Source organism: Falco biarmicus, chromosome 4, assembly GCF_023638135.1.
Source record: "Falco biarmicus isolate bFalBia1 chromosome 4, bFalBia1.pri, whole genome shotgun sequence".
Lineage (NCBI taxonomy): Eukaryota > Metazoa > Chordata > Aves > Falconiformes > Falconidae > Falco > Falco biarmicus.
The window spans coordinates 36,354,832-36,491,353 of NC_079291.1; the positions used below are offsets into that span (position 1 = coordinate 36,354,832).

A 136,522-nucleotide genomic window follows, 5' to 3' on the forward strand; every position below is an offset into this window, starting at 1 on the left:
AGTGTTTCTATCACTCCCATTTTTAAAAGAACATTAACATGAAAGGACCAGATTTTGCAAGTATCATTCAGAGAATGGCATTAAGTATTCCTGGGTCTGTCTCTTATCATCAGGCATCCTTTGAGAGTGTCTTTGCAGAGAGAAGGGAAGGAAGATGCCAAGTGGGACAGAACATGCTCTTACAATATTCATAAGATATCAGGCAAAAACTTACTAGCAAAATTATTTGAGCATACTTGCTTTGTACAATTAATTAAATTGTTTAGAAGTGTTACATACTAGAAAAATACAGCTACAAAAAGAGAAGCATCATTTCTTTTTCATATGATGCTCTGCTTTTGCTCGGAGAGAAATGGAAGTTTTCCCACCTGCACTTTTGGCAAAGTATAAAGCAGCAACTTGCTTTATTTACTTACTACTGTTATTTTTATCAGCAGTGATGTCAGGCCAGGTTTAGGAATGGGTTTTGTTGAAGGGAATTGTGCTCTTCCAGATACATGATTACTCTGGGTGTGTCTGAAGTACCATAACAAAATGCTGGCCAGATCCCACTACTTTTGCTTGTGCTGAGCTGATCTTTATCCCTTGAATGGTGACACTGAAATGCATGTGTCTGCTTGGGAAGTAAAGGCTCTTCAGCATTAGTCACAGTGCCACAATTCAGGCTGTGGTTTGGGTTTATTATGTTGATCATCTTCATTATGCATTAGTTTAAACCTGCACACTTATCTCTGGATAAAGACACCTTCACAGTTGTCTCACAATAGGAGAACCTTTGGGTTGAAACAGTGATTCAGACTAACCGTACCTGCGAGCCTGTTTTGTTTGATCCTGAGAACAAATTTGTTGCACCCCTGCATGGGAGTATCCTTCTTCCCCCGCCCCCCCCCCCCCCCCCCCCCCCCCCCATCTTGGCCAGGACACTGCTACTGGTCCACTGATGTGCTGAAGCCACATCTTCAAGTTTCACGTTCAGCTCCTTTAAGAAGGAAAGGTTTGGGATGTATCTTTAAAGCTTATGTCCAAGCAGCGATGTACCAGCTACCAGTATTACAAAAGGTAGAGGTCTAGCATTTCAGAAGGTAGAATTAAAAATTAAAGCAAATGAAAATAAATTTAGATGAGCAAGGGATATAAAATCTTAGTAGACCCTCATGTTTCTGAAAAAATCAATTGTTGCCACAGATGTTCTCCCAACTGCTGAGATAACAGAGCCTGCTGTGATAGCTGACTTTTTACACTAATTTGCATTTAATTGCTAGGGCTATTCCATTTACGTAGATTTTGCTTATTATGAAACCAATTCACTGACTTCCTGTGCCAGCTACATCTCTTGTCTCCTGTGCAACGTAGCAATAAAGGATGGACAATATAAAGTCACTGTTATTTTATGAATGGGTGAATTCCCAGGCATTTGGCATGAAAAGGATTTAGGACAGGATACATACCATAGCTGTGATGCAGTAACCAAGATGATGAACTAGCACAGTTTACATTTTTATTCTGGAGAAAAACTTACTTAAGCCATTTCCTCTTCTTGGCCAGGAAAATCCTCCGGTGTTTAATGAATGGATCACAACATGCTTAACATTTCAGAGGGAATGCAGAAATTAGGCTGTGAAACAACAGTCTCCACGTAGAAATTAATTTCAAAGTTTGTAATTAAACCCCAAGGAAGATTTTTTATGACTGTTCATCATACTTTCACCAGAATGGACGTGTATGTTTTTAGATATAGTGAGGATTTAATTAAGGGACCAAGCACTCTTTAAATTGTGTCTGTTAGCCTAGCTGGTTTTCTCTGGAGATTAAGAAGTGAATGTCTATGTGCAGTGGTAGTACTGCCATGTATGGGATTAACTCTCACTTACCTGTGATAAAGGATGAGGATGTGTCCCGTTGTATTTAAAATTGTTCATAACCTGTCTCTCCAAGGCAAAGAGTCTGTGTGGGACTGCAGGGCTGTTGCTTTATTAAAGGTTGTAGCATTGATTTGTTTAAAAAGGCTTTGGCATTGAACCGTGACAGTGCAGTTTGGACAGATACACCGGCAGGAAATTGAATAAAGCACGTCAGTGTATTTCATAAACCCACTGAAGCAAGATTTGTGTGCTGGGGATTCACTTTTGCCTGGATGTACAGAAAATATAGTTCTCCAATTTATAGCAGTATAACTACATTTATAAACAAACTGATTTTGAGGGCTCTGACAGATGAATTTGAAAGAAATGTTAGTGAGAAAGAGCGTAAATTTGTTTAACAACTTAATAAGAAGTTAATGCTTTGAGAACGCTCTTCAGCTCTCTTCAGATCTGCTGCCAGAGTCTCTTCATGCCACTGCAGCTGCAGTGGTACCACTCCATATGATGGGCAGCCTGGGGTGGTCTCGCTGTTTCCATTCGCTTCCATGGCACGGGCAGTGCACCTTTACTATCCTTATACAGCTCTTTTTTGAGACTACTTGATATGGGAAGAAGCACTGGTCAGCTGCTTCCATATAGGTATGAATTTATACATACACAGATGCACAGTCCTGGGATGCTGGCCCTAGTCTTCTCCATCTTATAATGCAGGAAGAAACCAGATCAGGAGGCAAATTTTCTAGACAAGGAGAAGGAGAAGTTAGTCAGCTAGTCCCCAAAAGAACTCGGTTATCATCTTGGCCATGAGGCCCTTCATGATGTGCATCCCATTCTCCTCCATGTGTAAAGCGACGTAGATGATCTGGACTGCTATTTCTTTTGCCAGCAGTAGGAATGACTGGACATTAGAAATCAAGTCATTCTCATGTAGTCCACCCAAATGAGACAAAATGATTTGTAGTCAAGATTAGTAATTTAGAATTTGCTGCAGTGGCTCAGGTCCACGTTTCTCCTAGTCTGGCGGCTTGTCTGCAGCTTTTACCAGCAGTAGACATTGCAGAGGAAGCAATGTTGCCACTCTCCAGGAAAACAGTTAAATGTGTACCGGAGACACAGAAAAACTTGTGTTGGTTTTGTTCATACGGTGTCCAGAAGGGCAGGAGTCTTGCTAACGCCCATGCCTTGCCCTGCAACTTGTACCACGACTTCTGTATGCAGAATGTAAACTTGATCCTTTCCTCTCAGGTTAGCCCCAAACCAATCTCTTTTCACAGCCTTTCTTTGTGCCTTTTCCAGCCTCACCAAACAAAAACAAGGTTTTGCATAGTGTGAGAAGATTCAATCAAATGAGACCAGGAGATTTATCAGTCACCTAACTAAAACCCATCCATATCATCTGAGTAGTACAGCAGGAAGAAGTTTTGATTAGCCTCCTTAATAAATGTCCCTGTGACTTGCAAGCACATTTGTGAGTGTACCTCAATCCCTCTGGTGGTTCCACGTTACGTACAAAGTGATATCTAAAAGCATAGATAGCTATATGTGTACCATTGTGAACACCCAATAGTTTGCAGGTAGAAGTATGAGCACTTCCGACTGTATTTTTATAAGTCAATAGAAAAATTGATCTAAAACAAAAAGGAATCTGTTTACAAAATGTGAATACATTCCCAATATGCGAAATTGGGAACTAAGGCTCCTCTGATGGTACTGCCTGGGTATACATGTATGCACCCCCCTGTCCTCTGTTGATAACTTTTTAATCCTTTTGTCTGCTTTTGCAAAACTGGACAAGTCTCAAGGGTCAACAGATTTCCTGACAAATAGGTGGACGTGTAGATGATGGAAACCCAGTATGGGTGTCTTGTGAGTCTCTTGACTACGAACAAAACTGCCAGGGTGAGTTCTTTGTTAGATGACAGACTGTCTGCATGGGTTATAATAAATGTCTGTGCATCCAGAATATCTCTGTCCATGTTTTGAGATCAGTCTTAGGACATGAAGTCCTTAAGAACGAAAACTTCATTAGTTCTGGCTCTTCAAGAGTACCCTGTTTGCATTTTTTTCCTTCTGGGTATGCTTTCAAGGGGTAGAGTAAGAATTGTTTTTCTATGCAATTTAAATTGCTTTGGTTAATTTGACTAAATTAACTTAAAAAAAAATTGCGTGTCAGCTGCACTACAAAAACTCACTACATTTGACTGTTAAAAAACTTGGATTTGTTCTGCTCAGAGTAAACAAAGTGAGCCTTCTGTGTCTCTCACTTGGTTTATGCTTGTTTGACTATTTAACTTTTTTGTCTCAGCTGTCTTTCTAGTACATTTTTTAGTGAAATAAATGGCTTCTGAAGAGTATGCTGGAATATTTTTCCAAGGATGGATAGAAACCAGATTTTACAATAATTTCTTACATTGTGCAGAATTTAGCAATGCTATTTGTACCATATGTTTAGTTAAGTAAAGGCTGATAATTTAAAAATAATGGCAACATGCTTTGGTCTTAGTTTTAGGTTTGTTGTTAAAATTCACAGCTATTTTGTATCCTGTCCTCTATTTTTCCCATTCTGAACAAGTGTCTTTGTAAGTTTACAAAAAACGGATTAGAAAAATACCACCTTTCGCATCATTGTTCCTTCCTCAGTCAAAATCTCTAGCTAGCACTGTGCTCCAATATCACTCCTGTCCTAAAGCAGCCTATTGCTTTCCTTGTGTAGAGAGAATTGTGAAAACTTTAAGGCCCGTGGAATGTGAAGGTAACATATGATTTGCACCCTCAGTCCCAACCCTGCAAATTCCTCTTTTCTTTCTTTGTGGTTCCAAGTAATGAAGGAGATACAATTCTTGTTTTTATATGGAAAATGCATTAAGACTTCTCCACAGAGTACAGAAAGCTGCAGTTCAGGTCTCCAGCTTTCAAAGTTTTACCTTGCTTCAGTTCCCTGCACACTTGAAAAAGGACTTACACTTTTCTTGACAGTAATTTCTAAATCTGTAGATGTCACTGCAGACCTGAACCATTTCCCCTCATTCTGACATAAAACAAATGGGAATTAAATGTTTGACTGGTAATTCTACGGCAGTGCTAGTCAAGGACTGCTGCACTTCAAGAGGCATAAAGTTATCCCACAGAGCTCTGTCCCAAGTACGGAAAGCAGCACACCCAGCTAGACTCTAGTTCCCTCTTCATACCTTAGGTGTCTCTAACATATCAAGGATGGTAAGATATACGGGTTTTATATGACACTGACAGACAACAAGAAGGGTGGGAAAACAGTATAGGGTAACATGAAATTAAAAAGTATGTTCACAGATCCTGTTGTAACTTCTGTTCCTACTCTTTACCCTCCTTGGGTGTACGTGTTTGTGATACCAGTATGGCATACTACTGGAGTAGCCTATTTTAAAAACTTTTTTAAAAAGAAGGTATGTGTGGATTGGTATGTGGAGAAAGAGAGAATATTATATCCTTTGTTGTGAAATACCCATCACCGTAGGTGGAGAGGGCGTTCTCCTGTCAGCATTCATAACTTCAAAGAACATACCGTGTTCTTGAGTCCTATGTATTTCTTGCAAGAATGCATTTTTTTTTAAATAATTACGCAACCTGCCTGATGTATTTTCATGCATCCCTCTGGAAGTCCTTGAAGTGTTATAATGATGCTAATTCCAATGATCTAGTTCCTCAAATGATTTTAATGACCAGAATCTCTAGGCAGGCTACCATATATATAAGCAAGATACAGATCTCGGTCTGACCATCTCTGCTAGGCTGTTTTTTAAAAGTGCAGTTGTTGTTAGGATTACTTCAAATATGACAATAATCCTTTTCTTTGCAAGGGAAACTAAGAATTTTGCATAGTTTAATTTAAAAAAAAACCCTGAAGTCAGAAATGACAGTCTGTACATACAAATTTAGAAAGCAGTTGTATAAGCTCACATGAATTTACTTTAACTACCAGTACTATAAAGTGTGTTTAATGTTCTTATTTGATGGAACTGCATCAGTAGAGAATTGCATTAATTTTCATAGCATTACCTCATTCCCATTTTAGATTTTTTTTCAATCTCAAGGCTGATTGGGAAGTTTTTACATTATTTTTTACTAACACCTTGAAGTAAGGTGCAACGTCATAGGCAGTAAAGTGAAAAAAAAAGTTCTCAAGTTGTATCCAGGAAGTCAGAAAGAAACAGTTTATCTTCTGTGTTGGCATTAGAAATCATAACTGTTCTTTTTTATTTTACACTGTCACAATCCATAGGGGTTTTCATCCTGTCCCTTTGAATAAAAAAGGTTATTTCCATGTCTGACAGCAAACTTTGGCGAGCTGCAAATACATTAATTTGTCTTCTGAAACAAAATTTCAAGCAGCAGCCCAATACAAAGATTCACATAGGCTCAGCTGACTGTATGAGAAACTTGCATCACCAGAGAGAGCTTATGATTTTAGCAAACTGGGAACTAAACTCTGTTTTGGCTTTGAAGACTCTGTTGGGCTTTGCTGGAACTTCAGTTTATGCAACCTGTGGAAGGAATTTGGAGGAGAAAAACAAACTTCTGGCAGAGCGTGGTGGTAGCAAGTCTGTACGGAGATTTTGTTGAAGTCTGTAAAACTTTTAATTAAACAGGGTAGATAGATTTCTCCCAAGCCCTCATTATTAAATTTAATTCAAGCTGGTTGGTTGTGTGAACAGTGATGTGTGCCCCAGCTCAGAATTGCAGTTACCAGGGAGAATGTTTTAGTAAGAAATCTGTGACAAGTAAAAGTGTTTGTCTTCTTGTCAGCTTTGCTCACTGCAGAAGCCTTCCCTTCTCTTTGCAGCAGCATTCTTTTTCTCTCTCTGCTCCAAATTTCTTCTCATCAAAATCAATACCAAATGTTGACTTGGTTTGAATGGCACCATTGGCCCAAAGTAAGGCCAAAGTTAATTCAGAAAAAAACATTTCTTACAACATCAAAATTGATAGTAATTAAACAATCGTTACATTTATTTTACGATTTATGGGCCAGGTATTTATTCCTATGTATGTATGTAGTATTATTAATGACTGAGACCTGGAATTAAATCCTGAAATAGCACCCAAAAATTAATCTATGTAAAAATATTTTTCAGTTAAAAATCAGTTTATTTAAGTGCACATGTTGATTCATATGGAAATAAATAGAACAATAATTTCTCACAGAAAATTGTCCATATTTTCAGGTATTTTCCATGTCTGTCAGTCTTTATTCCACCTTCACAAATTTAGTCAGAAGTTCAGCAGCCAGTGGTATTGGCAGCGTGCCATGCAATGTTCAAAATCTCGAACTGAGATCAGCTTGGAGAACCTGATGGTAAACATGAAGTTGCCAAACAATCTTGCGGAAAACTGTTACTTCTATAATTAAAATGTCATATGAGATAGTTACTTAGCTGTAAACATCTGCTTGAACCACTGACCGCTATCCTGGCAGAGGAGCTCCCAGTGAGAGCCTATTGTATGCAGTACTGACAGTATCGCTTACATTGCAATGGTTGGTAACTCCTTTTTAAACAGAAAGATACGGGCTTGCTGCCAAAAAGATTACAGTCCTGCTCTTCCAAAAAATGAGTCCTACCAAATAAGTGGGGTTTTTTTCCAAAGATCTGTCACTGCAACTATTTGAAAAAGGCCTACATTTCATAAAGTTTAATAAAGACGTAGCACTGGGGAGTTCTGCATTGCTGAGTATCCAGCATCTAGCGTAGCTCCAAAATAATATCATCACCTCATTGTCTTTCCTTCAAAAAGAAAAGCTGAAATGCAAATGCGGTGTAATGGGAGTGAAAATTACAGCACTAAATATACATCGTAGATTTTCAACACATCCAAACAGAAATTTCCTAGAAAAATTTTGAGATCCCTTAATAGGCTAATGTTTTTTTAGTGACTTTTGTGTATCTGCTGGTAACTCCTTAACTGTCTTACCAGAGCAGAGGAATTTGATGGCTTTCTGATCAATAGCTGTAGAAAGAAATTCAAATAAGATGCACCTTGTAGAAAGAAACAATAATCAGGCCCTTTAAGTAACTATATTCACAGAAAGGAAAAGGCTGATCAAATTAGATCTTGAAATAGGTCAGGTTAATAGAGATTAACATCTGCTACTAACCTGTTTCTTCACTATGTTTAGCAGTCTATTATGTTACTAAGATATCAAAATACAATGAGATTGCTGATAGGAAAATAATACCTTTAGAATTAATTACTTATCTGGAAATACTACAAAAGTCAGGTCTTACAACTGCAGGCACTGCAGGACTACAAGACTTAGAGCTCTCAGCTGACCAGCACAGCAGCATGCAAGCATGGCAAATGCCTCAAGGTAACACCAGTTCATACGCAGTCTGACCACCAGTCTCATACCTTTACAGTCATTAATTTCAGAATTAACCGAAATGGAGAAGGAAACATACAAAGTCCAAATAAAACCAGCAACATTTAACTGAAGCATTTTTTAAGTGTGTGGTTGGATCAAAACAAACATTTAAACAAGTCTATTAATGAAATACTTTGCTCACGATGTCTCTGCTCAAGGGTATAATGCAGGACTGCTTGGTCACATCTAGACTAATATTATATGCAGTCATAACTACCTAACTAAAGAAATAAGCCTTGGTTATGAGGGATACTATTCTGTAAGGTGTAATACCTGTACTTACTGAAATCAAAGGGAAATTATTCCTCTCATTTCAAAGGGATGAAGTTCAGCTACTTTTATCTGAAAAATAAATAGGTTCATTCATGCATTACTTAAAAATTATTGAACATTGCACAAGTTACAGTACAAGCACAAGACAAAAATGTAGAAGTTAGTCCTTAATGGAAGCCTTTAACTGTCTCTAAATTTTCTTTCACATTTTTGTGCTTAGGATTTATTTAAATCTGTAAGAACTGGATATTTTCATGACAGACATATATCTAAAAGATTTCACACAATCATTTTCATCAACTCCTAGGGCCAAATTGTATTTCAAAGCCTAGAAGTTCAGAGTGTAATAATCTCAGCTGAACTAAGCTAAGTGTTTATTTTCCTCTGTACTTCACAGAAAATAAAAATAAAGAATGGTATCATTACTCTGTTTCAAAAGAGATGTGAAAAAGTCCTAGTCTTCCAGGCTGAACCTTTATTTTCATCTAAGCTTTGCTTCATCTCTTTTGTTGTAATAAACAGTGTTTGATTACATAGAAGTAAACCCTGTCTAGCCTTTCAGCTGGGAGATTAGTCAAGATTTATTTGGTATACATGGTGTTTGTAGCTTAAATGATAGCCTAAAGGATATAAAATGAAAAAGGAAATGTAAAACTGGGTAATTTTTAAATAAAATCAAACTGTTATTTTTGCTACGATACCTGGTTGAGGACTAATACTCTCCTCACAACTCAGGGACTGAAATATGATTGCATAGGGTTGATGTTCAGGGCTTTGGCACCATTCTGATGCACTTGGGCCTTTCACTAGAGGATCTTTTGAAAAGGCAGGACCACTGATCAAACCACCTCACTTTCTATGCCAAGACAAATCACAGAGGATTTATTTCACATGCAACAAAGCACCTTTAATTAAATGTTCTGCAGAATAGTACTGAAACTCTACCATCCTGGTACACAGACAAGTGACCCCTGTCAACCCACCTTTGATCCCTTTGTGGGCAAAGAATTTAAGCAGAGACGTGTCCCATCCAGTAATAGTGAACAGCATGCGATGTACACATTCGTTGACCTTAGGTAAGAGACATCAGTTGTCACCAGAAGCCACAGCACCTTCATGTGGTGGAGCCTTCCTAACTGTTCGGGGTGTACATGGCCTTCAGCTACTGATGTGCTGCTGCTGCCCCCAGAAGGTCCATGGCCACATAGATAGGAAGGGATAGCACTCATAACGTGGGTCTGGTAGACTAGGGTTCAGTCACTTCAGTAAGCTAACAGGATACAGCAGCCCTGTGTACTATGCCTGCATCTCCTGAAATACGACCATTGTAAACCAGGTTAATGCTTTATAGATTCCTCTTGAAGACAGGAACATTGGCGGTATCAGGATGCCAGTCTGCATGACATCTTTTTGGCTGAGTCACCAGCTTAAGGAGTTGGTTCAGTTACCAGAAGCCCTGGTAGTGGCTGGGACCTAGTGTCAAGAGTTGCAAACATCTGTCTTCCTATCACCATCTTCCATCACTTATGCACCTGAATTTCCCTGTGAAAGTCCAGTGTGCTGTTATTTGGCTTTAACCCAATCTTTCTGATTAAGCAAAAGCAGCTTTTGCCAAGGATTCTCATTTATGTGTGAAAACCCCCTCCTGACTTTCACAGTTTGTCAGCCAGAACACACTGCTGATCACTGCAGAGTACCGATCAGTGTGGAGTACAAACATGACAGAGGTGCCTTCACAAATATGTATTTCAACCTCACCCCATGAGATGTTTGTAGAGGGGGAAGAAAATACCCTACAACTTAATTACATGGATGTACTGGCACGGGTTCAGCAGAGGACCATGAAGATGATTAAAAGACTGGAGCATCTCTCATATGAGAGTGAGACATCTGGAACTGTTCGTCCTGGAGAAGGCCTGAGGGGGTTTTTTCAGTGTGTATAAATACCTGATGGACAGAGTAAAGAAGATGGAGCCAGGCTTTTCTCAGGGGTGTCCAGTGAGAAATGAACATAAAGTGAAACACAGGAGGTTCTGTCTCTTACCGCAACTTGAGGATATTTTGATTTGCTGTGAAGCTTACAGAGCATGTTCTAGATGAAGTGACGTGCTTTTTATCTGATTCAGTTAAAAGTCTAATAGGGACATACCCCATATTTTTCCAGAGTGCTTAAATTTAGCCCCTCATTTCTACCAAAGGAACTATGGAAAAGTTTGATTGCATTTAGTGGAACTAATTCTGATATGTATTGGAAAAGGGAACAGATGTGGTTCACTGGTCTCTGAAGAAATATTGCCTGAAGACAGATTACAAGTTTGAGCCACTGCAGTCGCTATTTGTGTCATATTTATACATTTCATTGATAATTTTATTCTTTGACAGTTGCATCTTCTGTACATACCCGTTGACTTGGAAACCCAGTAAAACCTGATAGTTACATTGTTATGTAGTTACTAGTAAAGAAAATGAGCATTTGGTTCCTGAAAAAAAAAATCATCTCATTCCTCCCCTCATTCTCCAGCCAGTGACCATCAGCTAGCAGCTGCTTCAGCTGGGAGGCAAAATACATAATTGATTAACAAAAGGTATCTTAAAATCTTGATTATTCAAGATTGCCTGTTTCTTGGGTGGTTCCTCAGTACCTGGCAGGACAGAACCTCATTCTGGATGAGGAACTGACTGAAGGGCTTCTCAGGTGTACAACAGAACTGTGACATTTTTCATCTTCCACCCAGACCTATAACCAAGAGCTCTAGTACACAGTAATTTTATGTTGCAGACCATGCACTAGGCCCTACCAGATCGTAAGTGAACTTCTTGAGGGTTTTTTTAAGCAGTGCATTTTTTTTCTATTTAGATGTTCAGTAACCTAAGATAGTTCTTTAGAAGTTGTGCCTAAGGTCCTATGGCATACAAGTTTCACCTTGCTTCACCAAGGCAGAAATTGATGGGGCATTTTTGCTAGGACTTGGTAAAATTGAAGGTAACTGAACTGTCATCTCTCCTCCTTCTGCAAAAAGGTACACAGTTGTTAATCAAATGTGAAATTAGAGGCATTGCTATCAGCCTGAAGTGGTCTTGGCATTTGCCCAGTGAGATTTCCAAAATGTCTGCTTGGAAGTGATCTCATTTTGCAGTGCATCCTGTTAAAAACGCAGAGTCCATCAAACACACCCGTACTGCTGCTTGCATGGTTAACAGCACAACCTCCAATAAATAAGCTCACTGCATCATCTGAATGACTTTAGCTGTTGGACACCAGAGCCTCATTCCAGTAAATCAGTTAAATATCTAAAGTGCGGCTTGTACTTAGATGCTGTGCTAAACAGGAACTGAGTACAGTGCATGTCAAAGAGATGTAAGTATTTCAGACCTCTATTGAACTGTGTTCAAAGCGCAGAGTATGCGTGTACGCTGTCCCTTGTAGTATTGCAAAAATATCCTGCATACATTTTCAGCAGTGTTCCTGTTCTGTTTTGTGTTTAAAAGGGAGTGTAGCTTGAAGGGAAAGTGACTTTGCTCAGGTGAAATCCAATGAGACTAAATGAGAGTGTTTCCTGCAAACAAGACCTGAGTACAGCACAAGAGAGAACAATGTGCATTCTCACTACCTGCAAGCTATATCGGTGGAAAACAATCTCAAATACTTACAGTACAGATTTTCTAGTGCTCAGTGATGCACCTTTTTTTTTTTTTTTTTTTTTTTTATACCGTGGCTTGAAGCTTGAAGTAAGTCTTCTCTGTGATGGTGTTCTTATGCAATGATATTATGCTTGTTGCTGTGAATGGAAGCTAATGACCTAACCTAAAGATGTCGTAGACACTTGATTTTTATATTTGTCATAAGCTGGGTTTGAAAGTAGGTCACAATGGACAAGTGTCACAGGAGACAATTTGTCCTTTTCCTTGTAATTTCTACCAAATACCAACCCCCTAAAATCTGTACTATTACAATAAACTATATTAACAGAAGAAGTGTATTGTCTTACGGTGCTTTATGCTGCCTTTATTGTCAAAGGTAATCTTTGTAGTTTGTTTCATGTATGGATTTTTTTCCCATGCATCTTCTACATTTCCTGGCAGAATTCATGAAAATAATTTGTGCTGCTAATGATCAAAGACCAAGTTAACAATTTATTCATAGCTGTCGAAACTTGTGAGCACACATCTGGTTTCTGCTGGGCAAAGCAACACCAAGAACAGAGCAGGATTTGAGATCTGTCCATTAGCTAGAGTGGCATTGGCAGTGTTGTACCAGAAGACAGTTTTACTGGGCATAGATCAGGTCACACAGGAAGGAAATGGTATGAGACTGCATTATGCTAGTTAGAAAACTAGGTCATTATTTGATTTTGGACCGTTGTTTTAACTCAAATTCAAGTAAGCGAGCTAATCTAGTAGAATTACTCAATATAGATGAATGGTTGGGCAAGAGTTCTACTAAAAATTCAAGGAGTAACTGTTGTTACATCATGGAAGGAATATGATTTTTTGGATACTGTCCAATTACTATCAATGTGGTAACAGCAGAACAATGAAGTAACAATTGTCAAAGTTAAAACACTCCGAAACAGCAAAAGCCATAAATTTGCCCAAGTGTCTCTGAGCACTGCTCATATTATGATGACATTGGAGTAAAAGTGGAGTTTCAGGCATTTGGGACTGTCCAGGAAGCACCAAAAAGTAAAGGTTGTTACTTTATACCAGTGTGGTAAATCTAAAAAATGCATAATTCTGCAATATGTACCTTTCCCATGTCCAGTAGCTGTTCTGTCCATATTGCAATGTGTAATTGCATGTTGGGGATGGCGATACAGCAGCGGCTGAATGCAGCCTGCTGAGAGGGGCATTTCTGAGGGAGCTGTAGCTAAACCAGACTGCCCAAGAAGCATGTGTGGCCTGTCATTTCTTGCATAGCAGCTGTTAGAACTGTACAATGTGAATGCTTTTAATCCTTTTTGTAGTGGTTCTTTCAGAACTCACTTTCCAAAGTAGGGTTGGGGAATTATTCATTTGCTTGGGTTTTGCTTTTGGGGTTTTTGGTGGGGTTTTGGGTTTTTTTTTGTTGTTGTTGTTGTTGTTTGGGGGTCTGGTTTGTTTTTTGGTTTTGTTTTTTTTTTTATTTTGCTGTTTCTTTTTAACTGTTTTCAAATGGATTGTGGGATTCCTCATTGTTTGCAACTGAACCTGGATTACTGACTCCATTCATTAAGAGGGGAAGTAAAATTGAAGGATTTAGGCATGATGTGGTCCCTGGAGTAGAAACCAGAGCTCAGTAAGCCTAGCCTAATTCCGTAGCAAAGCCCTGGGCATTTTGCAGACATAATACAGCCAGCTAGATATGCTGTAAACTTCTGAGATAAATTCCACATGAGTATTTTACTGAACCAATATGGAAACCAATTAGCACAATATTCACTGACAGTAAACTAAATTAATGTTGCATCCATTCTTATATGCTCTGTAGCTATATGCTGTCAGTATAGGACTGCACTATGAACCCATTTAAAAAAGGTCGGAATAGTATCTTCTGGAAAAAAATACAGCTGCAAAAGGAGATAAAGGATAGTGGGAAAATGCTAAATATAGGGAACTATGACTACAAGGTCTGGAAGAAGAGGTTTTAGGACATACAGCCATGGAAAAGTTCTGCTACTCACTTCTTTGCTCTGAGCTGTACTCTTAAATAGGAATAGTCAAGATGTTTTTCCACAGCTGATATATCATCTTATATGGTAAGACTCATTCTACAAAAAGGTTGTTTCTTCCTTCTGTCCCAAACAAGACTACCCCTAAGATCCAAGCTACAGAGTTATGCAAACAATTTTGTTTTCCACTGCCAGTCCTGCTCCTGAGCTCATTTGTTGCATTAGCGATGTCTTCCTCTAATAAAGCATTGCTTTTTCTTTTCCTTGTAGCTCTGTGAAACACCTACCTGCTTAAGTGGGATCAATGAATGAGGCTACAAAAGTGGTATTATCTTGCACGTGCTGATATCAAATGAGTTAATAAAAAACCCAACAATCAAAATATGAACAACATTTTTCTCTTAATAAAGAAAAAAATATTCAGATGCTGTTTGCAGTCCACAAATAAAATACATGGCTTTTATGCTGCATTTTTGCTTGTGTATGCACATTATGTGAACTATATGACAAGCCAAATTAGATCTTGCTCCAAGAAACCAGAGATGGGCCTCTCACTACCTTGGTGAAGGCAGCTATCTAAGTACAGTGCAGAAGGTTCAAAAGGCAGCCATAATAAGAAATGCTTAGATTGTTTGAGAAAAATATCTTTAGATGTGTTTTAATTTGGTGGTGCCAGCTAAACATAGTTCACAGAATGGTCAAATGCTTCATAAGGATGAATACTTGGCAAACTTTTGGCAAAAGTTACAAGTTCCTTATAAGCAAATAAAAACCTGAACTCTGCATCACCAGGCCAAATCTACACCAGAAGAAGGGCAAAAAGCCTCAAGACAGCCTCAACTGATCCCATAAGAGCTAGGTAGGCAGTCTTAAATTCCCTAAATCCTGAGATTTTATATGGCTCTGCAGAAGCTTACACACACACACTTGCATTCAGCAAGGCAGCATGTCAAGCAAGGTCAGCCCTAGCTGCTGTTGAATAAACTCTGCTGACTTATTTCCAAAGCCATTAGGAATTTTTTCTGACTTTCATTGCTCATCCAAATAGGTTTCCCTTTTGTCCTCTATCTGCTATATAAAGTACTTTCCATATGAAGGCACTTTGGCAACATAATTTATGGAATAGACCATTATTTTTCCACATGAAACTTTTGATCACAGATGGATATGTGAGTTATTAACAGCACAGAGGCTAAAGTTTCAGGTCTTTTTACTCCTTGCCAGTGAAATCAATACTAAAGTTGGAAACTTATGGTGTAACAGGAAAAATCTTGCTGAGAATTACAGACTATTTCCAGGGTTTTATTTTGAAAAGCCTTACAAATAGGCTGCTTTATTGGAGGCATTTCTTTTCCTGTTTACCTTTATTGTTTGTGGTCCAAATTATCCTTTGTCTCTGCAGCTGCATTTGGTAGGAAGATTTGGGGCAACCCTCAGCCTAGCTTTTGCAGAAGTGTCCAAGTTTTAGCTGTACAGACTAAACTGAAGAACAGCCCCATGGCACCTGCATGGGTCTGGGCTGTGCTCAGAAAAGCAAAACTGACACTGTATTTTCAGCTGACTCAGCACTTGGAGGCTTGTCCTCATTAGTGACTTCAGATGTCATTTTGGATTTGATTCTGAATTCCTTGGGTAATGGAGCCAGAAATTCAGTTCAGCAGCACCAGCAAATAAAACCCTGCTACAGACAGGCTTTAGCCCGTGTATATTAAGATTTTACCAAAAGCAAACCTTGGCTTAAGGCAGCATTCAGAGTTAGTTTTGGCATCTGTAAGGAATACATTATGTTATAAGTGATCATAAATGGGCTTTGAATGACTTGCTGGAGAATTGCAATGGCCCCAGAGGCTTTTGGTCCTAACAACGGAGCAGGTGGGCACCAGACCATGTGATGCTTTACCCACAGCATGTCTCAGTGGCCCTGGCTAACAAGATGCTTCAGAGCGGGCCCTGCTCCCTGCCAGTATCCTGTGCAGCACAAAATTAGGCTACACATTGTCTGTCTGACTAGAATCTCACATACAAAATAACACATGAAAGGAGAGCAAAATCAGATAAATGAATTTGAAATAATCACAGTAATAGCAAATGGGATGGTGACAATGCCAAAAGGCCAATAAAAAAATCTGTATTGCACTTAACAGGTTCTGAGGAGCCAACATTGGTGAGAAATCACTCCCATTTCCGTGCCATTTTCCGTGTCAAGGTGTATAGGTTAGCTTCCCAGCACTGCCTCAGAGCTCCACTTAACGTGTAATGGAAGGAGGAAAACCCAGGGCTCGCAGAAGGGCAGATGTGCTGCTTTGTGTCTATCATGCAGGTTTTCCTGAAGGCAATGAGAATGGAGGATCTGGCACTGAGATTTCCCCCGACATAGTGGGTGGCAAAAGCAAAGTGTCGGTCTGTAACATGTGAGAGACAGCCCAAATTCTCACTGTTATCCTCAGATTGCAGGACAGGAAGAGATCTTCAGTAAATGCAGTGTAATACAAGCAGAGCTCCACTAACTCCTCAAGAACTTATTCATAGTAGCTTAGCTTAGCAGGAAGATGCAAAGACCTACAGATCCAAAGCCTGTGCTCTGCTCTTCCAGGCTGGCAAGTTTGTGGTGAAAGGGCTTGTTTCTCTGTTGTAATGGGTTCCTCCTGCTACGCGTTTTTTCTTTTTTTGGGTGTATTACATCCATCTCTGCTCTGAAAGAAAGCCTTCTTTCATGGACCTGAATATTTGGGTGCCAATAAAACTTCTGTGACAGGTGGTTGGCCATTGATAGTCACGTGTGTGTAGGATCCGTGTGAGGTCCTTTCTGAGACTCTGAATCCCACAAGTGGTTATGGTAATTCTTCTGCTTATTAATATTTATGAGCAGAGGAAGAGGTCACCAGAGCTGCTGTTTGCATGGCGTGAGGGTTGGCAGCTGATTTCCCTGAAAGGTCAAAGCTAGTGTTGGTAGCGAGTAATGACAGGCTGATTTTACTGATTTATCTGTGTTTCCTTATATCTGCATCATCGTTATATCTTCATTCATCCTTAAGTAAGGTGTAAAAATAGTCTAAAATGCAGTGACAGCTTCGGGTCACTTTTCTATTTATTGTAGCATAAATGTAGTAACAGAAACATCAGTGTTACAGTAGATAGGATAGTTTAAGAGCATAGGTAAAGCAAGATTTAGCAGCAGAGGTAATAACTCTTTAAGTAGACTGGCTGGTGTATCTGTACAAGTCAGACAAGACCTCAGACACCCAGAGCCTTCTTCAGAGACTGTCGCAAGAAGGCTTGCATACCCCATCTCTCTTTATTAGGGCATTTAAAATGCCTTGTTAGATACAATAGTTCCAGATCAAAGGTGACATATTCTGACTTCAAATTACAATCAGGGTTTCTATTCATTATTAACAGAGCTGCAATAAAATTAGAACCAGACTCAAGAAAAAAGTATTAGTGTTTTGACACAAGCTCATTTAGGTCAGGGCAGAAATGAAATCTGCATCCAGCTGTAGCATGGGCTGTTCTGCTGCCAAATGGGAACAAAATGCTTTAAATATGTCTCATGTGCATTTGATTTATAACAATCCACTCACAGGATTTTTCACACTTTATATGATTTACATAAAAGCAGTGACATAATAAGAAAGTATAATATTTTTCTTGGGATTTTTTGCCTACCCCATAAAATACTCACTTGCTTCAAATAATCTATAGGAATTTATGGTTATAAAAAAAGGACCAGTGGGAGTTTGCTTGGGGAAGGATTGAATGGAAAATTGAGAGGAAATTGGCCACAAATAAATATTAAATAACTATTTTTCTTTCCAGTATATGGTGCAACCAAAAGAAAAATACTCACAAAAATATCAGTATGTGGAATCAAAAAAGTATTGATCAAAAAAATATTGATCCAAGAGGGAAGAGTGTCACATACGAGGTTGCATTCATCCAGTTAGATGAAGAATCTTCCAATGTGATACAGAAGGAATTTGGGAATTGGAATACCCTTACATTCAACCTGTATCCTGTTTTTCTCGTTTCTCCCTGACTCTGCATGTGCGCTTCCTAAGTCCATCCACATCTGCCTTGTCATTATACTCTTGTTCCACTGAACTCGAATACTTGTTAGGCTATTTTTAAATGTATTGATGGGCAGGTACTGCACTTAAGACCTAGGCTGTATGTACAGTCCAGCCAGGATGCCGGTCCAGTTAAAGTCATAAGGCAAATCATGGAGGTGTTTTTCTCCTTATCTCACAGGGGTTTGACTGAAGCTGTGTAATAGATGTCAATTTATTTAGCAATGATTATTAGCTCTACTCCTCACTATTATCATTGTAAATTGTACTAATGTTGTTAATGTTAGCCACAAAGATTATTTTGCAGGTGATGAGGACTGTGAAAACTTTTTTCTCTGAAAAAAAGAGAATTATAGATACAGACTCATGCCAAAGGTCTGCTTTAATTTTGGGGGCTATGCAAAAGATTGTAATCTGACATAAATGTGTGCAACTCCTTTGAAGTCTTTGCTCTACAGCAGGGTAGTATTCATCCCAAACTTCTGGGTGTGTTCAGGCTGTAGCGTCACCAAGTTTAGATTAATTGCATACTTGCTCATTTTACAAGCACTGCTGCAAAGCCCTCCAAAAATTGCAAATATTTTCGAAAAGACCTTTCACAGCTGTGCCTAAAAGCCTAAAATTATACTGTGCTACTATGTGAGATGCTAAACACAGCTTCACAGTGTAGCAAAATGGCATGGAAGTGTTCTGCTTTGAGGAATGTTCAGTGATGAACTTGGCATTCCTGCAGTGTGGTTGCTTTCATCTATCACGTGGTAGACCACTAGCCAAAGCTGCTTCATTTAATCCCATCATTCAAGCACTCTTAGAATAGCAGAAATGCTGTGCTGTAGATTTTACTCCTCTGCTTTGTTACACAGTTTTCTGCTTCTTTGTTCCATACCTTGAAAATATCTGTCTTTAGCATAATAAATTTTGCTGGTATTTGGTACATTTTAAAAAAATATTGCTGATTTTATTTTGTTACCATCACTGAAAGCAGAGCTAATCAAATAGTGAGTGATACTTCAGAAATGTAGGTTTGTATTTAACTTTAAAAATCTGGTTGTAAAACCAAACAAAAATAAAGCCTTTGGCATCAGGTATCAGCAATATGATAAGCCAGTTGTATCCTGGGCAGCATAAAAGGAAGCGTGGCCAGCAGGTCAAGGGAGATGATTCTCCCCCTCTAACTCTGCTCTTGTGAGACCCCACCTGGAGTGCTGTGTCCAGGTCTGGGTCCACAGTACAAGAAGACATGGACTTGTTGGAGAGGGTACAGAGAAGGGCCACAAAGATGATTGAAGGGCTGGAATGCCTCTGCTATGAAGAAAGGCTGAGAAATTCTGGTTTGTTCACCCTGGAGAAGAGAAGGCTTGGGGTAGATGTTATTGTGGCCTTTCAGTACTCAAAGAGGGCTTGTAAGAAAGATGGAGAAAGACTTTTTTACCAGGGCCCGTAGTGACAGGACAAGGAACAACATTTTAAACTGAAAGAGGGTAGATTTATATTAAATATAATGAAGAAGTTCTTTACGAGAGAGGTGAGACCCTGGAACAGGTTGTCCAGAAGCTGTGGATGCCCCATCATTGGAAGTGGTCAAGGTCAGGTTGGATGGGACTTTAAGCAACCTGATCTGGTGAAAGGTGTCCCTACTAATGCAAGGGGCTTGGACTAGATGATCTTTAAAGGTCCCTTCCAACCCAAACCATTCTATGATACTTTCAAGGGTGCTGAGAGCCTGCCTTTTTTATAGTTTCTTCAGACCTCCACAAAGAAGTGTTGCTCTGCTGCCCTTTTTTGAATCTTGCCCCTGACACCCTCCTTTCTGACTAAATTTGACCCCTTGTTGGCATGTTGCAAATGGCTGTGCAGGGAAGGTTGTCCCACCTTCTGGGTAACCTGATGGAAATTTTAATTGAAGCTCTGTTCGGCTTAGTGTTACAGCTGTAGAAATTGGGAGAGCGCCAAAGAGATGTCATTACAAAGTAGGATACTGTGCTCATCCTCAAATGATCTTCAGAACTAATCCCAAGGTGTCAGTGGTATTACTATGATAGCTGAAGCAGGAGGAATATCTTAGCACGTAATGAGCTATGCTACATTTATGAAAAAAGAACAATATTCTAGTTTTTAAAAAGACAGAGATGTCATATGTAAGTATTATAAGCAACAGAGGGTGAAGAATAACTACAGTCATGGAAAAATACTGGGCTTTAGCAATGTGCTTATGATTAATCACTACATAACAGGTGTTCTAAAATTGAAATGCACAAAGCACATTATATTATCTTAACATCAAGCAAGGATGTTGTTGGATTTATGGAAAAAAGATAAATATAGAAACAGGAATCAGGGCAGCACCTAAAACCTGCTTGGGAACTTCAGCAAATGAAACAAAATTTGGGATCATTGTAAACTGTATTAAATCCCCATAATGATCATTCTTAAGCTTCAGTGATCCCAAGAACTATCAGTATGTTATCTATAGTTCTTGTTTATTGTAATAAGCATCCTCTCAGGAAAACTGTCACAGCACCCTCCAAACTAGCTGGCTACAACAAGGTCTTTTACCATCTCATACCAGCACACCCTTCATGCCAGTCCCTCTACTGCCTTTTCCTAGTCACTCCTCATCCAGGTGCACGCTCTCTCTCGCTTTTTTCCTCACTGCTTGTTCCTTGGCTGCTCCCTCTTCCCTGGCTGCCCAACCCCTTAACAGAACCAGCCACAGCTGCACCTTATCTACATCGGCCAACCCACCGTCCCTGAAGCCAGCCCGCAGCTGTATATTAGCAATGCTAATTAACCCAGCTTCATTCCTCTACAGAAAACTTCATGCATACCTTGAAACATCTGCAATGAAAAGCCGTCTAAAATACCTACACATAAAACATTTGGAAAGATTGGAATTTATTGTTCCTCCATCTGCAGCGGTAAAAAACATGAATTCTACTTTAGAAGTGTGTAGCTGAACACTAATTTGCTGACCTGCTTCATACTGTGGCCCTACAGAGTGGCTGCGGAGGTGGCACAAGTCAGGTGGTAGGTAATAAGTACCCAGAAGGAGGTGAGGAGTAACACCTTTCACAGGTACTGTCATGAAAGCTGATGGGTGGTTGAGTCATGGCGTACGTGCTTGGGAGCCGGCTCATTTCTGATTTCTCTCCCTGTGTTCCTGGTACCACTGCTCCAGTGCAACTGCACTCTCCATGAGGCTGCTTTGGGCTGTCCAGCCTCCCTTCAGCTGCAAGCAAGCTGTCCATGGGCAGTAGCATCAGCTGGTGTAAAAAAGTTCTAGGACAAAAGACCCAAAACCCAGGACACTTCAGTATACTGCGTTGTACATCCCAGCTTGCCTGTCATGTCACACCTGCACCTGGAATTGCTGGAGATGGGGACAGAGCTGTGCAGATGCTGATCTGTTCTTCCATCTGGAGGCTGACAGGGTCCATCTCTTGAGGCTCCCTGTTATGTGAGTCTTTCTGGCTCCGTGTTGTTTCTGCCCAGCCCACTGATCCACACTTTTTTACCTGCATGAACTTTCTCATTTCAATGTGATCATCACCCTTGATCCAATACTGATGCTAACGCAAGTATGCTGTAGTGTTATGGACCATTCTTATGGTTAAAGTAGAGAAAAGCCAAATCTTAGTCAAGAGCTTGGATTTAACAATACTTGGATTGTTAAAATATTGTTGTTCAGCAACTGTTGACGTTGTCATTGGAAAAGACTCCTGTGAAAGGGAAGAAAAAAAGAGATGCTGAATTTTATGTAGCATGTCAGCTATTCCTGTGGTTAGAGCTGACTAGAAAAAGAAAGACTAGAAATACCAAGACTATATAAGATTTAGTATGGGAGATAGTTCTTAGGCATTTAATTGTATGTGGTATCGTATGGCACAGTCATCACAGTTAACAGAAGGGAAAATAATGCATTAAATATTTTACAGATGGCTTTTTTTAAAATTAGGAGAGATGGGAGCAAGAAACATTTTAAATAGCTCTTTCAGTACATAATAACAAATGTTCAAAAAATCTCACAAGGGTGAGATTTACCTGCAGCTACAGCTATAACCCAACGTAGTGCTGCAAGCACTCCCAGCACAAAGTACCAAAAAAGTAGCTGTATCACAGGAAACTTCAATTGCTATTGATTTTACTTACGCTTTCTAGGTCACTTTATTGTGTTGACCTCTGTGCCATTTCTGGAAAGTAACGTGTACCTTAAAACTGTTGACAGTTTATAAGGCAAAGTCTGTCCTTTGCCTGCTTTTTACCTGATCCCTGTAGACATGGCAGAAGCGATGAGGCTAGCAAGAAGGACGGAGGCACCCGCCAGGCTGGCTGTGCAGCACACTGCAGGATGCTTTACAGTTTGGTGTGTAACTGTGTGAACACCATATTCTCGCTTGTGTGTCTGCTCATTGCACAGCTGACTAAGACTCATTGTTTATATATTCATTAATCATTTTGGTAATGCAGTGAATAGTCTGGAGAAGATACAATTTCACGCATTTTCCTCTGATCTATCTGTCTCCAGTTTTTGTTTCAATTGAGTTGTCTACCACTGCTGATCAAATACAAATCTGTGGCCAACAGCATAATTTACATATTGTCTGTGTGCCATTTGCCTGTCTCCTTACCTCTGGCACACCAGAATGGTTCTGGCAAAGTTCAGATAGTGATAAGGCTTCTTATTAGAGGCAAATCCTCTGAGCCCTGTTTTCTCTCAGTTTGGGTTTTATGTAATCTCTGTGACACTTGACTGCAACACTCCCATTTGGATTTGGTAGGAGATTACATCCACGTGTTACATTGAAGTGGAAGTGTCACACACATTTCGAGATTACCTATTTCTGCTTTGGATGAGGACAGTTACAACTGATTTCATATTTTCCTTCCCCTCTGAAAACAGGTGACCTTCCAGACCATTTAAAGATGAGGAAAGCTGTCACAGTGCTGTTGCAGAGATAAACGTTACACAAGTGATTGTGTTGCTCACTACATGTCAAGCAGACTAAGCATCCAAGTCTGTGTGCCTTTTTCCCATTAAATTTCTGGGTTTCATATATGTAGGGTGTTCACAGGATTGTTTGCCCGGGTAGAAAACACCTCACTCTTAGGTTTTAAGCTGTATGAAAAAGAAAGGTGTGTGAGTGCCTACTGTCTTACCATGGCTGAAGGTGATCTGTAGGCGTGGTGGTGCTCAGCCCATGCACCACTAGTGGTCCCTGAGATATCAAAAGGCACTGTCATTGACAAAAGCCATGTTTCTCACTCTAGTGCACAAGTCCCTTTTTTATAAAATTAAAAATGATGGCTTAATGCAAAGAGCTTTTCTTGCTTTTAACTCCCACAACTATGAAGCAATATGATGATACGTGGCGGCCCCTGGTTACTTTTCCCAGAAAGGCCAAATGGATATTGATTTAGGAAAAAGATAGGAAACCAAAAAGCTGCTGAACTACTTCCCCCCAAGCCTGTGGGGTGGTGTCCATGCTCTGCCTCTCTGTAGAGGAATTCTAGAGGAATGAAGTCAGGTTAATTGTCATTGACAATATACAGCTGTGGGCTGGCTTCAGGGGCGGTGGGTTGGCGGATGTGGATAAGGTGCAGCTGGGGCTGGTTCCTGCTAAGTAGTTAAATAGCTCTAAGGGTATGGCAGAGGAGCTCTGGGTGAAGAGAGATTTGGAGGAAGTAGAGTGAGTCCTCTGGATATAGGAGAGGCCCTGGGAGAAGAAGGGGGCCTGGATGAGGAGAGGTTGGCTGGAAGAGGAGCCCGGAGAAAGGAGAATCCAGATGCAGCAGAGGCAAGAAGCAGGGTGGGATGGCCTGAAGAAACAGCACAGTCAGTAGATGAACTGTTGAAACCTTGTGTGGGATTGGTGGCTGTGCTGGGGCAAGGCGTGGGAGCTACTTATTGAAGTTAACCTGGTATGGGGTGGTAAAAGCCTTGTTGTAGCTGGCTAGTCTTGAGAGTGCTGCAATACCTGTCCACTACTTTGTGCAGCTGAAGCAGTTGTTCTCAATGGCCTGAGGGTTACACGGTGTGTCTATGTGCAGCCTGGCCAAGCTAGCCACAGTGGGGAGTGGCTGATCCTGCAGTGGCAGTCCCAGTTTCTCTCTTTTCCTGCCACGCTTGCTCACCTGGGTGGAGGTTACCCAACCTCTGACTTTCTCTTGCCCCTTAAATACACCTTTAACTGCCATTATGTTTATCTGCAAATTGGATCTTCCTGGGGTTTTTAGGTTATTTTAAAAATACCAAAAATCTTCATGGGTCTGCAGCCATATGTGTAGGTTAGAACAGCTGAATCAGGACAATCAAGGTAGCCTCAGGTGGTAAAGGCAGAGAGCTTAACCCAGATCTGGTGGTGGTGGTACAGTAACATGGAGCTGGACCCTGCATCAGCTGAACTCACCACCAGAGGTCCATAGAGGAGACCAAATTAAAAGCATACAAGCCTTCAGTGAAGCCTAACATGTGCGTGTACCTCCAGTCTTGTGTACGCCCAGAGTCTGCTTCAAGTCTGAAAAGATGCTCATACACAAAGACAAGGAATTTTAACAGATATAAAAGTCTAACACTGCTTTTGTTTTTGTTGTTTAATTCCCAAAAGGGTCAGCTACAACGTGTCTCTCCAGGAAGACTCCACAATGAGAAAAACAACCCACAGTTGCTTCTTACTGATAATCCTTCTAACTGTAAGTATGAGAAAACTGAACTGCTCATGACACCTACCAAATTTAAACTTGTGATGATATTCAGAAAAATGAGTAGTTATATTTGTTGTACTGCACAGGTGAAGAATGAGTTCCCTTACTGGTACATTTCAAAATAAGGTTAATAAAGCTTCTAAGTAAAATATATCATAAAAATTTGAACTTGATACCATTGTTTCTTGGTGAGACATAACATCAAGCCTGAAGAAGGTAATGTATGTGATTTTTCATTTCTCTTTTTACAAGCTACAAGGTATCAGTGATATGGAAACTTAGGTGTTTTAAAACTTCCTTAATGTTGTTGTGTGACTTAAAATGACTTAAACAGTAAAAATCCACAATTACTTATAGGTACTCTGCTATTAGCAAAGCAACTGAAATGGAAAATAACAGTATAAAGTTTAGATAGTAATTTCAAATGCTATTTTCAACTGTTTAATATCAATATTACAGTTATTGCAATGTATGTGACATGGCTGAGTAGCTGATATTCTAAATATGTAGTAAATTCATTTCTGACTAAATACCTTACATGTAAGTTGGATGCTTCCTCTGTTCTCTACTTGTGAAACCTCAATTATTAGCAATTATCATAAAATTGTAGACTTTACAGGTAGTCAGAAATGAGACTACTGCCCAGAGCCTCAGTTACAGAACAGTCAAGCTCTGTTTCCTTGACACTTTCCAGAACACTGCTGTTAGATCAAATACAAAATATTTGGCATCAAGCACTTTTCCAAAAATTTCCCCACCTGTAGCTGGTAGAAAACATTCATTTTTTTTACATTTCATTTGTGGTCTGTAATGAGGAAAGGGTGATTTTCTTTCTCTTCCAAAAAGACTGTTTCCACTCGGTTGTTTTTTCCAATCACCCCTTGGCTCCCAGAGCCATGAGCCCCTGGGACTTGCATGTCAGCTACTGCTGGAGGTAAAGGAAGAAATAGTAAAGTGGTTTGTGATCCCATTCATGTTATTTATTCACCCCACAAACCATCTCCAGATATTTCTTTGCTGATGGTTTACTGTCATCCTTTTGTCCGTCCTGTGCTTCCAACTGGTGGCTGCAAGCTGTTGAAAAACAGCACAACCTGTTGAGGTCCTTGCTTTCTCCTCTGGGCTCCAGGCTCTCTGCCTATGCCATTTGCCCCACTGTGGTTTCCAATCCCCCTGCAATGGTCACAACTTTTTTGAGTTGAGTTTGAGTTCTCAACTCAATTGAGTTGAGAAGGGCGTGCTTTTTACCTGAAATCACTTTTCTTGGGGTAGCTGTGACTCCCTTGCAGTGCTGGAGTGCACTCTTCCCTGTGTATGTCATCAGTGCTTTGCAGAAGACTTCCCCAGATTCATCCCATATCTCTCCTTGAATATTTTGTCGTAGACCCTAGTTACATGGTGTCCGTAGACACCCCCTCCCCACAGTCCCCTTTAGGCTTGTCACCAAGGGGTTTCAGTACCTTCTGATAAAAAACCCATCTCTTACCTTTGTCATTTTTTGCATAGAATAAATAGCACTTCACTATTTTGTGTACGGTTCCATAATAACTCACATGTCAAACAAAATAAAGCACCAGTTGCTCCAAAACCTAATTCAGAAATAAAACTCCTTATTGTCTTCCTCTTTGATGGCTTCCCTTGCTTTTGGATGCACAATAATACATCACCAGGTAGTCCTCTACAATTCAAAGTGAATTCTGTTGGAAAATAGAACTGTGTCATTTCCTAGTTTATTGCTGATGCTGTCTAGTTTTTGGTAATTACTGAGAGCCACAGAATGTGATTGACACTTGTTTCCTCAAGTACATGAGCCCCTGTGCACTGGAGCAGTTAGTTCATCCCCCTCTGCACATTTCTCTCCAGAAGAAAGATGGAGAGTCGGCCCAGTGTGTCCAGGGGCTGCAGAGAATGAGGAGGAGGGAACAAGCTTGGGTCCCTTCCTGTGTGACTGATCAGCTTTGCAGGTTAAGAAAAGGGAGTTCTACTCTCTGCACAGTTTTGTCAGGTAAGAATCATCATCTAGTGCCTGCAGATGGTAGTTTGGACTTGCCCTGTAAATGAGGATTGATGGAGTAGTGTTTCTTATGTATTCCAGTCTTCTTGTCCTGAGCCAACCACAAAGTGCACAGTAGGACAAAATGAATGCTGCAGCTGAAGACCACACTATTATTCAATTATGTCCATTAGACCAAGATTGTATTTTAAAATAAATGCATTTTGAGTAAAAAACAAATTGTACAAATTAAGTCCAAATCTGTTAAATTGTTACCAAGCCTCAGTCACTAAGCTATACAGAGTCTGGTACATTGTGTTAGCTCCTGAAAGGCTTGTGAATAATTCCCATTCACAAAACATGTAAATTTATGTGAAAACCTAAATGTAATTTTTGGTAACTGCACAAACTGTCACATTTTGGAACACAGTTGCAGTAGTAGGTTCAAGTCTCCAGAAGCCAATTAGTAAAACATTTGCCACCATGGTGAGGGCACTGCTCGTGGTGTAAGATTTGATCCTCGCAGCCAGGAGTGCAATATGGACCAGTGGGGTGTTGCGTCTATGTTCTCCCCTGGGATCCTGCCACCTGCTCACCTCAGCCACTCTCATCACAAATCTCTAAAACTCATGTCCATGCAGGTACTGTAAGCACAAGCCTTTTACTGCTTAGACAGTGGCTCTTCCACCATCTGAATGAAAGCAGATCCCACCCATAGGTGGGCCAGAATTGCTGCTGAAGATTTGTCACAGGCTCCTGTGGCATGCTTCGTCAGAGCCTTGCTCGTTGTCGTGCACTGCTGGGAGCCCGGGGGCTTCCCCTGCCTTGGATGATAAGATCCCCTTGGGTCTCATCACCTGAGACCATGCCTTTGAAAGCTGTTGTTCTGAAGTGTGCATTTGCCTTTGTAACTATGTGTTGCTTCAAGTCGTAAGGAAGTGGACTTGCAAGTTCTGGAGCTTTTTTCACACAAGTAAATCTCAGGAAAGCAAGCTGCTGATGTTTTAATGTGGTGAGAATTAGTGGGAGAATTTGAGACTCAAGCTGCTCATGGCTTCCCAAGAAGGAAAGGAATACTGTATTCTGTTCTATTCACCCAGTTTCAGGGGCGATCAGGAGTTTTTGTCTCCCTCTTTGCTTTTTAAAGACATAAGAATGTCGCTATGCAGCTTATAGCCCTAAAGAGGTCTCTCACAAGATGATAATCAGAGCTGCAAGCAAACATCTATGAAGAATTCTGCAGCCTTCCTTTAAGCCTGCAGTTTGCATCAGGCTACCCTGGGAGTAGAGCTTCCTTGTGTGAGCAAATCCTGCAAGCAATGGAACAGAACTGTAAGTTTTTGAGTTGTTTTTCATTACAAGTGCCTTGTCTTCATCTACTGTGGCTGATAATCTCATTCAACAACTGCCAAAATCTGCAAAATAAATTGTATGGGATCTCGCTATGAGATAATTTCCATCCTGCTTCAACAGCAATTGAGTATGGGAAAATTTTAACATTCAGTGGTTAAGTAAAACATGTCATGTTGAGGTATTTCCCCAAATAAATTGTCTACTGTTTCTTAGGGCATTTGTGATGCATAAGAAATTATTCCCATGTTAACAGAATACCATGCACTAAGGACCTTCCTAAGGGATCGCAGTTGTTATCTTTTCTAACACTAGCAGCTGTGAAAAGTAGTTCAAATGTAATCAAAGTACGAGGTGCTCTGCAACCAGTGTAAGTCATGCTAAGCTCTTGCTCAAAGATATGATGTATTGAAGGAGTTTAGCGACCCACAAAGTGGTGACTACACATTGCAGTTTTCAAAGAATTGTACCAAATGAATTTTTGAGCTATTGAAATGAATAACAGTTGGAGCATCCAGAATCTGAAATAGCTCAACAATAAATGTTGCAAAATTACTGTGTTTAGTGGAAGGAGGGGAAAAAACAAAAGCAAAGGAAGCTACGAAATACCTTCTATTCCTAAATGTCATGTATAGTCAACAGTTAGTGTACTTTACGGTCCTTGATGGGGAAGAAAAATATTTGGGGTTGCTTGTTGATCATGTCCCAATATTTTGTGGGAAAAAGGAATTTTGTGCTTGTTTTATCTGATTCTCTCTTGCGGAAATGGGCACAATCTTTCACAGGTTAATAGCAGGTGTGTCTTCCTTACAGAAACTGGGGCACTATTTGTTCCTTTTGATAGTTTAATAATGAAGCCAAATTGCTTTCTCTAGATTATTTTATTAATTCTAGGTATAAAGTGAACTTCAGCATTCCCAGCAGCCTGTTTTTTCTCTTTGTAATGATAATTCATTTTCTTATAACAGTAATTTGTCACGTGGTGGCTTGGTGGTCGTATGTATGACGTCATTTACTTGGACTTTTAGGAGTGACATCATATGTACGGCTGCTAAACTGCTACATGGGACATCACTTAAACAGTTTTCTTCTGAAGAAATCATACCAATCATTTTCAGGTTATGAACACATCCTGATTATTAAATTGTGAATTATTTATCTCTTTAATAAAGAATGTTTATAAATGAATGAGGCATTCCTTTATTGTATCAACATCATTTGTATTTCCATCTGAAGTAACTGATGGATAGATGGGAAGGGTTTTTAATGTGCAGTAACGGACTCTGAACACTCAAAATTTCTTCAATACCATAGGTAGTAACCAGGTGAAAGTTATTTAATCTTGGCTTTTTTATGGTGAAAACATGTTTTAAAACTTAATTCCTAAAGTAACTAGATATAATCATTTTTATACTGTATATAAAACAATTTTAATCTAATATAATCAGATTAAAATGTAGTAGCAGAGATGATTCCTAATCCTTAATTTCATGATAGTGAGCAGACAGACACAGAGACTCGTGGGACACCCCCAGCCCCTCATTAGCATGGTGTGCACTGAGCTTTCCATCCTGTGTAGCTATGCCCAAGCTCCTGCTGCTTCAGATAAAAGAATAATGGCCGAGATTTTTCTGGCCCATTTGCCCTTTCCTGACCTCTGTGGTAACAAGTGCAAGACTAAAACAAATAATATCTGACATCACAAACTGTACCAAGATTTTAGTCTGACTGAGCCTCAGGAATATCAGGCTGGATCATCAGCCCACTGAACTGACTTCAGGGAGGCCAGGCGTTAGGCTCTGAGTCCCAGCGTGGGGGTGGGTATGTGATTCTCCTGTGCATGGTAGAAAACACCAGCATTGCAAGCAGAGCTGTTACTGCTCATCCTCCAGCAAGCCACCAAATCAAACTTTTCATTAGTTGCTGAAATGGTCATCTGATTTTAAGGTGAAAGCAAAGATTGTTCAGACTTCCATAGCTAGCTTTTTCAAATCTAGGCAACTAGCAATGAGTAATAGCTGTCAAAGGGAAGAGTACATTCAGAGTATTCAAAGCGTACATATGAGAGGTGAGTAATGCCAGTAACACACCTACGTATAATCCCTTAATCTGATTTCATAAACAAGCAATTTGATTACATCAGAAGTGCCTGGAAAGATTTTTGTGCAACTAACTTTGAAAATCTGAATCTTTGTGTTTGGTAAAAACAAAAAAAATTACATAATTTAAGAGACAGCTGTAATCTAATATTACCATTCCAGGTTTTTATCCAAACTTGCTTCAGATTTGCTGTAGGCCGTTAAGTGATTTCTACTGATGAAGTGATTTCCATTGAGCTTTAGTGACAGAGTGTCATCCATATTTTTAATCACTCCGATTGAATTCCTGGCCAAATGTGGGCAACACAAATTTTGCTGGCAATTTCAGCTGGGCAGTGATTGCCTTGTGCAGAGGCAGTAGAATGAGCAGTTCTGGTAACATGCTTGAGCACTTTAAATCCAGGACGTTTATCCTATCCACCACCGCAGGTGCTCTCTGCATCCCAATATTAAAATGTTCTCATTAACCTGTACCCAACAAGAGCTGACTACTTCAGGAGTTGGATTAATCCCTTACAACAAGTTATGAAACTGACCTTTAAGTTTAAGGTGTCTTTGGTGTCTGAATTGTATCTTACACCCCCAAAATTGTCATCCCTAGTTACAAACTGTTAACATCTTCACCAGTTAAAAGATGTGAATAGAGCATTCCTTTTCTGAAGGGATATCTTTTTATTTCAGCTTTGATGTTTCTGTACTATGCAATCTTTGGGGAATTGTCTGTCCTTTTAAAAATGGTGTATAAAAGAGTCTCCAAAAAAGTTAGAATAGGGGAAAGATGTTCTGAAGAACTGAACAATTTCTACAGTTTCTATCTTTGTAGCTGGCACTTGCTAATTCTTGCATATCTGTGGTGTGCTTTATTCTGTACAGATAAAGCAAATGAAACTGCATCAGTATTTATGACCTGTGACACCAGTCTTTCTGGTCTCTGTCAGTGTGAAATGATTTTGATCTTGTTTCGTCAAACAGATGTAAAAAACAGATCATCTCCTTCTTAAAAGAAAAAAACCACTTGAAATAAAAGCATTGTTTCAGGGCAAGGAAAATTGGTGATGTTTTCCAGGCATACTCAGATGGTTATTCTTTAAAAATGCGGGTGTGTTCCCAAATTGGCCCAGAGTAACAGAGGAATCACCAGGAACAGAGGCAATGCCAGGGAAGGCCCACTAGGTTTCTTTGATGATGCCATTATTCCTGTCTTGAATAAAAACATCTTGGAACTGAGGTATTATTCAAAATAAGAAGCGGGAGGGGAAAGCATGGAGTGTCTGTGAATCACTTCAGAGAAGTGCCAAAGCCTGTGGCAATACATGGACACGAAGGTCTAAGACAGGCCTGAGGGTATCTGAAGAACGTCATCTACACTTTCCTACGCTACATGCTGGATTTCAGATATTGCTTAGTTGGTTTTAAAATGGTCCTCATGGACTCCAGCTATTCCCTTTAATCTTTTTGTAAGTGAGGGATCTGCGATGTTTGGCTGTGCTTCTGTGTGTCCTGTTCTGGCTTTCTAGATGAGTAATTTTTAACTTGGATGGCCAGTTGAAATGTTCCAAATGGCTTTACTGTCTAAGTATATCTTTGTGTGTGTACATACATACACATAAGTTTATATAAAATTGTTTGTCAGAAGATATCTTTCTTATTCCTCCCATCCTAAGTAACTATTTAAGTGCCACGAGATAAACTGCCTTCACTGTCCTCTAGTCTTCAGATAGTAGCTGTATACAGTTGAAAATGAAAATGTTTGTATAAAAAGAGATGAGATTAAGAAAAAATGATTGATTAGATATAAGAGTATAAAATGACTAAACTGACATGGCACAGAAATATCGGGATAAAGTAACAACTTTTTTTAGTTTCAACTACATCAAACATACTGTGGTTTTGCTGAATATTTTACCAAGATGTTTTAGTTGTGCAAATGGGAAAAGCGTAATGTATTAATGAGATGGATTTGCTTGTTATGTGCAATTATGGAAAAGTGAAGCAAAAGTGTAAGAAGTAACCTTATATTTGAACTGTCATGTTTTCAGTTTGAACATCTACAAAAGCTTGCTTAAAGATGTGTGTACTAGTATTTGCTGCTAAAAATGTCAAGATTGTATGTTTGTGTGAGTCATAAGTTTTGAGGGAGCCTGTAAATGACTCTGTGTGTGTTTGTGATGCCATTAGTATTGTTTAGTATAGGGAAAAATCGACGGTCATACAAGGAAAGTGCCACAGTAGCATTGCTTTTGCTTGGGGAAGCAGAGGAACTAATCCTTTCCTATCACCTTCATGCACAGAAGTGTCCTGATACAGGATTAAGGCAGAACAGAATTAACTAAAGCTCCACGCTTTCATTTGCGCTCTGGCTCACAGACCTGGGCAGTGCAACAGAGGGATGGATAGGTGGATGAATGAAAAAAACTATGACTGACCTCTCTTCCAGAGGTGATGATCCTTCCCTTTCCCCTGCAGGCAGCTCAGAGTGGGAGAAGTCAGAAGATGCCACTTGATCAAAGAGGACCTTGTTACTCAGACTCTCAAATTTAGGGACACCTTGCTTAGGCAGTTAACTAGGAGCTAAGGCCAGGTAGTGAGGTTTAAACTCTCTGCCCTGTGTTTCTGTGACCTTAACAGTTGAAGAAGCTCAAAGCAGGTGACATAAAACATGAAATGAACAGTTTTGAGGCTGTGGCACTGAGGTATTTTGTCTGGGTAGTTGGAGAGAAATCAGCATGAGTGAGTAGAAATACATGGGTGTAACTTTGGGAAGATACAAAATCTTTTTTGCAGATCACTAAAGGAAAAGATTTTTTGAAGACTCTATCAAGTATTTAATGGTCCTTTCTTTTGTCAAGAAAAAGGGCTTGGTTAAAATCCTGTTTATAGTGAGGTAAACTAGTGAAAACTCAGCATTTACTTCGCAAGCAGTATAAGGCCCATCATAATGCTAAACATATGTGCAAATAAAAGGCCTTTGAAGAATGCATAACAGAGATTTCTGATCCTTACTTTTTTAATTTTATCCTCCTCGTTTATTCGCTTGTACTAACGGTTTTTCCTTTCTGTGCAGAGAATGGTTCCAAGTCTTTCTTCTACTGTAAATTATACTGATCCTACAGTAGAGCCTGTAGTAACTGAAAATTCAGTCATACGGCAGAAGATAATAGATTCACAGTTCAAATGCTATGAAAGGATGAACAGAGCTCCTCCATATAAGAAAAAAGGTAAAAAAGATTTTAAAAAATCTGTTTGTATATTGCCATGCTTGCTTATATAGCTATAAAGAAACATTTACTTCTGTATACTAATGTGTAGTCTTCCTTGGGGTGCAGTTTCCTTCCTGTTAGCAGTCATCAAATTCACACTTAGCATCCTCTTAAGTGTAAAGAAATAAAAAAGGCTGGAACAAGCCTAGGGAATTAACAGCTTTTCTTTCCTCCCCGTGCAGACGGTACCTCCATAATCTACATTTATGGCTCAGTGCTTCGCTGCTTGAGTTTCTCCTGTTCTTGCTTAGGGAATGGCATTCTCCAGAAACTTTCAGCAAGCTTACACAAAGACCTGATTGTGAACATTGCTCTCTTCAACATAAATGTTGCTCTGTTTGTTCTGCTTACTGTTTTGTTCTTCTGTCATTTGTGTATTGGATGATAGCTGTCATGCTCTGTACTAACGCAGGTGTTCCAGGAATTCTATATTCAGCAGTAACAATAGCAAAAAGAGGTTTAGAAAGCACTAAGCATGCATCTTTACTGAATACGAGGCATATATTAACATTAATAGAAAGGAAAATGTCAAATAATAGCGGTGCTACAGTAGCACAGTATAAATGAAGCAGCTTTTCTGGCTGGGACTGAGCATTCTGGTCACTTTTCTCACAGAAAATATGGAGGAAGTTATGAGGAGGCTAGAGAAAAAATATTTGAGACAATCTGGGGATGCAAGTAAAGAGCAGAGAAATGAGGGCACAGTTTAAAGAGAAACTATGTTAAAAAATCATTATTAAAAAAATCCAACCTAGTAGATGGGGTGAAGATAGTCTGGGATTTTTTTGTAATATAAGAACAAAGACATTTCCACAGCCCTTTAACACAAAGATTTTACTGGGCTCTGTAAGACTCAAAGAATAATTAGATGTTAAGATACTCAGGACTTGATGCAGACATGTTTTGGAATGAATGTAGAGATTCCCATTCCTTCAAATAGTTTTTCATTCAGACCAATAATGGGGAAACCCCACAAATATTTAAACAGGGTTATGGAATAGACAGCATCATGTTTCAGACATAAAAAAGCCTTTAATTGCTGAGCTTGAGGGGGAAATAACTTACTGTCTGCTCAGATTACTCTTTGTCTCCAGCTCTATAAATACGTGATTTTTGCATCCCTTGATAGTTCCACTGGATTCACTTTTCTTTTTCACCTTGCAGGTGTGGTTAGTTGCAAAGGGCTGAAGTGTTTTGCCAGAATGAGCTGGAAATTCATAGGTCTCGTGACATAAATTCCCAGTAGTGTTCTCAAGGGCAGTGTTGTCGCAGGAGGACAGCAGTGGCAGACCTGCAGCCATCAGACAGAGCACAGCAGTTCTTGCATTCCTTCGACTGGCAGCTGGATTTAAGTGATGCCATTGGGGACTGTTATGTTCATAGCAACATGCACCTAATTAATTTATAGCCCAGAGTGAAGATAATGGGTGTCTAAGGAATGACGCCAACACTACTGAAGTTGCATTTTCAACTGAATTATGGGATCTTCACCAGCCCTTCAACATTTACACTTCTTAAATGGTTGGAAGGGGACAAGTTCTAAGGCTCTTGACTGCAAATTTGAAAGGGAGGATGGGGTGATATGGGAAATACCCTTAAATTCCCTTAATGCAAAGGACAGCTGTAGTGGTGTCTCCTGGGAAAGCCCAACACATGAGCTCAAGGAGTATGCTAGCTGTGCATTTTCAGCAGAAACAATAGTGAAGTGTAACACTGAACGTCCCAGGAAAGCCCAGTGCCTGGTACAACTTTACTGAGCCAGCCAAGATGTGTCTAATTTTTCCCTGGTATCTCTGCAGTCCCTAATGTAGCCTACTTGTAGACTGGTGCAGAGGTAGTTTAAGTCCTTCACAATCCTGGGGCGCAAAACTGATGGCAATGAACTGCAGGGAACTGCATAGTATCTCCTGCTCAGGAGCCAGAGCGATGGTATCATACAGGTGAGCTGTGGCGGCATGAACAGTGGGCGTGTGTCAGCAGAGACAAAGTAATGGACCGTGTACACACACTTATCTTGCCCATTTCAAGGTAGAATTGATTACCTTCAGTCATGAAGAAATAATGAAATGAGGAGCTCAGGCACATGGGAACACCTGACCATCCCTCCAGGACAGCACAGCACTCCCAGCCGCCCTGTCCGTCCCAAAACGTGATATTTTTAGCCAGTGATACAATTCAACAAATACAAAATAATACAACAAAGAGTTCAACTCTTCCTTCTCTGTTTTATTATTTATGCTGTTTTATTTCCTGCATCACTTAAAAAAAACATGTATGTGTGTATCTATATATGTGTGTGTATATAGTTATGGATGTATGTGTGCATATATATATCTCCTGTTACTTACCTTGAAAGACACATTCCACAGTGTATAGGTCAACATTGGTAACTTTTTTTCTTTATTATGCAAGACAAAGGATTTAAAGCTAAAAAGTCCTACCAACCCCATTCTGCGCTGTCTTTCAGATACAAGCTCAAGTTGCAAACATTTCTTACTCTTCTTTTTCTTTGATATTACAAAATGATTCCTAAAAGTCTTTGATGGTTAATTAAGTGAACAAGTTGCACATTTAAGTTGACAACAGAAGAATAGATGTGCATAACATCTTAGCTAATGAAGACGTGTTCATAAAAATATCTTTTTTGCTAGACATCTAATCTGGAAAAAAATAATTTGGAAATTTTTATGCTTTCAATTTTTAATCCACAACTGTTTTGACTTGAAAAACAGTTATTGGTGCAAATTTGAACAATTCAGTTGGCTTTTTACAGCTTTCTTGCTGAAGCAAGAAAGCTTAACTATGGATAATTTCAAAAGCACCAGAAGCAATTAGATGCCCATATTTTTTTAGCTTTCAGTGGTTGTTAGGTGCCTTCCATATGATTCAGGAACAGCCTACATGATCATAGCAACAATGCTGCAACTCCCCTGGGACTAGAGCAAAAAAGGCAAGATGTATCTTCTCGCTGTATTTCTTTTTAACGTGATGGTCATGATGATAAATACCTTTTCCCCAACACAAACTGATTTTAAATGGAAAATAAGAAGTAAAGGGTGGGGTTTTTTTAATATGTTACTTGAATAAATCCACAGTGAGTCAGGGAATTGTTACAGCAAGCAGTCTTGTAGCACATTTTCTGTGGACCACAGTATGTAACACTTCTGTAACAGGAATTGAGAATAAGCTGTGTTCTGCCTCCCTAGTATGGCTGTTTTTTCTAGGGCTGGGAACAGTCCTTGTACAGGACACAGCCTCGACAGTGCTACCTTCCCGGAAGGGGCATGATGAGGACAGGATCACAGCATGCCTACCCAGGCATCACCAGGCAGAGTTCACCTCTTACAGATCAGTCTTGCACCTGCCTCACTGGATCTCTAGTTACGTCACCGACCTGTAGTCTTGAACAAGGCAACAACTTTACAGGGACCTGTCTCTGCAAATGTTGCTTTTAGCTGGGATATTCCTGCAAGCCCTTCCTACCTTTCTATTTCAAAGACTTGATTTTCAGAGCTGCTGAACAGCAGAAGGTGAAATGAAAAGTGGATGTCTATAAGGTCTTTGGGTACCACCAGTGTACGTGCTCTGTAGCTAAGGACAGAAGGGGATCACAAAGAGGAATTTTTAGAATCAGAATTCAAAATTCAGTTTGACAGGCTTTAAAGAATTACTTGCCAGTAAAATGAACACCACTAACATCAGGTCAGCAAAAAACAAGTACCTTGTAGCACCTGAATGCCACTCAAAGTGTAGCATTAACAAGGGGTTTTATTGCCAAAAGAAAACATGATTGTCTGCAGAAGGCAATATTGCTTGAGAGGCTGGAACAGAGCAGGATCAGAAGTGATTGCGTGTTGAATTAAGTACTGCTTTCCTCTTGAATGTACAGGTCTGTTCTGCAACCGAACATGGGACGGCTGGTTGTGCTGGGATGACACACCTGCTGGAAGAATCACTGCTCAGAATTGTCCAGATTATTTTCCAGACTTTGATCCAACTGGTACAGTATTTCTTTTTATCATCTTATCTTTTGAAGGAGGTCTTCAGAACATTCATGCCATTGAGTGGAAGCATGTTTCCAGTGGCATTTTTGCAACGTTGTGAAATCTCAAGAGTCTGGCTGAAATTAAAATATATCAAGCTTTCAGGTATCCTAATTTATATATTTTAATTTGTAAAATATTTTTATGTCTTTATATTTATGTAAACATAACCCGTGGATTTATGGAACTTAGTTTATAAAAATATTAACTACTTAGTTATAATTTCAAAACATTTTTAGCACCTCATTCTAAGTTTTTATAATTAAGAGAAAATGCTTATGTGCATGAAATATGTATCAGCATGTTCTTTGTCTGGTTTTTATTGGAAAATACCATTTTATGGGAGAAGATGAGCAGACATAATGTTCTTTCAGTCTCCAAGTTTCAGTTGTTTGTTGAATTCTTCATACGAATACTAGCAACCATGCAGACCAAGAGAAGTAATTCAACAACATTTAAAAGGACAAATGAAAGGAAAAATCAAGGACAGAAGTATTGCTAAATGGGTACAAGGAAGTATTAGACACAACTGTAACTCCGCAAAAAGTATTGTTTGAAGAAAGATACAGTTGTGCGTTAGGTGCTCAGGACATGCTGCTTACAGGTGGTGCTTGATGCCACAGTGTGCTAAATACGACATAGACACAGTGTAGCAATTGCAGTTAAAAACTGTGAAACTAAGTATTTGTGGAGGAGGATATATAAACCCAAAAATTTACAACAAGGTTAAACCAAAATGTATGTGCCCAAATGGAAAGTAAGGAAACATGGCTATTGCATAGCTGTTAATTAATTACCCAGTACCATTAGCTAAAACTGTTGATTTTGTTCAGCTTGTTGCCTATTTAGAAACAGTTTCCGGGTTGGATCAGACCCAGTATGCATTTTGCTAAATTCCACTTGCAGTAGCAGCCTGATTGATCGATATTTCTCTTCTTTATAAATCAAGCTATCCACAATTAGAGATTTCACCCAGAAAGTGGGAAACTTTCAGTGTCAGCCCCAGTCTGAGAGGATTCAAACCCGCATCCCAGCTTCAGGGACCTCCCCCTTTCCAGTGGAAGTAGGTGTTGGACAGGTTGGATCAAAGGATTTGCATGCCTGGAAAGTGAGCTCCCTGGCAGTGTGAATATCCACCTCTTGTGGGAATGCCCTGAGGCTTACCCCACAAATCTTTACAGCAGTTTACATTTCTGAGACAGACAACAGGCACAGAATCACAAAGTCTTGTCTTTTGTGACCTTTTTTTGCATTCTGACACACTTAGTTTTGATCTCTTTTCTGTACAGTTTTCAAGGAGGAGTCTTGCAGCAGGGCTGCTCATGGCAAATCCTTGGAGCACCTAAGGGGAAACAGGCCGAGGAGCTGAGACCCTCAGCTGGAGGGGTGCCTTTGACTTAGGTCTCCCTCTCTGTGGACAAGTACTTTGACCATTAGACTATCTGCAAAAAAGATGCCAGAAGAGCATTTTAAAAGAATTGGCCAAACTTGGTTCAGTTCCCAGACAAAAGTGCCCATGTTCAGGAGAGAGCTTGAGGCTCTGGATCCTAAGGTTGCACAAGCCTTTTCCTACATGCATGTTAGAGGTGCTTTTTGGATGGGGTCTGTACCTTCTGCTTTGGCCCCCATTGTGTTCAAGATATCCTCCCCATGTGGCAACAGCCCCACTGATGAATAAAAAAATTTACTACAAGGCTTCTGCTTTCACTGTGGCCCTAACAATCCTAGTTTATGTATACTCCATGCACAGTTCAGCTTTTACCTGCATAAGTGAGTGCCGGGCAGACCTGCAATCACAGAATTTTCCCCACCACTGGAGGTGCTCATCCCTCAGTGCATGGAGGTGATTACAGAGCCACTCTCCTGCTTGCTCCCAAGCCACTTATTTGCAGCTTTTCCACTTGCCCATTTGTCTCCAGCGGCTTGTTCTGAACAAATTGCTCAGCTACAAAAGCACTCTTCAATGTAACACTTGAAGCCATCCATGGAGAAACACCTCTAATCATTAATGCTTATTAACACCAAGATCGGTGGCTCATACGACTGATTGCAAATCACTTCTTAATGTACAGATGAGTGCTGCAGAGGCTGGCCCACACTGTGTGCATGCTGTGGGTACTCTTTCTGCCATGCTTTAAAACTTGCAGGTTTGAGAATTTTTTAGTATCTGTTCTCTGTAAAAGCCTCCTCCCGTAATTAATTTTCTACTATTCTCTCTGCTGTCCTGTTTAGGAATAATACCTGTGGTCTTCTGGACTCATTATTTTCACCTGGCACATCTCTTTTCTCCGTGTCAGCACCTCTGTAGCCTCTTTGCCTGGATCCTGGTCAGTCAGCACTGTATTTCCCTGGCTCCTCAGCAGCTCATGGTTGGGCCAGAGCCACTTTCCTAGAGTAGCTGTTGAGTAACCGAGCATGTATTACAGCTACGGCATCAAACCAGTGGGTAGCCAGCCTTTGCTTTACAGGTGGCTGATTGTTACATGGGGACTTAATAAAGTAAGAGGGAGACAAGAAATAGTGGGGGTGACCAGTATATTCAACTGCTAATGGAAGTGGCTGCCACTTACAGGTGGCCAAAAGCACGGGTTCAGCTATCCTGGAGAAGTCTTGTCAGGTTTTGTGTCACAGGTTATTATTTCCTGTGGTAACTTATCCCTGTTAAGCAAAATACAGCTAGATTGTCTGCTGAGAAACAGAAAATTCATCCTAAAGAGCAATCATTTCACTTGATGAAAACTGAAGTGCCTGTCAGATTTCCTTCCCATCAAGTCGTCGTGATATCACACCACCTCAGCATATATTTTAGGCATGCAAGTAACCCCATGGAATTCTGAAACAAGTATTTCATGCTGTGCTGCTTTGGGCTGCACTGAGATCTGCAGAATCACTGTGTATAAGCCCACTGATGGCTTAAGTTACTTCTGTTTGAAGTGATGCATAGCTCTGAGTCTTGGAATAAAATGGTGGTGGTCAGCTTTCTTTTTGTGCTTTGATACTTAGGTCATTTGTAACTGGAAAAGTGAAACATCTGGCAGCATAGGATCTGATCCTCCTCCCATCTGCACCTGTGGGTGCTGTATACCAGCTGTCTATATCTGAACCCCCAACAACATTCAGCATTGCTAGCAGTTGCTAGAGTATTTTAGGAAGTAAACAAGGTGAAATAATGTTCTGGAGAAAAGGACCCAGAGATAAAATAATGAAGAACGTGTTTAGTGCTCCATTCATTTTGTTTCTGACAGCTTCACAACTACCTGCCAGATGTAGTCGCACTTATTTCGCTGAACTTAGATCAGTTCTTACTAGCTAGGAATCTGTGTTCTGAAAGGATAATCTAGTCTGTTTGGTGAGCTAGGGCTTCCCACACTTCTTTCTTCATGTGAGGAAGCCCTATCCTGTGAAAAGAAATTAGTATCTTAAAGCTAGCAGACAAACAGAACCCCCTCTCTGTAAGCTGTGGCAACTTTGTCCTTTTCAATAAACAACTGTTGCCTCTTGTAGCAATCTTCCTCATAATGACCATCACATGCAATGTGACAATGCATAAAACCAAGTCAATTTGTCTGGAAAACATACCGAGACCTACTGCTTTAACACCAGTGACAGTGGGAAATTAATTCTGTCATCCACTCCTGGCTGTGAAGCTCCAAGCAGGATGGTTTTATACACCCCTATTCAGACAACACGCACAGTTTCTCTTTAATTGTATTTTATATTCATATTTTACCCAGGTTAATCTTTGGTGTAATCCCTTTGAAATGGTTCCAGGTCATGCTGAAATTGCTAGGAACTGAATCTGATAGGAATATAGTATGCAATTCATGCTGGTAATATCTTGCTAATGAAAAAAAGGAAAATGTAATGGCCTTCTAGCATGGCAGATTTACTGCGGGTAGCAGGAGCAGAGCATTGCCCTGTGCCATCCATAGGCTGTTGTGTTTGTGGCAGGGGAGTATTCTAGTACCCCACTCACTCTCCCTGCGTGGTGAATTTGGTCAGGATTAATTTGGAGCAGTCACATAGCAATGGAGCTGAATGTGCAAGCTGGGCTGTGACAGCCATACCTTTTCATTTAACTTCTGCTCCCTTTCCTCTTTGGCAAAGAGCAGTGGTTAAGAGCAGTAGCCACCCCAGCAGGGAGCAAACCCAGCCCAACTTTGTGATCCAAGGCTGCACTTAGCAAAGCTCCACTCAGTTTTCCACTTTGTTGGGTTTCTGTCTCTGGTTCTGTTTTGTAAACCGGTTACTCATAACTGTTCATGTGACTCCAAGAGCAAAGTTTCTAGAAGTGCAGTTTGGAGACAGACCCATATGTATCCATAAGCAGTCACCTCAGATGGTTGTTGGTGCGGTGTTACCTCTCACAGCTGAGGAACATGGACGTACGGCCTTGCCTTCCTGCTTGGACACGAGAGAGACTGAGGTCCCCTTGCTCTGGAGCGTGGATCGCAGCAGTGGAGGGGACAGGGGCACTGTGGTATTTGCGTTCTCTGCAGCTCTTCCTGTGTCGTACTGTGGGCTCTGAATTGCTTTGTCTTTCTTACAAAATACCTTTAGAGAAATAAGGATAAACGCGCCATGCAGGAGAAGGGAGAACAGAACAGGTTGAATAGCTCTTGCAGACCCTTTTGGATTTACCAGCTGTGATGCCTGTGACCACAAGGGACTGGATTTGAGGGAACAGAAACCCTTCTCACAGCTGGCAAAATACACAGTGTTCGGCCATGCAGGTTTCCAAGCTGATGAGCAGTCGTTGCAGATGAGAAATGGTCTTCCACAAACCAGAGAGAGAGAGAGAGACTCTCTGGATCATAGCAGCAGCTGCAGCTCCTTCCACTGCCCTGGCTCCTGGCAGGCAGAGAGGCCACTTCCTCAGGCATCCCCTAATTCAAGCACCTTCCCAACCATGGTCTCCCCTCCCGCGTACCCCATCCATCACATGCTGCTTCCCACCTGGCACTGTGCCTTGACCTGCCTGCACCCACAGTGGGCTGTGGGCACGAGCAGCATCCTCAGTGGGCAGGAGCCCCAGGGACCTGCTGAAGCACCCTGAGCTGTACGGGGGGGCTGGGCCTGGGAGAACCCTTCTTTTGCTGCCACAAAATAAAGATTTCCTGACTCTGGCTAAAAAAGCCAGCTCTGGATTTCTGCTGGTCCTGTTTTCCTGTCTTGAAGTGATGTTATTTAGACAGTGATAAATAAAACAAATCTGAATGCTTTGTTCAGCTACTTCTTTCCCCCCTACCCTTCTGTGCATTTATGTCATGCTTCTTAGCAAGCTTGACAGCTGTATTTTAAAAAACAGTTTTTATCCCCACAGTGCACAATATGACTCTATTATACACATTCCAGTTCTGCTGCCCAAGGTATTCTGACGATAGTGGTAATTCCTCACTTACTAGGACACTGGAACTGAAGTTTTCTAGGGTCTCAATTGTATTATATCAGATGATTTTTCCATTTTGGAAAATCTTCTTCTAGATTATTTTAGTGAGGATGTAAGTGAATCAGATGTCTCAGCTATTCCCTCATCTGCAAAACTAAGCACTACACAGGTCTATCCAAACCATGGCAAAGAATCCTGTGAGCACACACTGCAACAGGGGAAAATTTCTTTCTACTTCCAGCTTATAACTCAACAATAAATAAAAAAAATGTTGTTGACTCTTTTAACACGTGCTAGCTATAGAGTTGGTCTAATTGTAAAAAACCTGACTGATAGAGCTGTCATGTTGTTCCAGAGTTATGGGGTTAAGATACTTGTTACATATATATATATGACTGAGTTGTCTTAATGAAAATATGATTCATAAAAGCACTATTGGTAGCACAAACAACACCACATGCAAAACTATTGCTACTGGTTAATCTTTTTAGACACTTCACTAGTCCCATGAAACTGCTGTTGTGGATGAGGTTTCTCTCGCCCATCTTTCCCAGACAACTCTTGAAGTGTCTGTCTTTCTCTAAGCTAACTACATTACTAAACTGCATTAGTTTAAGGTTGCTAAAGTCAGGTGAGATGGATCTTGCTCAGTGTCACTGTTCTCCACTTTGAATAATGCGATGCCCAAGTGGTGCCCTGTCCAAGCTGCTAAGGTGCAGACAGAGCCTAAAAGATCATGTTTACATAATATTTTAATAATCTTAAAGCCCACACTTCTATTTTGCCTTCCTAGTGTTGCCTTACCCATCCTTACACGTTGTGTATTTCTTCAAAGTTTACTGGATTCTTCTGGTTAGCCTAAAAACCAACACATGCCCACATGCACAATCCCACACCTGCTACTGGGCCACAGTACAACAGTGGTTGGGTTACAAACCGACAGCTTTATTTTTGTATAGATTCTTAGATTTACGAGAAATGTTTGACCTGTTTGAGTCACTGGGATGAACATTAGGGAGGCTTATCCCCCAGTCCCGTATTCTGACAATGCCACAGCAAGGAATCCATGGGCCATGGCTGCTTCCAAACTAGGATCAGTTGTGTGTGTCTGGCTTCAAGGAAAAGTATGAGGCAACAGCTTTGTCTCCAACTTACAGAGGCCGCGTTAAACTTCAGCAGAGTGCCTACCTAGGCACTGAAGTACTGAGATGATAGATGATACTACCATTATACTCTATAGCATATTAACAAAAGCTGTGTACTTTGCAGAGTGCATGGGATAGTAGGTATGATGTTTGTACACTGTGTTCCATGGTAGCGTAACCATCAATCTTTTATCTATGACTGAAAACTTTTCCAGCTTTAGATAATATCTGGCAATGAGTACAATGGGAATGTTGCTACACAGGCAGTCTGAGTTTATCTCGAAGCTGCAGTGATGAAAGGCTGAGATAACATGTACTGTTCCTCTTGGTGTTGATGCACATATTGGTTCTCAACAAGTCCCCTAAAACAATCATTTGAAACTTGCGGTAATTTCAAAAGTATGCTGTGTTCTGGAGCATTGTCTTTTTTTGTCTTTTTTTTTTTTTTTTTTTGGCAATGACACTGCATAAAGTGTATTTCTGGTCAGAGGAAGATAGTTCAATCTATGCAATCCTTACCTGCCAATATGGTCAATTGCTTTCTTTAGGTGTATAGAGGGAATATGTATCTTCCAAATTAATAGAATTATTAATGATCAGAGCTGATTAAGAAAAATAAATGCAAATGTTGACCACAAAAAATGAAAATGTGTATGTTCAAATGGTAATTGACACTGCAGAAGTGTATGCTGCTAATGCTGATAACCTATGAGTAAAACCAGCAAAATTATAAAGCTAGAATAGGCAAAGGAAAGTCAGGGTAGAATTTTGAGACTACTTTAAAAGTCAGACTTGAAAAACTGTGGTTTTCATAAATAAACAGCTGTGTCACTAAGAAAATATCAGATAATTTAAGTTTATGATCTTACCCTGCTGCTGTTGCTCAGGCAGTATCAGTGACGCCCGCGTGGCTAACGCTGGAGGGAAGGCTGAAGGAACTAGTCCCAGACTTGACAGACGATGAGGAGTGACTGTCTGCGCCTCAGCCTCCAGGGTTTTCCAGGCAGAAATGTGTGGCTCCAGGCATCCCTCAGAGCCATGCGGTGCTGAAGCTGCAACCATCCCCTGCCACAGGGAAAGGGCACATGGGAAAGAGCACAAGCCAGAAGGGTTATCCATACGGCAGGGCTTTTGGGAAGGATGCCAGAGCCACCTGTGGCGCAGGAGCAGGCACTGGAGACACAGGGAGAAGCCAAACACACATCAAATTATTTAGAGAACTCGGCAGCCATTTCAATTAAACTGGACACTTGGCACCTGTGCCAAAATGTTTGCGAGGCTGCTTCTTCCTATGCCTGCACGCTTTGTAACCTTGGAGGAAATTGAGCAGTGCTGCTGCTCGCTCCTGGTGGGATTTAGCTGGCACGGAGGCTGGGCAGGACTCTTCCATCCCTCTGCATATACGCAGCATGGGTGGCAGGACTGTCAGCATCTCCAGTACACAGGCTCTGTATTAAATAGTATTTTTAATTAATTATTTCCCTTGATACCTGAAACCCTGCACACTTCTTTCAAGTTCAGCATCAGGGCCTGAATTTACTTTCTCTCCTGTAAACAGCTTTCAACAGCCTCTTTAATGGGATTATTATCATATATATAATTGCATCTGAATGAAGGCTGGGTATATATACTCTACTGCATTCATTCAAGGCAAAAGGAGGCAAATGAACAACAAGTATACCACCAGATAAATCTCTGAGGAAAAAAGACAACAAAACAAAACTCAGCAAAATATATATTATTTGCCCAAGTTGAAAATCCTTTGGGTTTTGTTACGCAGATTTTATTTCCAAACACATAAATTCTTTCAAATGGATTTTTCAATGTGTAACATGCACATGGTAAAATAACTATTATTGCAATTTATCATCAGAGAGGGCTTCAAAATACTGTGATGAAACTGGAAACTGGTTCCGCCATCCTGAGAGCAACCGAACGTGGTCCAACTATACCCTGTGCAACTCTTTCACCTCTGAAAAACTGAAGGTATGCTACAGTTACAAAGGCAGTGGTTGGCTGGGAATGCGTTTGGGCTGGGCTAGTAGTAAGGCACCTATGAAAGAGATCAGAATAGTCCTCATCTTTCAGTTTTATTTGTTGCACAATAATTTAATAGCATTGTCCTCATGATTTTAGCTTATTAAAAGTATTTGATGAGTGTTCAAACCTAAGTGTATGTTTGCTGCGGGGTGGATAATTTAGTAGCAATTCATATGACAAGTTTTGCAGTATTTTTCAAATGCATTTTAAAATTCCTATTATTTTCCCTGATTATCCAATAGTTATAAAATGATCCTTTAGAATATCAATTTTTCTTTCTGTAACAAGGATCTTCCAAGGTGTTGATGTCTTATCTGCAGGGCTAGAAATATTAAAATAAGTTTAAATCATTTTTCTTAAGCAAAGAATATCACTCTGTACTCACTCCCTTTAAGAAGTAATATTTATGAAGGTGCTATTAATCCAGAAAATCCAACAAGCCTGAACGCATTTAACAGTTTGACTGAAGTCATTGAGACTATTTACGGTAACAAATTAAGTATTTGTCTCAGTATTTCCAAAATCAAATTGCTAAGCTGGAAGAGGAGATCTAAATATAAGAGCACCAAAAGAAACAAGGAGAGAGAAATCTGAGAAAAGCTTAAAAAAATTGTTAGGGAAGCTCATGAAAATAAATACATTTCTCAAATGTGAGTGGAGCTCCAGGAAAATCTGAGTACAGATTTGTGACAGAATAATTTGTGGCTATTCAGAATTGTGGAAGGAAAAGAGTCAAAAAGTGATTTGATTTTACGTTTGTGTTGGAGGATCATTTTTAATGCAGCCAAAAAGCAGTATATGATTATATTTAGTAATGATCCAGCCCAAAGGGCCTTGGAAAAGTCTGCTGCACTGGCAGGAGGTAAATTCTAAAAGTTTTTGCAGCATGAGGAGCCATCATGGTAAAACGAGACTCACCTATGTGACAAAGAGAGAATAATAGTAACAATCTGAGCTCACAGAGGCATTAAATAGAAGCACCATAAAAATACAATTTTCCAGATGTTGGCGCATGTAGGGAGGCAAAAAATATAGTTCTATTACCTATTATCTGTGCCTTCCAGAATAATGATTTTGAACATAATTCAAGCAAAGTGTAGATAGAACACAAAGGAAAAGTATGCGTACATTGAGATTCTTCGGGGGGGGGGGAAGAAAGATGGGAAACGCAGAAAGAATCTGCCTTTACAGAAATGCCAAGTTAGTTTATGACCATTAATCCAAGTCTTCAAAAACAGGAGTATTCTTCATTTGCAGACTATTTCCATGTACCTATGGCTAATATAATTAACTGAGTAGGATGTATTCCTATTAGAGAATTCTCTTTCCTCAAATGAAGAATTCTAGGAGAACAAATAAGAACAGTTAAGTGTTTCTTTTAGAAGTTTTGTAAGCCCAGGATGACAAAATCTGCATAAACTGTAAATTTGGTCAGCATGTTGCAAGACCTGTACACCAGAAGGAGCATGATAGGTGGCCAGTTCAAGGAGTGCAGTAATTAACAAAATAATTCATTATTTGTTTGAAGTTAACTGAAAATACCAACATGCTATACTTTTGAGACAGATCACTCAAAGAAAAATAATATTGCAGCCGGTTCTTGAAAAGGTGGTGATGGACCATATGCTTTGTTAGCTGACAGGTCGGTCCATTCTGAACTATCTTCACTGTTATATTTGGAAAGCTTTTTTTCAGGAGTTACCATAGTAAAGTTTACATGGAGTAATCAAAAATGCTTTTGCCCAGTCCCAGATATACAGTTAAACTGATTTAAGAGTTGTGTGCTGAAAGTTGGATAGTTTGAATAACCAAGAGTCCTCGGGGTGCACGTAGACTTGCGTGTAGCCGTCTGGAAGCCTTTCCTGCTTCCAGCTGTTTCAGGCTAAGGGTTCTATAACGACAGGCAGCAAAACAACATAGTTTTGAACACTTCATCTGTAAATTAAATTCAGGCTTAAAAATTATATCGATCTAATATAATTTAAAAGCATAGCCACCCCTTAGTATAGAGTAGACGAAATGTCATATGCACATAGGTATAAACCTCTCTCACTCCTCTGTTTCAGAAAGTTGTCTCATCTCTGCCCTCTCTGGGGTTGCTGGTGCTCTCAGAACAAGTTGTTAAGCATTTGCGCTCACTAGCGATGTAGTGGTTAGCATTTGCAAAGGAAAACTAGGAGACCTAGGGTATTTGCAGTTAATATGCATAGATTTCCGTAACCTGGTGAATGATATTTACACTCAGATCATGGCGGTTCTACATGGTCAGGACAGTGTAAATGTGGCTTTGGTTTAAATCTGAATCAGGCCACTGCCACCTAGGCTAATGAAAGCAGGAACTGATTCCAAAGTTGTAAAATGACTGAAGAACAAACTAGATAAGAAGAGGTGCACATTTCCTAAGAGAAATGGCTTTGTTTTCTGAATTTTATTCTTATTTATTTCCAAATGAATCTTTAAAATTACTTGGAAGCACACACACACAAAAAAAAAAATACATGAGCTGCAAAACTTAGGGCTACAGAAAGCAATTCATCTAATAATTGAAAAAAGGAAAATTGCATAACAAAAGAAAAATCAGTGAGGTAGAGCTGAAAATAAAATAAACCCAGCAGAGGAATTAAGATTATTTCTTATAGTTATTAAAATAACTCCTACTTAGTCTTTTTTTTTGGGGGGGACAGGCTGGTGCTATGTAAGCACTTTCAGAAAAGAAGGTGATGGTGAAGCCTGGCATGCCGTTTAGCCTCCCGCAGTCTTCTAACAGCTGGGTAATGCTTAAGAGCTTGGCTGAGACCAAGTATGACATTTAAATGCCACAGCGTTCTGAAGCCCAGGTGCTGTCCTACAATTTTGTTTCACTGTTGGCATAGAAAATATGGGTAGGCCTATCTTTTCACCAATACTGGTCAAACTATTAGGCCTATTTACTACTCAGAGTATAAGCCTATCGTTTCACTGATACTGGTCAAAGTGAAAGCCCAGTTATCTGTAAGACCATCTAGTTGCCCAATAGCAAGGCTCATACCAGTGTGAACCAGAATTTGTCTCAGGGTGTGCTTAGTGTGGTAGGAGTTGAGGATAATTTTCACCTCAATTACTGCTTTTGTGACTCTATAGGCCTTAATCATAAGCCCCCTATGACTTCTCTCCAGGTGGGAGAATCTCAGCATTTGTACCCACTTGTCATAACACAGCTACTCTACCTCAATTATTTTAGTTGCCTTCTTTCCAACTTTCCTAGCTCTGCCATGTCCATAAGGTGTGGAAACATCTATTTAAGATGTACAATGTAATTTTTAAATAGAAGCACAATGCTATTCTACCCTCAGTATCTTGCCTGATCATATCCAGCATTTTGTTGACTTTTTGCCTGTCGTTACACAGTAAACCAATGATTCAGAGAACTGGCCAGGATAACTCCAAGATTTTTTCCTGAGTTTTGTTTCCAGTTTGGAGTTAAGCATTGTGTAGGCAGGGTTTAGGGCGTTTGTCCCTAGGTGTATCACCCCACTTTTTTCTGTATTAAAGCTCATATGACATCTTCTTGTTCCCTCTGTCATCTGAGCCTTCTGGAGTCCCTCACTATTATCTGGAAGACCTAAGTGTCACCTGGAAACTTAGAGATTTCTCTGCGTCAGGTCACTGATGAATACATTGAGCAAAAAAACAGCCCTGATACCAGTCCTGAGGGCACCTAACCACTGACTCATCTCCAAAAGTGACCATTAAGTTTTTGCTTCCCGTTGTTTAAGCTGCTTTCAAACCATAAAAGCTTTCTCCAAATCCTGTGGCAACCTATTTTCCTTTTTTTTTTTTTTTTTTTTTTTGCATGGGAACTTGTCATGGGCTTTTTGAAAATCTGAATGTGTTTTGTCTGCTGCACTCCCCTAGAGCTTGGGAAAGTTAGTGACGCATAGTGTGAGCTGGGACCTCACCAGTTACTTCAGCGCAGCAGAAACAGATCAACTCATTGTAAGAAACACTTATCTTCAGACCATGAGTCATGCTATTTAATAGAGAGCTGATATTAACAGTATATTGAAAAAGAACCTTTAAAAGAAATACAAAATAGGAGATTGATTTTGTAGACTCTTCTTTGATGAGAAAAAAACCCCAAGTGCCTGCAAATTGTTCATGTCTGCCTTTTCTTTTTGTTAAATTGCAGATGGCGTTCATACTTTATTATATGGCGATCGTTGGCCATGCTTTGTCTATAACATCCCTGTTGATTTCCTTGGCAATTTTCTTCTATTTCAAGTAAGTGTTTCTAACAGACACTCTCTTCTTTCCCTGAGGGATCTCAAGTGGTAACCAAAGAAAAGCTTGGAAGGGGACATGGCAGTGAGAAGCAGCTCTTCTGAGGGTTTTTTTTCTATAATTCTGGTAAAAAAGTCTCAGCACAGGGTCCTCATGCCCATGGGATGTCTCCCAGTGGTGTGTAGTCAAGATCATGCTGTTATATTTGTCAAGACTGGTGTAAAAGTGCAACCCATAGGGAAATGGTGTAGCTGAGGATGTCGTAAGGCCCTTCATTTACCAGTTGCCTGTTGTTTCTTGAAGGGCATGTCCAGCCCCTGGCAGATGCAGTGACTGCACCGGGCAGTGGCTTGGAGCCCCCGGCTCCTGAAGAACAGGGATACATCCATTTGATGCACAAGGACTGATCTATTGACTTGAGTAGGTGTTCACAGGGCTCAGCACTGAGTGAATCTGACATTAGCATATAGCCTGTCGTCATAAAAGGAAAACCACTGATGTGCTGTATCAGAACTTTAAAGGCGGCTAAATTAATATTCACTGAAAGCATTGCAGCTAATATATGGAAACTTAACTACAGCGTTTAAATCTTGTCCTTTAGTGAACCTGTCTGCAGTGAAGGAGCAGAGGGAGCTCAGATTTGCTGTCAGACATGTAGTCACAACTTCAGTTACAATCAGTAGTGAAGCGCTGTCTGGGAACAGCCTTCAGTTTTCAGCTCAGGAAAATGGTAAGCACTAGAAGACATCAAAGGCACTGGGGAAAATACTCAAGAATAAACAATGGACAAGATCCTGAGCTATTGTACATCCAGAGCTATGACGACTTGCATAAGCTATATTCTTCTAGCTCTTAAGCAATCTTTTTAAGGTATTTCACCTTCACAACATTACTATAGCCTGCAAACTTCCCAGACTGATAGCACACTCAGAAATCAGGGTTGTAATGTACATTCACAGGTACTTTGATGAAACAGAATGGTACATCCAGTATAATGACCCAAATGGGACGGTACCTTGCTAATTTTCAGCCAGGCTGCATCCGTTACTTGTAATCAGATAGCCAGACCATCAGTTCGTGAACAGAGACAGGGAAATGCTCACCGTCAATAGAGTATGTCTGGACATAACTGCAAGGTAGTCTAAAAGGCCAAGTAAAGTTTTCTGACTTTATGTGGATAAAGACTTCCAAGGATACAAACAAGTATTCCCTACACTGCATGCTGGGAAATAGAGTAGTATAAGAAACAATGACAACCGCTTCTGAATAAGTAGCACACTTGGTTGTAACCTGATGGACTTTTATTGCCAAAAGCCTTACCTTATTTGAGAATACAGAAAAAAAGACCCAGGTCTTCAAAGAATGCAGTATTATTTGAGGAATCAAGAATACAAAGGAAAGGGGACTCAAAAATATTTTTTTTTCTTCACAAGCTTCTTTACAGAGTTTAAGAAAGAACAGTTGCACAATAATGGCAACTTGTAATAATTAGAAGTCCATCACTGTTGTCATTGTAAAAGCATACTGTTTCAAGATTGTAATTTAGCTTACAAGAAAGTATTTCAAGGTAAAATTATTCCAGAACACAAATAGGCCTGTGTGGGAGCATTAGTAAGCTTCTTTCTACATGAATGTCAACAGATTTGAGCCCTTGGTGAGCATCCAAAATACACTTTTTTGTTTCTTTATCATCATCCTCATAGAAAGATACATTATATTCTTTTGCGTATTCATCAGTCTATTTCAGAAGCTCAAAGACATATTTGCAATCCAGAAGCACAGGATACTTCTAGGGATTAATTATCTTTCCAGCAGACAGATCAAGAGCATGACTTTTGTATACAGTCAGAATTTATCATTTTTTTTATTTGGTAGATGTTTCCAGAAAAATGGAAGCCAAAAATAAGCCCTCAAATCTCCCAACTCAAATTTAAAAAATACATCAGATGCATTTTTTTCAGATCTTAGTTACCAAAAGAGTAACTGTGAATTATGAGCAGGTTCTAAATTAATCCATTTCCACTCATGAAGTATATATCAAATCACGAATGTATTATCTGCCTTATTTTCAAAAAGACCAGGATTCATTCTCCATAGAACCTTTATTTTCCAAAGCAGTTTTTCACACTGAGATTTCCAAGTCTGAGAAGGGAAAAATTGGTCATTTTTCCCATTCATTTATCTTGCAGGCTTAACTCAAACAGAAGTATTTCTGTAAACATCCAGCTATTCCTTTTTGTCACCTGTAAGGCCATGGAATAGTAATGAAATATACCCAGTGCATTTTCTATCATGATCATTTAGTTTTAAACATTTACTATGAATCTTTTAGTACAGAGTTTTTACGTGTCTAAATTAACTGGCATTTGTTAAGTGTCTTGGAATTGATAGATGTAATGTTCTGCAGCACAGGTGAAAAACTTACATGCAATGTGACAAACTATACATGCTGGTTTGTGAGATACCATCAACTAAATTATCTGAGTTTCTGAAATCTGTTTTTTTGGCCAGAAATACACATTTGAAGATTTGTAGAATCCATCAGCACATAGCAAACAAAATTCCAGCTTACATGTGCATAGTAACTGTATAAATTTGGGGATAAAAAGAACCCTTTGCGGAACCCCCACCTCTAGAGCACAAGGGATGGTTGCCTTGCTCTAAAAATCTGCATTTAAAGGTGCTCTACAAAAGCCCAGATACCTTGTGCCAGTGCTTACATCAGTCCTAGCCTCAGAGTCCCTGTATTATTTAATGGGAATCTTACATGAGGCACCTTAGCCAATTTCTGGTCCCGGTTTTGATCTATATGTACTACATATCTATGGATATCTTTAGGTTGTGTGCCTTCTAATAGTGATTTTCTTAGTAACGTTATGCAAAGCTTCCCGCCTGGTTACATCATCTGCTGCTGGTCCCTGGAAAAGTACGCCATGGATGAGGGTATCCATGTAGGCTGGAAAAGGATATGCTTAGTAAGTTGAGAAGGCAGAATAAGCTAGCACAGACCTTAGAGCTGTACGAGGAGATGTCTGTGCCTCAACTGTCAGACAGGAAGGGTAGTACAAGAAGCAGCCCTCAACATCACCACGACCAAGAGTGAGTCTAGGAAACATAGGAAAATGAAATGGTTGGACTTTGCATAGACTGTAAGAATCTGTAAGACTACAGGCTCAGAATAGGTGGATCCAAAGTACTGGTTGTGAATTCTGCTGATTTCTGGAGAGGCAATTCGATAAGTGACTGTGATAACATGCAGTAATCAGATACAGAGATAGATAGAATCTCTGCCCAATGAACTGATAAATTTCCTCCCTGTCTAGGTAAAGATAAAGAGCACCAAACCATAGCCACAGTAATGCTTTAAGAAAACTGGAAAGGGCACAGTTTAATCTGATTTGGAATCTTATACCCCAGCTTCTGAGTTCTTTGGGACAGCAAAGACAGGATCTGGTTAAATTAGCTGCCCAAAATGGACCAGGAATATGATTCCTTGCAGCGAGCGAGGCAGGATGAGGCTGACTCACTCTTAGCTCTGAGTCATGGACGACACACAATCCTGACCGATCCCAGGCTACCCTGAAACACTCATCTGCACCAGCCTTCCAGACAGTAACACACCTCCTCCTCTCTTTCCTCCTCCACTTCTCCTTCCCCTTCCATGACTAATCCATGAGACAAAGGTTACAGGCAGAAGTAGAGAAAGGAATTAAAACAAGTGCTACAAAATGGGAAGACAAAGAAGAAACCAAACTAGGATCATAAGAAAGTCAGAATAAAGCTGTATGGGAGCAGCGTTCATGTTACGTTCAGTTGTGTTCTATCACCTGGCTATGACAGCAATGGATTATTTGACCTTCAACAGAAGGCAAGCTGTCAATTGGATGGCAAGAGGTCTTTCAGTACTATGTAATAGCCTTTGACTGTAGGGGCAGCAACAGCTTGCAGAAGTTGCTGTTTTCCACATACAAGTCTTTCCTGGCAGAGATTTATTTTCCTTTCAGTTTGGAGTATCAAGATTCATAATGATATGGCATCACAGATGTTGCAGTACTTTCAGAAGGGAATACTGAATCAGTAGCAATGAACATCACTAAGCAAATACTAATTCATAACAGGAGACAGAGTATTCATAGAGTGTCACAGTTACATAACTCATCACATTATTGCAATATTTTTATAATTGCAAACTGAAGCCCCATTATCTTATATGATAAAACACAAAAGAAAAAAGGGACTGAACTCCAAACCATTTCCAATTGAATTATTAAAGCAAAAACATTTGTATAAAGACAGATGGGTAGTACAATAAGTCTAGATTTGCCAGAATAATAGATGGTGTGCTGTGAATGCACCTGCAGTTTAATTGTTGCCAGGGCTTTTAAAGGGAGTTGAAGAAGGATGATGGGTAGAAGGATAATTTATGGAAGTTTGTAGGGAGTTTTCCCCAGGGGCAAGGGAGGGCGTGGTAGAAAGCATGAGGATAATTTAAAACTAAGTAAGTGGGTAAAGATAGAAAATAACTGGCTGGGGGTGAAAATTAGTATTCTTGGTGTTTGTGAATGAGAAGAAATCACAGATCACAGATTCACAGTGCAGATCTCTGAAGAAAATAATGCTAAAAGCTTCTTGGAAGTCAAAATATCCTAGATGCAATAAAGGAGTGGAGACAGGAACTCAAAAGTAAGAGTGACTGTGAGTAGATAGGAGAACCTATCTCTGTCAAAGGAAATGTAGATGAAGAATAAATGTGAAACACAGGGGAACCACAAGAAACGTAGGAGACTCTGAAACTCTTAAGACACAATTGATAGAGGCATAGAGACACAAAAAACTTCACAAGTTTTAGACGGGGATAACTGGCTTTGTGAGGCCTTCTTGCGTACTGTTTAATGAAGCAGAGCAGGGAGCATACAGAAAGATGGGTGGGGGGTAACAAGGAGCCTTCAAAAACACCACGAAGGAATGATGAAAAAGTTAGGAAGAGGGCTGGGAAGAATGCTAAGAAAGGTCAGAGAAGGAGTAGATTACAGATGATTGTAAAAACCAGCAGAGGATGAATCAAGGGGTTTGGTTTTGCCAAAATATACTCCTCTTGGTGTGGACCAAGTCAGGCAGGTGCTGGTACCATTTTGATGGCAAAACTGTGGGTATGGAAGTATTTGCTTAATGATCCATACTGGTCTTTAACATGAAAGCTGGAGTCAAGGGAAAAAGGTGAGGAATACTGAGAGGAGAGGAAGAGAGCAATGCAGGAGTAAAACTAAGAGGAAGACAGGAGCCTAAAAAAGGAAAATAAATAAACAAGGAAAATAAGCAGAAAAGAGTTCATTTTGTTAGATGAACTCTGTTTTTAAAGAAAGTGCATTTTGTGTTGACCTCTACATGCAGGGCATCAGAAAGTCACAGCCTGTGCTCCGTTGCAGACTGCAAGAGACTCCTAGTGCCAAGAGGGAAGCTTACCTCAGTGAGACAGTGATACTTGCTCTTCTTGGCTCTTTTTTACCTGGCAGTTTTGCCTGCTTGCTCTCAGTGACCAATGAATACAGACATCACAGCATTATCTAACAACTCCATGATTACCTTCCTGCAATCACCTCCTGCCAGTCCTGGGCTGTGCTCGGGGCATGGAGCACTGCAGGGGAATTGCTCTTTTCTTCAGGGGTAGCCCAGGAGGTGGCATAAGGGTTTGGGCGTGAGTTAGGAAGGGGAGACAGTTCAGGTCTGAAACTGCAGTCGCGATTGGGTTTCACAAGAATTCTGTGAACTTCTGCTACCCACAATAGCAGAAATCCTCCTCTCCCCAAAATCAGTCATTCAGAAAAAATTACTGCTCCTTCTGAGCATGAAAACAACCTCTTCTGGTCTGGGATCTCAGCTGGAGTTGGAAACATGCAGGATACCAACCCAAATCCCCCTGTAATTTAAGGAGATTCCTGTGCAAAGTTCCCATCCTGTCTCACCACTAATTCCTAAAGTAGCAAATAATTTTCATCTGAGTATTTGGGAAATTGAGTCTCCAGGGAACAGTTACTTATAAAGCAGTATTCCTGATGTTCATTACTTGCATCATGCTCATCTAATGATTCTCAGGGTTCTGCTTCACCACTTATTATCTCAATTACCATGAAATGAAGAAAGGCAGCAAGGGCTGAGAATGTAGATGGATGGCTCTTTACAACATGGCCTAAAAAGCATGTGGTGCTAAACAGGTGTAAAAACAAACCCAAAAATTTGTCAGAGGTTATGGCCACAATGCAAGGCATGTATTTTCCGATTACGCCTGGCCAAAAGGCATTCTTGAGAGACTGTTGCCAGAAAAAGCTTGTTAAAGTGACATCAGAAGAAAAATACTACTTTACAACGTGTGCTACATATTTTTCAGGAGCCTCAGCTGTCAAAGGATAACACTGCATAAGAATTTGTTTTTTTCTTACGTGCTGAACTCCGTGTTTACAATTGCCCACCTCATTGCTGTCGTGCCTAACCCGAGCCTTGTAAAAAAAGATCCTGTAAGTACTGCATGACTCCTCTCCATCTTAACACCCAAGTAAAATTACAACAGCCATGTCAAAACCAGACATTCCCATTCATCAGTTCATGATAGCCATCTGGTACAATGTGCATGGAAAGTGCAGATTCTGGGAGTTTCACTCAATTTGCTCAGATCATTCACCAAGCAACAAAAATCTCTGAACCTGATACAAGAAGGAGAAGCCTCAGACTTGCTTCAGCCAGCCCATCCATACAAACACGTGTCAGATCCCCGGTGTTCTCAGAACTACCTACCTGACACTTCCCAACAAAACTCCTGAAGGGACAGATGCCCTTGGTGGCTGCCTGCCCTTTGACACAAGCACACATGCTGGGGAGGGGCAGGTATTGAGAGAGAGACAACTTTTTTCAGATCAGTTTGCTGGATTTTTTTTCTTGGGAGGTAGTAAATCAAAGCAATAGCTTGCTTCACTGCTCTTAGTGCTACAAATTGTGCCAGCCCCTCAGCTGATAAATATGTATGGCAGATCTCAGCCACCCAGCTCCGATCTTGCTCTCGAACAGAGCAATCACATTGTGCTCACTGTCGTTACAGCAGCCCCAGCTGATGGGAAATTAATGTAAGCTTGGGAATCTCTCAAGTTATGTCACAACACTGATCAGCTTGTCTTCTAATAAGGTCGTTCAATTATGGTTCAACCATTTATCTGCTTCTAATTTTGTGAAAGCAATTAACATTAGCACCTGATATTATTACCTGATCACATGTGTGTCTCAAACGTGTGCTGGTTAAGTAAGCTGATTAAAGCAGGAAATATATAGACTAAAGAAAACATCAGCAGTCCCAGAGACCATCTGGGGATTAAAAAATAGAAAAGCAGAATAATAATTGAAAAATCACACATTTTGTTTCTCCTTACCACATAGCATCATACTTATGTAGCCTGTGCAAAAGATGCAATGAAAATGCACTTGGTATTTGAAGATAAAAAGCTGGCAGGTTATATCAGGCACCTAAATTGAAGCAAGATCATTCCCTCAGGATTAAGAATGATATTTCCTGACAGCAGAAGTAAATTATCTGAAGTGCTTTAAACTAAAAGTTGAGGCTGTGGCAAGGACTCTTACGCTCAAAGATTTCATTAAAAAAAATGTATCTCCTGCCTTTGAGCTGGATCTTTATTTGGAATGAAATCTTGACCCCAGTGAGGCCAGTGACAAAGCTCACAGAAGATTCTGTAGAGCCAGGTAGCCCCAGGACAGGTACCAGCATGCTGAGCATCACCCAGTGAATATGACAGCCTCTGTTGCTATGGCAACAGAGAGTATAGAAGTGACATAAGTGGCTACCTTGGGAGGCCATGGAGCCCCAGAGCAGTGGTTCCTGTCTGCAGTCAGCTTTTAGGTCTCCAGCTGGAATATGAAGAGGACCCTTAGCGCTAAATACAGTCATGGAAATTGCCCAGGCACTGTCCTTCCTCTGATGTTACCGAACATAGCTGTGCTAGCAAACCTGGCTGCAGCTAGTTAGCTAAGCGCATGCTTTGGTGAACAAAGCCCTTGTTTTGCACTTCTTCCAAATGAAATTTGCATGTCTTTGACTCAGCAGTGAACTGCTGTCTAGAGGAGAGGTAAAAAACTTGGGGCCAGAATACTTGGGGTCTCCCATTTTTTTTCTGCAGTCAAGTGCAGGATGAGGGTACACTCACCGCTTGATCTTGCCTAACATTCTAGATTTCACCTTCAGAAAAAAAGAAGGTGATGTGACCTGTTAACATGTTCAAAGTCTCCCAGCATTACTGGAAAGTGTATTCTGTTATTTTAGTAACATAATAAACTTGTAAATACATGTTTGGGAAAAGAAAATTAACAGCCAGGGGCACATATTTAACACATGATGACATTACGTATAGTCTTCATATGAGCATATGAAGAATTAAAGGATTTGTGTTAAAAATTTACTTATTCTACCAAGTAGATTCCCATAATATTTTTATTTTAATGCTTATTAACAGAGCAAGTAAAGGCTTCATAACTTGGTTTTTTCTACCCCTACTGCACCCTCTGTTTTATTAAGTCCATTTTAAGACAACTACTTCTGGCTTCTTGTAGTTTGCTGCGTTTATCCACTTCCCACCTGTGCATCTTCTGAGCTTGACAGGCTCATGTGTATGTGGCTCCTGCCTTCAATAAATACAGAAATACTGAGTTGTGTAGAAAGAATTTCAAAGAGTCACAGATAGCCCTTATGTGATGGCCATATACAGAGATGAAGCTGGTATTTATTCTGCAAAATAATAAATGTGTTTCCATCCCAATAGCTCCCACCTTTTTTTCCTTCCTAAAGTTTTATAATAGACTTTAAATATGCAATACCATGGGAAAATACTTACAGTCTTATAAGGATATCAACAAATCCATATAATTTTGAAAGAAAAATGTTCTGTTAAACAACAACGAGAAAAGGCAGGAAAAGCAAGAGAGGAAATTCATCCCTAACACCAAGACACCCACATTCTCCTTGTGATCCAGACAGAAAAGATGTGAGACAATCCAAAGCATCGTTTACATGAGAGGCTGTACTGCATCCTTACTCACAGTTTGCTGTACAGAGTTAAACCCTTTGATGATGATTCTGCTCATGTAAAGTGGTAAGTCAAGTTACTTTATATATCTTAATTTGCTTTTTTACCTCATTTTTTACTGCTTTCTGGTTATGTAATTTTTTTTTTCCTCTCTCTTTCTTTTGGATTTATCTGGATTTGAAATGATGGAAGAGAAAGATGTGAGCCCAGGTGGCTGTACAACAAATGAAGAAGCAATGAAAAAGGTCCAGGGACACTTGAACAAAAGTAAACAAGTCACAGATATGAACACTTATTTACACATACTGAAAAATGTTATGTGAGATTTTTTTTTGCATGTTGTATCTAAAGTTGCAACTGCATTAATTATGCTATTACTGGAACAGATTTTATAGGAAGGGCTATCTTGTATCACCTTCTTAAATGAGACTGACTCACAGAAGAAGGGTGATCTGTGAACAGCACATTATGTTCTTCATTAAAAACCCTGGAAATATAAATAAAACTCTTGCTGCCTAATCTATTAATATAGCCTTGCACTGCAGCGAATGAAGAGACATTTGCAGCTTGATGCAAGCAAATGTCAATTTATTGTACAGAAGCACGAGTTTATATACACTTTCAGAAGCTGCGCGTTTTAAACAGATTGGTTCTTGAAGCTAAGCATTGCATCCTAGGCAATCCCCAATTGGTGGTTAACTACCATCAATTAACCGCAAGGTGTTACCTTTCCTTGGCGCCATCCGTCCCCCACTAATTGTCAGCTAACTGATAGCCGCGCATGGTCCTAGTTTCCAGCCCGCTCCTGCATTGCACATCAGATCTGCATTTTTCTTTTTTTGATCTCCACAAGACCAGTAATTTTAATACTTAGTACTGATGGGGTAGAGAAGGATACAGCTAATGACTGGAGGGATAGCTCTGCTAATGAGAAACTGAACAATTGATCGGCTCCATGGGCACCAATATGAATATGTTTGTAGATGGGACTAAGGCTGGTCACAGATCAGTAATGCCTCAGTCATTAGAAACTCATCCAGAAAAGCTTTGGGAATCTTACTGCATTTTTATCACTTTCCTGTCCCAGTAGATATATCTGTTCTCTTTCTCCAGGCTCTTCTGTAGCCTCTTCACCTTTCATGCAGTAGTTTCACCCGTGCTTCTGGCATTGTATAATGTGAGTTTCCATTTCAGTTGCAGTTATAGAGTCCATAGCAAGGGCCAGTGCTCCACGTTTGTGTGGGGTCTCATGCTTGGCCATGGTGTATCAGATCCAGCATCCATTCAGGCACGCTCCAATCTCACTGTCAAGTCCCAGCTCTCTGCCACACAGCTTATCTGTGCCTCAATATATAAATAACCTGTATTCACTCTTACGTGGGTACAGCAGCAGAGCTGGTAAGGAAGAACCCAAAGCAATCCATGTTTCATTACGAACACTGTGATTTCATTTTCTCAGCAAGGACAGGTTGGGCATGGGCTAGGGCTGAGCCTGGCACAGTCCTTTCCGCTGGCAGTGTCTGTAACTCACTCGCCCCTTGGACACAGGTTGTGACAGGCTGAAGTCTGTTCTTGCCCCTTTGTGTAGATGTAGATACACTTTAAAGATCCTGAGCTAGTTTACCACTCTAGCTGATGGTGCAACATGCACACTCTGTCTCTGAAAGGAGCACGTAGTCCCTTCCCCTCCCCAGGCATTTCACTGAAGTTGCTATCACTGTGGTCATGAGGTAGGGTGACAAAGGGCACTTGCTTTATCTGTACTGCCCAAACCCCATCTCCTAGTAGGAAGCAAGCCTTCAGGAGAAACCACTAAGCTGCTTCCCACTCAGCATTATTAGTGAGACCAAGACAAAGTGAAGAGACCACAAAAGCTGGTGCCCACTAGCATTATAGTCTGTAAAGGAAGGCCATGGCAGTAGTAATATTAAAAAAAAAATCTAGTATCTTCATGGATACTAGAACACTATAAATAATCTCACCATTGACAGATTCAAGTGAAAGCCATGACTACCCAAGAGTATTAGGTTTTCCTCCCTATCACAGTAAAACAGCAGAAATAAAGTGTTGAGCTGTATAGACAGATGTAGTGTATAAAGGGTAGCTACTGTGATTTATGGGGACTGGTGACTTCCCCTTTTCCTGAAGGAATAGAGAGGGAAAGAGCCAGAAAACCAAAGAAGATTCACAGCATTTCAGAAACAGTGTCAGTTTTAGGACTTTTATTATATAATATAAATGTTACCATCTCATCTCTTGTTGCTTTCAGTTCCTTCTGATGTAGCCTAGCAGAGGCTGGGGGATTGTAAAACATATTTTTCCCAAATAAGAGGCTCATAGCTCATACCGATGAAGTTAAATTGCAAAACTGCTGCCCCATGTGACTTGTGTTTGCCTTAATAGTCCAAGCAGTCCCCATAGTGCAGCTCCCCACAGAAGCAGCAAAGGTGGAGTTCTGCAGAGCAGAAGGGTGTTGTGATCTGGTGAGTTGTTCTATGTATTATGCTTGGGGTGGAGCTTCATGAGACTCTGTTCTTGTTAAATGATTTGATTCTTTATTAATGTAAATATTTCTAGAGTTTCCCTGTCACTCTCAAAGCATCTCCAAATTCTTTCATTCATCTTAGTACATCTGTTCTTCCATCCTGCTTCTACTAGACTACTCATAGGGGGCTCTGCAGCCAGTTTAGCCCCAAAGAGATGACCTAAAGCTATTTTAGAATACTATCTAGATGCAAAAGTAATCAAAGATCAAACTTCTAACAGAGAATTACTGGCCAATGCCTGGTGGTTGTGTCTCCTAAGTCTTCTTGAGTATGGTAGGAGAGGGTTGGTTTGTTGTGAAAACTGTATCATCTTGCCTGGGAGCCCTTTGTCTGATAAGTGTCTAAATGGCTGTTTAAAATATTGCCCTTCTGCTGCCTCAGGTGTAGGAATGAGGCTTGGTGAGCCTGGGCCCAGTATGTATTTCTGAATTTACAAATTGTGCAAGTTCTGTGCATTTGCAGATTATGTTTGTGCATTGACTTCACTAGGACAAACTGGCTCAACAAGATTGGCCAGGAGAGAATAAAATGCTAAGCTTTATGGAAGTCAAAGTTTTTCCACCAGTTTTGTGCCTCACCATACCATGTTCAGTGATGAAACCGTGGCATTTTTTTTGTTCAGCTCCAAAGTAGAGCAGTGAGCAAAATGCCTGTTGTGGGTGAGTGAACCAAACCTTTTAATTCATCACTTACAAGCAGAGGACTAAGGCTGTGCTTTAGACTTTGCAGGTGCCCCAGAATAATTTGACAACTACAAATATATATGCAAATCCTATAAGTTTTTCCTTGCCTGAGCAGGTACATGAAGCTGAGCTCGCATCTCTCATCCCTCCCATCTCCTCTGTGACAGCTGCTTGTCTTGTCATTGGCTTTTATCAGTAAAGCAGAGAAGAAAAGTAGGTGTTTAAGTGGCACAAGTTCTTTCCTGATATATCAGATGCTATACCAGGACAGAAGAGTCACAAGCTATCTTTTGAAACAGGAACCAGTGTAGTCGCTAACACTCCCCCCCGCCCAAAAAAAAAAAAAAAACCCAAACAAACAAAAAAGGATGCTGCTGGTAATTGGGAAATCAATAAAAAGAGAGGGAGAACAGGAAGGCTTGGCTCTAATGCTCGGGTTTAGAAAGAAGCTGTCCCAACTAAGGAGCATTTCTGAATTGGACTACAAAGCATCATATCACATTTCTGAGGTTCATAGCTGCAATGGCTGAGCCTGAGAGGTACAAGCAAGCACAGTCCCTGATGAGCATGTGTCTACAGGGGAGTCACCTCAGGAGGTGACCGGGGAAGGAAATTCCTGCTCTATCTGCCTATGCCCTCATCCACAAAGCAGCACTGATACGTGGAGAGGACAGTTGTTCCTGGTGCCATTGCATTTCTCTAGTATCAGCAGAACGGCACTTCTCAGGGTATAATTCTTTGCTTCCTGACAGCATTTGCTGTCTAGACTCCTCATGAGTCCTGTCCAGCCCTGCAAAGCTGCAGGGACAAGGAAGGTGGAACAGTACTGTGCAGGTTGCACAGGGACAGGATCGCCGGCTCTCCAGCTCTGGCACACAGGCACGGCCAGCGAGGGATCACTGACGGTGTCCTGTGCCTGTGAGCAAAGGGAAGTGTAACCTTCCTTGGAGGCAGGGAATGTCTGCAACTGGTTCAAGAACATGTGTTCACTTTGAGGAGGATGAGTTTGTATGATGCTGGTGTATCATTTGCAAGTGAAGGTTCTGCCAGCAGTAGTAGTAGTGCCAGGTGGGCAGTGGGTAGTGCCAGGACTCTGATGCACCAGTTTTACTCTCCCTGAAATCACTGGGTTGCACTGGTATAACACTGCAGTAATTCAGATGTAAATCAGAATCTCTTCATCTATGCTAGGAAAGATCAAGTCTTCCCCCGCCCACAAGATTCAGTGACATTAATGCAGACTAAGGAATGCTGTGAATTCAGAACCAGCCATATTCAAAGAATTCTCACAAATTTTCAGGCTGGATTAATACCTGCATTCATTTTAAGACAGATCTGTCAGGGTCTAAATGGCATGAAACGGAGCAGTAATTCCCATCATTTTTCCCAAGGTCTTTATATTCTTGTTTGTATTCTCAAAACTCTCAGAGTAATGGAGAAACAAAGCACCATGAAATCCCGGTGGTGTCAGATTCACTGTAGTGTGATCTGTAATGTAATAATGTAGTGTGCCATGCCCAGAATATGAAGTATGAATGAGTAAAGGACATTCACAGCATTCATAAATGACATTTCTGTGAAGAGTATTTGTGGTTTATATGGAACAACTGAATCTGGACTGTAAAGAAGTCAGTCAGTCACTATCTCTGAGAAAGATCTGAGCTTTCTCAACAACGTTATTATGGATGCTTTCTCAGTGGGAAGGCACCATCAAGTTAACAGTTGCAATCAGGAGGGGAAAAAGGTTTAAGAGTCTAAAAATAAGTGTTTATTTTGGGACAGATTTCCTCATCTTACTTTCCTCAGGAATTATTCTGTCTACATTTCAGTTGCTTGCTCTTCTTTTAAAGCTGTATCTATTAGTATAGACTCTGGTTTCTCAAAACTGTTGCAGAATCATGAAGGGAGGGATGACAGCTTTCATGTAAGCCCAGTCCCAAGGTATTTCGTGTCAAAATGACCCAGGCTGTGTCAGATCCTGTGGATGGTATTTCAGCAGTGTGATCCCTACACACAGCCTCGTATTTAGGAGTCGGAGTGCTGTTTTCTCCAGAAATGTGATTCCAGAAAGGACTTTGTACTGCAAAATGCATTGCTGTCCCAAAGCTGAAGTCATCAGGTCCTAGGGCTTGTTCCCAGGTTTTTAGACTGCATATTTTCTGCACAAGTGAGAAAGACCTGTGCTCTTAGCTCCAGCAAGGATGGAGGTGGAATACTGCGCGCACAGACTAAACTGCAGATTTAAATGTCTCTGTGAAAAGTCTGATTTAACCTGTCATTCTGCCTAATCATTGTGAACCTGCACCACCCCTGGACCCTGAAGCTCTGCCGTTGTGGCACTGAGAAGTGAGCACTCCCAGGACAGCTCTTTTCAAAATCAGAAGGGCTCAACATCCCTGGTCTCGCTGTCATCGACTGTAATTCTCCTGTTTGGGGTTTTTATATGAGGTGTTATCATAGCAAAGCACACTCTGGCTGTATGTGCAAAATGAATTAATCCCTTCCATATTTCCTCAAATTCATGACATGCCTCCAGAACTGCTGCTCAAGCGGTATTTATTTCACCCTCAGAACTGAGCTGTAGCGGTCCCTGAAAGGCTGTTAGTCTTTCATGGTGTGGAGTTGTGCTTGACTGAGTTCTGACACAAATTCAATTCTCTGTGCTTTACTGAGGCTTTTTATCATTTTTCCCTTTGGTTTTTCTCAAGAAATGGGAGAGGGTTCTAATTACAAAGTGAAGATGACCTGAAAATATAGGGTGGGACCTGGGTAGCCATAGTTTTCTATCAATTGCAGTGACTCCTGCGTATGCATCTAAGAGCCTGAGAGGTAAACAAATGATATGTTATTAACCCCTAAAAACACAGGCATGGAAAAATGTCAAGTAGCAATTCCTTCTTAAATGTCAGATCAACAAGTGAAAATGCTAACGGTTGCCTTTTCGGTGGATTCTGTGCTACACCGTATGGACATGGCATCCTCTAATGAACTCCTGCTCCTGTGCTTTGTACACAAGGGCTCCAATGTGAATAGAGCATTTAAGCAGGTTGGGTTTTGATATTTCTCTGGGAATATACATCAGTTATGTATAGAAACCTGACTGTTGTAGAAGCAACTACTAATTCAATGTAATTAAATTTAAACTTGTGGTTCCTCTCCAAGTTTTCCTTACCATATGCCTTTAAAAGGGAGTATCTAAAATGTGAGAAATTTGAATCTGAATTAGCCAGAAAGCAGATTTTTTTTCAAAAGACCTCAAAAGAATTTTCAAATTTAATTCCCCTCAGGACAGTACCGTAACTCACTCCAAAACAGAAGGGCAATTCCTAAACACAATATTCTCCCTGATACTGTGCTGCCACAGCTGTTTTCCTCACTGGGATTTGTCTGATTAAATGGCAGCACTGCCAGTGCAAGCAGCTGTGTCTGAGTCCAAGAGACCTCGCAGGTGGATGAAACAGGTCAGGTGAATTAAATGCAGAGTACTCATTCCTCTCCAGGTACTACTTCAGTCTACACACCTATACCATGAAGTCAGACATCCAGGTTAACTGAGATGAATTCCATCCATGCTATTTGATTCCCCTTCAGTGACTGCTGTGCAGACCTGTATTATTGCTCCTCTGGAAGGTATTTAAGATCAAACAGAAGCAGACTGAAATAGAAAAGAAATAAATGAAAGGGCATCAAAATGTCTTTACAGATAACAGCCAAGCACATGGGGTAAGAGTATGGGAGAAACAGTAATGACTTTCAGGAAGCAGAAAAAAGCAAGAGGCTTGAGCTACTTACCTGCATGGCTTTCAGCTTTAGTTGCAGTAACAGGTCAGTTATTTGGATGATTAAGATCCTTTCCTCACCATTTGACTTCTGAATAGCTTATAGTTGCATACAGCCAACTTTTCTGAATTCCTTGGTGTTCCCTTGGCCTAAGATCCTTCAAAGGGTTAGGGGCTCCCCCTGGCCAGCAGGTCACCCCAGGAAAGGCACTGGAACAGAGTCTGAGTGCATCCAGAGAGCTGAAACGCACACAGGCATTTAAGGTCAGGTACATCTTACATTTGGACACCTTTTGTAGATACAGCTGAGCTAATTGCCCCATGCTGCTCTTATAGCTAAAGACCATCACATTCAGGGCGCTATCCATCTGACTTATTTTAGATATCTCCTTTAGGATGAGGATATTTTTGCTGTAATCTCCATCACCTCTCTTCACTTGTCATCTTTCAACTGCAGGAGAGACAGCTTAGGTGTCTACATTTAGTCTCATAAATCCCAGTCGTACCATTATAAAATCCCTGGAGCATTTCACTGAATCATGGAGTAGTTGTATTCATTTCATTAAAGCTATGCGAGTACCTAGTCCCTGGGAAATGGCTTTGCAGGTCTAGATCTTACACCTCACGTGTAAACTTAAGTACAGTTGGCTGTTAGGTATACTCCATGTAGGCTTAAACTAGCCTGGCTCAGGGCACCACAGCATGCCCAGAGCTCAGGTGTGGCTGCAAAATCAGCCAGAGCATTGCATGAATGTGTGATGGTGGCGGAGAGGTGCCTGGAATAACTGAAGCTCTTACCCCTTTTTATTTGAGGATTACCTCCCACCACTGGGAGAAGATGGCAGCACACGTTGTGAGCACTCTGACTCCATTTCCAGTTCAAATGAACAGCAGATTCAGTAGTTCCTGTACTATTTTTTCAGACTACCCTGACTGCCCCTGTTCTCTCCTTCTCGGGGCCCCTCTTCAGACAAGAGTGGCCTCTCTGCCCTCCTCGATCAGTTGGGCTCATACTTACAATGCCTGCCTGAAAAGGTGCCTCCTCCTGGCAACCCCAGCTCAGAAACCAAGCTAATAAAACCCATCGGGCATGATGAGGCTGCATTTTGCTCTGCCTCGCACCTTGCGAGCGAGGAGCTGGTGGCCACCAGGCACTGGTGGTGCTGGATGTGCCACAGGAGCCCCATGGGAGCTCAGCACAGCACCCTGCAGAGTTCAAAGCTGTAGCCCAGGGAGAGCAGTCACTACCACAGCCAAGGCTGAAGGATGTGCAGAAGTAGCCATATTAATTCTTGTCCAGAATGCCTAATTCTGGGCTGGCAGCTTTGCTATAGTGTAGGCATGGACACAGATGCTGTTAAAAATATCCCCCTTGTTTAATTTCATATTTTGCTTTCTTGTAACACAAAACCTAGGATCCCTCTGAGCAACTGTGTACATTTTGTTCTGTAAGTGGTTTAAAAGTATATTAAAACATTAATCTTAGCCTGAGCCCCTCTGTGCCAGGTTTCTGACTGGAACACAATTTAATGGATGACTCACAGTAGATGTCTTGTATAATGGTATGACGTTCTGATGGCCAGTGATTTACAGCTACAATACTTAGCACTGTCTTGCTTTGGAAAGTCTTTTTATTGCTTATTTCTGTAACATGTGGATACTTGGAATTTAAGAATATTTTCATAGAATAGCGTTCTAATAGCCAGAAAAAAAAAAAAGTGTAAGGCAGGGCAGTAACCAAACTTCAAGTTGCTCCTTTAAAATGCTAAGTTAAGTGTGGATAACTGGCTAGCTGAAAAGGGTCACATAGACATAGTCCAGCTGGCTGAACAAAAATGCACATTGCTCTCAGCTTATCTGAAGTAAAGCAAAATACACTGTCTTTGGCTGTTCTTGTTACACAATAACAGGAAGATCGCGGTGGGAAAAGAATGTTACAGGTGGGAACAGATAACTACAGAAGAGAAACTAGGGGCGGGCTTGGTATTTAGGCAACTAACCAATAATGAGCTTAACTTTTGTAATATGTATGAGCTAATTATAAGAAGGCATAAAAGGTGACTGTAAGAGACAATAAACGAAGTCTGCTGATCCCTCATATTGAGTGACTGTGTCTTCCCTCCGTCGCAACAATTAAGTATGTCTGAGAATATATTGTTATTGCACTGCCTTCAAACTGAATTTGAGCAAATCATGTCTGGCCTCTGTAGCAAGCAGTACAAACTCTCCTCAAGGAGGGTCCCTCACTGCTGTGCACTGGGGAGGTTTACAAAGGTGAAAAGGAACCAGACTAATATGGTCAAATAGGTTTATTTACTTTTAAACAAAGAAGTGCACAGCTGTCGTGATGGTCCATATAGCTGTCTTGGTTTAGAATCGATAACCTTGGTTGGCTTATTTTTAACAATTTATTTGAAATGTCAGTTGGGGGCATTTCAATGGATGGTGAGCATTTGAGAGGGGTTTTGTTTTGCAGACCAAAAGGCTATCCCACCCTCACTTTCCATAGGTCAGCCTCTCTGGAGTTGGTAAGGACTGGTGAAAAACAGACCTCCTAACTTGCCAGCCTAAGTTGGTTCACCCAGGAGAGCATCACAGGAATGAGGGCGCGCCGGAATCTGTACAACTTTCCAATGCCAAAACTGAGTCAGTCCTTTGACTGAATTACTAGGGAGACCTGCTCAAAAACAATTAGCAGCTTATTTCACATTATTATTGTTATATATATAAATTGCTATTATTGGTGAAGATGGTATTCTGGGTTTTATGTAGTCTTGAGTGTTTTGCTTTGATTTGCCCTAATGGGTAGTGATGGTAATTAATGCTGCAGCTTTCTTTCCATAAGCTATTAACCAATAACCAAGGAAAGCCGTAACAGAGAAATGACAATTGCATGTGATGAGAGATTGCTGGATTAGCAGAGGAGACTGGCATGCCAATTACATTACTGGGCAATTGCAGGGGCCTGCGTAGGCAGATGGACCTTTGGGACTCCTTCAACAGGACTTGAACATGAACAGTATTAATAATATGCCAGTATATCCTGCAAAACATCATAGACACCAGTTCTAGCTCCTTCTTGTAAAAGGAGAATAAATTATTTTATTTCTTCTCTTTGAATGGTTCCAGCATCTTTCTGAAGTGTTTTTTTTGAAGCTAAGGTGTACACAAGAGTTACATGACTCTTAGCAAGATTTGCAAGGGAGAGGAATATGACTGGCTGTATTCCTATTGACCCCTTTTGCCTCTCAGCAGCCAGAATTTAAGGCCATTGCCAGTTGCTTTCATGAGGAAGGAAAATTAATAAAGGAGATTTTTCCTTGGGTGCTCTCCTGCAAATCTTTAAAAGAACTTTGCTCGGCTTTTGTGTTCAACAGTGCAGTGAGACAAAGTAGGAGGAGGCAGCCTCCTTGCTTGCAGATTGAGTTTCTTGCCAGGCTGCATTTTGCCAAAAAAGGGTTCATTCTTAGCCATCCTCCCAGAGCCACACAGGAGCTGCTTTCTTATGTGGTTACCTGCCTTTGGGGGCTTCTATGATAATTGTATCACATTTTCCCTGCTACATAGCCACCAAGCTGTGCACTGCAATGCTGTCTCCAGGCTCTTGAAAACAGGAGCATTTGTTTATTCCTCTGTCTAGGAGACAGGCACACCAGCCTGAGCAACAGTTACTGGGCTGCGCTAGAAAGAACCAGCTATTTCCTCTCAGCCTGTCTACTCATGAATTAAAACTCACTAGCTTCACTCACCTGCACACCCATAGACTGGGTGCTCATGACAATTTACTCTCATAGCATGAAGGTGCTGGGATAATCCTTTGAATTATAGACTCATTTAGGTTGGAAAAGACATTTGAGATCATCAGCTCCAACAATTAACCCAGGACTGCCAAGTCCATCACTGAACCATGTTGCCAAGCACTGCACCTACATGTTTTTCAAATGCCTCTGGGGATGGTGATTCCTCCACCTCCCTGGGCAGCCTGTTCCAATGCTTGACGATCCTTTCAGTGAAGAAATTTTTCCTAATATCCAAGCTAAACCTCCCCTGGTGCAATTTGAGGCCATTTTATTTTGTCCTGCTGCTTGTTATCTGGGGAGAAGAGACCAACCTCCACCTGCCTACAGCCTCCTTCCAGGCAGCTGTAAAGAGTGATAAGATCCCTGCTGAGCCTCCTCCTCTCCAGACTAAACACCCCCAGTTCCCTCAGCCGCTCCTCATAAGCCTTGTGCTCCAGACCCTTCACCAGCTTCTTTGCCCTTCTCTGGACACGCTGCAGCACCTCGATGTCCCTCTTGGTGTGAGGGGCCCAAAGCTGAACACAGTGTTTGAGGTGCGGCCTCACCAGTGCTGAGTACAGGGGGATGATAACTGCCTTAGTCCTGCTGGCCACACTGTTTCAGATACAAGCCAGGATGCTGTTGGCCTTCTTGGCCACCTGGGCACACTGCTGGCTCATGTTCAACCGGCTGTCAACCAGCACCCCCACATCCTTTCCCACCAGGCAGCTTTCCAGCCATTTTCCCCAAGCCCGTAGTGTGTGGGGCTGTTGTGACCCCAGTGCAGGACCCAGCACTTCTCCTTGCTGAACCTCATACAACTGGCCTCGGCCCATTGATCAAAGGCTTTACTAAGGTCCATGTAGACAACATCCACAGCCTTTCCCTCATCCACTAGGCAGGTCACCTTGTCATGGAAGGAGATCAGGTTCATCAAGCAGGACCTGCCTTTTATAACCCTGTGCTGGCTGGGCCTGATCCCCTGGTTGCCCTGCATATGCTGTGTGGTGGCACTTGGGATAATCTGTTCCATAACCTTCCCCAGCACTGAGGTCAGGCTGACAGGCCTGTAGTTCCCCAGATTCTCCTTGCAGCCCTTCTGGTAGATGGACATCACATTGACTAACATCCAGGCGTCTGGGACCTCGCCAGTTTGCTGGGACTGTTGATGAATTATGGAGAGTGGCTTGGTGAGCTCCTCTGTCAGCTCCCTAGGTACCCTCTAGTGGATCCCATCCGGCACCATAGACCTGTGTGTGTCTAAGCGGAGCAGCAGGTCACTGACCTCTTCCTCCTGGACTGTGGGGACTTCATTCTGCTCCTCCCTGTCCCTGTCTTCCAGCTCAGGGGGCTGAGTACCCAGAGGGAAGCTCATCTTTTTATTAAAGACTGAGGCAAAGAAAGCGTTAAGTACCTCAGCCTTTTCCTCATCTCTTATGGCAGTGTCCCCTGCCGTGTCCAATAAAGGGCACATTCTCCTTGGCCCTCCTTCTGTTTCTAATGAATTTGTAACAACTTTTTTTGTTATCTTTTTATGGCAGTAGCCAGCCCATGTTCCATCTGGGCTTTCGCCTCTCTAATCTGTGCCCTGCATAACCTTGTGACATCCTTGTGGTCCTCCAGAGTTGCCTGCCCCTTCTTCTAAGAGTGGTAAACAATTTTTTCCCCCTGAGTTCCAGCCGAAGCTCTGTTCAGCCAGGCCAGTCACCTTCCCCACTGGCTCACCTTTCGGCACATGGGGACAACCTGCTCCTGCACCTTTAAGATTTCCTTCTTGAGGAATGCCCAGCCTTCCTGGACCCCTTGCCCTTCAGGACTGCCTCCCAAGGGACTCCGTCAACCAGGCCCCCAACAGGCCAAACTCAGCCCTTGGGAAGGCTAAGGTAGTGATTCTGCTGCCTCGCTTCTCTCAGAATTGGAAACTCTATCAACTCATGATCGCTATGCCCAAGATTTCCTCTGACCTCCACATCACCCACCAAACCTTCCCTGTTTGTAAACAGCAGGTCCAGTGGGGCATCTCCCCTGGCTGGCTCACTGGCCGGCTGTGTCAGGCAGGTATCTTCCACATGCTGCAGGGACCTCCCACACAGTTTCCTCTCCGCTGTGTGGTATTTCCAGCAGGCGGGAAGCAGTCTAGCCCTGGGTTGGACCGTGCTGCATATTGTACAAGACACAACAAGGACAGAGCCTCTGCCTCAAAGAACATGCAAGAAAACATTTTGATTTCAGCAGAAGACTGAACCCCCAGATGTGGTTTTTTATCTCAAAGTTAGCAATTAGTCAGTTACCAAGAATGGAAAAGGTGGAAGATTTGCTTTGGATCATCTTGCAGTTTTGTTTTACTTGTTTCTGTAAGAATAAACACTTCCTAAAACTTACTAGTTCTGCAGTTTTCCCAGCGAAGACTAATGTACACTGAGATGTTGGTTACATTTGTCATGTTTTATTTGTATCATGCGTGAATCCAGTTCTCACCAGGAACAGGTTCTTCTCTTTTACCTGCTCTGACCTAAGAAAACCACTCTCTTTTGATTGTACAAAAATATTTTCATAGCATCACTTAGCCACAGATGAAACATGCTGCGTTTCTTAGCTCATCCAAAGCAAAGGTTGATTTTTGCTGTAGTTTGATTAGTTGAATTTATCATTACCTATCTCAGCGCATTATGCTTAAACTCTTTATGCTACCTTTTTCAGATTCATTCTCAAAGTAACGTGATACAGATCTGAGTACTTACCACACCCATCCTTAATGTTTTGCCAATGGTATTCTTACTACTTTAACTTACTGCGTAGGAAGTGAGTAGATTCCTCTAAAGAGTTGTGAGCTGTCTGTTTGGCCATTACTCTAGAAGACAAGTATATGATTTCATTTTTAAAGCCACAAGTGACAGTTCACAGGAGGGTACAGGAGAGGAAGAAATGTTGAGGAAATGAAGTAAATGAGTTTAGGTATGTAGTACTCAGGCAGTGTGCTTTCTGTGTGTGCATTTGTTTGAGCTACAGGTGAAAGTTCCAGCAAAGACTGACTTAGTTCAAACAACTGAAGCAGGGTTCACCCTGTCTGCTCAGTGAGCCAGTGAACCCTGCAAACAGCTGCCAGGGAGAAGCAAGGGCACTCCGTAGTCGTCTCCCTTTTAGTTCGGCAATATGAAATGGTGAAAGCATTAAGTTAAAACGACAGGCTTGAGAACGTACTGTGGATTTTGTTGCAGAACTCACTGGCCATGCTCTGCTCCCCTCCAGCTGCCAGTCGCAGCACAAGACCGTTCCCAGAGCCTCAGTGCCTGGATGGAAAACTGGGGCAACCTTGGCACTGGCAGGAGCAGAACCAGCCTGTGCACAAGGTGCCAGCACCCCGAGTCACTCCTGCCAGAGCTACTGGGAAAATGATGCCTTGAGCTCTCCGGTCAACCCCTGACCTGCAGCTCCTGCAAGGAGATCCCTGCAGGGGAGCATGGGGCTGGCCCAGACCAAACGTGGGATGTGGTGGATTTTATCAAACCTGTCTGGAAAGCTGCTGTGATGGCTCAGAAAGTTTGCTGACTTTTTAGAGGCTGGGGAAGGTGCCACCTGAATGTGTGTGCAGCCCTTGGGAAGCACCTGTCACTCAAGGCAGCCCCTTGGGGGTGGTTGATTGATAAGGAGAGAAGTGAGAAAGGCCAGCCACCAGCTGGGAGGGGGCGTTGGGCACGTTTGAGGGAACAGGGCAGGAAACATATTGACCCAGACCTGTGAAAAGCAGTCCAAGGATTATTTAAGAACCTTAGTGAACACATTTATCAACAGAAAAAGTAGCAAAAACTTCTTCCTTTTTCTTTTTTTTTCTTTTGTTTTTTTTAACCTTTTCAAACCACTGTACAACCCTTTGTGGGCATACTTTGTAAAACCTGTTGATGTGTGGTGTCAACAAAGATGTGACTGTCTGCTTTGCTTTGTGTTATGAGCAGAAAAAATGAATCACCAAAAATAAAAATCAGTCCTTCAAGTCAATCCTGTCAGAATCCTATATCCTAACCTATCAATAATCCTATATTTTCACAAGTAGCAAGATGCACTGCAAATATTGAAACAGAACTAAATGCACGTGTTCAGGCAATTGCTTTGGGAATGCTTTTCAGCAACAGAAGGTGGTGCACTGGATGGCTAACCAGCTTTTCTGCTCTAGAGGGGCAGTCCAGACAGGTGCAGAACATGCAGTCCTCTACCTGCTGAACTGCCAAAATGTCTCTTCAAAGAGACAAGTAAATCCTGAAGACATCTCTTACAGCCCAGGTCATCAGTTTGGAAAACATCCGCAGAAGTTATGGGGAAGGAATATTTTCCTGCGGCCACAGATGATGACTGTCATTTTGCCATCACTGCTGTGACCTCAGATTTCCAAGTAGCATGTGGTGCTCCCCCAGGAGCAGTGGGTCTCTGCCAGCACAGCAACACTTTCCCACTCCTCCTGGCCCTCCTGTGTGCTGGTGGCATGGAAGCCCACATGGAAGACTTCATTGCCCTCTCTGAGGAGACGGATGGACATGAGATCCTCTCAGAAGAGGAACAGCATTGTCCCACACCAGCTGGCTCTCCAGAAGTGGACACAACATGCTTCACTCCACTATCTGCCCGCTTCCCAGCATCTTGAAGCCACAGTCTCTTGTCAAGGTCTATGTCTGCAACCTTATCTGAACCTCAGGCAGGAACCACTTCCCAGCTTCACTGGCTCTGTTTAGCTCCATGTGTTGCTTTGTCATTTGGACAAAACAACGTAAAACTGTCTTCTTGCAAAGAGGTGAAGCTAATGTCCCTGGTACCCTACCAAAAAAAATCTCCACTGCCAACAGCACTTGCTCTTCCTGAGTTCAGAGCTGGGTGCAGTTTAAAGAGTAAGTGACTCTGGCTCAGATGTGAGAACTGAACAAACCTTAGAAAAGTTTGATGAAAAGTAAAAGAAAACACACAAACCAGAGCTCTCAGTTGCTGTTATCTTCAAAGCCTTTCTTGTGCTTCTAGAACAAGTTGCTTGTTTAAAAAACATCAGAGTACCAACTTTTGAGGATTTTTTTTGTTAAGTGGTACTTTTTGGAGTACTATTATCATTCTTTTTTTTCTATTGTGGGAGGGCCGTTTATTCCATTCATCTCATTTCTAAGAGTTTTAAATCCCTGTCACTGATAGGTACTGAACAAACCCAGGAAGAGCTGGGGATTTTTGTTCCACACTGCTGCTTACAGCCTATCAGTAATATTTGTCTTTGCCTGCTTAAATGCAAAATGCTGGTCAGGTGTGTGACATTATCTCGTTTGTCTAACAGGTAAGCTGCAAAGTGCTGCAGTTCTTCCATCAGTACATGTTGGGCTGCAACTACTTCTGGATGCTCTGCGAAGGCATTTATCTTCACACATTGATTGTGGTGGCAGTGTTTGCTGAAGAGCAGCGTTTGCACTGGTATTACCTCTTGGGCTGGGGTATGTATAATTTGTAGCAAGGTGGTCAGTTCTTTTAGATGTTTAAATTCTGCTAGCGCTTATATATCTGAATTATTATATTTATACTGCTGATCATAGCTTAAGATTGAGTTCTTGTGTCCTACATTCGAATGCATTTGTTTGGGTGGGCCTAGAGACTTACAAAAATCAGCAGGAGTCAGTATCCATTATTTGTTGCATCTTGGGATTTGTTGGAAGAAATGCTTATGTTTTGTTAAGCAAAACTTTGGGAGAAAAACAGATTTCTATCCAAACACATCTCTTTTCTCAACAAAAGTGGTCTATTTTTGTCACTTTATATAAAAAATATTAATCTGTAACAGTACTTTTAAAAGTATATTTTTTTTGGAATGGAGAAGAGGGAAGATCAGTATCTATGTTTCCCAAAGTGAAAAAACACAGCATACAGAAAGAGAAACCAGAATTTCTCTGGAAGTGAATCCAGTATCAGATATATTCTGGCAGACATTGTTTTAAAGATGCAATTTTACCTACACAGGAGTAGGTAATGACTCTGCTGCCAGGGCTCATTTTGTCCAACAGTGATCTCTAGAGCATTTCAGAGAAATATATTTCTCTGAAAATGTCAGGTGTCAATAAGCAAATCTCAATTATATACCATAAGAGATGTTACAAACCCATACACTGTGAATGCAAACTGCATGTAGTTGCATGCATATTGCTCAAGGAACCATGCCTAGGTCAGTCCTTCATCTCCAAATAAGCATATCTCTTCTGTTTTCATTAAGGGATCCCTTGCCTTTTAATTAGTAGCAATAACATATATTTATCCTTTGGACTATCTGTTCCAATAAAAGGCCATATAAATACAGCCATTATATTACAATGGAGTGCAGTCTCTTTCATATTTCAATCACTATTGTATATCCAGTCCACATCAGTGTTGATAGAAAATCATTATCAAGAGCTTTTTCCCAGTTTGGGAACCATGAATCTCTGGCCTTATTCCAGTTTCTTACAAGCCAGTCCCCATATCTTGAAACCACTGGTGCAGCTGTGCAGTAAATGGTGGACCTTTATCCATTGTCCCACTGCACTTAGGGATGGTCGCTTGTATTCATCTCTTGCAATCCCAGTCTGAAGCAGGCAGAATTTATGCTTGTCGCGGTTTAACCCCCGCCAGCAGCCAAGCACCGCACAGCTGCTTGCTCGCTCCCCCCACGGTGGGGTGGGGGAGAGGATCAGAAGAGTAAAAGTGAGAAAACTCGTGGGCTGAGATAAAGACAGTTTAATAGGTAAAGCAAAAGCCATGCATGCTATCAAAGCAAAACAAGGAATTCATTAACAGCTCCCCATGGGCAGGCAGGGGTTCAGCCATTTCCAGGAAGGCCGGGCTCCATCACGCATAATGGTGACTTGGGAAGAAAATGCCATAATGCTGAATGTCCCCCCTTTCTTCTTTCTCCCCCAGTTTATATATACTCAGCATGACGTTCTATGATATGGAATATCCCTTTGGATAGTTCATGTCAGCTGTCCCGGCTGTGTCCCCTCCCAATTCCTTGTGCCCCTCCAGCCCACTTGCTGGTAGGGCCTGAGAAACTGAAAAGTCCTTGACTTGGTATAAACATCACCCAGCAACAACCAAACCCATCAGTGTGCTGTCAACATTGTTCTCACACCAAATCCAAAACACAGCACTGCACCAGCTGCTAAGAAGGAAATTAACTGTCCCAGCCAAAACCAGGACAGCTCTATATTTTGCCTCTCTTTGGAGATGTTATACTTGTTTAACATTATTTCATTTACAGCAGGAAGATAAGAAACAGCCCTACTGATTAAACAGAGAAAAATTAGGAATTAATTAGATCACAGAAAAATGACCCAGTTCTGAGTGTTCTGAAGAACTTTAAAACTCTGACTTCAACCACTAGTTAGGCATTCAATATCAGGTCCTACATAGGCAGTAATAGCAAAGTGGAAAGTTGTTCTTCCACTGTTTGTATTTTCATTTAAAAGACTGGTAACTAACTTTCTTCTCATGGTATAAGGCTTAGTGCTGCCTGGATACCTACATTAGATACCTAGAAAATTATCATGATTTTCTAGTTTATATGGATTACAGGGCCAGAGAAGTTTCCACGCGTAAGAACTCCTTTTCTCCCTTTTTTTTTTTTTTTTAATGATAATATAATCACTCTTTTTTTCTTATGAGAATCATATCTTTTCTGAGAAGAGAGTGACCTGTTATGCTCTTAGAATTAAAACTATGTGGAACACCATTAGCTCTTAAATGAAGAAAACTTCCCTGAAGAACCCAAAACTGAGCCAAGGTTTCTGGACTTTGTCAGTCTAAATCACTGAGCCCTCATGGAGCAAGCAACTGTGCTATCACAGTTTTCATTGTTCAGAATATTTGAATATACAAAGTCTGATAGGGCTGTGCTTTTGAAATGGCAGCCCTATATAAAGAGTCATTTTAAACATTTCCTTCCAGATAGAACTTGTTCCCTTTTCATGTCTTGCAGCATAAGCCCTCCCAAAATAGTGTCATTCCATATCCAATCATACAAGAGGACAATGGTCAGAAACGTATTTTTTTCAGGTGACATTCAATTTAGGCAGTGCAATTTAATGCAACTGAGACAGGTAGCCTGCAGTGAAAGCTTGTGAGCTAGCTGTACTGTTGCTGAGAAAGGCACTAGCATCATGGTGAGTAATTCAGTGAAGTTATCTGATAAGATACTCATCAGTATCTGCAGCATTGCCTGAAAAATAAATAGGGTGGTGGCTGTGGTAATAGGATGATAATATCTTGAGAAGGAAAAGGTTAATAAAAAATGGACTCAACTCTTCACTATGAAGCCTGCAGCCTTTTTTAATGAAACTAGATGAATACTTCTACAAAACAAGTAATAGTCATTAGCACCTCCTAACTAAGGTAGTAATCATTAATAGCAAAATTATCTAATCAGGACTATCTGGCCAGCCCTTAAGTTTGCATAAATCAGTCTAATTTCACTGATTCCAGAAGCAGTAGTTACATTAAACATGCAGCTATGTTAATCAATGGAGATACACTTCTCCAAAGGGCAATGCAGAGCAAGCAGAGCAGGCTGTGCTCTGAATTACAATTCAAAAGATCAAGGTAAATGTACAATGCAAGGTGAAGTGACTCATTATTCATTGTTATAACTAATCCCTATGTGAGGACACCTAGATTATTTTATTTGGAAGAACCACTAATGACATTTGTAAAATAGCTTTATAAGAAAAATAAAAATCTGAGCAAATATAAAACACTTTATGAAAGGTTTAAGGTGATTGGATGGAATCTCTCATGGACAGGTGTGTTTCAAGGCTGATGCCTTCAGGAAACCCCTTCTCTGGGGATGTCATTTCTCATTTACTGTTTCACTGGGTCAGGAAATCACCCTTATGCAGGGCAAGAAAACAGCAACAAATGTGCCCATCATAGTGCCAGTCCACTCTGCGGGCTGCTTCAGGCAGCTTCATCCACGTAGAAGTGAAAAGGGAATGATTTATTTGGACAGTGCTAAAACAAGGTGCCTTCCAAATTCAGCTGGAAATACAATTAATTGTCAGTTTGTGCCATGAAGGACCTGGCATGACCTAAAGGGATACGTCATATCTTTTCCTGGGATGGCTGGGGTAAAGCCTTTTCTAGGTTACTCACTGCTCACCACGTGTTGTCAGGCCCCTGGAGCGATACATGTTGTGCCACCAGGACCCAACTGACTTTGATGCTCCACTTCTCATTAACTCTCTGCCTTTTGGCCCTTTACAAGAGAAGAGCAACATCTAGCCCTAGAAGAGCCCATCCAGCCTGCAGATGGGAATTTGAGCCATAGACAGTCATGAGCTTCTTACCCTGTAACTTTCCATCGTGTTCTTAAGATTTGCTTGTGAATTTGTTGAGCCAGGTATTCTAGGCTAATGTGTTTAGCAGAAGAAAAAAGGACCTTTGGCGTCACGTGGAGTCCTGTACTTGCACTATTCCAGGCCAGAGCCTTCAGATGAATAATTTTTGCTATTACAGAAAGGCCCCTTAAAAATTGCACTTCAATCTGTCTGTCAACAAAACTGGCCCGGGCTTGCTCCATTTCCAAATCAAAAGGATTTTCTCATGCTGTCAATCCCATAAGCTCACCCTGAGGTTAGAAGCTCCTTTCTTTCAGTTCTGAGCTTTTTGTTGTTTTATCGTGCATCATCACCCAAAAAAAGGCATACTGAAGCCAGAGGCCAAGTAATGATTTTCTAACGATACATAAAGGAGAGGGCAATCCATTTTGTTCTCCCACAGCCATGTTGTCCTCCCAAGGTAAACTGCAGCAAGAACTTTTTTGGGCAGTAAAGTAGCTGTTGCTTAAAGATACCTGGAGACATCAGTGTCCTATTTAGATACTTTTTTGACCTTATTCTCACTCCAGCATTGGCTGGCCTGTGCTCTGGGGTGAGATTTCCCCAGAATTTGGCTGGGGAGTCTCTGTCTAAAACGGTTTATGAAAATACTAACACCCAAAGAAACGAGGAACCATGTTCTTCCCGCTGTGACTAATCATGGTATCAGCAGGACGTTTTCACACATTTTGATTTATAATTATAAAATATCCAAAGCTCAGAAGAAACGACCATGGTTTATAGGGAAGACACAGCAGTAACACCAAAGGTGTCCACAGAGCTCTCTGCACAGACCAGATGAAGCAGTAGGTCATCTCTGCACCGGCCTCTGTCTGCATGTGCAAGGTTGTGCAAACTGGGGTCAGTACAGCGCAGACTGCCCAGTTCCAGGTTTCTAGCCTGTTGGAGAGGGACACAACATACAAGCAAGCTGAAGGAAGATGGACAGGAATGAACCAGATTGTCACTCTTAATATCAGACTGGAAATAAGAATTTGAGGCTTGCAGTTTGTTAAACATGGCATGTTACCAAGCCTTTGGCCCAGTGCAAATTTGCTCCTGTCAGTTCCCCGTCAGAGCAGTGGCCTCCCCTGAGGCTGCACAGGTAAGTCAGGAGATGTGGATTTATGGTATCCACAGCTTCACTCCCAGCTGAGATGGGATGGGCTTGGCAGCACAGAGGCTGAGAACCTTCAGAAAATATCACAAATCCCCATCCTCCAGAAGACCTCCTGACTCCAAACGTTTTCTCTTGCCATAGGCTCCAAAAGAGCAGCTCCTTGCTCTGTTGTTTATTGCTTTGTATCTGTCGTGTGAGTTAATGTGTCTCTCTTGCCTAACAGTGATTTACATGGTTTTCACAAGTGTCCCGAGGGAATACTCTGCTGAGAACTGAATGATCCTGGCACCTTTCCCACACTGTGTGCTCACACCCTTCCCTGCACACCCTGCAGCAGCACGGCGGGGGGGCAGCAGCTGGGCTTTGCGGCTTCTTTTGACCTGCTTTGAACATTATTCCCTTGTTGCATCTCACCATCAAGGTTATGCTAGGGCCCTGAGTGTGATGGGATTGCGGTTCTTCCCTGAAAGCTGTGATTTTGCATACATGTGTTGTGGACAAGAAACTTCCTAGTGTGTTTGACACATGAAATTCAAAACAAAAAAATACCAAGACTGATCTATAACTTTAATCATTTCAGGGTTCCCTTTAGTGCCAGCATCTATTCATGCTGTTGCAAGAGCCAGATACTTCAATGACAAGTGAGTAACATGTCTGTTTTTAAAGGAACAAAGTTCTGTGTTCTATTTAACTGTGTAACACATTTTGAGTTAATAATAAATTTTAATGGTGTATTTCCCCTCCAGCTGCTGGATGAGTGTTGACACACACTTGCTCTATATTGTTCACGGACCTGTAATGGCAGCTTTATTGGTAAGAATATTATTTGCTGTCAACAGTTTAATAATTAGTTTACGAATGCTGTTAACCTGTACAGAATAGAAGTTTCTGTACTTTAATATTTTGGTCAAAACTCAGAAGTAACTAGAGGTTTTCTCTACTCAGAGTTACAAGGACAGGTTCTCAACAGTTCTCAAAAACAAGTCCTGTAAAGGGACCTCCCAGTAAAGAATCAGATTTTGAGGTAGAGAATCACTAACTGTTTTTGAAAATCAGGGAGGTCATTCTCTCCCAGTGTAACTTATTTGTGACCAATTTACTACATTTATGTGACATCAATGAGGCATTTAGCTATGCCTTAGCTGGTGTGAGCTGAGTGCAGCCTGGTCGCTCAGCACGAGTTTTACTGGTCATTGAACTGATGTGGTCCCAAGGTAGGGAGCTAAACTAGTCCCAGGAAGGGACCGAGCTGGGCAGTCTGAGTAGGAGGGCAAGATCTGAAGTGCAGCTCAGCAATATATATACATAGAGCATCTTGTATGCCAGCGGTGCTCTTTTGCACAGTAACGCTGACCTTCCTGAAAGGTACAGAAGGGGTTTTATTAGACCCAAGCTCACCTCAATGTGTCACCCAAGCTGCACTTTCAGCTTTTGAGCTGCCTCTTGCTTGCAGACATCTGCATGGACGTACCTGCAGTAACTACCTCGGAGATCAAACAGTAAGGTGGTGAATACTGGGGACATCTTTGAATAAAGAAACAACTTTCCATCTAATGGCTGGAAAACCTGAAAATCATTCTACCCTTTCCTGAGAAGAGTCTTGCACATCAGCAATGTGAGGAAGTCCATTCCTCCCTGCCATATCGTATGCTGTTTAGAAGCACATCTGTTATAGGTTTACTGGTTCAATCTTGATTGCTTCTGCTGTTGTAATGCTACCTCACTTCTGGGAGAGGCCATTCAACCTTTATTTTTATCACCATGCTCCAAGTCTCATCTTAGTTACAAAGAAATAAAGCAGTGACTGTTTTTTATGGAAAAAGGCCAATCTTTAACACTTTTCAAAATAAGGCATTATAATATGTCTTGTGCTTATGCCATTCACAGTCTTATTTTTCTTATGAAGATGGCAACATCTACAGAAGATCCTGCATGATTTGCTACAAAAATCCTATAGTGACAGATGACTCAGGAAAGCTGAGGATTTTTACCTTCATAAAGTTGTCTTTCCACTTTTCACAGTTACTTCCAGAAATTCTAAAAGTGACTCTTAAGCAGAGTGAGTGAAGTCAGAGCAAGGTGGAGAATAAGGTTTAGATTTTACACTGAATGGTACCTCAGGAGTCATTTATTCCTTTTTTTCCAGTAGAACACAAATGTAAAACAGTTGAAAGGTCTTTCAGTAGTTAAGAAGTGATGAAATGCTATATCAAAGCTTACTGATTCACATTTTATTGTTCTGAAAGTTTCAACTGAAATTTCTCATATATCTAAGGAATTTGGACTACAAAAATATCTACGTGAGTTATGTAGCTTACATACTTATTTAAAAAAAATCATCTGAAAAAAAAGTCCATTAAATTTCTGAAGCTTAGGTGCCTGATATTACTATAACAATGTGGAAAAGAGTGATAGGGTACACTGGAGAGAGAATGTCTGTGGTGCCTAGGATGTCCCCAAGGTCCTCACTGGGCTCGTTGTCAACCTGGGTCTGCCTTCCCTGTGCCTTCACAGGCTCTCAGCACATCCCGCAAGGAGCTCTCTGTGGAGCCAGGGTCACGAGCAGGTTCTGTATGCTGAGCACCCACAGCTGGACTCAGATTTTCAGAAATGACTGAGGAGATGAGATGCTGAAATACTGCATATTGCTGACTGTAAGGGCCAGGGGCAAAACTCTCTGAAGTGTCTGGTATTTTAGCCCTAAGCCAGCAAGTGTTACCTTTTACCTGTGGGTAAAAATGTGCCACGGGGTCCGTGCAGTCTGGTGGAAGCAAGGGGCAGCCTAGGTTTATCTCAAGGGCAGCCTTGGTTCCCCTGCTTATACACCAGCCTGATGGATTGGCCTGTGTAAGCTGGACCACATTCCCAGAGAAATTGTGTGCCCCCAAAGGTCCCGTGTGCCCAGGGACACACTGGGGTTTGTCTCACCGGGCTGCAGACATCTTCAGTGTGGACTGAAGCAAGATACCCGGGTGATCTTCAGATTCAGAAGAGAGACATGGTTACTCCTAGGGGACAATTCATCCATCCCATTTAAGCTTTAAACATAAAAATGAGATTAATTGTTCCCTGGAAATCCTGAATTTGCCCACATCAGTGTCAAAACAGCCAGTGCTTCCTAGAACTGATCCTGCCTGCCTGCCTGAAACATCCATGCAGGCTCCCCAAGGGAAGTGTGTAGAGCAGCTTAATATCTCTTTTCTGAAGGCATTCAAGGTACTTTCCAAGGCCTGATTCCCAAGGAACTGCCTGTTATGAGCCACAATAAAGCTAGAAAGTTACATTTTACTGCCATTTATGTGCATTTTTATTGTATTTTTATTTTGAATGTTTTTTTAATGTGAATGCTTTCTCCTACAATGGCTTTGATTTTGCAGGTCAATTTTTTCTTTTTGCTTAACATTGTCCGAGTTTTGGTGACAAAGCTGAGAGATACCCACCGTGCTGAGTCCAACATGTACATGAAAGCTGTCAGAGCCACTTTAATCCTGGTGCCCTTACTAGGAATTCAGTTTGTTATTATTCCCTGGAGACCAGAAAACCGACTTGCTGGAGAAATATATGATTACATCATGCATATATTAATGCATTACCAGGTACGTTACATAATAGCAACTTCAGCTTAGGTGAGGTGTTGCTGTTAAGTTAATTTAGCCGAAAATGCTGTTGCCAGTTGTTTTGACCCGAAACTGAGAATGACCATGGTTTTGCAGTTCTTTTACAACCATTTTCATGTTATTGGATTATCTGCTTTTGCACAAGTAGCACCACTGCATAAAGAACAACCACAAGATAGGGGAAACAATGAAAAGTGTAGCAAAAAATGATCAGTTGGCACCATTTCTAAACTAGGGAGAGAAAACTGAGATCACAGAGGGCTTTCAAGTTCCAACACGATTTCTGTTGAAGTGTTCAAATTGCCTGAAAACTGGTGCTGTGAGTTTAACATTAAAATTAGGTGTGTATGCAAACTGTTACACAGAGGGAATGCCAACACACAGAGGAAAAGACTGCAACAATGAAGCTTCACTTAGGAGTTAAAATTCCATTATTAGGCAATTGAAATAAAAATATGTGACTGACATTTTGATTTCATAAATGCTTTGAAAATACAGCATCATTCAGTAAGTCTGGTTTCTTTTCTTTTAAAAACAAAACAAACCTAAGTGACTTTAAATGCTTTGTTATCTGGTTTAATGACTGTAATATAGCCAGCCCTATATTGACTAGGAAAGGCGGATTTCTAATGCATTTGTGAATAGTGGTCAACATGGATGAGTACAGTAACCCACTTCTTGTTTCCTTTCATACAGAGGCTAAATGCAGAATTATTTAATGTTGTAGTAAGAAAAAAGCTTTTAAAAAAAAATCAATGGTGCTTTTTCCTTAAATGGAGTGATAAATCATGCTACCAAAATCTATGTGTCCTGTCACCTTAGTTTACATTTTCTGTTTATTGTCCTTATCCCTTCAAAACTGTGGGTGAGCATGCTGCTGCATACATAGAATGACTGAAGTTATAGGTCTGTTTTTGCAGTGTATGCAATCTTATAGTACAGTTCTGCTTAAAATGAATGAGAGTCTGTTTCTTCTATTGTTACCTGTATTGTCACTTCATTGCTCTTAAGAGTGATGAAGGAGTATCTCCAAATAAGCTTTCTGGTGACAAGTTGCTTACAGTTTTAGCAAGTTAGGATAAGATAGTGTGTTACAATAATCATTTTACTCCTAAAACATCTTTCAAATCCTGTGAGGTTGTAGGAGAATTAAAAAAATAATGTTATATTAATTAACAATCCTAATTATGGCCATTATGCAATAGAAAGTCACCAAAGCAAAGTCAAAATGGAACCAGAAACAAAACCAAACTCTCGTGAAACTGTTGTACTGATGGATGAGATTAGATGAGGGAGGGATCCATGGAGGGAGAGTTTCATCTCTGATGGGTTCCTTCTGCCCATGTCCCAGGCACTGGGAATGGGTGTCTCTGCGTGGCTCGGTGACCCCGATCACTGCCTGCCAATACATTTTATTCCATTTCAACAGTGGAGATGGTGCTGGGGATGCAGGTGGGGACACATTGTGAGGGTTTCCTGTGCCCTGCTGCTGCTGTGCCCAGAGAGGCCACCGGGCATACTGGGGGGTGACAGCCCACCCAGGGCCGTCCCTGAGCCAGGGCAGCAATGCAGTCCTCACAGAAGAGCTCTTGACACCTTTGCAATATAATCTCAGTGTGCTTCACACCAGCATGTAAAATTTGGCCTTTCAAGAGCGCTATGCAGTTGTACTCTAACTTCAGCTGAATGTGATGCTCCCTCCTGTACCTAGAGTGGATTTTTAATTGTATTCTGAAATAAGCTTTCTTAATCCTTTCTAAAACATTTCTTGTATGCATATTTAAGATTGCCAACTGTATATAATCGCTCCTCTGGTGCTTGTTTTCTTCTAGGACTGATTATGGAGTTAGCAGATAGTGTATTAGCTTGTGTAATGCCTGTGCTTCCCTGCTGGCTATTGCGCTCCCATAAACCGCAGCGCAGCCTGCTCTCCGTAAACTAGCAGCAGTCTGTTAGTTTTTGCATCCTGTGGCATGTCAGGCATATACAAGCAGGCAGTATGGGAGCAATTATGATTTTTTTTGATGGAAAATACAGTACATTCTCCATTTCTGCACTGGTTAAATTATTATTTTTTATGCCTTTTCTAGAACAGAGAGACAGTTTTTCAACAGCACAGCACTGCTCTAAGTGAGCGCAATGATTTGCTATATTAGTTACATCATCCACGTACACAGAAATGGTGCAAACAAGCACTGCAGTCTATTGTAAAAATCAGAGGACTGAAGATGATGAATGAGAAAGATTTTGTTCCCACAAGAAGCTGTGTAATTGTATTTATTTCAGTTTTCCCTGTTGAAAAACAACACATCAAGATGTTGTGTGCTAGGTTTCCTCTGCTGAAATCATTTTTGAATAACAGAAGCCAGTCTGGTTTTGAATTGTCCTGCACTTTTTGTAATACTGCCATCAATGCTCACCATTTTAAGCAGAAGTGTTTTTTCAAATACAACTATATGAACAATTCAAAAGCACTGCATGCCTGCTTCCCCTGTATCAGCTTGTGTCTGTTTCACTACACAGGCCAGATTCTTCGTAACAGATCTGTAAAGTAGATGTGTAAATGACAAAAAAATTTGAAGACTGTTTTTGTGCTGCAGATATGAATGATTGTACTTTTCTAGCCCAGCCACCCAGCCTCCCATGGATCCTATAAAAGTCGAGATTACTATCTCCCCTCATCATCACCAATATCAGCTTTTCAGTCTCCAGACTTTGCTGAAATGAAGATTGCACCAGGGAAAAGAAAGATATTTCTACCCTTATGTTGTGGCTTAACCCCAGCTGGCAGCTAAGCCCAACACAGCTGCTCACTCATTCCCCTCCACTAGAAGAGTAAGAGTGAGAAAATTTGTGGGTTGAGTTGAGGACAGTTTAATAGGTAAACCAAAAGCTGCACAAGCAAAGCAAAGCAAGGAATTAATTCTCCACTTCCCGTGGGCAGGCAGGGGTTCAGCCATCCCCAGGAAAGCCGGGCTCCATCACGTGTAGTGGGGACCTGGGGAGACAGACACCACCACTCCGAACATCCCGCCCTTCCTTCTTCTTCCCCCAGCTTCACATGCCGAGCAGACGCCATACGGTATGGGATATCCCTTTGCTCAGCTGGGGTCACCTGTCCCGGCCGTGTCCCCTCCCAGCCCCTGTGCCCCCCCAGCCCACCCGCTGGTGGGGTGGGGTGAGGAGCAGAGAAGCCCCCAGCTCTGTGTGAGCGCTGCTCAGCAGGGACTGAAACATCCCTGAATTATCAACCCGGTTTCCAGCACAAATCCAAAACATGTCCCCATACTAGCTACTATGGAGAAAATTAACTGTCCCAGCCAAAACCAGCACACCTTAAGTGGAATAACTTCTGCACGGAGTGGGATGCTGTAGGTGCGTTGCTGAACATGCAATAGCTTATTAAGCAGAGCTCCTAAAGTAGGCACCACAAAGCAAACATTTGCACTCCAGGAGTCAATGAGTTGCAGACTTTTCCTAGAGGACCTGACTTTCAAAAGCCTGTTAGATAATGCTGAAAGCACAGGAAAGATGCAGACTTCCTCAGGGTGTAAAGCATTATGGTACAGAATGCGCTGGCTCCTTGCAGACCTCTGTCATGAAACCACCTCTGTCACTTAAAAGCCTAAAAAGTCCCATCATGCTGCCCAGTGAAGATGAAATGGTATACCTGGGCAAAGAGAGTGCCTCCTGTGAAGGGGTGGAGCAGCAACAGACCTGTGTCCTGCAGGTCTCCATACTGAGAGAGGACAGGAGAGATGTGACTTGTGCCTCACATGCTGGTGGGGCCATCTGCACCTCCACTGGCCCTAAGGCTTCTGCTGCCACTTCCCCCACCCTGGGAACCACTCAGCATCGTTTGAGGGATCCCAAGCTGCAAAGAGATCAGGGTGCTGAGCAGGATCCTGTCAGACGGTCTGCTACCAGCAGCCGTTATCCCAGCTTCTGATCTCAGTTGTTGGTCCATAGTAGAGACCTCACAAGAAAAAAGGAGGTGTAGAAATATGCAGTAACCCTGTGCTCTCAAACAAAACCAGAGATAAACACACTCCTGCTTGCAAGCTCCTACACCAACTGTCCCCTCTCACCGAATTGTCTCTCCAGCATCTTGTAGCTGGCTTTGTAGAGGTTGTCATGTTGCCTAACATGGCACTGTCACTAGGCGACAGCCATGGAGCTCTGCTTGGCACAATGGAGAAACAGCCCCTGAATCATACACATATGAAGCCATATACAAGCACTTGAAGATACTCTTCTCCTCAATACCTTGCATACTGTGGCCCCAAACGTGCAAGTCCGCCTCTAATGAGAAATTCAAATGCTATTCAGCACAAGGGCCTTGGTTTCTATTGGCACATAAAAAGTTTTTTTTTTCTATTAAATGTAGAATAATTAAAGGTTTCTTTCTCCACAAGTGAGATTACTTATGTATCACACAGCAGCTTCCAAGCAGCATCCTCTGGACAGCAACCCCCACCCTGCCAGGGAGGAGGATGTAGCTCATAGGGGCCTCATTTGTGTAAAGGGTATTTTGTATCTTTAGGCATGGGTTTGAGCCACATACATATCTACCCTGCCTCCAAGTTTTAAATTCAAATCTTCGCAGCTTTACACAGAACAAAATTAGCCCATTCAAAAGTGGCCTTTTAAAAACAGTGAGATATTTCAATGTATTTAAGGTGGTATTCATTCCATCTGTTTCTCTATTTAAAGGGAAATAAATATCCTCTGTGATCACAAATGATGCCAAACCAGACAGGAATATTTTGTCCTTCTGTGCAAAGTTAAGGTCATAGGACTGCTTTTGACAACATAAGTGGATTTTTATTTCCTGGTTGTTTTTTTTTCTTTGCATTATTAGTAATTTCAAAACTTTCTAGTATTTTGAGCCAATGAAAGTTGGGGGAAATGTTTTTTTGAAAGCTGGATATTGTAAAGTGCCATTTTTATATGAAAAATTCATGTACAAAATGACAGTAATGAAACATCCAGCAGAGAGCAGGAGAAGCAGCAAAGTGTGAGCTTTGTCTGATAGGATGCCTCCATCATTTTGCAGCAGGTGGTCTGCTGTCTTCAGCCCTCTCGTGACAAATCTCCCCACCCCAGTAGCAGCAGAAACAGCACAGACACATTCTTTGTTTTGCTTATTTTTTGTTAACCTAACAGAAATGAATACTTCATAATGCAGTCATTTACCTCAGAGATGCTGTATGAATGTGCTGTGGATTAAGATGATGAGGAGCACAGTATTGTTTTTCTCAAAGCTCTTTATCTTAGCTGAAATGAGAGAGGTAGGAATGGGAAGTACTTCTATGAAGAACCTTAGCCGTGCTGCTTTTTTTGGTTTTTTTTTTGGCTGTCCATTCGGATCCAGAAGTGAGAAGTGAATGGACATGGCCCAAAGCCCATGCAAAGAATCACAAACTGATTTTCTGTATTATGGCTATCTGTACAATTACGTGTGCCATCATCTTCTATCATCCATAATAAATATATCATCCCACTAAAGCCTAAACAGCAACACAGTGTGTAATTAGGACAGAAACGAAGGCCATGGACATGCTAGGAATAAGAGGAATAAGCATATCTAGATATGCTTTCCTGGTTGTATGGAGACATAAACCTGAAGATAAAAAAAATGAGGTATCAGAAACCCATGTAAATTTGCAGTATCTGCATAGGTATTTTTTGTTTGTTTCTTTTTTAACTTGAGCAAATTACCAAAACTTATCTTCAAGAGACTCACATCTTCTAGGAGAGTGAAATACATATTAAATACCTGTCAAGCAAAGAACGTCCTTGGACCAATATAGGCACTTGGACACAGGGAGAGACTCTGTACAGCATCAATCGGGTACTGAGATCTGAGAGCTGCTGACTCTGGGCAATCCGTAAGGTGTGAATCAGCTGAAAGCCACATTCATCTGTCTTCCCACGGTTCCAGAAATAAAGAATTTTCAGAATAAGTCATTAAAGGCCTTAATTTCAAAATAAATGTATTATTCATTTCTGCCCTCAATACCACAGCCAACGTTATTCTGCTGGCAGCAGGTAGTGTATCACAGGTCAGTTAAACAACTCCACACAGTGGCAGAGAGATACCATTGACCTACAGATCTCTTCCTCAGCAAGAATTGCACCCTGAGCAAAAACCAGCAGCAGTTAGAGAGAATATAGAAGATGTATGTCAAAGAGATACGAGAAATAACCTGTGGGCCTTACATGAAATATTTAACTTATATCCAGTCTGTCACATGTTTTAATAGATCCACTGTAGAATTATCATCATCTCAAGCCCTCCTGGTTCTGAAGGGTCAAAGCTGGTGTCTGCTGTGGATATCTCTGTAGCTTTACAGCTGAAGATAACAATAGTACTCTGAACTGTGGGCAAAACTTTACATATAAAATGGAAGAAATAGAAATATAGATGGCAGAGCCCAGAGGGCTGTTGCAGGTGGAAGAAGAGCAATTAGACACATATGGGACAAACTAGCAAAAATAATTTCTTCAGCCAGATGTACAACACGCATGGTGTCAAAATAACAAGGAGCCAGATGTGCTCTCAGCTCTTTCCAGACCAGAAGAGCAACTGCAGGGGATACAAGGCACCACCACAGCTTCCTCTTTCACTTTTCTATCAGAAGTTGTCTGGAGAAAACACTAGTTAAGGGAACTACACTCTCCAACAGAAGAAAAGCAGAGCAATTACAGGACATAGAGAAATTCTAATACTATAGGAACTGAAATGAAAAAATGGCTTTACTTCAATTGTTCAGGTTCAATTTCTGCCTTTAGGTGAACCGCAGTTCCCAAATTTCCTCTAAACATTCTCACCAAAGGACAGACTTGGAATTTCTCTGCTTCTTTCTCTCCTTCCGCTGAGCTTTGTATCTGCTGTCCTCGGGGACTGTCCATTGAGCTCCCCTACTCCCAGAGGAGATCAAAATCCATCTCATTTGCCATCGTGGCTGATGGCTGTTAATAAAAACACACTTTAGCAACATAGCAAGACCCCTGCTGCGACCCCATACCATGTAGTTCAATAGCAAATTTTTGCAAGACACTGCAAACTAACATAGTGTGCACAGCATGGGAGAAAATCAATACAGGCCGCTAGGAAGTGACACATTTGCTCCCCTTGCATAAATTTTGGATTTAGGAATTTGTGGTCTGACAAAGTCCTGCTTTAGAGGTGCAAAGTTTTGGTTGACTTTGTGGTGTTTCTCAAACCAGAGCTTATGGACAAACTATTGTGCATTGCATATTGTGGACTGGGATTTGAGTTTTTTGACAAAATTTACCGTTTTTCCAAAACACAAAAGAAACTTTACTTTTCTCATTATGGGTACCCTTCCTCCTCCTCATACATGCTTTTCTGTGTTGCTACTTGAAGTCATGTGAATTTACAAATTCTGTGTTAAAGAAGCTTTATTGGAGTAAAGTAATTGCCAAAATTGAGGTGGTCAGCACCTCTTCAAACCAGCCTGTGTATCTCTAATATATAAGCGTTTTGTTAAAACAGTTATTTCTTACCTTACATTTGTGGTCCAAAATATACACTGGAGAGTCCAAGACATTTTACAAAGCATTAGCTACAATTTAACTCAATCAGTTAAATGAGGATTTATAAAAAACATACATCTATAAAGCTCTTCAAAGCAGCCCTTGGGAAAACAAGCTGTTGTGTTGCAGTTTTCCCCTCAGTTTCACAAACTGCCATGTGTTTAGTTTATAATAACTACTTTAGGTAATTTAAAATCAAGGCATTTGGCTTCCAGTGATGCTGTGTATTGCTATTTTAATAAGGGCGAGTGCAGTTAGGACATGGACCTGTGTAACTACGTGATTCTGAATGGCAGGCTCTGTGTGCAAGAATTTTCTTTCTTAATAATTTCCCTCTTTCTCACCTCATGTTCCTGCCTTGACCCTGTTTAATTTTTCAGCAGTAGTGAAATATTATCTGAACAACTGTGGCAATAATTAAATTGATTTCAAGCCATTTAGGACCAAGCTATGATCTGCAATTTCTCTGCTTTTTTTGCTCCTCTACCTTCTCACTCACCTGTTGTGGGGGTTTGATTTGTTTTCTTTCTGACCACTTACAACTCTTTTCACACCCTTTCCATCCATCGTGGCGCCCTACATACAAGTTCACTTATCCTGACGTACGGTGCAATTTAAAGCCTTCCTGGGTCAGCTGGATTCCCCTTGGCCAACACTTGTAATTGGGTGACTGCACTCTGACAGACAAGTGGCACCATGCAGGACACAATTCCTCTGCCATCTCTTCAGCAAAGTCAGCGGCACTGTGGTACTCCACTGTAAGCAGAGTATCTATCTACCTTACATACCATTTAATTTTCCTTCTCTAGACCTCTCGTACACAAGTAACTTCAGAGCCAAAATAGGTAATCTATAAATGCTAGTAATGTAGAAGAAAATAATAAAACATGTTGAAAAGACAAAAATCAATGCAATAAAACAACTGTGAAAGAGGGGGAGGTTAGGTGAAGTGTCTGTGATGAAAAGCAAGTGGACTAATGTTTTTAACTTGTATCCATTGAGTCCAAATTTCAAAAAAATGTCTAAAGAAGTTATATTTTGATCTCTAAACTCTTTTCTTTTCCTTTCTCTTAGGGCTTACTTGTGGCAACTATATTCTGCTTCTTCAATGGTGAGGTAAGCACGTGAAATACAGCAAATGAACAGAAATTGGAAAATATCAGTGTTGTTCATGAATGCAAAAATTAAATATGTCACTCTGCAAACTCTGAAACCACACAAAGTTGCTTTTTATTCTCCATGTACAAGCAGCAGTGTGCATTTCGGAAAGCTCTGTGCGGAGCGTGACTTAAATATCTATGAGCAGATGAATCAGGAGTGTTACCGTTACAAAGCAGATGGCACCAGCTGAGGTACAGGCACGAGACTCTCCCCTTACCGTGTGCAATTTTGAGACAGAGGTCTAAGTAAAAGAGAAAACTGCCTTACTTCCCTTCCTGCCCTACAATAGTGGGAAGGACCACGACCACAGTGTCCCATAAGCAGCAGTGGGGATCTTTGGCAGCCAGTCCTGGAGAGCCCTGTGCTGTGTTCAGCCCCGGAGCTGCGGCAGATGCCGTCCCTGGTAGCACTGTCAGAGCGGAGAAGCCTGGAGGGGTGCAATTACTTTCAGTCCTTTGAGGATTGACACTGGGCTCTTTAAGGTCAGTATTTTGCATGCAGAGAAATAAAAATGTTTGAGGCAAAGATGTCTCCCTTTCTCTTACAGCTGGATCAATATTTCATATACCCACAGTTGGGTTTAAGTCCACTTCGCTACTTGTTCTTTTACAGAAAGATGGCAGGTTAAAATATGCCAAGAACCATTTAAATTCCTACAGTAAGTCATTTTCCAAAGACGGTTAGCAGAAAAACACTTTTGAAATACATCAGGAGCATTCAGCTGTAGTGAAATGAACTGCCTCATAGCAAAGCTAGGAAGTCCTTTAAAAAGTTAATTTTGAATCCAGAGTAGCTGCATTAGATGCAAAGCAAGCTTTGTGATACTAACACTCATTATGTCAACCTAAAGAGATATCCCTGCTTGTGTTTATCCCTGTAGATTGTTAGAAAGTAGCAAATTACAGGCAATGATGTGACCACGCTGATGTTTTGATAGTGATTTGAAACAAGTTATGTTATTAATAAGGGGCTATTGGCTGCTTTGCTTACTTTCAGGGTGGTGGAGAATATTAAATTCTGCCACCACTTGTCAACATCGTTATATGTTTGCTTCTGGCTGGCTCCTGGCATAAATGTACAGAGAAATGCAACAGCAGAAAAGATCAGAGGCCTCCCGCTGTAATTCTGTAGCATGGCTTCTCAGGAGACATAAAAGAGAATGGCAAAACGCGAGCAACTGATGAGGCCAGAACCCAACATGAAGTGGTAGCTGTAAAGATCACGCTATAGAAGATTATGGTTTCACATTTATGGTTCAATTAAACAAAGTTGGAGACACATACAGCTGTCTTTTCCCATCACATTTCTGTCCCCAGGATCTGCAGGCTACAACCACCTCTCTCCTTCTCCCTTACTGTCATCGCTTTCTGGCACAGTCCATTCTCCAAGCACTCAAAACACGGAAAGACCTGATTCTCCCTGGTAGGGAGGACCTGGCGTGGAGAAAGAAGAGATGAGCCAGGCAGTTTCTGAAATACCCTCTCCCCAGGGGAATGGCTGCATAGCTATGTAGAGGCAGGGCTCCAGCGTGTCCTCACTTGCTTCCAAACAATGTGTTACCCCAAAATCCTGATCTTAACATTGCCCCTTCCTCCTTCATTATCTCCAGTGTCACCTTCCATTTTTTTCAGATTAGATTTTGCAAAACAAGTTTGCTTAATGTCTTATAGCTTTAGTGTAAAAGGTCGATTTCTCTGTAATTCCCCAACTCCACTGAGAGCATATGGATTTGTGCCTGGATTAAAGGCTGTAGCAATGCTAAAAATGAGGAAAGTCAGCAAGAAAATGCACTGAAAACATCAAGTATCTTAAAGGCTGTTTGTTTCTTAGATATGTTTTGTCAGAGAGCTCAAATTCCAAAGTACTTTTGTCAATGCCACAGTGTCAGAAAAGCATATCCACCTTTAAAATTCCAGGAATACAATTTTCAAGTTAGCAATAATGAATATATCTGGAGCATCTGCCTGCCAACATTGTGATAGACCATACATATAATTTAATTCAAAATTAGGTTGTAGAGTGCTGAGTTTACCTGTCATATGAACTAACCTATAGTGTGCAAGGCAGAAAACTGAAAGCCACATTCCAGGAATGAAAATAAATCTAAAATAAATACACAGCTCTTTTTTGTTCATCAAGTATTGTATTATATTTAATTTAATTATATTTAATTTCAGAATACATGCCCTGTATTCATACATGATATTCAGGTGTCCAACCACAGAGACATGCTGCACTTGGTGGACTTCTGCATTGACTGAGCTGCTGTTCAGAAGCAGCAATAGCAATCAGTCATGGACTGGAGATGCACAATTTAGATCCAAATTCTGAACAACAACAATAGTCACTAAACCCCTATTTGCCTCTGAAAGCCTTTTTTAACATCTGGCAGCCTGCAGTAAAATGATCTCATCCTTGGGAAAGGCCCTTATCTGGATACCCACTTTGATACTTGAATTGTCAGCAAGCTGTCACTGAGGGGGCACATCTGGAAGGGCTGATGCCCAAAATGAGATAAAAATGAATGTGATATTGAAATGTGGCTTCCAGGTTTGTACTCTATTGCTCCCACAAGTAATCACATGGATGGCTTACCTACGTCCAGGTAGCTCCAGACTGAGTGTAGGATTAATGACTCCTTGGTGGAGCAGCTGATGAGAAACATTCACTGGTGTCACTCAGTAAGAAAAAACAGCTGTGGGGATTCAGGTTTCCCAGGCATGTTGAGAGTGTTTTTTGTTTGTGCTTGGGTACTTTTCACCATTATACCCATTTTCAAAATCATTGTAGCTGCTTCTGACTTGCAGACTGTCTAAAGTGGTCAATAGCAGGGATGCTGAGAAACCTGCTTGTTATTTTCTTACAGGAAATTTTATTTACTAGACAATAAGAGAAAGGGGTTTTTAGAATTTACCATTAAGGTGGGCAGAGTCAAAGATGACACCTCTCTTAATACAGGCTCGAGGCAGTCTAGTGCTACTTGCATCAGCACATTACCGACAACCTCAGGCAAGTTTATGTACTAGAGTAGCTGTGTTGGGCTGTGCCAGAAGAGAGGATGAAAGGATTGCGATCCCTTTCCTCCAAGTCCCAGTTATTCCTGCAGTTACACAAGGTATAGATATATAAGGCACAAAACTTACAAAGGAGCAGCAACAGACTAATGCCAAGATGGTATTAGGTCCTTCCAAAGGGAATGCTGGTCTGAGTTTGGCTGCCCAAGAGAATTAAGCTAAGATAACTTTCCCCAGTCTTGCTGTGCGCAGTAGGACATAGACCAAAGCCACAGTCTGGTCCTCAGTCATGGTAGGAGATTGTTTCCAAGCTGCTATATACATCTCCTATCATAGAGCTCAAAATTATTTCTCATGAGAAAATTCAGTGTGGGGCAAAGAGATTAATTTTAGTATCACAGGAGCCTGGATACTCTGGGATTTACTTTTTCCTACTGGAATATTTAACTTCAAGGCTGAAATACATGAAGTTTAGCCAGGACAAACAATGCTAAACTCAGTACCACCTGACAGTGTTTTATATTACATTCACCACCTACTACCTCCCCAACCTCACTTTAGTACCATAAACCCGTCTATAGAAAGAAATGTAAAAATAGTAATAAGAAGCTGTACCAATGGCTGCATTCATGTGGAAGAACATGTAAACAATGGATTTGTTTTGGACTTTTAAAATTATAGATCTTCTTGTGCATTTTCATATAAAATCTCAGTGTCCAGCAGCACTGTAGTTTCTCTGTCCAACAACAACAGTGTTGTACAGATGATACAAGGTCTCTGCAATAGTCTGCTTAACAGACCGTATTTCCAGGCTTGAGATTGTTTCTAGACTGTAAGGCTGGCCAACAAAATGGAAAGTCTATTTGGAAAAAAATCAGCCATATAACTTAGGCCAAAGTGTCAGGAATGGCGAATAGAGAACAGAAAAAACTTTCAAGTCTTGAAGAGCAAAGTAAATAAACTCAGGCTTTTCATTTCTTTAGAGCACTTCCTTTAGTCTGCTGTCACAGCAGAAAGCATGGCAGGTGGCACCCTGCCCCTCCTGGTCCACAGGAACCTCCTTGGTCATGAATAAGTTCTGGCAATGCATGTGACTTTCAGTAATTCCACTTACACATTTAAAATCCATGCATGAACAGTTTTAGTTGTTGCTGAATTATGATCATCTGAGGTCCTTGGAATCAGAGCAGAAATCTAGATCAACATATTGTTTTGCTCAAGTGCAGCAGTTTGTACTATCCATTATCCGTTTGCGGCCAGATTCTTGTACAGGCCAGCAGTTCAGCGGAGAACAAAAAAATAGCTGCTTTGCCCTCATGCTGTTACCGCCCTGTGGAGCCTTTTAAACCTGTATAATGGCACTTCTAACCATGGGCTGAACTGGAAGGGATATGTCTGTTCTCTCTATGACCATACAAACAACTTAAGTGTCACTCCTCTCTGAGAAGAAAACCATAAGCTGCTCACAGCAGGCTTTGTAAGATTCCATAACATTGTTCTTCCCTCTTCAGTTGACCGTGTTATCATCTCTAGACCTATGGTTGCCCTGTTGGCCTGTCAGACTCCAGTTCAACTGAGAGCAGTTGAATTGCTCAAGCAGGAGCTCATCACTTTCACAGCAAGGTGGTGCTCAACACAAGTTCCTCTCTCTGTTCGAAAGCAATCAAAGCCTTGAAGTCTATGCAAGGGGGGCAGGGGAGGGGCAACAGGAGAGCAGCAGGAAGGCTGCAGGAGCATGTTCTTGCCACCTTCACTAAAGACACTGCGATTAACCTGAAGGAACGAACACTCAAGATTTAGGGGAAGCGGCAAGGGCCAGAGATGTGCAATCACCAGAGGTGTTAGTGACCGTGATGGTGGTTTTGGAGAGATGGCTGTGAGTGGGCAGAGCTGCTGTGCACACCCAAGATTTCTGCATTGTCCTCATTGTGTCTGGGCTTAGGTTACAGGAGCTGTGGCCCCGGTGTGGTATTGGGAAAAGACACTGACTTAGTCCTTCTGAAGATTTCTTCTTCCATTCCCTCCCCATAGCTTCTAGGTTTACTAAGCTATAATATTCACAGTTACATCAAAAGGTAATTTTAAAGTGACTGACATCTTTACAGGGTTTACCTCATGTAATATTTCTGTATCACATGCTGTAACTGCAGTACTCTTTCATGCAGTAATTCTTGCTCACTAATAACCTTTTTCAACAGTGTGATATGAAACATCCTTGCATACAGCCATTCCACTTTAAATCTCAATATTGGCACAGTAAGCTTTGCTCACAGCCCCAGTAAAGTTCCATTGTAACCATATGCCATTTCCATGCTTGACGTCTAATTAAGCTAACTCAGCCATTTGTTTTCTTTGCTTTATGTGTTAGGAGAAGGTGAATAGCAATACATTCTCCAAATGACAAGCAGCATCCACCTCAGTAGGAGCACAGAAACACCGGGACACTCCTGTCATCACAGTGCCTCACCTGCACCTGCCTTCCTCTAGAGAGGGGGTCATTTACAGCAGATAATTATGGCAAACTGCTCCTATTCTCACATTTTTCTGGCTGGAATCACTGATCTAAATGAACAGAGCTAGGGTTTGCCCATTCCCTGCTCACGTCTCAATGCTTCCTTTGGGAAGCAGCTAGCAAGTGCCAGCATGCCTGAACATGCAGCTGGAGAAGGGCTGCTTATTCCCTGGCAGGAGTCAATAGCTTAAGTCATATCCTAGTGTGATATATAACATCACTCAATGTAAATTTTGAGTAAAATGTTTCATTCCTAGAAGGTGAATGTCCAAAGGTTGAAATTCTCTGCTATGCAAAAGGCTATGACCAACACTGGTTTTTTGCCAGCACAGAAACTGTTCTTAAATTACCAGAACAAAATATCTGTTTAGCTGTACTAATCCTCTAACTATTTCTCTCTATAAAATTAGCCCTGGCAAGCTCTTGAATTTTACTTACACTTTGCTATTCGTGGCCAGTTTTTCTCATCTTTAAGTTTCTTCAGGGATCACAGTGCATTAGCCATTTCAGGGGCAAGGATCCAGCAGCAGCATCAGATGGGTTTTAATCCCCATCCCTCCATCCTCTTCCCTCTTCTGCCATAGCACCCTACTGCGTTCCCGTGCAGCGGTCTGCTCCACATTTACCTCTTATGGGAACAGCTAACCTATACCCTCTCTTCCCAAGCAGCAACAACTGCAGAAGCTCTAATTGCTGCCATAGGGTAGGCAGGGAGGGAGTCAAGGCTGAGAGCTGAGCAACTGCTTGTGCTTCTGGAGCTGGGAGCAGAGCCAGGGAGAGAGGTAAATTGAACCTGATAGAATTCGTCCTGGACCTTTCTCTCCCTCTCATTCTCTTTTTCGCTCTCCTCTCCTTTTCTTCAGCATATTTTGAAATGTCTACAATTATAGGGGTTTAGATTATGCCTCACCCTTGCCCTGTGTTTCTTTAACAGGTGCAAGGAGCTCTGAAGAGGCAATGGACACAGTACAAAACCCAGTGGGGCCAAAGGCGTCGAGACCACTGTTCCATGCGATCTACCTCCTACACTGCAACATCAATCACAGAGGTCCCGGTTTACCTGTACCATCATGATTCCAACAATGAACAGTTAAATGGAAGATACATAGAGGACTCTGAACTCGTCGCATTAAAATCTGGAGAGACATCTACCTAGCCCAGCACCAGCCATCGCAAACACATAATTTCACATTCTGCTTGTGAACAAAGTGGGGAGAGGGATGGATTTGGGGAAACCCAAGCCTCTGTCAGAGAGCAAGACCAGGTGAAAGGACACATCATATTCAAACCGCATCAGCCTCTGACAGCAGTGGCACAGAGGGGTCTGACGCAGACTGGGAATAGCATTTCTTCCTGTGTGCTGCAGCAGGGAGTGAACATGGACCTGCCTGCCAGGCTATGTAATCTCCACACCTCCTGATACCAGCCCTATGAAGTGACCATCTGACAGTTGTAACAGTGCCAGGTAGCCCATAGCAAATAGGAAAGAAAGAATGAATATGTGGCAATTGGAAACTTTCAGCACTTTTTGATTTTGGTACTTTTCTTTAACACCAGATTTTGAACTATCAGCTTCCACAAGATGTAACTAGCTTGGAGTCCTTTATTCTTCCCCTTCCAGTGAGCAGGATGACTGCTTAAAAGATTTTGCACATTGCGAGACAAATCAGATGAACATAAAAAGTCACTCCAAAATATTCAAATCTTGATGATCTCCCAAGGACACCCCGAATATTGCTGTCCCCAAAGAATACCCCAAAATAATATCATCCCATTAGCAGGTGCATAAAGCAAATGAAGATGAAATAGTCATCGCATACCAAGATCTCAAACACCATCAGAGAAACAGATCAGTTCTTTAGGCTACATCACACAAGTCCTGAAGCCATCTCGAATAGGTTGGTTTTTTTTAACAATACTCATAGTTCAGGAATATTTATTTATAAGAAAAATTGTCACCCTATTACTCTGCCCAGAAATTCACCACAGAGACACAATTCTTTCACTCTGAATAAACTGTGAAATTTTTTTGGAAATTATTATTTTTTTTAATAGCCATTCTGAGATGAATGCTAGATGAATGCTTGTCTCTTATGAAATTATGACCACATCAGTAAAGGATCCCAGCTAAGGAATGAGAAACTAATGTCATAGCACAGGAAGTATATATTTATAGAATCTGGTTGCTGTTCTGAGTCCCTAATCATAAATTAGTCTTGCCTTAATCTGTGATAATCTATTTCAGATTCTATTGAAATTAGCAGACAAATCAATGTTGACTTAGATGAACAGTGAACAACTGTTCAGTGTTCAGAGATGACTTACACAATACAGTTTGGTGTAGACTTTGGAAACAGGAGACAATTTCATCCTTAGCGATTTGAAACCATTTTAAAATACAGTGTTCGGCCAGGCTCAGTTTTTCCTTCCTGACATATCCAGACCCTAAGCTTTACCCTTCGTTTGTAAATTTTAAACGAAAGGCTGCTGTACGTGTCCACCTACGTGAGTCAACACCTCACTGGAAAAGCCCCTTCCAGGAGTGAGTTTGTGAGGGATAGGCATAAACCCACAGCACTAGGGAAGGGACTGAATTCTCAGTATCCAGGTGTGAGGCAATGCCTTGCAGGGAAGGGGTTTGCTCCGTTTGTGCCACCAGCACGCGCATACAGCCGCTGTGCTCCTCCAAAGCTTCCTCTCCGATGTGAGGGGCGAGCTGCTGGCGCTGCGGCCATGGGACGAGAGAGGAGCTGGGGAACAAGAACAAACTGTCCACCAACCAACGGTGGAGATCATCACATGGTTAATCCAGCGGGATGTTTACAAGAAAATATGATCGTGTGCATTTGTTCAAGCCACAATACCTATTTTTCAGACTTCAAGGAATACAAATGTGGTTATTTTTTCAGACAACAGTATTTCGTGTATTGCTATTTCTACTTTTACTGATGAACAACGGGAAATTGAGGATTTAGTTATTAGAGACAATAAAGTGGCTCTGTTATGAATGCTGTATTTCTGAATAGCTTTGGGGCACGCTGCACTTCCCAGGAGTGCTCCTGAAGGCATTCCTAGTTTCTAAAGGCACAAATAAGCTGATTGTAAAAGAAGCATGCATGATATATATGGAGAGTTTAATAATGAACATGTTGGTTTTAATAATGTACATGTTTACAACATGTAAGTGCAAGTCATTTCACAGTCTTTTGTGTTCATGTGGATGTACAAAATGGAAACACTTTGCCATTATAGTGGTTGTTTTCTTCACTAATGATATTTTCTTGCTCCGTTTGGTAGAATGCTCTGGAAAGCCAATTTGGGATCTGGGGTTTAGGATCTCAGTTTGAGCTTCAGGTGGTGGAAACACTGTGTGGTTACGTCAGTCTTTGTGGCAGTTTTGGTTTCAGTGGAGGGATGATGATTTGAAGGCACTGAAAATTGGATCTAACATACATAGTGAGTTTAGGGTTGTCAGGAAAGGCTGTGTTTTAGAGGTACTTACTGAGTAATTTCTGATCAAAATATTTCCTGATGGAAAATGCTTTTTCTTCATCTCAAGATGTTTTGAAATGTAGGTATATTTCACTTCTCTGCTTTATAAATAGTACCATACACTAGTGATAGTAATATTGGGAATGCCGATATGACCTCAGTAATTACAATGTCTTGGCAGTATGGTGTTCTGTGTCTAACACATTTCACAGGAACAGCAGAAATGCATAATTAATGTATCCACGTAACAAAAAGCAGGAAAGCAGCTGACACTTGAATCAGTGGATACCAGGTGTATTTTAAGAGGAAACCAACCTTCCATTAATCACCTCTGCAGTATCTGTTCCCTCTCAAAAACCGTACCCAACACATGAAAACCCAGTTTAGCGAACATTTACTCTGGCAGCAGGTTTGTGTAATTGCTTTGTCTGAGCAACTAAATCTATCAGGAAGATGCTGGTTGTTATTCTTTACTAGGTACAGAAACACAGCGCAAATTAAAAGACTTGTTGTGGCATGGGATGCCGAAAGTAAGATTTGCTTTTTATTTTATTTACTTAATAAATATCTGTTAGCTGTAAAAAAATTGCAACAAAGGTAGAACAGACAATTTTCTCTGTATTAAAATTCTTAGCAATAATGCTATCTTAATTAAACATCTGCCAGTATTGCCATTACAGAGTGCTCATGTGTTTATAATGTAGCAAAATAACTTTGCTTTGGGATAAAATCAACCGTGCAAACGTGGTGAATTTCTGTCCTCTTTTCCCAAATCCTCCCCCATCCTTTGCCAACCTTAATAAAGAAAATCTGAGCCATTTTTCAAAGATGCAAATCCTAAACACTAACAATGTGAAGGTATCTGCATTTCCAGTGCTTGGAATTCTAAGAGTCAGATGTGGTTTTATGAAGCTAAATATGCATAGTTCTGCTCCAAAATACGAGCATTTGTAACCCAGAAGTCATTTGCATTTAAACAATAGTTGATCCCAAGCCGGTCAAGCCAAATCCCAAGTCACACAGACTCTGCAGTGTGTGAGCATGCCCTCTCTGCCCTCTGGCAGCACAGGAGACCTGAGCCCAACCATGTGCAGTTTGGACCTGGAGCTAACCACATGGAGGGGGGAAAAAAAGGTGGGGGGACGACTGGGCAGGTAGTGATAGTAGCAAACTGGGAATTTTGAGTTCCTGGGGTGGTTGGGTCATGCTTCAGGAACACCCACTTCAGAAGGACTTAACAAAATGAAATCGTGAGTCCTACCTGGCAAACGTCATTGGCCAGCAGTGAAAGAAAGTCAGACCTCCAGCCTGAAATACCACCTCAGGAGGAAGAACACGATCAGCTTCTTAGTCAACTCTCTAGTGAAATTTAAGATCCTAGCTAGCCCCGAGATTTAGGGTGGTGCCAGGATTGTGCTGCTGTGACACCTGTAGTTCTGTGGCAACTGTAGTAAGTAAGGTACCTGTAAGGTTTAAGTTCAAATTATCCTTTTCATGACCTGCAGGTGTTTCTGTGCAGCACAGAATTTTGCAGGTACTTCCAGATGAATCACAGATCTAGATTTAAGCACCCCTTTATTCAGTACTCAGAGCATTATCAAGAAAATAAAAAAAAATAAAATTTCTCAGTGGCTCAAGTATAGATCAGTAAGTTCTTCTCAGCCTAATAAAGGACAGCTGGTTTAACCAGTAAAACTGATTGATGAGGCGGTTATCACTACTGAGCATGTCATACTGCTGCAGGAAAAGAAAGCATCACGGTAAGATAATTCACCAGGGTGTTGTATGTGGGTATCATGAAACACAAGTTGGCACAGACAGTGTTAACGATGATTTAGGCCTCGCTCATCTGCCTTGCCAGAGGCACCATTTAGATGACCTGTCAAACTCCTGTCAAGGCTTATTTCCTATGATTTTATAGCAGCAGAGATGGGCACTGGCATTATATGACATCTGAGATTTTCTTCATAATCTAATTTCAGGATCTCAGAAGCCTGTCTTAAAAAGAAAAAAAAAAAAATAAAAAACCACAAAAAAACCCAAAAAACACCTACACAAACAACTATCTTTAGTCAATTTTTAAAGGACTTGAGAGTTCTGCATTGATTTTAAGAATCCGGTTCCTTTTCTCTCACTGCAAGCAAATGCAACTTTGAGAAGTCACTGCAGGAGGTTGCTTCATGTAACGTGTCATGTGCAGCGCTGTGATCAGATGCAGCCCCTCCATTCCCAGGTCCTGGTGATGTTAGTTTGCAAAATATCGTCAAGCAGATGGAGCTCCTTCCCTCATCTGCCCTACATTTCTCTCCACTTATGTATTGCCACCACAAGAAGTGTTTACTCCCCAGTCTGACCATCCTACACATTTTTCAGGAGTAATGTTTCTCCTTTACAGTTTGCACCTTACGTTGACTTGCTGTTGATCCAGGATGTACTTGCCACAAGTCGGAATGGAAAGTGTGCATTTTAATCCAGACTGGTTCATAGAATTCAGGTGCCTGGCCCACATTAAAAAAAAAACCCACAACAAAACACACTGGAATTATGGAAATGGTAGGTGCAGAATTAAAACTAAATTAGGGATAAAAGTCTGAGCACACAGATCAAACACATTTAGAAGCAGAATAACTTTACCTTTCTCTTTTTGACAGAATGCAATCCTGTCATCAAAAAAACACATCTAAAAAGCTCTTGAGAAGTTGAATGTTAGCTAAAAGGCACAAAAAAAGTAAATATCTGGAAATCCCAGGTAGCATACATACACGCATACATATAAATTATATATATAAATATATATACAGTGAATTATGTTGAGAATGGTGTTCAGGTAGAGAGTGACCCATAGTCCTCCCAAAATGCACAAAGCATGGGTGGGAGGGACTATGGGGCAGAGAGGTTTGTAGCCTCCCTAAACTACCTTTATTCTTCCTGGGGACCCCGTATAGGGCACACACAACCAGAGTGACCCACCTCCTTGCTCCCACACCAGATGGGTTCACAATGGCAACGACTAGGCCAAGAGACTTTGGCTACACTGCGTTTCTCAGCTTGCTAAAACAACACTGCGCTGATGAAAGGGGCTGATTGGGAAGTGAGCAAAAATAATCACTTTCCCAGTTGCATGTCTGGTCTCCAACAGGTATTCTCATTTGTATCACCAGCATAAGACCCAGTGTTGTGGAGAAGACTGACCTGAGACCAGACAACTCCTTGGTATGGAAAACCTTTCCTCTCCCTGTAGCCTGTGTAACGCAGCAGCAATTCTCACTGACTTCAGCAGCATGGCTAAGGGCAGGATCTCCCCCTCTCGAATTTTAGAGGTTATCTAAAATATCTAGGAAACATTGAAAACAGTTGTGAAATACAGTCTCATCTTCATATTTAAAATAAAAGATCCCACTTTGTAGAGGAATGGAGGCAGTGGGTTGATTGGCATTGATAACATGCAGCTGTGGCCTTGCCTGAGAGGCAGTGGGTTGGTTGACATGGATGATGTGCAGCTGTAGCTCATCCTGCTAAGTGGTTAAATAGCCCTGAGGAGTGTGGGAAGCTCAGGTGGAGGAGTAGTGTGGTTTGGCCTCTGGAGGAAGGAGAACCAGCGTTATGGACAGTAGACTGACTGACTGACTGACAGTAAAAGCCTTGCTGCAGCCTACTAGTTTGTTTGTGCTGTAACACCACTTTATCAATATTATGCTATGTATAGACTGTTTAAGGTGACAAGATACTATTTTCATATTTTTCTAGTTTTTGTAGTGAAGTATTTCATCTCTATTAGTACTATGTATATGTTATGTGTCTTTGACAAAATTCACAAATTACTTGGCCATTAATATGTATTTTTCATTCTTATAGATAAGAGATAAATAGTTGTTTGATACTGAATGCTTAATGCACAACAGCTTCCAGAAATCAAAATGAAAAGAATGAAAAAGACTCTCCCAGTCCATGCTGACCACACAGGAAAACCTGAGAGGTGGAAACCCTTTGTACCGTACTATCCCCCCTTATCTGTGAGGTATTTCTTCAGTTCTGAACAAACAAGGTCAATCTATCTCAATGTACATGGTGGCACAGGGCTCATCACCAGTGTGTCACACAGATGGGTGCGTCTGGGAGGTGACTGGCACACAAAGAAATGTACAGATCTTCCCACTAACCACTGCAAGGGGATGAACTTCTCCCAGTGTGTGTGCAGGTTTTTAATTAATAGGCCCTTTATGGACAAATACCATCACAATGAACATCTCCTCTAAGAAGAGGCTGGGAGAGAGTTCTGTGCAATTTAAATAATCTGAAGTAAGAGCCATGAAAAAAGAGGCCATACCTCTGGCTCAGAGATGGTATCACCAGTGCAGGCTTCCACAGGGAAGAGAGTTGTATAGAATAGCTCTCTATAGTGAGTGTTGCTCTATAAATCTGCTTGCCGCAGATTGCGTAGGCAGGTTTATCAAGTTCAGGCCCACCACAAATGAACAGGAAATAGCGGGGGGAAAAGGGGTTGCTTATTGAATTATATTATACTACAGGCTTTTTTATTTTATGAGCTCTTTTATTGTCTTTGGGTACATAGCACACATTTAGCTCCCAAGGACTTAGCCACCCTGCTCACAGCTGGCTCTCCAGCAGCAGGAGGGAGGTGTCACTCTGGCAGGCGCTGTAGCTTTGGACTGGCAGCAATTCAGACCCTTCACCAGAATTATAGTGCAAGTGTATATATATATAACACAAGGTAGATTCAACCCATGCTGCAGCCTTCATTTTCAAAAGGGGAGAGTACAAGGATTTTTCATTTTATTACTCTGCTGTAAAATTTCTTCCTTATGGCAGACTCCTTGGGAAGCCAGAGTCAGTGAGGATGTGGAAACAGGACACTCCAGATGTGCTGCCACCTATACGGGTACTGCTACATATGCGATTAACAGTTTGTCATGACTTGCCAAGTTCAGGAAAATGCCAAAAAAGAAACAGAGGATGGTTTTCCTTTCTAGCTATCATCCATGTAGGAGTAACTTGGTATCGATTTTTCTTATGATCAGGATATTGTGAATAATGGTCTCTGCTTTTCAGCCATTTGTATTACATTATACATGTACTAACACTCTTGAGTGCAGAATGATGCATCAGTTACCAACAATGCACTTCAGCAAAAGAAATTAATGCTATCAGGACAAAGAAACACAATAAAAATATTTTATGCTTAGGATATACCATCTTTGTGAATTAACAATGGACTGTCAGGAATGAAAACATATACAACAAATTCTGGACATATTTTAAACAATTCCCTATGTATATAAAAAGTTGCTTGGGTTTTTTTAATTCATATCTAGATAAAATATTACTGCATGTTCATGACAGGAAAGTTGTATGCAATCAAGTTTTATTGGATTATGCTTGAAATGCATGGTTCACAAAATTGAAAAGGCTTGAAAATGTAGGAAGACTTCCCTTGTTGTCAGATCTGAAGGACAGTCCTAAGTCTCAGATTCATTGTTTATGACTGATAAATGAAAACAGTTCTAATTGAATTATCCCTTTGGTTTTATATAAGCCAGGAAATTAATTTTCTACTTTAGCATTTACTGCATAATGTGTTTTTATGCCATAAGAATACCCTGATGGTTTTTTACACCAGAAGATGTATATTTCTGATTGTAAACCAATTGTTCTGTTGCATTGTGTGCTGTATGTAAGCTGAACCTTGCTGTAAATAATTCACCACATGTAGAGAACCTTCTCAAAGAGATACTGACTAAAAATGTGAGTGAAATCTCGACCTTACTGAAATCAAAAGCATCAGCAACTTGAGTTCTGTGGGAACCAGGATTTCACCCTTTACAGCTCCTGTTTCACCAACGTTAGTGGCTACGGAGGATCAGGGAGTGGATGCTTGGTACTGCCCCTGCAACATCCATGTCCCACACAGGGGCTGCAAACGTGGGGGCTACTGTCACCTTTTCAGGTCACTCTCCCAAGGGACTGGGGAGGCTGCTCAGAGAGCAATGTTGGAGGAGACAATGCAGAAGTTCAGGCTTTTTCTGGCATTTCCTATTGCAGCAGACGGAGGAAGATAGAGCCCTGGAGAGGGGGTTCGCAGACCCTGGAAACCTGGGTCTGCTCTAGCCCTTGGATCAGGCAATGCCTGGTGGGTTCCGTGTTGAGCTGGGGGCCACTCAGTTGCCCTTTCTTTATTTTATGTGTTGCCCAGGAGTGGTTTATATGCAATTTCTTTGGTGTAGACCTGAGCATTTGGGAAAGTTTGGCTTTGTGACAGGCTTCTATTTTTGCAATTAAACAAAAGTCAGACTAATTTTAAACTGTTGGAATGTCTTCTTCTCTTAAAGTAATTGGATATAAGTGAATACCAAACCACTGGTTCTTAAGCAGTTGAATAACCCTCACGCTACCAAGAGCTTTCTTAAAGTCTCTGACAAGCCCACCTATGAGCAAGTAGCACAGTAACATTAAAGGTCACAGAAGTATCTATTAAAATCAAGCTAAAACCTGTGGTTAAGACACTGGACTGCCTGGACTCAGCAGACCTATGTTTGGGTCATGTCCCTGCCACAGAGTTACTGTGTGGTCCTGAGAAAATGATTGCAAAGTGAATCCAGTGAAACTACCACCGACAGATTTAGGCTCTTGCACTCAAAACTTAGACTTTTCCTCCAAGCATGTTTTCATTGGTAAAAACTCCCAACCTTTCAGACCATTTTATTGTAGACACATCTAAACAGTCTTTCAAGTCCTGACCAAAGTTTCCACAAAAGTCAGTGGGGAAAAGCTGTCTCTTCCTTCCCCCAAATCCATGTATTCCTGCTTGATTGACCTGGCTTGCTGCTCTCTGATGGGGAATTTTGTACCAAAATCTCTTTCTTTGCAACAGTGCTCAGCCATAAGCTAATTTCTTCCCTCTGGTTAGTGAATTTTCCAAAACATTTAAAACATTTTGAAGTATTAGAAGGAAAAATGTTTGAGAGACCCCCTGTCTCAGGGAGCCCTCTGGTGTGCTGTGATGTAGAGACTACACACACACATATATATTTAAACATATATATGTAATCAAAATACCTACGTAGACCCCACACCTATAGTCCCAACCATCCAGTTGGGGTTCAAGTGATGCAATTTCAAGTGTTGCCAGGCAGGGAGGGGATTTGGCTCCTGCACTGTATGTAGCGCTCCAGCAACTGGTTTGCTGAAAGAGAGCTACAAGGCTGCAGCATGGCTGGTGTGCAGAAAGGCGTGTTTAAATGGCACATGTGTTTTAGATGCCTCCTGTGGTTGAGAGACCTGAACCCTTCTCCATGACCTAGGCCCATCTATATATATATAAATATAAACAAAAACCAAACAATGAGCACATCAAATGCATGCGATATATACAGTATTATCTGCATGCTTTGCTAGCAACCTTTTAATATCTATTTTCTGAGCTTCTGCTATAAGATTGCCTCCTTCTGGGCAACAAGACAATACTGAAAATCACTGTGGGTACTATCAGTGACAAAGTCACCAAGAAAGTTAAAATCTCCTTTGTGTCACAATGACCAGAATGACACCTCTCTTGGCACAAGGGCAGGATAGACACAGGCAAGGCATCCCTACCCTGTGTGTGAAAGTCAGCAGTCTGCAGAAAGACAAAGCCCAAAAGCTGTTTCCCAGACTGGTTCTCTAACATTCAAAAATACCAGCTCTTCAGCAGAAATCATTTTGGCAGAGGTGTTTGTCAATCTGCCAAGAGAGCTGCTTCTGAAGCAATGCAGCCGAGCTGCAGATGTCAGCTAGCATAGGAAGAAATTGGAACAGAAAAATATGTTCTGGCCTAGAATAATTTATATTATTAAGAAATGTTTCACGTTAGATGAAGCGTCACTAGTGAGCAGTATACACAAATAACATCAGGCAATTAGACATGCATGGGACACAGTGGTGTTCAAATGTATCATGAGAATATTTTTATTCAGCCAAGGGACAAAATGTTTCAGTGGCACTTCCTGAATACAGTTGCATTTGCTGTTTTACTCAGTGAATTATAAAGCTGCTCAGGAGATGCTGGAGCATTGCTGCCCATCAGGTTCCTTGGGCTGGCAAATGTACTGCACAGATAAATGTTTTTTTTGGCATCAAGTATGTCTTGTTCTCATTTAATGAAGCCTTCCGTGCCTAAACAGTATCTGCAAAGAAAAAGGGGGAAAAGCTTTTTTTCATATTCTTTGGACAAATTACAAGACTAATGCGTTTCATTTAGCTGTTACACATTATCTGTCTTAGAATCAGAAAGTCTTTCCTCATTTGGGGAGCAGATGGCCCCAGAGAGTCCTGACTGTCTATCTTGGAAGGTATTTTAATGATGTTAGACAAACTCAGAGCTGATAGAGATGGACTAAAGAGTTGTCTTTGATAATATTGTGATAACAAATAAATGCTTGTTAACAACAGCCCATTTTCAGTGGGGAACTCCCCTCCAAGCCTCAAACACTTACTTGACTTTTGGAGGGTTGTAGGTAGCAAATCATTTATAACATTGCCCATCAAAATAGACTTTGTTCTTACCGATACTTGTCCATAAAGTTGCTAGTAGTTCTGATTTGAAATGCAGAATAATTGTGTGTGTCAACGCAGTTTAAAAGCAAGGACCAGAGATGATTCTTACATTTCCAGATTGAAAACCATTCTGCTTCTCACAGAGTTGTGTAAGTTTCTCCACTGTTTTCAGACATTGCTCTGAGGTTCTTCTCTATTATGAGACACTAATGACTTTCACAAAGGGCTTTTGAATGTGAATGGATCCTGTAATGCCAAAACAAAAAACCACTAAACATTTTTGCTCATATGGATTTCAAGATCATAGGAGAGGGGTGGTTTGTGTTCAAACTGTGTGGCAGAGCTGTGTAGAATGGCCATGAAGTCTTCTACGTGCTACAGCAACACAGAAAACCTAGCTCTTCAGAGCTATTTTGGTATCATGAATTTCCCAAATTCGTTTGAGGATGGGGTCATGTTGTGCTTAGAAAATTATCCCACTGGCTCTGGTAGGTCAAATACCTGTATCCTTATTCATCCTGAAAATTATCTCACATTTTCACAATGCCATGTGGCACAGCATGAAAGAGATTATCAACGTTACGTCAGAGTAATAATGTCCAAAGCAAGACTGATCCTTAACAGTGTAGGAGCAAAGCAGTGAACACCTCTGCAAGTCTAAGCTTAAAAACACCCCTCAAATAATCTGCCATAACAGGATGGATTCCTAATAGATCCATACATCTACTGTGACTACAGCCATTGCCCACTGCCCCCAAACAGCCACTTTGTATCTCCTCAAAGCTCGAACTCTTCCCTGTCACAAAAGCCTTGCATTATTCCAAATGCTTCATGCTGGAAAGGCTCCATCCTTTTTGCCTTTCTCAGGCTCATTTCACTGAGGACATTCTTCTGATTAAAAGTCCTTCGCTGGCAAGAGCTACAGAGGTAAAAGTCCTGCTTAATCTCCATCAGCTTGCTTTGCGTTTGGAATTGGTCTCCACCATTGGTGTGTCAGCTGTGAGTGATCCAGAATAGACAAGGACCAAAAGCAATTTTTTTGCACATCTCTATTTTCTTAAAACCAGGCTGTGTTGGATGTAACACCTTGGAAAATATATCTGAAATCAACAGAGTTTTTCTATTTTTATTGCACTTCAGAAAACAGCTCATTGGATTCTTTGGGAAACCTATCTGTTTGAGTAAATTGTGAAGCCAAGTTTCAGTGTGGTCAAATTAGAATCAGCTGAAATATTAAACCCTAATTTCCAAGACAAACTAAATTGAGCAAAATACAATGTTACAACCGGTACTAAGAAACTGGGATTAAAGAGGAGCCATGGTGGACTATGATGGACCACGGTGGTAGAATACAGGTGTTCTAGTTGCTTTTGGGCATAGAACTCAAAATGCAAAATTCCTACTAGAATCACACTTTGGGCATCCTTTCTTACAGCATAATTTTTCCTTTCTTCATCTCTCTCTCTCAGGAAATGGTTATTGTCTTCCTAATTCTCTGCTACAACTGACTCTGTCAAAATGTGCTTTGGAAGTGTCAGGATTTCCTGGGACTATGCACACGAGTAGGGTCACCTCACTTCTTGGACTCCTTGCCAAGAGCATGTTCTTATTAGCTTCATTTTTTTTTTACTGACATTGAAAGAAGGCATTGATAGTGAAGGAACTGTGTCTTCCTGGTGACTCAGTTCTGGTTCCAGGTCCTCACAGCCCTCAGGGGAGGTTTGGGAGGGTTGGTTTGTTTGGGTTTTTTTTTGTTATTTCTTCCCTGGTGATGGTTCTGCTCTTACACAGACATGGGGCACAATGAGAGGGGCAAAACAGTTCCCTCAAAGCCTGAACATAGATTAGAGTGATTATGGGGAAAAAAAAGGTGGGCTGGGGAGGGAAGCTGGGGATGTATGTTAAATTCCTGTGAGCTGTGAGGAGGTTTTCTGCCAATGGTTAAAGCTCCAGATGTGAGTTACATGAGCATACCTTCTTCTCACTGAAGATAGCGTTCACTCCTTTAATTACAGCATCACAAAACAAGAATGAAACTCAAACAACTTACTACAAATAATTTTTCTAGCTTTTCTAGCTCTAACGGGGCAAGGTACTGTATGTTACAAGGTTACTTCATTTTTTAGGCTTGGCAGGGACTCATAAAAGGAGCACCAACACCGCTTTACTAAATTATGTACAACCCATGCAGAAGTCATAAGCAATTTGCTTAAAACTGAGAAAGTCTCACTGACCTAGTCAGATATAGAGGGATTTGGAAGGTCATAATTTTTTGTGATAATCCAACTGTAAGTGGACATAGAGTTAACGCTTTTGAATTTATTTACCTTTAAAAACACATGGGATCCAAATGGAGCCAGTTTCCTATTCGAAAAGCCAGGCTTGAGAGCTTTCAAATCCCACTAGCATCACTGCTGTCTGGAGACAATTTGGCTGTATGAAAATAGCATTGACAAAGCTCGTGCTGATCTGTTTTTATTTTGTTTGAGTATCTCTGAAGAATCCAGAAAACACTTTTATGCATCCAAACTTCTTTAGCAGGGTTATTCACATTGCCTCCCAATTTAACTACTTGGTTTCTGGTCTTTCTACTGGTGGTCAGTAAGAACAGAAAATTAGGAAATTTGCTGTACTCCTCCCAAACATGAGGATCAGTGTTCTTCATGGCTCATAGCTATCCTTCAGGCTCTGTCTAAGCTATGACTGAGGCAATTATAATCTCTGTTATTATTATTTCTTATTTAAGTATTCTCATTGCCAAAAGATCCTATGCAATGGCTAGGAGCGCTGTTAGCTGGGTGCATCAAGGCAAAGCCAACAGGAGCGATTGCTCCATGAAGACTTCAGGAGTCTGCCCACAGAGGCTCTTGTTTTCACTCACCACACTACACAGCAATGCTGAAATTACACAGGGCAGGTGAGTGAAGTGCTGATGCCTGGGCATAGAGCACTTCATACTGGGAGGAAGGACACTGGGAATAGAGTCTGCAAAGTGCAGGAGCAATGCAAGTCAAAAAATAGAGTATGTTTTCTTACAAATATGCATATACTTACATATAGCTGTTCATGTGCCTCTTAACGCCTCGACAAACTTCATTGATGCCCCATGTATGCTATTGTCTACATGCACCCAAACAGCAGTGGATGTCAGGGACCTGCCTGGTTTGGAGCAGGCAAAGTAACCAGGAGGCAAGTTAGGCTGCCACATAGCCAAGTACCCTCTGAATAAACAAAGTGGCTTGGATTGGCTAAAATTATATTTTGATGAAATGAAGCTCTTTTCAACTGAAAATAACTGTCTTAGGAAGGCTTTGTTGTTGTTTTGTTTGGGGCTGTTCTTAATTATCTTAGCCCCTGCGGTGTGCAGGAGGAGAGCCTTGCTCACAGCCACTCTCTACCCCACCCCGCAGCTCAGTGTTTTTCCACCTGACATGATATGTTTTATGAAAGTGCCAGCAGAGTTTAACACTTCATTAACAAATTCCACTTCTTCTTTAAGGAAGTATTATTTTTTTACTTTCTAAGATCTCTTGCTTTCTAATTAATTCCACTATCATATTTTTTTTTTCACAGTGCCTCAGCCAGGGGAGTATAGTCTTTAATGAAGTGAACAACGTAGTGTTTTTGTCTTAGGGCTCCAGGTATATTGGATATTTAATTCTGATGAGTGTCAATGTACCCCACCTTCCTCTTAGGCCAGACTTCTTCTGAAACACTTCAAACACTGAAACCAAGGAGATTGGTGGAAGGGCTCTAACAATTATTACTGTTCCCATGTTGCCTGCCCTCATTCTGCCACACATGTTGCTGCCCCCACAGCTGATTCAGCAATATGTCCTTTTTTTGGTCAGCATTGAAACAAACCACTATTTCAGGTCTCAGGCTAAGCTGCAAGACTTTTGCTGCCTTTGATTTAGGGACAGTACCCTTCAGGCCCCAAAATAATTGCCAATGTTTTAAGTGATACTGAGGATGAAATAATATTCTATGAATTTGTTGTCGAATGAGGTTCAAAGAAACCAAAGCGATGTATAACTGCTTTTCCTTGAGTCATTTTGGCAGAAGTGCCAATAACATAGAACAAAATAAGCAAGTCTAGAAGCAAAAGTCTACTTCTACTTATATACTTCGCTTGGTATATAGTAAGAGAAAACCATATTCTGTCAACATTTTTTTCAATCTATTTACCAAACCGGAAAACTCTTAATTCAATGCCAGAAGGCTAATACAATAATAATTTTGGTTATCTGCTCCAAATCTCTAGAATTGCAAAGGGGGGAAAAAATGTCATCATTTCATGAAAATAAACAGTAGCAACTATTTTTATTCAGAAATCTTTTAAAGGAAGCCAATAAACAGTATTTTACCTCTGCTTACAGAACACACAATATCCATCACAAATATGTGCTTAGCATGCAAACAAAAACCAAATGAAAATTCTTGTATGATTGCCTTGTGTAAATAAAGAAAAAATATTTGTGTAGGTCTTATAAAGGAAAGAACAGGAGGGTTTTTTTCCCCATAAGTTATTAGTGGCTTTAAATTACTACAAATTGGATTCATAGACTTGGATTTACCTTTGAAGAAGATACGGTTTTCACAGCTTAAATTGTCAACAGTGTCTGGGTTGCTTACATCTGCTCTAAAGGGTCTCTCAAGGAAGCAATATAATATAATATAATGTATCATGCCAAATACTATATATTAATAAACTGTTATTGTATATTATAATAGCATAATATATAATATGATTTTGGACAAACATTTTGCAAATGGAGTGAAAAAAATGCCCTTCAAATTCCAGAAAGTATTTCACTTTGGAGACAGATACTCAAAGAGAGAGCGAGATAGGATAAAGTAAAGGGGCTGGGGGTGGGGGGGCTGGGGGTGGGAAAATCTGTATGGCAGTTTTTGCAATACATATAAAAATTACACATTTTTTTTTTGTAATTACAAAAATTACAAATACACATATTATGCAATACACACAAAAATTAAGGTCTTTTAAAAGTTTTTCTTCATGGGCATAGCCTCGAAGTGGTGAGTTGGCAGAACAGGAAGCAGACGTTGTAAAACAATCTGGGATAAATTGCTCATAGGAAAGAAATCTACTTCAAACACATGTAGAGGAGCATTGCATCCAAGCTGCCTTCCCTTTGCCTGTACCCACCTGGGCCTTCGGAGATTAATTTCCTTACCTGGACTCCTGTTCCCAATGATCCAATCAAGGATATGGTCTTCGGAGATTAATTTCCTTACCTGGACTCCTGTTCCCAATGATCCAATCAAGGATATGGTAAGTGCATATTCTACTACCGGAGATGGTTAGATTAGGATCCAGGCTCCACGGCTGTACTGCAACATGTTGAGTACAGGGGGGGGGGGGGGTGGGGGGGGGTGGGGGGCGGGAAGAGGCTTGGATAACAGCACTGCACCTAAGGTGAAAGTTACATCTTACAGGAACTCAAAGTGTCATTAAAACTAAGCAGAGTGAGCCGATTCCTGACATGTTAGAGCAAGCAGGGAGCACCATCAGCTGGAGGATGGCTGGACTAATGTACACCACCAAAGATAGTAGAGCACAGACATCTGGCAGGATCTGGTTGAGAGCTGGAAACACATCCCATCGGGGCACATGGTAAAGCAGTTTGCATACAGTGCTGCACAACCCATCAAAACTGCCTTCTGGGCTCAAAGGTAACTCAGATCAGCTCGTGATTTACAAAAAAAAGTTTGAAAGACAGCAGCTGTTCCCATCCCGCCGACCCATACATACATGTGTAGTTCCAGCTAGTCCCCATGGCAGAAGTGGGGACCTCTAAAATTCAGTGGGACAGATAGGAAGGGGCAGGAAAAGCGAGTTAAGTTATCTTTGCTCAGATGTAGAGCCCTGACTCCCGCAGTGGAGCTGCACTGCGCCACACGGGCACATAAAGGTGGTAGCCCCCAGCCCTTGGCTCCAGCTCACCTGCAGCCTATGGCACTTTGGTGGCTGCTGCTGAGACGAGCAGGGAGGCAGAGCCTGGCACCCTCTCCCTTGGCCCTGGTATCTCCTGCTCCAGAGATGGGACTGACAGAAGAGAAGGAGGAAACCATTTGATCTTTTACCTTGTGGCTTGTGAAGCTGTCCAGAACAAGGAGGTCTCTGCCAGAGAGTTAGTGAGGTCTAGAAGCCCATTGTATCAGCTCAGCAAAGGTAATTAAATCTAAGGTTTCAGGGAGCAAGTAATAAAAGTAATGAGCTCTCTGGATTCACTAAAACAATACTTAATACTTCAGATCTCATCCTGCTGTCACAGCTCTTTGTAGCTTTATTTAAGATGAGAAACACATACCATCTGTTGTCTGAGGGTAGATAAGAGACATCTGTGAGGTGTAACATCCTCACAGGATCCCAGTGTTTTTTCATGAAATCTCCAGAGATCTCCCGGATACACCTTGGACAAATATCTCCTCATGAACCTGACAGGGTTTTTTGAGCCAGCGACACAGAGGGCATTTGGTGCAACTGTGTGAGTAGAAAACCAGATGGATGAGATGATCAAATTGTCGGCATGGGCTTCTGTTGCAAACACGACAAGAACACCCATGTGTGAATGCCACCACAGATTATATGGTACCCTGTCTTTAGCAGAACAGGTTTAAATCTACTTTTATAATAATCTAATTTTCTTTTTTTTCTTCAAAGAGAAGCAGCACCTCTGCACCAGTAAAAAAATCTTCTGAGGTTATTTTGACAGGTTTTCACCTGCCTTTAAGACAAATGGACAAGTAATCCCTCAAGAATGACAGAATAAAAGCAGATGGCTAGGCAAAGAGGTTATCTGGTTATACACTTAGGTGTATAAACTGGTTATACACAAAGAGGTTATACACTTTTGGAGGTTTGATTTGGCCAGACACCGAGGGGACTTAAGAGTGGTGCAAATGCAGGTATCTCACAAAGTAGAATTACTCTCTGCTTGCAACACCCTTAACCTTCAAAAATCCACTGGGTTCAGCTAGTATATAAATATAGGGTAACCAGATATTAATGTTACTTAGTGTTAGAAAAAACAAGGATAATAAGAGGTCTCTAACCGGTTCAATGAAGCTCTTGCTTTGCTGTTTCATTCCCAGAGCGGTGACTGTTACTAAAACACCAGACACCACGAGGCACACACAAGCAGTGTGGTCCCTGGTCTGGCTGCTTCAGTGGCAGCGTTTTCTTCTGGCCTGTGATCTGCTTGCATAGAATATGGCCATTTTCACCCTCAGTTACAGTCAGGACTACAGATTTTGCTATAAGAAAAGGGATGCAGGAGCAGGAGCACCAGGGTAGGGTGGGACGAAGGGTCCAAGTGGGGAGGACCCTGGCGAAAGGGGATAAAATTCCTTTTTACTTCAGCTTCATATTCAATTGCCTATTTCGTTCTTACAATTTTGTAGCTTACAGCAGAGAATAACATATCTTCTGGTGCCGATGTGAGAAGCACACCACACCAGGACAAGCAGCCTTAATAGCTATTCTGTAACCAACAGGATAAATGAAAACAGAGGGGCATTTTAAGGACAAGTTATGATTTTCCCTGAAGCTTCGCAATTTTGATATGCTTCACAAGAGTTACCAAGAGTAGGGAAAGTTTACCGTCTCTGGATCTTTTATAGATAAACTCGATGACAAGGTGCAGGAAAAATGTTTCAGTTTCCTGACTCCTCAGTCAGCCAAGTGGACAGACCCTTAGGACTGAAACACTCTGAGTGCAGAAGGACGTTGCCTTTGGAACTAATACAACCTTAGGCAAAACTCAGCTCTCTGTTTTTCCACCACCTTCAAAGAACATATTGACAGGCAGAATGTGGAAATTTTAATTAATGGGGCGAGGAGAAAAAGCTGACGATTTTGTCTCCGAGAAATTTTCCCAAATGGCTCTGTTACTCAATCAGTAAAGAATATTACTTCAGACAGTGGTACAAAAGCCTGGTATGTTTGCCAGCTCTGATCAAGATTGATGGCTCTAGCAACAAACAGCACGAGTGGACACCTTCCAGCTTCCTGAGCTGTTAAACCCTGTGAAGGCTGTTCCCTTGGTGCAGCAGGACTGTAAGGGAAAATGACAGCTACAATCTCGAAGGTAAATAACACTTATTTTACTTACCTCAAGAAAAGGTAGCTGATGAAAAAGACTCCAATACCCTGAATTCCTCCTTTGAACACCCACCCCATTCGGTTCTTTGTTCGATATACCTGAAGTCACAGGATTGAAAACTGATCTGGCCATCGAAAGAAGGTGCTGATTTGAAAAGAATTAAAATAAAACTTATGTTCAGATAAAGAATTTAGTGGCCATTAAACATTAAAAACTCTTTTTCCTGTTTAAAGTTTAGCTAAGCACTTCCCCAAGCATTTCAAGGAGATGAGGCCCTAATTATTATTTCTTAAAAACCAGTGGTTGTACTGTAACATGTACTTATTTTCCCTGCCTAGAGGCAAATGAAAGAAACTGACACTGTTCATCTCCTGAAGTTTTTACTTAATCCAAGGAGGGACTAAGTTCTCCCTGACTTCAGCAGTGACACTACATTCAGGACACCTGTAGCAGGACTTTTAGGATGTGGCCTGTTGTGTGGCCTTTGGGCGCGGGCTGCCGTCCTTACGGGTCACACAAAATGTTCCCTACAGTTAACAGAAGAAAGATTTAATAAACAGGTAGAGGAAAGACCTCTGGCATTGTCCAAAAACTCCTCTGGGAAATCTTGAGGGACTGCTAAAAATACAGAGCATTTTTATAGTGATCTTAACCTCGTGAAGTATTTTTTCTCATCATCCTGTTGTCACAAGCTGTTTAGTGAAATGAGAGACAATTTTACTTAATCTAGCTCATACCTGCAAAGCAGAAATGCTATATAACAATAAGGAAAAATAAACCATGCAACTGTCTTCCAGAACTGCTTGCTCTAGCAAGTATTTTTCTTACAAAAATATGCTGAAAGGTTGAAATTTGATGTAAAAAGCAATATCTACTAATTTCATTTTCTCACCATATTTTGAAAGGTTTGGGAGGAATAATTGATTTTAAAAGAGGGGAAAAGAAATCTCAGGTGGTTCTAATTTGTTAGAAGAAATCTTTCACTGTTTCCTCTATGTCAGGACCAACTAATGCATTTTCTGCTTCTCTGTTAGGTCTCACTTCCTCTCATCAGTTTCATCACTTAAACTGGGAACATGCTAAAGATGATAATTACTTGTTTATAACTCTTTCTTCCCGAAGGTTGCCGTTCAACAGGAGACCCACTCTAGGCTGGACTGCTCTAATGCAGCGAGCTCATTTCGGTGCGTGCACGTGGGCAGAAGAAAGTAAGAAGCTGTCTAGGCCTGTTCCTTACCTATCAGGGCTGACAGAGGATGCCTTTCCCGTGTGCCTGCCTCAGCTATGAAGTTAAATTTTGTGCCCTTATTCCCAATGAGCCTCCCCTGACTCAGCAGCAGTCCTGTTTGTGAAGGCAGCAAGGGTTTGCGACCAAAGGGTGACTCCACCTGATCGCTCAGGTGCTGCAGACTCCTTGCCAGCAGCTGCCCCTGCTCTGACATTTATTTGGCCACCTACTTTTGTACATTAAGCAGCACATTCCAGGGCACAGGTCGACAGGTTGCCAAGCACGTAACTGTAAGACCTGGGAAATGCACAGCACTGCCAAGGCACCGGTTGTGGGTCACCCCTTGGTACGCAAAGCGGCTGTCGCAGTCTCACAGCAACTATGGCCTTGCACGTGGCCACGTGGCTGAGCATTTTATCAGTTTTAAAGCATATTCAAATAAAAATGCTGGCTTGAAAATTCCCCAAAGCCAGTCCTCCTTTCACCGATGTGTGATCCAGGGAAGTCTTTCGTGGCAGAGAAGGTGGCACTCAGGGCTTATCACTCGTCCCACTCAGCCAGTACCCCACAGCTCCCAGGCCAGCACCACGCTCGCTTTTTTGTAGTTGCATTTACCACAGCTGTCAGAGCATCATGGACAGCATATAGATAGCAGAAAGTCATTGCTTAATTTTGCCCTCATCTTTTTGTGGTGTATATAGTCTGATGGCCACCAGCTCTTAAAAATTCATTTTCCTAAGCATGTTTTCAAAATGTTGAAGAGAGCCTGCAGTTTTACCATCATTACTCATTTTTCCCTAATGCTTGCCCCTCAAAAACCAAATGAAGTGTGTCAATGCAGAGCAGACAGGGTCTAGTCTGATAGATTTATTTATATGTATTTACATTTCAAACACAACAGTGAAACTTTAAAAAAAAAATTCAAAGTGATGATCCTTTACCCAGAACAGTAATCCATCGGTCCTTGCTGGAGCCAAGAAAACTCCTCCACTCAGAGGATCTTACCAATTTACATCCTTCTAGATATGCAAAAGGCATATGTGAGATTTATCTTCACCTCACTTTAGCATCATGTTTATTTTGTATCTAGTCTAAGTTAACTGTCTGAATTTCATTCACGGTAAGTGAAGAAAGAGAGCGAAGAGATATTTCTAGAGGTTAGTCATGGCCCCTGAATTCACATGGCTAAAGTTCGAGGATATCGTCTTTGCTCTTATATTTTTTTTTTTTCCTAAATTTATGGGGAGATCAGCATTCATTCTCTCATTCCCTTTAAAAAACACCAGCCTCCATTTATGTCCTGTGGTTTAAGAAGAACTTTACTCAATCTCATCATAGTACACAGACCTTTAGTTTCTCAAATAACTCGATTTTAATAAAGCAAGGTTACTGACTATGCACCTACCTGTCTTTCCATGGTCACAGCAAGGCAGATCCTTTCCTCCTAATTCTATCTGTCCTTCAGCCACATCTTATCCCAGATAGTTACAGCAACTCACACCGCTCAGTCTTTCATCTGCTTCCAGATTGCCATCATTGCACCTGCTCTGGATGTCATCTTGACGTTCTTGCCCTTTCCCTGCTGCTTCTGTCACTTCTGTAAACACACTGATACACACAGAGTAAAATAAACCAAAATACAAACTACCTTCACATTCACGGTCAGGTCCCTAGAGGAATCACTCAGCTGCCTGAGCCCCTGCTTAAACCTGCATGAAGCTAAGCTTCCCATTTCTACAGCTATTGCTAAACCAAGAGGTATTTAATGGTCCCATCGTTTGTCCTGGAAGTCATTTGTCACATCCAGCAGCTTCAGGAAAGTGGTTTATATTATTATCCCACAGTAAAATAGTGTTTTAGAAAAAATGTTTCTGAACAAAATACAGAAGGATATAGAGGGACTCAAAAAGTGATAGTGAACATATGTTACATTTTAGCTGGGCATACAAACATAGAATGTTATGTTCGGTATTGTACAAATTTTATTCAGCTAAAAATCTGAACATACTACTGAAATTGACTTTTGGTGATTGGCACATGAAAACAGCTGTCATCAAAGATGACAACAATTTACAGATACTGATGGATTAAAAACCTCATTGCTAAAGCAATTTCACAGAAGGAACTGTATTCTTTGTAAAACCTCCTGTTTGCTCAAAGCCCAGATCCGAGGTCTAGAAAAAGAAAGCAAGTCTGTTGTTCATTGCACAAGTGATATCTCCACGAAGTTAGATGCCCTGGTATACCCTGGCCGGCTGCTGCCCCTCCAGAAAGGTATAGATTTTCTGCACATTCCATGTCCCCTCCGCCAGTACCAGTCAGATATCTCAGACAGGTTGGGTCTCTGGGGTAACACAAAGCCCTGTGATGAGACATCTGATTCACGTCTTTTCAGTCATACATCTTTCTTTTCTATGTGCAGTTCCCATTCTATGATGCAGATTGAGCTCAGCCTTATAGCGCACTGCTTGACATGGAGCACTCCCATTTTTTCCCTCTACGCTGAACCTATGGTGAAGGGACCGTAGGGCACAATTCTGCTCATGGTGCAGAGGTGGCCTTGCAGCAGTGTTTACATACAAAAATGCTTGCACAAGGTGCAAGTGTGAGGTCTATAGTCAGAAATGGTGACTAGGCAGTAGCAAAAGGACTGTATACAAAGAGTGAACTTAGTCAACAAGGCTCCCAACATTCCTAGGAACCTGCCTTCCCCCAGAAAAATCTGAGGGATGCCAATCCTCTCATCAAAGCGCAGATCTCTGAACTGTGCATCATACAGTCATCCTTCCATAAATACTCCCAAGTTACGTCTGTCCTCTGCTCTGTGCTGTCCAGTTGCTACTGAATCAAGCCAAACAGCCAAGCTCTTCCATTTTTTCCTCTCAGCTTCCTTGATAGATGCTTTTATTTTAACTGCTGGTCCATTATTTTATAAGAGATACTGTTATTTGTTTCTGTTATGCTTCTGTGTATGAGAAGTTGTCATTCTCGGCACTGCAGAAAGACAAGAACAGGCAGCTGTGGAGTTCAGGAAACCAGAGAAATAGTGCTGCTCACCATGACAGACACTAGTCTTGGCACATAAGGAACTTCATAGTGGGATCCCTTCTGAAGGTAGACCTGACCTGAGTAGGCTGGCTGTCCTGAAGTTGAGCCTGGCTCTGCTTTTTGCAAGAAATACCCTAAAGACCTGAGCTTTCTCACTGGAATTGAGAGAACAAGAATTAATTCCCCCTTCTGAGAACAACAGACACTCTGTAAATGCTGGTGTTGCAAAGGGGATCATTAAAATGATGTCTAATGAAAATATTTAAGAGGTTAAGCAACAGAAAAACTTCATCAGAACTTCCATTCTTGGCTGAGGATGCAAGAGCACCAAAAGGCAGCATATTCAAATTTATTCAAAAGAATACTTTTTTGTATTTACTTAACCAAAACTTTGGGAGTCCTTGCTACACTGATGCCAGCAATTAGGAAAAAAGAAAAAAATAATCATTTGTGCATTTACAGAGATAATACAATATCAAATTTCAGTAGTTAATGTTAAGTAATTTTCAAAGAAAAATAAACCAAATCTGTGAACATTACTTCACATACACACAGGGACACTTCCTCCACGTGAGGATGTGGCACTCACTCCTGTCAGAAACAGGGTATGCGTGAATTGTACTGTATGGGTCTGTGTTAATAACCTTCATTCCACAACAGGAAAATTATGTCCATGTTTCCATTTCACTTCAGACACCACAACATTTTTTCTTGATCTGGGGACATTTTTCCTTTTATCAGCTTCTGGACATGGACAGCAACTGCAAAATTTCTCTGGAAGTGTCCTGGAGAACAGCAGACACACCTTTAGTCAGTTCACCCAGAAGGCCCATTCATTTTCTCTGTCCTTCTCAGCTCCATGATGAGAAAGATTCGAGTCTGCCAGTGCTCTCAAAGAGCTTTTGACAGTTATTTGATTCAAAATTTGGCTGCATTGTCAAGATGTTTCTTGAAGCCCTCACTGTTTCATGTTCCATATTCATAGCATGAGACAGTCTTCAAAAGACACACAAATGTGTCAACACAAACCAAATCTCCATGCAGCTTTCATTTCACGGGAAGCCTCAGCTCTGACAGCATGAGCCCTTAGACTTATAAGTTTGCTTATCAGTTGCTAATGGCTTCAGATCTGAGCCAAAATAATTTATGTCCACAGAGAATGGGCCCACAATGACAGTAGTGTTTGGAGCAGCAGTGCTGCAACATTGCTAACATGTGAAAAAGCGTGACAGAACAGAGCAGGCAAAACCTGTGGATCCATAAAAGACTGAGTTTATAGTGAATACATAAATTAAGTCTGGTATAAACTATGACTTCTATCACTCATGCACTTTCTTCATTCTATTCTTTCATTAACATTTACAGAAACCATGAATCTTATGACTCATAAAAATTGTCAATTATTTTTATTGTATTTAATTTAAATTTATTTTTAATTATTATATTAATTTTTTTTTAAATTAAATTAAATTAATTAATATATTAAATTTAATTAAATTTAAATTTAATAATTTTGATGCAAAGACAGAAGCATTTGTATTTACAATCTCAGTATCTGCAAAACTGTGAGCAATGTAGTGTTCTAAGTAAACACATCTTGTAAGTCCTAAAATGACACTACATTAGCATTTCTTCAGGCATAATAAAATATGGAATAAGTACAGGATATATTAATATTATTACTATGAGTAAGAAAAAAGCATCAATTATAAAATATTATACAGTTCTTTGAGCTCCACCTTAAGCACCTAAGATCAAAGTGCAAAACCTGAAAGCCCATGTGATCCTGAAGCTATGTCATGACTACCTGCTACACATTTCACAGTAAATGACTTTAAGAGCTTAAATTTCTTCAAGTAGTTATGTGCACAGTAGCCCAGGACTAGAACAGCAAGCTTCACCCACACTTCAGGGCTGTGAATTACACAGGGCAGAAAAGCTTCTAAAATTCAAAGGCTGTGGTCATGATCTTACATCCTCATTACCTACCTAGTCCCTCTTAAATGAAATGTAGTCCCTCTTAAATTAAAACCTTAAGAAAAGCTAAATATTGTATAACAAATAGTATGTGTTGATCAAGAGACACTACCAAGTGCCTAAGAAGCTCACAGCAGAAGATCTCTCAGCACATTATAAACCCCAAATATTCTATTAATTTAAACCTTCAATTAAAATAAAAATAAACATCTCTGAAAGTAAAAATGAAATACAAGACCTAAAAATATGGAAAACATCTTTAAAATAATTAAAAATAAAATAAAATCATTAAACTAAATAAACAAAAGCAGGAATTTGTTTTTATAGATCCTGAACTCAGGCTCCTCCCTCTCCCAAAAAACCAAAATAGAGCCACATTCTCAACCAATATAAGAGCTTGGACTAATTCCCCTCCTCCGCCCAGTAAAATATCTCAGCTGGGGAAGCGGAAGATGGAGACTAAGCCATAGAAATGTGTTCAACAGCTCAAAGGCCAAGGATAAAGCTAATCTGCACCCTGATATTGGTGCATTAAGAAAAGACTTCCTGAAGGCTGAGGACGCAAGCAACCATTTTTTTTCTTCTGCCTACAGGCCATTACACAAGCTAAAAAAAAGAAAAAGCAAAGAAACAAAGAAAGAAAATTGATAGTGTATTTAAAATTAATGACCTGAGGTTAATTGGTACTTCACTGACTCAATTTGCAAATGGATTAGGATGGAAAAACAACGTCACAACATCTTTCTGGCAGAGTTCATGTATAGCACTGGCCCTGAATACATGCATGCCTCTATGGAATAAAAAGTACGTTTTACTTTCTGTGGAGGAAATATTTCCTTCTTACCTTACTAACGGCTTTCGTCTCAGAGGCTTGTTTCAGAGTCTTTTGTATGCAGCGGGAATTCAGCTGCTGGATTTACTGTTTCAAGGCATATTTTGATGGAAGGTTGGAAGTCAATATTTTGCTCAGGGTTTTTTTCTCCAAATTCTTCCCTGCAAAGTTAGTTTTTTTCCTCACTGCCTGTGTGTTGGCTGAAGCCAGGCTCTGCACCTTCCCGCTCCTTCTGTCCCCCGTTGGTGTTTTGGGGAGACAGTACTGGACTTCCACTGCTACAGTCGTCTTCCCTTTATCTAAGTTGTGACAGTCTCTGTATTTTGGGACTTATTTCTTCATGCCTTTGAAGTTAAATTTGAGGAACTGTGCAAGTTGCAGTCATATTCCTTTCTAACCCAAAAGAGCACAGTGACACTGAAGCTTTATCATATTGCAGCAGATGGTTAATGTTACAAGAAAGCTCTTTAAGAAAACCCAAGCACCTTGTTTGGAAGATTGCAGGAGACAGGGGCCCTCACCATCTCCTCTGCTCTCTTCCCCATTTGTGGGCCATCCTGTCCCTTACAATGGGAATTCATCCTCCAAGCTAACTGGCTTTAGCTCCTGGCCAATATCGTGCATTTCTGTGTTGGTCTAAATGCCTCAGCGTTCAGCAAAACGTCCCATTTCCAGACCCATTAGACATTGCTCAGGATTCTTCCTTGCTTCCTCCAGCTAAGGGCACAAGACTGAAGAATGAGGGGACGTTAGCAATGGCTGCAGCAAGGGCAATGGCACCTGCCTGATCCCACCCCTGCTCCCGTACACGAAGAACTGTTTGGGACCTTTACGTTTCATAGCGAAAATATAGGCTATGGTACTGTAGTAAACCTTGAGGCACACATTTACAAAGATTTACAAAGCGGGATGTACACATGTACAATCAAATTGCCATTTCAGTCAAGTTAAGGCTGGGGGAGGGTGGCTGAGTTAGAAGAGAGAATTATCTGATACAATGCATCAAGAAACCAATCTGGGTTTTGTCCATGAGTTATTGTAGGAAGCAAAATAAAAGTGAACTGTCAAGGTAGTCCCTTCTCTTTTCAGGTTACCTTGATCTTAGGAGACAGCAATGGGAATAATGAAACCTCAAGTCTTCTTCCAGAGCAAATTCAGCCTCTTCATAGCACTTTTTAGCATCTATACACTTCCCCTCCATTACACCCAATTATTTGGACTGGCATCATTTTCACAAAATAGGCGTCCTAAATAACAGAAAAGACACATGCACCCATTCTGCAAATGATTTTTCACTGATACCCAGGCAGGTATATAATGCAGAAGAATGAAGAATGACTGCTTATATACACATAATGTTTTCTGTACCTTCCAGAAGAAACTGTTCAGTGTATTCTTCATTTCCATTTATATAGGTTTGAATACAAAATAATGGCTCAAGATGAATACCAAAACCTAGTTATTAGGCTTATCTAACGGAGTGGAGGAGGGGAACCAGAAGGGTTATCATTCCCTCTCCATGGTAGGTGAGGGAGGCCACTTTGCTCAGTTGCCCTCCTCATCTCAATATATTGGAGTAGATCATGGGAGATCCTGTCAAAACACAAAAAACATTTTCCCTTTCTCTGGTCTCTCACAGCACCAGACCTGAGCCTCATCACCAAAAAATCATTAAGTCAATATAAAAAGTTTTCCATTTTGTAGTGGGATTTTTACCACTTGTTCCCCAATCCTTTGTCCCTCTCCAGCCCAGGAACACATTGGAAATACTGTCCCTGCAAGGTGGTGACCCTGTTTGGCTCGTGGCCCAGCTACTCTGCCAGTCTGTATCCTAGATCCTGCTGACTACCCTGGGTCAGCCTTGCTCCAAGGCTGGGGTGGAAAAGCTTCTGTAGAGAGCTTGAGTTCCACCACGTGCTTAAAAGCAAGTTCCTATTCCTTCCTTGGAGCATTTCATTAGAAACAAGAGTAGATGAATCAGACCAAATTAATTTGCTCCTTTCATTATAGTTGCATCTCTGCATCTTCACTAGCAAAGAGAGGCCGGTGCTGCAGTGATGGCCTAAATTAAACTCTGCCAGTACAAGAAGCAGGTGGCAGAGACCGGCGGGCAGCTCCGTGGGGAGGGATGTCCCCCCAGAGCACTGTGGCAGAGCTGTGGTTCCAGGGGGGGAGCAGCAGCCCCACGGCGCAGGCCCTCGGGCTGCTCTCCTACTTCAACAGCCGGGGAAAGGAAGCAAAACACAAGAGATGCCTTTTTCTTGGCAGCCACGTCTCCTCTGGTCACCAGTCATGGGGGGGGTCCTTGTAACCCAGCCTGCATTTTTGCCCAGTGCCCTGTAATCTACCCCCTGGCCAGCCACCCCTGCTGCTTCCAGCCCTCTCCTTGGAAGCCCACCACGGCCACAAGGAGTGGCACGATGCAGAAGGTCAGCCAGATCCCACGGAGGTACAGCTCATCAGCAGTCGTGGGGCTGGATTCTGCTTTCTACTCCAGGGGCTGATGCCTCCACCCTCGCAGACAGTGGTGGTAGAGCCGACTGTCTCTGCAGAAGGCGCTCCCACCGAGCCACACAGGTGCAGCGCTCCGTCTCTCCAGGCTTGTGCCAAAAACGGGGACAGAGGCTGCTCCACCAGGTGACTGGCACACCTGTGTCAGGCTCCTGCGCTGCCCTGGGAAGGGGGCAGCAGGGAGGACGGGGCCTTGCTATCTCCGTGCTGTGAGTATATACAAGCCAACAGAGATTAGTCAAACACAGCCCTCCACCTATGCTACTCTTCGATTCAAGCCCTACTGAGGCAACAGAAATCATCTATTTCATATTTTTTACTGAAAGCGCAGCAGAGTGATGATGTGGTCCATGACTGGAGCACTCAAGTGCTGTTGCAATACTCATATAAGTTGGAGGTCATGCCAATGAAGAGGGCTCCCCCCACAAGCTGGCACTGACCATTAATATGGTCTTTTTGTTTCTGCAGTGCACTGTAGAATACGAAAGAAAGAAAATGCCAAAAATTAACCTGTCAACTTTACATAAAAGCAGGTAATTCTTTATTCTACTCCATACTGTAACAGTAAGGTGAATATATTAATAAAATACTTAAAGAAGCCAAATCTTCTGCATTTTTTTAAAATTTACTTTTCCTAAAAAATTAATGTTTGTAAACAGAGCAAGTATAAACTGTAGCCTGTTTTCAGGAAAGCACGCCTGAAAGTCCTTCACTGACCTCATGAAACAGTGAGAGCAGAAAGATTCATCATGAAGTACGAGGTAACCCCCGAAAAGATTGTACTTGTATTTTTCAGGTTGCAATCTAAGGCACATCATGACCTCCAAAAAATTAAGTTGATTAACTTTGAGATTTTTTTTCTCATTCCTACCAAGAGTCAGCTTCAAAACTTCCCGCACATATGTCACTCTGTTCAATTCCCAGCCTTACTGACCATTCATTAGAGGTTAATAAATGTGTTTTAATTATTCATACAACTCACTCCTTTAAAATGCAGAAAACTGAAATTTAATACAGAAATTAGTCTTAACCTAAAGACATGAGAGCACACAGATTCACGGGAACTAATCACCCAGAATCTTAAACAGAGCCTGCCAGCTTAGTCTGAATGCTCAGCCAGGCAACTGAAGCTAATCATACAACTTAGGGCCTACAAAACAAAAGAAGAAAATACTCTAGAGGTATTATGCCATCATTTCCCATTATTGAATAGATAGATTTTAAAAGCATGGATAGACATTGCAAAGAAATCTTCCCTGATCTCTTTACTTTTATTTTTTTATTTGGAACAGTCTCAGGTTTGGTCTTTACAAAAAGAAGTTACTTGTAAAGAAAATAGAGTAAGAATTTTGTGTTCTAGTTTTTTTTGTGAACAAAAGAGATCTTAAGTTGCACCTATACTGTCCTTGCCCCTCTGGGTCTAGCTCCTTTGTGCATTCATGTTGGCATTTAGGTCGTAACTCAGTGCCTTAAAAAAAACATTTGTGCTTCAAGGAAAAGAAAATCAAGGTGAGAGCTTCTCATGCTTCTTTCCACAAGGTAAGAAGATCTGCTGGCAGAAGAACAAATGTTTGGTTTATAAAGGCAGCAGATACCTAAAACTGGCCTGAGAAGTCCCACGTGGACCCTGGTCCTTCTGTGGCAGCCTTGGCTCCTTCCCCAGGGACAGTTTCGCACTGTGGGCTCCTCCAGGTAGGCTTTCCCCGAGTCACCCTGCTCTGGAAAGGGTCCCTGCATGAGTCCAGGTGTCTGGATGTGTAGGGAGGAAAACATGGTCTTCGGGTATACATAAATGGGAAGGGAGAGGAACTGATGCAATGAAGGCCTCTTACGTAGGAGAGGATAAAGGCTTGAACCCTAAATGGAAAACGCCTTGGTTAGCTCCCCAAAATACATTTTCCTTTACCTACAAACCACATTGAACATCACAATAAAGATGAGATCTTATTGGCAAGCGTCTTGCCTCCTTACAGCTTGTGTCTCCTTGGAAGTCTGTCTCTCTCAATAAAGCATCTCTCAGTCTGCATCCACATGGTATCTCCAGGGTACGTATCACCTTAGTAGGTAGGTGACTACTCCCACAATTCACACAGAGGGCATGAACTTTCATTGATGCTGTATAGAAGCACAGCCATCAGGATGCATGTGTGTATGTATTTTTAATATCCATTCATACTATCATTTAAAAAAAAAAAAAAGGTAAATCTCCCTTTAATTTTGTCCACAGTCTTCCCTATCTAATCTGCCTAGTTATTATTTCTGGCAGCAGCAGATTACTGTAATGCACAGGTATATTTTAGAAGAGTCCTACCTATAGCTCAGCCCATGTTTTCTCATCCATAGCAGGGTCCCCTGCTACACAGGCAATGGCACTGCCGGGTGCAGTCCGAAGCATAGCATCAGAAGAAAAAATGTGTGGGGTTATTGGCTTCTGTCCTAACGCAAAGGAAACAGCACCTAAAGAGCTTGAGACACAGGGAAGGAATATTCATTATGTGTTTTCTTCTCCACAAAGAGTTTATGTTTCAGCTTCCTGGGGGTTAAGGCACTGAAGGCTGTTCAAAGTACAGCTCATGCCTGCAGAACCACAGCCTGATAGCACTTTGTAAAAAAACCATGGTAGACAACATAATTTCTTTTACAGCTAGGGGAGTAAAGTAAAGGAAAATAAACCAAACTTCCCTACAACAGGCACCAAGACAGAACAGAACCTAAATCAAAGCTCAGGATGGGTCTGTGACCTGGAAGTTGCAGTATGCAGCATCCCTAAGGTGTTACTGAACATGCCACCCATGGGGAGCTCCTTCCCCCCAGCCAGGGCAGCCACAAACAGCAAGAGATGTCCTAGTGCATACAGGCAACACACATGCATCACCCAGAGCCCTGCATCTCACCACAGAGATTTTGAGCAACAGAAAACAGTAATAAACAACTCACTAAAAATAAACAGACCTCAGCATAAAGGCTCAGTAAACCCTGAGAAGGAAGTGCCCCATCAAACAGCACAACACGGGGCTGTGAGTGCAAGGCAGGGAGGGGAAGGAAAAGCTAACAGCATTACAGCTATGATGCATTACTATTTACAGCAACAGTTCAGTCTAGTTGAAATGCAGTGCATTATAAACTGCCCACAAATGCTCAGCTGGCTGGGGCATTTAGCTGCTTGAATATTCTAACTGCTCTGGAGGAGACAGATGTTGGCAGCTCAGGGGCAGGAAGCAGCCCCTGCTCAAACTCATTTACATTGCTGACATTTTCCTGTATTTCAAGAAATAAATGGTCCTGGAAACTCACAGGTACTTAGTGCTGTGCTAATAACTGCATCAGGCAATGACAATTCGCATGGTTTTTTGAGTTTTCAGGTTTCACAAGAGCAGCAAACTATCCTGGAGCAAGCTGCCCGTTCACTGCACCGACACACCACTGCCTTTCAGTTTGAGTCTGCCCACTCTCTAACGCACCAGTTTCATGCATCTGGAGCAGGTACCCCCCTGGCAGCCAGGGCAGCAAGCATGGCTACCCACGGTCTCTGCTTAAGGGCAGGAGCATCATGCTCCACCAACAATGTCCAATCTGATGTTTACAGTGGTTTGGGCTGGGCTGGAGCTCCTCTTCAGCAGGCTCCTGCGTGATGCTTCCTACGCGGCACACACCAGTGGCAGACAAAGCCAGCAGCACTGGGAGCAGTACGGTAAATCAGATGTACTCAAAGCTCTGAATTCAGATGTAGGTTATGACCCTGTCCTCAACGGACACCAGTTACTCACATAAGGAAACACCTCTGCAATACCTACCTCAGCTTCAGCGTAAGCTACTAATGTAAGTGATGGCAGAGAAACCGATAATGTGCTGCTAATTGTTGAATTTTGCCATTTTTTCTGGTCCCCAGTGTTGAATTACATTGCACACAAAACTGTGTACGTATGCATTTATGCTATAATATATGGACAAATTTCAAAAGGAACATTTTATGGTGCATATTCTACACGACAGCCTCGCAGCTCTTAGACAGCATCCACAAGACAATTTCTTTCCTGTACAAGGATTCTTTTTATTTTAAGGCTGAGGTGATATTTCTATTTCATTCTTTACCAAAATACAATGAATGGGTTGACTTTTTATTTATGAGTAGTGGTACTTATGAATAAAAAATGCTGGAAATACAGGGCAGGAAATACATACAAGGTATGAACTTGGATTTACTTGTAAAAAAGATCTTCAGAAACACCTGCAGTCATTCTGCACATCTGATCATATCCATCATTCCTTAATTTTGTGCGTAGTGAAGAGGCACTTCACTGCATCTCTTCTAGATCTTCAGCTTGCTCATGTATTTTGTTCTTAAAGATCACCACACCTTTACAAAGTTGTTTGCCAGTTTTAAATCTAACAATATTAAAATCTGTGTAAGATAATCTGCAAATGTAATACATAGATCTATGCATCTCTGCTCTGAAAGTTATTTTTCTTTCACGTATGTATCCAGATCAAAAGTTTCATATTGACCCAGCAGAGCTGAGGGGTACTGGGGGGACTTCCTTTATCAGGACAGCCAAGTAGATTTGAGTTTAGTTCACATTCAACTATTTTTAGTTCAGCTTATACAGGTAAACTCTCTGGGACTGGACAGAATACACCACCAAATTAAAGCTGAGCAATGGATCCACCACACAAAAAAAAGAGATTACTCATCTCTTCATTAGTTTCTTAGCCATGTACTTTACCATATGACATTATTGATTTAATGCCGGTTCAAAAGAAAAAAAAGTAACACACATTTGTGAAGTCTTTAGTATAACTTAAAGATACTGCTTCACACCTGGGATCTCATAGAAGAGCAGGAGGTCCTTAAAAACCAAGTCCCTGCTGTGAAAAAAACAGCTCTGGTGCTGAAAAAACAACATACTCACAAATATCCTTAAATAGGCAGCAAGCATGGAAACTTTGCTCTTTGCAAATTATGTCATTTCCAGGCTTGCACCATAACCCTAGTGTCTGGGGCAATGTTTAGTCTTTATATTATGCTGTTTCTAGCAGTGGTTATAAATAAAGTAGATACCATCACCCACACACAATAAATCTGCATTTTTTTGTCCATCGCTGCTTGCATCATTTATAATATAGCAGGTGCCTGCTGACATTTGGCCTTTTGAGGATTTTGGTAAGAGACAGCACTATTTATCAATTTAAGCAGAGCGGAGGGTTTTCTTGTATGTGTGTGTTTTTCAGGGATTTTTTGTTTGCTTGTTTTTAAACGTGGGCTTTATTCAAAGTTTGAGTTACCAAAGTGCAGCTTGCAATACAAAAATTTTATCAACACTAACTATGAGCAAGATCTTAAAAGGGGAAAGGCTCTACATACATCACTTTCATAGTAAGAGAAGGGGATCTTTACAACGTTGTGTTCTGTGGCACAAGGACAGGTCAAGAGCACAACCTGTGTCCACAGCTTTGCACTCAGTACCAGGAGACATGCCTTTGTCATTCACACCTGTGACAATTAAAAGGGGATGCAAACCTGTCACACACAGCTTTGAGACAGCCACTGATCACTCCTTCCTTTTTCTCCCCTAAGGGGGTAGGGACAAAAGAAGGCAGGCTGTTCTTTCAGCAGTGTTCACAAGCTATAACCTACACCCCAAATTCAGGGTTTGCTAAGCAGATCTGAAAAGGATCTAGTTTTTCCCACTGCAGATCAGAAGCAAGCCAAGCTCTTACTTCATGCATGGGAAGACTCTCTCCGATGCAGGAACAACGGAATCCAGAACAGTCAGTTACATGGAAATCTGAACTCGCAGAGCATTCAAGTCCTTACCCAGACCAAGAACTCGAATTTACACCTGCAGGGGCTGCTCTGTGCACTCTACCCCATCAGCTGAGGCACTGCTGATCCAAGATGGTCTTTCCTGTCAATGCCGTTCTGCCTTGAATAATTAAATCCATACCAAAGCAAGGACTTGAATTTTACACCGGGGTAACAGCAACCTGTTAGTTGGCTTCCCTCTATGTTTGTCCCAGTAGCTGCTGCTTTGGGGAACAGCATCACCACTCGATGCAACTGAGAGAAGCTGGCTGTAGAAAAGCCAGCTGTATGCCGATCAGGACGAGAACAGGCTTCGCCTAATCAGAGACTTGATAACTGGTCATCTGTGCTCCAGCTGAGTCTGGCAAATATGAGAGTACTTACTGTCTGGGGAACAGGACTGAAGTTCTTTATTAGTCTAAAGAAGGACTGACAGACGCATTGCCCCCTCTGCAGCGCTGGTCATTCTGCTTGGAGACCAAAGGAAATCATCTTCTGTTATTAAAGTATTCCAAAACGCTCCTCTAAAACATAAAGGATATCTACGCCATATTTTCTATTGCAGAAAAAGCAGCGTAAGAGACTTCTTATTCCATAGGAAAATGAAGATGTACAGAAAAGCTAAAAAAATCAACGGTTTATAAAGAATTCTCATACCAGAGGATGGAAACTACCTAACCTTAGTAAGTTAATCATTCAACATTCAGCTAAAACTTTGCTTCATTAGTCACTCAGGACCAAATAATACAGAATATCCTGAGTTGGAAGGGATCCACGTGGACCATCAAATCCAGCTCCTGACTCCATGCAGGGCACCCTGAAAGTTAAACCATGTATCTAAGAGCATCTGTAAGCCATTAAGCCAGGGGTCCTCAAACTTTTTAACCAGGGGGCCGGCGCCGCGGATGCAGTGTCAGGCAGTCATCTGCGGCTGCTTGGTTTCCCCCCCCCCCCCAACCCCTGGCGGGAAGGGTGGGGGTAGGGGGTGGTCTGTAAATACCGGGGGGGGGGGGGGGGGGGGGGCGGGGCACGGATTGAGGACCCTGGGGGGCCGTATCTGGCCCGCGGGCCGTAGTTTGAGGACCCCTGCATTAAGCTATGTAGCTTCACCCTTAGCATCAATCCCGGACAGCAAAAGGAGATTCCTCTGGAAAACATAATAATTTCTGAGGCTTACACGAACAAAGATCAAACAGTTGTTGCACAGGCTTAACACTGTGTCTTGCATATTCTTTTATTTGGGGGCTTACTTAAAAATAACAAGTCTATCTATAGATACACTAAAAAAAAAAAAAATCACTCCTGACTATGATTCATGCAATTACCCACCTCCTTCCTTGACCCTACATTCCAGTCTGTGCTTACGCTCCTATTTTTCGGTAAGCAATCAAATCACAGCAACCTAAACAGTTCAGGAGAAATTAACCCTGTGTTCAGCTCACCAAAGCTCTGGTAAAGAGATTTAAATTTCTTATTTCACCCATGAGAAGAAAATTGAAACAGAATTTACACTAATCATCTCACACACATTTCTATTTCTTCCAAGAGGTCTTGTTCAGGATCTGACTTCAGGACAGACATACTGATGCAAAAGTCCACACTTTCAAAACAAACTACTCTTCTTTTTTTGAACCACCTTTTTAATGAGAGTAAAAGTGATTCGGCTCCAACATATACATTGACAAGCCACTAAACAAGTTTTAAATGGAACTCAGCATGACAGCATGGTCATTAAGTAACAGAGTTAAATTTTGTTTAAATCTTATTTCATTTAAAATACAGATGAACAGGGGAGCTGAATACTGCACAGTCAGTATTTAAAATGTAAATTCTACCACTCTTCTAAAACTGTATACAGGCTTTCACTGAACTCACATAATGGTGCCCAGTCCACAGCTGAAGAGGAAATTAAGCTACAGAAAAGAGCAATTATAATTATTCCACAGGGCAACTATCTGTTTCACTAGATACTGTTGTCATTCAGTAAGTCCCGATTCTCTCATGTTTGACTAAGAAGTACAATAGCAAGTATGCACCTGAAACTGAGATTTTAACATGTCCATTAGCGGATTGTAGCTCATGTAAATTATTTTACCTATTAGCTCAATGGTAGCATGCTACCATTTAAAAGGTCTGGGAGCACTGCAACAAGCTTAATATGTAATTAAAAAAAACCACCAAAATGTAAACCTTTACATACTTGCCAAA

At 41.3% G+C, this 136,522-nt stretch overlaps 1 protein-coding gene across 1 annotated transcript; it reads left to right on the forward strand.

Moving 5' to 3' along the window:
* Positions 1 to 24,889: 24,889 nt before the first annotated feature.
* On the forward strand, positions 24,890 to 102,817 carry CALCR (calcitonin receptor). Its single transcript, XM_056338706.1, has 12 exons — positions 24,890 to 24,937; positions 33,456 to 33,609; positions 37,541 to 37,651; positions 46,102 to 46,214; positions 50,437 to 50,528; positions 56,914 to 57,040; positions 75,701 to 75,854; positions 81,458 to 81,518; positions 81,624 to 81,690; positions 84,255 to 84,473; positions 93,132 to 93,173; positions 99,679 to 102,817. The coding sequence occupies exons 1-12, from the start codon at positions 24,890 to 24,892 to the stop codon at positions 99,898 to 99,900; spliced, it is 1,410 nt and encodes a 469-aa protein (XP_056194681.1). The 3' UTR covers positions 99,901 to 102,817.
* Positions 102,818 to 136,522: the final 33,705 nt, after the last annotated feature.

What these genes read in the sequence shown, in the direction of transcription:
- CALCR (XM_056338706.1), top strand. Translation starts at nt 24,890, where the DNA reads ATGAGAAAAACAACCCACAGTTGCTTCTTACTGATAATCCTTCTAACT. An exon ending in GCAATTTTCTTCTATTTCAA is followed by an intron (nt 50,529 to 56,913) that starts GTAAGTGTTTCT and finishes CATATTTTTCAG; the next exon opens with GAGCCTCAGCTGTCAAAGGA. An exon ending in CTGTAATGGCAGCTTTATTG is followed by an intron (nt 81,691 to 84,254) that starts GTAAGAATATTA and finishes TTGATTTTGCAG; the next exon opens with GTCAATTTTTTCTTTTTGCT.